The sequence below is a fragment of the Nannobrachium achirus genome, assembly GCF_963921795.1.
Source record: "Nannobrachium achirus genome assembly, chromosome: 4".
In the NCBI taxonomy this organism is placed as follows: domain Eukaryota; kingdom Metazoa; phylum Chordata; class Actinopteri; order Myctophiformes; family Myctophidae; genus Nannobrachium; species Nannobrachium achirus.
Window position 1 is genome coordinate 56,661,238 of NC_137813.1, and position 144,179 is coordinate 56,805,416.

General features: G+C 42.0%; 2 protein-coding genes across 2 annotated transcripts; one reads left to right on the forward strand and one right to left on the reverse strand.

Moving 5' to 3' along the window:
* Positions 1-534: 534 nt before the first annotated feature.
* Positions 535-54,694, forward strand: LOC308283022 (uncharacterized protein; the record flags this gene model as incomplete). The annotated part of the gene is made up of 13 exons (XM_080723408.1): positions 535-802; positions 21,540-21,776; positions 22,073-22,195; positions 44,237-44,371; positions 44,592-44,825; positions 45,479-45,768; positions 46,972-47,054; positions 47,861-48,017; positions 49,046-49,207; positions 50,619-50,744; positions 51,426-51,500; positions 52,598-52,782; positions 54,649-54,694. The coding sequence occupies 13 exons, from the start codon at positions 535-537 to the stop codon at positions 54,692-54,694; spliced, it is 2,121 nt and encodes a 706-aa protein (XP_080579534.1).
* Positions 54,695-55,358: 664 nt separating this feature from the next.
* Positions 55,359-73,055, reverse strand: LOC308283406 (uncharacterized protein). The gene is made up of 5 exons (XM_080723835.1): positions 72,920-73,055; positions 70,060-70,631; positions 69,198-69,570; positions 58,363-58,896; positions 55,359-57,002 (listed from the first exon to the last, which is right to left on the reverse strand). The coding sequence occupies exons 2-5, from the start codon at positions 70,230-70,232 to the stop codon at positions 56,454-56,456; spliced, it is 1,629 nt and encodes a 542-aa protein (XP_080579961.1). The 5' UTR covers positions 70,233-70,631; positions 72,920-73,055; the 3' UTR covers positions 55,359-56,453.
* Between the last annotated feature and the right edge of the window lie 71,124 nt (positions 73,056-144,179).

Consider the following 144,179-nt stretch of genomic DNA (forward strand, 5'->3'; position numbering starts at 1 on the left):
AAACCAGTGTTTGGCAACCAGTGTACTAGATTGAGGAGGACATTTTAATCATAAATCTATTGTTTTCATGAACAGAGAAAATATTACTGTAAACACATAAAGAGCTTTGTTAGCCTTTAATGTATTAGTAGTCCTTTTGGAGGGGATCCAAATGGACCCTTACAGGTCTGTAACAATGAGAGTGTACAAATGGAACCAAATCGACCATTAAAACTGACTTGTAAGGGTCCATTTGGTTCCATTTGTACACTCTCATTGTTACAAACCTTTGCTAGTGAGCCCGTACCAGATTTTGGTTGTAGGAATGTGTTTTCTTTTTTCTTTTTTTAATACATTCTATATGGCTTTGCTTTCACTGGTCTACAATATGTGTCTATATGTGATGTATACATTAATAGAACTAAAGGTATGTAAAGTGGAAATGTATTGTACATTCATGTAATGTTTGTCAGCTTGTCTTCTCCACATCCAAAGCATTAAGAGAATGAAATTAAAAGCTGACATGTTAACATCATTTGTTTGTAGGAATCGACCATGGGGTCACTTAGGGAACGTATCCGGAAGACTTTGCTTGATCTGGATAAGGAGACCTTCAAGAGCTTCAAGTGGTATCTGCGAGATCGTGAATATGTTGCAGGTTTCGAGCCGCTGACAAAGATTGCTCTGCAGGATGCTGATGCTGAGGAAGTCACCGACCAGATCGTACAAAGCTTCCCCGGTAAAGAATGTCTCATCATGGCCACTATTCTGCCGAAGGTCAACAGGCAGGATATAGCGCCCAGGTTTGGAGACACACCAACAGGTAAGAAGAGAGGATTTATAAGTTAATGTGGTAACACTTGCTATGCAATAATACCTTTTAGTCCAGGATAAACTGTCAGGCTCTTCTCTGGACTTAGCTTAGGGTTGATTGCAGAAGTGTCTAAAATATAAAGGAAAAAGGGTGGAACATGTTCTCGCACTCCATAAAAAGTTTAACTCTTTAGAGACTAACAAATATACTGTATGTATGTTTACTTTCCGTGCGTAGTAAAGTGCAGCAATTGTTTTTGTCATGTGATCTTCATCATCAGCATTGTGACATTCAGCTCACAACCATGAGAACTAACATGGGATGAATGATGTGTCATCAAAATGTCTGCCAGCAGTGCCTAATCATTATTGTAGTATTACAGCCTAATTAATGCCTGGTGCACACTGTAGGCAGAAAAGCTAAAGTTTGGCTTGGTAATTCAATGTTATCTCTATGGAAACCAGCTGCCATGCTCGAAAAAAAGCTTGGAAATAAAAAGCTTGCTTTTTTTCACTAGTCCTCAATTTTGAAGCAGCTTTTGTTTATCGTTCAGACTGGAAAGAGCTTGCTTTTTTTTGCCCAGCCAATCAGAGCACAGCATGATCTGAGTAGGCAGACACGGAGAGGATGACATTGCGACATATGTTTTTTTTTTAATAGTGGCTATATATTAATGATGATTTGGCATATATATGGACTGAAATGAAAGGATATAAAACCAACAAGACGTGAAAACCCTCTGTGTCCTCCTGTGAGACCCCTCTGCATCCACCCCTCTCCCCGGGGAGAGGAGACAGGTCTGGGGGGAGCGGCGGGGCCGAGCCACGGCCCCTGCGGTTCTCATCATAGGAGCAGCGTATGTGACCGACCGGCCGCTAAACGTGTATGCACAACAAACAAAACTAATATGCCCATTATTATTTTAAAGGACAACTTTGTTTTTTTTTTACAAGGGTTCATATTTTAGATTGTAATTAGAGAAAAGAAAAAGTGAGTGTTAAAATGTTTTCATTTGCTTCGTTCTATTGTTTTATCGCGTTTACCGTGCTAAAATGTGGGGCATGCATACGCATGGGGGCATACGTACAAGTGGCTAAATATGTCTCTTTAGACACAATAAGCCAGCAGTTTCTTTATTGCTATTTACAGTAACACGTCTAGCCCCCATAAGTCACATCCAACCATGAAAGGTTGCATTGTATCTTGGGAATGTGTAAAATGATATAAAATTATATATTTAGCCACTTGTAAGTATGCCCCGAACCACTGAAATAAGAATCTCTAAAACAATAGAAAGAAGTAAATTAAATCATTTTAACACTCATCTTTTATATTCTTTAATTACAATATAAAATATAGCTGCAAGCAGCGATAAAGTGGCCAAGGCAGAAAAAGCAGGAAAGCAAAAAAGCATCAAGGGAAAGCAAAGAACAAATCAAAGAAAAACTGGAAGCAGTGTTCTTCCGAACAGGACTCCGGCAGGTCAGGTAGGTTTTTTTTGGCCTAGCGGTGACTCTATAATAGGCCAAAGTGAAAAGGGTGCCACGTGTTCTTGGGCCTTTCACGGCAATCGGACGCTGCATGCGGGATTTGAAGCATTTTGTTCCAAAAATGTGTTTGGCAAAAATTGACCCGCTGGTGGCGCTATAACAGGCCAATGTGAGAAGGGTGGCATCTGTTCCTTGGCCTAGTGGGAATGTGTGTGCAAAATCTCACACACATAGCAGGCTGCGTTTGAGACATTTTGTTCAAAAAGGAGCAATCCTGCAAACCTTGGAATTCAATGTTAGCCAATTAGATAGAATATGATATCTGACAAATCCGTCATGATTACATCACTGTAGAGATACTGTGTACTGATTTGTGTGATTTTCGGATAAAATCTGAAGGAGTAATATCGAAGAATGTGTTTTACATACTGTAAGTTGGCCTTCTGGTGGCGCTATAAATGGCAGATGTGAAAAATGCAGGGCACAGGTTTTTCCTTGGCCTCTGGGAAGTGTGCATACAAAGTTTTAAACTAATCGGTGGTTATAGGTAAAAGCACAAATTGGCCTCTACACAACATGTATGCAAAAGACTGTATGGCTATATAGAATCTTTGGTATGACACGACTGGGGTTTGAACCTGGATCTCCCAGTCTCAGGGCAGACACTCAAACCACTAGGCCACTGAGCTGGTACATGATGTCGTTGCAATCCTTGGAAATCACAACATAGGTGTAGACATGACAGTTTGTATTATAATGCTTGTTTCAGGATTTATGATGCAAAATACATTATTTAGTAATGGCGGATATTAAAATACGCATCAAGGGGGGTTGGGGGACATTTTTAGGAAGGCTCCATATCAGACATTGTTCAAGGAACCAAACTGTGAAGTGTACCAAATATCATGGTTTTACGCTTATATAAACCCCAGGCGGAATTCGATCCAACGACCTTCTGCATGAAAGGAATATGCCCTGACCACTACACTAGGCAGCCACAGAATTTGTTAGCCATGTTTGTTTAAAAAAAAAGTTCTATGTAGGCTGAGTGCCTTGATTTTATTGATTTCTTTTTTATATTTTGGAGGCTTGGGGTGAAATCAATCTGAGTAAATGTAATCTATTGTATGTATTTCTGACATTTTTGAGTGATCATATTTTCTTTTACTCAGAACAGAAAAAAAAACCGCTGTTAGAGAAGGGCTCATTTTAAACATGAACGTGAATTGGAGTTAGATCAGACGTGTCAACATTAAAGAGTTTGACATACGCACATGCCATGGGCATCCAGGATGTTAACATCAACTCAACCCGACGTGGGGTTTGAGCTCACAACCATCCGTATATCAGGCACAGGCACTGACCACTACACTACGGTAGTCACGCATAAAGGACCTGTCATTTTTCTTTTTTTAAAAGAAAAAAAAGAAAAAGTTTCATGCATACAAAGTTTTACACTAATCGGTGGTTATAGGTAAAAGCACAAATTGGCCTCTACACAACATGTATGCAAAAGACTGTAGGCCTATATGCAACAGACATAAAAAAAACTGTGATACTATGCACCTGGACAGTTTAATGATGTACATAGTAAGCCTGGCTGAGCTATGAAGACCATATGAATCGGCCAGGCTATGAATCTCATAGGGCAGGAGCCTATCTCTTGTTTCTGTAGCGCAAGGTAACTTGTTGTACAAGTACACCCCCTGGTCATGACACTAGTATGTCGCAGGGAGTTACCCCCAATCCAACCCTAGATGTTGAGTTTTAAGCAGGGAAACCCATTTTTTATAATCTTTGGTATGATGCGACCCGGGTTTGAACCCAGATCTCCCAGTCTCAGGGCAGACACTCAAACCACTAGACCACTGAGCTGGTACATGGTATCATTGCAATCCTTGGAAATCACAACATAGGTGTAGACATGACAGTTTGTATTATAATGCTTGTTTCAGGTTTCAGGATTTATGTCATGGTTTTATGCTTATACAAGCCCCAGGTGGGATTCGATCCAACGAGCTTCTGCATGTAAGGCATGTGCCCTGACCACTACACTAGGCAGCCACAGGATCTGTTAACCATGTTTGTTTAAAAAAAAGTTCTATGTAGGCTGAGTGCCTTGATTTTATTGATTTCTTTTTTATATTTCTGGGGTGAAATCAATCTGAGTAAATGTAATCTGAGTATTTCTGACATTTTCGAGTGATCATATTTTCTTTTACTCAAAACGGCCGGTAGAGAAGGGCTCATTTTAAACATGAACGTGATCTGGAGTTAGATCAGACGTGTCAACATACGCACATGCCATGGGCATCCAGGATGTTAACATCAACTCTACCCAACGTGGGGTTCGAACTCACAACCATCCGAATATCAGGCACAGGCACTGTCCACTACACTACGGCAGTCACACATAATGGACCTGTCATTTAAAAAAAAAAGATAAGAAAAAAAAAGTTTCATGTAATGTACTTGACGCCTTCTTTCAAAATGATATAGCGCCCCCCTTTGGCCAATTGGGGTAAGATTGGTTTCAGTGATATTTGGACTAACCCTCTATAGTAGTTCATCATGAAATTTTACTTTGCATGTATGTTTTAGAGGCAGAAGAATAATTTGCATAAGACTTGCAATGTTGATTGAATTATTAAAAAAGCATGTTTCAATAAAAAAAAAAAAGATCTGACAGATCTTTAGATATTGGTCCAAAGTTCATGTAAAAGAAGTTCCGTGCACGTGACGCGAAAGTTCCGGAATAAAAGCGGGTTTAAGTGTTTTACAAACTGCTCAAAATTGCGGAAAATCTAAGGGCGGAGCTTACTTAACAAAGACACAGATGTCTTCCGCTTGAGTCAAGGCACGCGTGTAAGCAAGTTGCATGTCTTCAAACGAAACGAGGCATGACTTATGCCCCTTTAAAGTTTGAGTTTTCAAACGCTTCGTATAGCGCCCCCCTTTGGCCAATTGGAGTAAGATTGCTTTCAGTGATATTTGGACTAACCCTCTAGATATTTGCCAAATGCTATGAACGTGTCACTTTGCATGTATGATTTAGAGGCAGAAGAATAATTTGCATAAAACTGCAACATTGAGTGAATTATTAAAAAATATTGTTTTGCTTTAAAGAAAATCCGGCCGCTGTGCGATGACCGTGTTGGTCCAAAGTTCATTTAAAAAAAGTTTCACGCACGTTACGCGAAAATCCCAAGAGGAGATAGATTTTGACTGTTTTTCATATAATTCAAAATTGTGGGAGAGGTAAAGGTCAGAGGTCAAAAGTCAGAGCGTAAAAGTTGTTCGGCATGAGGAGACGCATACGTGTATACAGGTTTCATTGCTGTACCTGAAACAGGGCATGAGCTACACTAGTTCAAAGTTTGCACTTTCGAAGGCTTCCTACAGCGCCACCCTTTGGCCGATTGTTGCGAGCTTCGCGTTTTAGCCGTTTGGCATAGTCCTCTGCCATACTGCCATGAACGTGTCACTTTGCATGTATGATTTAGAGGCAGAAGAATAATTTGCATGAAACTGCATTATACGGTTAATTATTAAAAAATAATGTTTCGCTTTAAAGAAAATCCGGCCGCTGTGCGATGACCGTGTTGGTCCAAAGTTCATGTAAAAAAAGTTTCGCGCACGTTATGCGAAAATCCCAGGAGGAGATAGATTTTGACTGTTTTTCATATAATTCAAAATTGTGGGAGAGGTAAAGGTCAGAGGTCAAAAGTCAGAGCGTAAAAGTTGTTCGGCATGAGGAGACGCATAAGTGTATACAGGTTTCATTGCTGTACCTGAAACAGGGCATGAGCTATACCAGTTCAAAGTTTGCACTTTCGAAGGCTTCCTACAGCGCCACCCTTTGGCCGATTGTTGCGAGCTTCGCGTTTTAGCCGTTTGGCATAGTCCTCTGCCATACTGCCGAGTTTCGTAAAAAACGACTGCACGGTCTAGCCGCTAGAGCAAAAGTGGCGGAAGAATAATAATAAATATAGCTGCAAGCAGCGATAAAGTGGCCAAGGCAGAAAAAGCAGGAAAGCAAAAAAGCATCAAGGGAAAGCAAAGAACAAATCAAAGAAAAACTGGAAGCAGTGTTCTTCCGAACAGGTCTCCGGCAGGTCAGGTGTTTTTTGTTTGTTTTTTTTGGCCTAGTGGTGACTATAATAGGCCAAAGTGAAAAGGGTACCACGTGTTCTTGGGCATTTCACGGCAATCGGACGCTGCATGCAGGATTTGAGACATGTTGTTCCAAAAAAGTGTTTTGCAAAAATTGACCCGCTGGTGGTGCTATAACAGGCCAATGTGAGAAGGGTGGCATCTGTTCCTTGGCCTAGTGGGAATGTGTGTGCAAAATCTCACACACATAGCAGGCTGCGTTTGAGACAATTTGTTCAAAAAGGAGCAATCCTGCAAACCTTGGAATTACATTTTAGCCAATTAGATAGAATATGATATCGGACAAATCCGTCATGATCACATCACTGTAGAGATACTGTGTACTGATTTGTGTGATTTTCGGATAAAATTTGAAGGAGTAATATCGAAGAATGTGTTTTACATACTGTATGTCTGCCTTCTGGTTGCGCTATAAATGGCAGATGTGAAAAATGCAGGGCACAGGTTTTTCCTTGGCCTCTGGGAAGTGTGCATACAAAGTTTTACACTAATCGGTGGTTATAGGTAAAAGCACAAATTGGCCTCTACACAACATGTATGCAAAAGACTGTAGGATTTGGGAACCACTTTGTCACGGGGCAGCCCGTGCCCTATAGACATATGCAATCTGCTTAAAGACATTGCACACACGCACGCACGCACACACACATCATCTGCAGTCACTGGCACTCCTCTGTTGAATGTGCATGTCACGGCCCCTTGGCCTGGCCTGTAGGGCCTGTGTAGCCCTATGTATGGTGGATCCCTGTATTTGTGCTTCTTCCACAGAGCCTATGGGTGTCGGCCAATGGAGCCTGATGATTAGGTGCATTGGGAGCACCTGGCCAGTGCTCCCTGGCTCCCCATAAAAGACTGAGTGGAAAGCCAGTCTCTCTTTCCCCAGACGACAGCACCCTTTGTTTGTTCAGTTCCTTTGAGTTTACACTCTTTACAACACCCCACATCATACTTACCACACATACATGCATTGCTGACACTACTGATTACTGACTTACACACCTCATACTCTTGTAAATATGAGTTAACCCTTTTAGTTAATAAACTATTTTTATTATTTATACCCCTACCATGTGTCCTCCTCAATTTGTCATTGCCTACGGGCCAGGTCGTGACAGTGCAAGTCAAACAGAACAGGGCTGTACCACTCCACTTAAATAGGGGTGGAGGTTGCCAATACTGTGGAGGAGGGGGGTGTTAGACAAAGACATTGAGCAAATTTTTTCTAACAGCTCTGTACATGAATTCCAACCTGAATATGTAGTGTAAAACACTTTCACATTTATTGAAAGGGTAATGTATTCAGAGAGAGAGACTGTAAGCTGCTATATCAGCCATTTCAAGGTAATTGGTTTCCTGGTTAGTGGTAGGATCCACTCCTTTAAAGGGAGGCTGCAAACCAGGGCAACTCTGTTATGCTCAGCAGAGCGAGATGAACAAATCTCAGTGAGAGTTGCAAGGGCCCCATAGCCTAGTGCAGTGTTTGTTATTTTTGCCTTTTTCTTGAGTTTTGCCTTTTGTTCCCGTTCCCGAGTTCTCTATTTTTAGATTTTTGGCAAAGTTTATTTTTGCCATTTTTGAATTTTGGGTTTCACTGTACAAAACTGCATGGTGGGGGCTGGATAAATAAAAATCTTAACGAGACACAAATTGCTTATTATAAGCAGACATGGCAACCCAGGTACATTCAGAGCCCAGAACGCCAACTACTGACACTTTAATGCAAGGACAACAGGAAATCAAATGATGTTTTTCAGGACAGCTTTTTCAGCCTCCGCCTCTTTCAGGATATGAACAGGACTAGAAAAGAAAATTTCCAAGAAATTTTAAGTGTGCCTTAAAAAATTATTTTGAGAAAAAAAAATTGAGAAAAAAAAAATTTTGAGAAAAAAAATCTTTTGAGAAAAAAAACATTTTTGAGAAAAAAAAATTTGAGAAAAAAAAATTGAGAAAAAAAGAATTTTGAGAAAAAAAAAATTTTGAGAAAAAAAAAATTTCGAGAAAAAAAAATGTTTTGAGAAAAAAAAATTGAGAAAAAAAAGAATTTGAGAAAAAAAAAATTTAAGAAAAAAAAAATTAAGAAAAAAAGAATTTTGAGAAAAAAAAATTTTTGAGAAAAAAAAAAATTGAGAAAAAAAATTTTGAGAAAAAAAAATTGAGAAAAAAAAATTGAGAAAAAAAAATTTGAGAAAAAAAAAATTTTTGAGAAAAAAAAAATTTATGACACCAGCCGCGAGTCTGTACGACAAACGGTTCATGAGTTATAGAGGCACTTCCTGTTTGGCGAAGGACACTTCCTGTTACAGAGGGGGCGGGGCTTAATCAATTACAGCTCATCCCTATTGGCCGGAAAAAGACCAAAGTTGTGTGTGCATTTTAAAGTTTAAATCACGTTGCTAGGCAAAAGTATGGCAGAGTTATGTGGCGCCAAAGTTTCTGGGTTTTTTTCGGAGTCCCCCATTCTAAGTCAATGGGGTTTTTGGGCGTCGTTTTTTGCGAATTACATCGCAATCGTATCGCGGATCGGAAAGAAAAGTAATAGCACACCATTCCCGGCCGAGCCGCACATTTTGATGTATATATTGCGGGGGTGGCGTAAATTGTGCGGCAGTTATTACGAGCAGAAATTTGCAAGAACATGACTTACTTACTTACTTACTGACTTAAGTATGGCGGATTACAATAAGTGTTTTGCCATTGCATGGCAGGCACACTTAATAACAGGGGCGGTGCCAGGAATAACATGAATATATAGAGATAAATACTGAATAAAAGTACAAAGGTATTGGCATCAACTTGACATTTTTTGAAAATAGCAGATCTACAAGCTCACAATGCAATGCAACGCATGAGCATTTACTGGAGTAGCCTAGAAGTAAGACTATACAAGTGAAGTATAAAATACCTCAAAATTATACTAAGGATAGTATTTGAGTAAATGTACTCAGTTACTTTTACACCACTGGCATTGTAGACCCAGATGCTTGTGAAACATGATAAAGAAATAGTCAGGCAATAGTATGAATTTCAGTTTATTTACACAAAGGATTTGCAATTGCAAAATATTATAGCAGCATTATTTTCTGTAAGTGGCTAGCAGAGTCAGACTTAACTAAACTTAAATTGTTTTTATTGAAAAACGTTGAGGGGAAGGCGGCTGGGGGTCAAAACTTGGAACTTTAGGGGCTCACATGGGGCTGCTGTCCTGTGGGCAGAGCAGACTATGGATTCCAATTGGGGGGTGTTGGAACCCAGCCAGCCTAGGTGGGGGAGGGAGAGAGAAATGAGGTGAGCTTCAGAATAATTACAGTTGAGCCACAAGGTAGAGAAGAGGTGTTCAATCTGCCTGTTCCACACAGTTCAGAATAATGAACCCACATACACTGCCTTTCTTTGGCTTCAATGAAGCAATCTGGGAGCTGGTACTGATTGTCAGCTGATTGTCAGATGGGCTTCAGGTGTGAGGCTGAGCTTCCCCTGCATGGTTTGAAACAATAAATGAATAAATGAATGCACTCAAACATCATTACTTTATAAAGAAACTCAAAGTCATTACTTCAAAATCAAAATAGGAATGAGTGTCACTGCGGCTGCTTTTTCCTACCCATAACCATAGGTCAGACAGGATTGTGTCAGTCTTTCTGCAGGCTCGCCATCTTTCAGATTCAGTTTTAGGCAATAAACCTGGCCTGGATCAAAGAAAAAGGCCAAATGAATAGAAAAACAACAAATTCAAATAATCTGCTGCACTACAGGCTTGAAACAAAATAATTCCATTAATCTGCCCAACTAGGCATTGGCATTAAACTCAAAATACATCAATTCAATAATCAACGTTGCAGCTAACATACAAGCATTACATTCCAAAAGAAATCGTTTAACATTTAGATCCCAAAACCAAAAACATCATAACATTTCAGAGCACATGGTCAGCTTACCAAGTCACATTGTTCCTCCATCATACACAGCCAGTGTATCGAGTGGATCAGGTAGGTATGGTCAGGTGAGGTAAATCTAAAAGCCAAATTATAGTATGGGTAAGTATAATGAATGAAACTGTTAGAAATTGGAATAGTTGTTGGAATAATGAACAGTGTACAGACCTGCAGCTGCTGCATAATGTAGCAGTGAGTAGCAGCAACCACCAGCACCATGCGGCTTCCAAACAATCTGAGAGGGGGGGAGTGGCCTCAACTCAACCACTATTTATACCCTTGCTTAAGAAGGTTGCCATGTTTGGTCGGGTTGCCATGTTCAGTTGCAGTACCAGGGTTTTCACGGCAAAATGTTGTAAAATGTATTTTAAATGCATGAGGTAAGGCTTGAACAGGGGACTTCTGGAATGATATACAAAGGCCTTACCAGGTGAGCTATGCACAGCTCTGCACAGTGAGAAAATATTACTTTAAATGTTTGTTTTAGAAGCAGAAGAATAATTTGCATAAAACTTGCAATGTTGATTGAATTATTAAAAAAGCATGTTTCAATTTTTAAAAAATCCGATCTGAAAGATCTTTAGATATTGGTCCAAAGTTCATGTAAAAAGAGTTCCGTGCACGTGACGCGAAAGTTCCGGAATAAAAGCGGGTTTAAGTGTTTTACAAACTGCTCAAAATGGCGGAAAATCTAAGGGCGGAGCTTACTTAACAAAGACACAGATGTCTTCCGCTTGAGTCAAGGCACGCGTGTAAGCAAGTTGCATGTCTTCAAACGAAACGAGGCATGACTTATGCCCCTTTAAAGTTTGAGTTTTCAAACGCTTCGTATAGCGCCCCCCTTTGGCCAATTGGAGTAAGATTGCTTTCAGTGATATTTGGACTAACCGTCTACATATTTGCCAAATGCCATGAACGTGTCACTTTGCATGTATGATTTAGAGGCAGAAGAATAATTTGCATATAACTGCAACATTGAGTGAATTATTAAAAAATAATGTTTCGCTTTAAAGAAAATCCGGCCGCTGTGTGATGACCGTATTGGTCCAAAGTTCATGTAAAAAAAGTTTCACGCACGTTATGCGAAAATCCCAGGAGGAGATAGATTTTGACTGTTTTTCATATAATTCAAAATTGTGGGAGAGGTAAAGGTCAGAGGTCAAAAGTCAGAGCGTAAAAGTTGTTCGGCATGAGGAGACGCATAAGTGTATACAGGTTTCATTGCTGTACCTGAAACAGGGCATGAGCTACACCAGTTCAAAGTTTGCACTTTTGAAGGCTTCCTACAGCGCCACCCTTTGGCCGATTGTTGCGAGCTTCGCGTTTTAGCCGTTTGGCATAGTCCTCTGCCATACTGCCATGAACGTGTCACTTTGCATGTATGATTTAGAGGCAGAAGAATAATTTGCATGAAACTGCATTATATAGTGAATTATTAAAAAATAATGTTTCGCTTTAAAGAAAATCCGGCTGCTGTGCGATGACCGTGTTGGTCCAAAGTTCATGTAAAAAAAGTTTCGCGCACGTTACGCGAAAATCCCAGGAGGAGATAGATTTTGACTGTTTTTTATATAATTCAAAATTGTGGGAGAGGTAAAGGTCAGAGGTCAAAAGTCAGAGCGTAAAAGTTGTTCGGCATGAGGAGACGCATAAGTGTATACAGGTTTCATTGCTGTACCTGAAACAGGGCATGAGCTACACCAGTTCAAAGTTTGCACTTTCGAAGGCTTCCTACAGCGCCACCCTTTGGCCGATTGTTGCGAGCTTCGCGTTTTAGCCGTTTGGCATAGTCCTCTGCCATACTGCCGAGTTTCGTAAAAAGCGACTGCACGGTCTAGCCGCTAGAGCAAAAGTGGCGGAATAATGATGAAGTCCAATATCAATGAGTGGCCTTTTGCCACTTCGTGGCCTTGGCCACTAATAATAGTGCTGAAGTCCAATAACAATGAGTGGCCATTTGCCACTTCGTGGCCTTGGCCACTAAATATGAACCCTTGTTGTAAAAAACTAAAGTTGTCCTTTAAACCTAATAAACAACAGGGGTCCTCATTTAGTCAAATATCTCCACGTTTTCATTTCTCCGTTGTTGTATTCTCTTCTCGCTGAAGAGAGTGTGTGTGTGTGTGTGTGTGTGTGTGTGTGTGTGTGTGTGTGTGTGTGTGTGTGTGTGTGTGTGTGTGTGTGTGTGTGTGTGTGTCCGCGGCAGCTTTCACTTTCTTTTTTCAGAAGCGACGCTGTTCGTTTGCTCGATGCTCGTGGTCGTAACAAAAATTGATAGGACACTGCCGAAAGGAACTCGTATAGCTTGGTGGCGTTCCCCACTACTGTCCCTTGCTTTGGATGTTTATTTTGCGCCACCTTGTCATCTCTGGCCGTGCAGGGCAAAGGGTAGGGACGAGCTGGGCCCCTGATTCAGCCCGGGAGCCTGAGGATTTTTTAGCCTCCTGGGCACATTGTGAGGCCCTAAATACTAACCGATGAGCGGTTACTGTGATTTTAGGTCTCATTGTTTTTCTGGTATAAAGACAGTCTAAAGCCCTTTGCACACAGGACAGTTGCGTTTTTTTCGTTTGCGGCATGAATAAAACGCTTTTGGATTTGGTGTGCAATGCTGTGCGGAATCGGCGCTGCGGATCCCAAAAGGAGTCATAAAAGGAGTGATGAGTTTTTTACCGCATGCGACAAGAGTGCACAAATCGAACTGGGTTCGATCGAGAAAAAAAACGCACGGCGGCAGCCACTCGTGGCACGGCTAATTCGGAGCCAGTGTGCATGAGGTCATAGAGAATCATTGTTTTCTTTTCAAAAAGTTATATTGTCCGTTTTATCCGTGCGGTTAAACGCGCCTGTGTGCAAAGGGCTTTAGGGTCGATTCACACTCTAATAGTGAGCCTAACTAATTTCGGTTCGGCACTGGCCAGACCCAAATATGGGTCGTCGTTCCCGGTTCGGGGGGTCGTCAACCGACTAAACTAGGCTCCACGGTGCTGGCGAAATGTTGTGACCTCCCGACTTAATTTCGGTACTCAGCGGTGTCTTCTCATTCATTCAGCCCGGCTTCACGTTCATATTCTCGGCTGTGAATCCAAGGAAACAGCGGTCGTTTGGGAGGGAGACACGCCGACTTCCAAATGATTGTGGACGCCATGTATTGAGTGTTTCATAGCGAATACTGACAGTGCAGCTGGGTCTCGCTGGCGCGCGCGACACACACACACACACACACACACACACACACACACACACACACACACACACACACACACACACACAGCTTTGGTACATGTCTTGCTACTCGCCGACCGTTTTAAAGAGAAAAGAAAAGCATAGACACAACGTGGCTAATGTTCCGTGCTGATTTTCCACGACGAGTTGTGACTGCGTGATGATATGCATGCAGCAAGAGAGGCGGCCGCGGCACGTCTAGACAAGCCAATGTGATGTCTCTGTGGACTGCTGCTACTCAGCACTATAGAGAGATCCCTCTTCACAGTGCTGCTACTCAAAGATTGGTCATTTCAGATCATGAGAGACAAGCCAATGGCCAGCACGTCCCGGGCAAAGGGAACTGGACTCTCTCTGTCTCATCTGCCCAGGGACAGGAGCAGTTGTGGGGAGACTAGTGTGTGTGGGGGGGGGGGGCAAGGAATGCTTGTTTTTCTCTCTCGCGCACACACACACACACACACACACACACACACACACACACACACGCACACACACACACACACACACACACACACACACACACACACACAGGCACAGCAGCAGCAGTGACGGTGACTGTGACTGCCTGGCCGGTCTCCCAGGCCACAGGCAGCGACCAAAAGTTATTTAACAGCTTGTTTGAATGTTCTATTATTATTTTTTATCCAGAAAAAGCTTATGTAGTAACTTATTTCCCATAGTAGAGACGCTATTTTAGATTATAGGTTTCCGAATGTCTCTCTCGGTCGTCCTCAGATGAGCTCCTGTTAAAACCTGTTTTGTCTCGTCGAAAGCAGGCTGACCGGCATAGTTGAGTGACAGGTACCTTGGACACGCTCATTTGCATAAACATAAAGCTGGATGGTTTTTACCAAGCTACATGTTTTTTTAGCTTGCTTATTTTGATAGCTTGCTTTATTATGTGTGAACACGGCTTAATACTTGACTTTATAATGTCGAGAGTTAGTTATTTATATTACTTCAATACAACAATATCTTACAATAAATGCGAGAAGTCTCTGTGTGTATGCGTGTGTGTATGTACCGGTATGTATGTATGTATTTATGTATGTATGTAATCTGCGTATCTCGAGAACCGTTCGTCCCACCGGCTTCAGATTCGGCACGCACGCTACCCGCTGCGGTGCGGAATCACCGTATGCGGAGATGATTGTTGACATCAGGCTGTTTCGGAGGAAACCGGCGCAAGCGCTGACTCATTGTGACATCACTCCATAAAAGGCTCTGACATCACGTAGGCTACGCCACATGAGTCAACAAAAAATGCCATGGTTACATATTGAATGGCATCAGTATGACGTGTTCTGATGTCACAGATCTAGGTGTTGACATCTGCGTATTCTGCTTAAAGAGAAAACAAACAAAAAGCAACAGAGATATTCATATATGGGCATAAAAGGACACATACAGATTACAGACAGATACAGAGATCTCCATATATGGGCATAAAATGGACGCAGACAGATAGATATCTCCAAAATATGGGCATAAATGGACAAAGGCAAACATATGGTAAAATGGGTCGTATGACAACAGTTATAATGGGGTTTGCATTAAATGGTAGGGCATTCACAGAGATCTCCATACAGTATATGGGCATAAATGGACGCCCGTATGCGGAGCTGATGTCTGACATCAGAGGTTTCCGGAACCGGCACTGTGTCTGCAGAGATCTCCATATATGGGCATACATGGACACAGGCAAACAGATGGTCAAAACGGGTCCTATGACAACAGGTATAATGGGGTTTGCAATAAAGGGTGGGGCATTCATTCCCTATTTACATCGTTCCCGAGTAGGCCGGTCCCCGACTAGACACTCGGCCGCCCGACAGACAGATACAGAGATCTCCATATATGGGCATGAAATGGATGCAGACAGACAGATACAGATATCTCCATATTGGGCATAAATGGACACAGGCAAACAGATGGTCAAAACAGGTCCTATGACAACAGGTATAATGGGGTTTGCATTAAAGGGCGGGGCATTCATTCCCTATTTACATCGTTCCCGAGTTTGCCTGTTCCCGACTAGACGCTCGGCCGCCCGAAGGGCGGACGAGCTTCTAGTTACAATAAATACAAGATAAATATAGAAAGAAGATATGATTGACTGTTTTTGTAGTTAATAATAATGTTCTTTCTGTATGTTCTGACAGGAACAGGCCCCAGTGCTGAAAACACACTTCTTGGTGAGAAATTGATTATTAAAAACCTACATGAAAGTCTATAGTTTACTTGTTCTGTTGATGGTTCATCAAAATGTATAAATCTGTCATTGCAGCTCAGCTGATGCTTGACATGAAGGATGAATTTGAGAAACTAAACACTGCATCATCAAACCAACCGACTGGTGAGTAAAATTACATTCAAAAACTACACTCATGTCATCAACATGGATCTGTCCCATATAGCGCCACCATCTGGCCAATTTTTTCAAACACATTTTTGGACACTGTCACTGCTCCTACACATTTTGCCTTAAAATCACGCTGCGACCTGACGGTCGCTTATCTCCCGATTAGGGAGTCTTACTGGTAATAGTAAGCTGATGAATAGTTGTCTATTAGTTTACTTGTTCTGTTGATGGTTCATCAAAATGTACAAATATCTCATTGCAGCCCAGGAGATGCATGATCTGAAGGCTGAGTTAGAGACACTAAAGACTGCATCATTAAACCAACAGACAGGTGAGTCATCTGAAATGTTTTAATAGTAATGGTTAAATGTATTAATATCACTGCTCCTGATAGTTAAGATGGTTAAACCTCATTTCACTGTGAATGCAAATACCGTATACATTGGCAAATACCACAAAGAAGTGTGGACTACATTTTATTATTATATTAGATATTATTCTTGGTTCATCTAAACAAATGTCTTTCTGGGTGAGAAATGTATTATTAAAACATTTGTTAATAGTTTATTTGTTCTGTTGATGGTTCATCAAAATGTACAAATATCTGTCATTGCAGCTCAACAGATGCGTGATCTTCTGAAGGCTGAATTTGAGAAACTAAACACTGCGTCATCAAACCAACCGACTGGTGAGTAAGATGACTTGTTTTTAATAGTAAACTGATGAATAGTTGTTTTAATCTATGTGTCTATAATTTGCTTGTTCTGTTCACCATTCATCAAAATGTATAAATCTGTCATTGCAGCTCAGCAGATGCTTGACATGAAGGCTGAATTTGAGAAACTAAACACTGCATCATCAAACCAACCAACTGGTGAGTAAAATTACATGTTTTTAATAGTAATCTGATGAATAGTTGTTTTAATCTATGTGTCTATTAGTTTACTTGTTCTGTTGATGGTTCATCAAAATGTACAAATATCTCATTGCAGCCCAGGAGATGCATGATCTGAAGGCTGAGTTAGAGACACTAAAGACTGCATCATTAAACCAACAGACAGGTGAGTCATCTGAAATGTTTTAATAGTAATGGTTAAATGTATTAATATCACTGCTCCTGATAGTTAGGATGATTAAACCTCATTTCACTGTGAATGCAAATACCGTATACATTGGCAAATACCACAAAGAACTACATTTTATTATTATATTAGATATTATTCTTGGTTCATCTAAACAAATGTCTTTCTGGGTGAGAACCATGATTAATAGTTTATTTGTTCTGTTGATGGTTCATCAAAATGTACAAATATCTGTCATTGCAGCCCAACAGATGCGTGATCTTCTGAAGGCTGAATTTGAGAAACTTAACACTGCATCATCAAACCAACCGACTGGTGAGTAAGATGACATGTTTTTAATAGTAAACTGATGAATAGTTGTTTTAATCTATGTGTCTTTTATGTGTGAGTCGAGGTTCATGGCCTGATCGAAATTGACCCCAAGGTTCCTGATGTTGGTGCTTAAATTATTTGTGAGGGACCCAACCCAACAGAGCCAGCTACCCTGGCTGCTACGCCTTCAGAGGCCTCAGTTTTTGCCTCGTTTAGTTGGAGGAAATTGCTTGATAGCCATGCCTTAATGGCAGTCAGGCACTAGTTTAAAAGAGTCAAATTAGAGTTAAAATCATCAGGGCATTCAGGGTTAAAAGAGCAATATAACTGAATATCATCCGCGTAAAAGTGGTAGGAGATGCCTTTATAAGAATTTATAATGCGTCCTAATGGGAGCAAATATAGCGCGAATAAAATCGGACCAAGTACCGAGCCCTGCGGGACCCCACATGTAAGGGGGACGGAAATCGGACCAAGTACCGAGCCCTGCGGGACCCCACATGTAAGGGGGACGGATTTTGACACGAGGGCCTACTGCTACAGAAAAACATCTACCTGTGAGATATGATCTGAACCAGTCAAGGGCACTCCCTGTGATACCTACCCATTCCCTTAGCCTGTTTATCATAATGATGTAATCCACAGCGTCGAACGCCACAACACCAAAATGGAGCATTTACCAGAGTCGGCTGACATCAGTAGGTAATTTGAGACTCTTAGAAGAGCAGTCTCTGTGGAGTGTTTTTTGCGGAACCCAGACTGGAATTTATCATATATTTTGTGTTCAGTTAACACAGATTCAAGCTGGTTGGCAACAATCTTTTCTAACATTTTGGACATATGACGCATCCAAGCTTGGCTTTTTTAAAAGCGACTGAACGATTGATTTTGGACATATGACGCATCCAAGCTTGGGTTTTTTAAAAGCGACTGAACGATTGCCTGTTTAAAATAGGCAGGAACCTGGACAGAAACTAAAGAGAGATTAATAATGGAGAGCAGGCAAGGACCAATAGAGCTAAAAACATCCTTTAAAAGAAAGATTGGGATGGTGTCTAAGGGACTAGATGAGGTTTTTGTGCTACTCACTAGTTTTTGTGAGTTATGGAGGGATATGGGTGTAAAGGAATTTAGAGTATACTGACGGTTTGCAGATGAAAGTGGGATGGAGGAGGGGGGTATAATACCTGCCCTAACCCTGGCAACCTTATTGACAAAAAATAGTAGGAAATCATGGCAATCCTCGGCAGAGATGGGAGAGACAGGAGTTTGTGGACTGACAATGGTATTTATGGTGTCAAAGATAACTTTGGGGTTTTGTTTGCTGGAGGAAATGAGGTTTGTAAAATAGGCAGCTCTCGCCTCTTTAACCACTCTGTTAAAATCAATTAAAAGTTGCTTAAGATGAAGACGATGCACGTCCTCCTTGGTGGTCTTCCATTTGCGCTCAGCGCGCCGCCAATTTCGTCTCAAACAACGAATATCCTCATTTATCCAAGGGGAGGAGTTTAAAGTGCGGGAACAGTGCATGATTTAAAAGGAGCAACAGAGTCTAAAATGTTAGTACAGTGCAGGTTAAAATCATGAGCTAAAATCTCAATGTCGCCATTTTCAGATTCAGATGGCACCACTCTGCAATCAAAGGCAGCGGAAAAATGTTCTGCTGAGAGCTCATTAACTCATACCTCGCGATCCCCGTAGAGACCGTAGATTTCCCGATGCACCGCGCTGCCATGCCCGTAGAGCCCGCAAAGTTTAATTAGCTTTAATCATTATGAAAGGATTAAAAGTATTAGCGCAGATTTTCGCTGATTCTGGCTCTTTAGGCCCGCCCCCCTAACTGTATCCGGTCATTTCCGGTCTGGACCGGATCCAGCTTTCCGTATCCAGTCTGAGCCTGGGCCATAGTCCCGCCTCCATTGGTTTACTGTGTAACAGAAGTGGAAGCTACTGGGCGATGGAACGCTCGTTTTTCATTCGGATTTTTGCGTTTGGAAACTTTGATCCAGTCTCTACACGCCTGGATTATGATCCCCGCACATATCATGCGTTTTGCGCGCGAACGTGTCCACGTGTTACCATAGCGCACAGTTGGCTTTTTTCAATGCTTTTTCATGTAAACACTGGCTGATAAGCAGAGATACAGCGTGGCAACGGATATGTCTTTTTCAATGGGGTTTTTTGTATTCGAAAGCTTGTCACCGAGTCTACACGTCTACTAGATGAGTCGCGCACAGATTGTGCACGATGCGTGCGCGTGCCCACGTTAAAAGGTAAGGACAATTTGGCAGCTGCTTACTAGAGCTATGTTTAAAATGGCAGAGAAAAAGTTAAGCACTTGTTCAATGGCCATAGTATCAGTCTTAAAAACAATGTTAAAAATATGCATTTGTGATCACTAAAAGTCATGTCTTCATACACAATATTATCTATATCTAAGCCAAGTGTATTTTATTTCCCTTTTCTTGCGTGGGGCCTGACACATGTTGAACTAAATCATGTATTTAAAAATAATTTATATAACATTGTTTGTGTCCCAAAAATGTTATTGAGCCAGTTTTTGCTCCACACTCCTCCCCACCTCCTGCTCAGCAGGCCTGCCCACACCACCCCGACCCTCTCCCAGCTCCTCCTGCCTCCTTCTCAGGCCTGCCCACCCCTCCCCAACCCCCACTCAGCAACGCAGTAGCAGTAGGTCCCGATTGTGACTTCACAATTGGGACCTTTCTCAGACAGTCCGTTCTGAGACCTGCTTATAGATCTGCCCATAAACTGAGATAGACACAATGGTCAGAAATAGGACTTTGTGAGGATTAGAGGTCTTCACGGGTCCAATTTGAACTACCCGAACCCAAAAGGACCCGGGGGAAATGGACCCGGACCCATATGGCCCCGTCTATCATTTGGAATTTGAGAACCGTTACCCGATCAGCCCCGAGACGTGATGGATCCGATCCGAACGGCCCCGCCTGTTATTAGAAAAATTGGATCCGAAACCCGAGCAGAACGGGAGATCCGAGACCCGAACCTGTCGCCCCGAAATGAAAGAATGCCAACGTTATTATATTAAGAGTTGTATCAGACATATTTCTTACCTAACGTCGCCACGGTGCTGCTGTTGCTGTCAGCGGCGCTGTGCCTCACGCCAAAAGATGATCTTTTCCCAGACCAGTAAGTCAATGCGGACAGTTTGTAAATACAAATAAATCCATGTTTTTATTCCTTCTTCTTTGGCTAGCCAATGCTAATGCTATCGTTTTCTGTCGCATGTGTTGTTCATTATATCTTTCTGCTTTGAGTGTCCATTTTGCTCTGCAGAGCATGACAACACGCAATGACAACTCCATTGTAAACCGTTAACCAAAACGTTACGTTAATATCTTTGATAATAATAACAATCCAACTGATACAGTCAGTGTTGTTGTGACTGAGTGAGTCAGTTCTCACAACCAATGCAACAGATTACATGCTGCATCGTTAGTGCCATCGTGTGGCGTTATCTATTTGGTGCAGTTGTTGCGTTCGCTTTCACTTCAATCTCGGCCTGTCTCGGCTCCACTCGGGTAACAGGAGATACCCGGGGAACCGGGGCAGACGGCCCCGGCCCCGGCCCGCCCCGCGGTAAAAGCTCGAAAACGGCCCCGTTACCCGGCTCGGGGCGGTTCGGATCGCCGGTAATTTCGGATCTCGGGCAGGTCCGAAGACCTCTAGTGAGGATAGAACTTGCTGGTGGGACACCAAAAAAATACATAAAAATTGGAAAAATGAAAATGCATGGTATAGCCCCTTTAAAAGATTCAGTGATACTGATGAAATTGGTAGCAAAATTATCATGACTGTTATTTATGTGTAAATTAAAATCTCCCAATAAAACTAATCTTTCTAGTTTTATGATGGAGGTTAAAATGTTGCTAAAAAAGAACTATTAATATGTATTAATATCACTGCTCCTGATAGTTAAGATGGTTAAACCTCATTTCACTGTGAATGCAAATATACATTGGCAAATACCACAAAGGAGTGTGGACTACATTATATTATTATATTAGATATTGTTCTTGGTTCATCTAAACAAATGTCTTTCTGGGTGAAAAATGTATTATTAATAACCCTTGTTATTTGTTCTGTTGATGGTTCATCAAAATGTACAAATATCTGTCATTGCAGCTCAGCAGGTGCCGCCTCCAGCAGTTACTCTGGTTGAAGCTCCACCTCTGGCAGTGACTCCGGTTGAAGCTCCGCCTCTGGCAGTGACTCCGGTGGAAGCTCCGCCTTCAGCAGTGACTCCGGTTAAAGCTCCGCCTCCAACAGTGACTCCAGTGGAAGCTCCGCCTCCAACAGTGACTCCTGTTGAAGCTTCTCCTGTCGCAGCTTTACGTCCAAGCAGAGACGCATTCTTGAAACGTGAGTACATGTTGGTTTAGTGTGTGTGTGTGTGTGTGTGTGTGTGTGTGTGTGTGTGTGAGAGAGAGAGAGAGAGAGAGAGAGAGAGAGAGAGAGAGCATGCATGCGTGTCTCCATATATTTTATTTTCTCTTCAGCAGGGGTCTCTGTGCTCTCTCTCCCTCTCGCCCAATATATAATAGTGGATAGACTCTTTGTAGACGGTCTGTAGATTATTGAGTAACATGTCCACAATACAGTCATCAGGTAGAACGTGTTTCATCTGTGTGATATTTTATCATGTGTTTTTCTCTCAGATGCCTCTCCTCTGTCATTGGACCCAAACACAGTGAGCAGACGCCTCATCCTATCGGAGGACAACAGGAAGGTGACTGCTACACCCGACCAAGGCTATCCTGAACATCCAGAGAGATTTACCCGTAGGTCTAATGTGTTGAGTAGAGAGAGTCTGTCTGTACGCTCTTACTTTGAAGTAGAATGGAGTGGAAATAGTGTTAATGTAGCAGTCTGTTATAAAGACATCAACAGGAAGGAGGAGCGTCTATCATGCTTTGGAGAGACTGATCAGTCCTGGGTGTTATGTTGCTGGGGTCCTGATGGTGATAAACACTACATGTTCGCTCACAACAACATTCCTACAGCAGTGCCAGGACCTGCTTCTTCCACAGGGAGGAACAGATGGGGTTTTTTTGTAGACCACCCAGCAGGAATTCTGAGTCTCTACAATGTTGATGTTGATAGAAACACAATGAGTCTCATTCATACAGAGAGAACCACCTTCACACGACCTCTCTATGCAGGGATAAATACTGGTACTACGGCAGAGGTGTGTAAGATCTGAAAACATGTTTAAACTCTTAAACCCTCTATACTACAGCTGACCGGGGTTAGAAGTTAACCAATTAACACAAATAAGTTAATTAACCAACCAATGCAACCAATTAATAAATAAGTTAATTAACCAACCAATACAACCAATTAACACCAGTAAGACTCCCTAAATCGGGAGATAAGTGACCGTCAGGTCACATACACAAACTTTAGAAGGCAATGGCCAATCAGGAGGGAATATGGGAAATGGGACAGATCCATGTTGATGCCATGACTTTGGAGATACTGTGTACCGTTTTGCGTGATTATAGGACAAAATCTGTGTCCAAAAATGATGGTGGCGCTAGATGGGATAGATGCATTTTGATGACGTGACTGTAGAGATACTGTGTACCGCTTTGCGTGATTTTAGGGCAAAATCTGTAGGAGCAGTGTCCAAAAATGTGTCTTGCAAGAATCGGCCTGATGGTGGTGCTAGAAGAAGGCCATGTGAGAAATGAGTGGAGGTTGTGGTTTGGCAGCCAAGGAGTGTGTGTGCAAAGTGTGGCATGGATCGGGGCAACAGTGGCGGAGATATGAGTAGGGGAAAAGTGTGAAGTGTGACGTGTCGGTGGAGGTTTTGCTAGAGGTCCTCAGAGTTACTGCAGGGGGTCCTCCAACTCTTTGTGTGATAGGATGTATTTTTTCCAGCATATATTGTGAGGAGAACATTCAGCAGAGCTTTGGTGTAGAGGAGAAAAAGAGCGGTCAAGTTCACTGAGTATTGAGGGCTCTAAATGTGTGATAACATGAACATGAATTCAACAGATTGATAGAAAAGATTAATGTGTGAAAAAACACATGAACATGAATCCAACTGATTGTTAGAAAAGATTGATAAAAAATACACATGAACATGAAGCCATGCATGGTCTACTTGTGCACAAGATGCAAGTTGGCACATCGACAGAGTGCCAACTAGTTTAGTTTTTTTGTTTTTCTTTTGACTTCTATGTTTTCATTTGAGTTCTTCGATTTTAAAGCGGGGTTTGCTAGTTTAGTATAGTTTAGTCTTAATCTAGTTTGGTTTAGTTTAGTTTAGTTTAGTTTAGTTTAGTTTAGTTTGGTTTAGGTTAGTTTAATTTAGTCTAGTTTAGTCTAGTCTAGTCTAGTCTAGTTTTAATTTAGTTTGATGAAATGTGTGATCTCAGTCAGTCTTTCTATAAGCTACTGATCACCTGATGTGAATTACTGATCAAATCAAATGTGTTTAATTTTGATTATTCTTTTCACATAAATAATGTGTTTCATTTTCATTATTCTTTCACATAAATAGTTCCTTTGTGTTTCTGAACTTCTGTGATGTTTACATTTAGATGTTTTTCTTTCTTTCTTTTTTTTCTATTTTTCATTTCATGTTTTCAGTTTAGTAGTTTTTAAATTGAGTTTTTGCTAGCCTAGCAAACTTACTCCTCCTGCCTTCTGATTCGAATGGAGAGTCTGGTTTATGAGGCTAGGGTTTTGAATAGTTTAGTCTAGTCTAGTCTAGTCTAGTCTAGTCTAGTCTAGTTTAGTCTTGTTTGGTTTAGTCTATTATAGTCTAGTTTAGTTTTTATGCTTAATGCTTTATTCTGATTTAGTTTTTATTATTTCAGATTTGTATTGTAATGTATGGTGGTCGGGGACGAGAAAAAGCTAAATTAAATAAATAAAATTAATTGAATAAAATATCAGGCCAGGCTCGTTTGACATCTTTTTTTCTGTGTGTTGACAAATGTTCTGATAAACATTTTATTTAGTAATACACTTCTACACGTCAGGGGCGTCATAAGGGAGGGAAAAGTGGGACTGAGTTACTAGGGCCCATTGGCCCAAGGTGGAGGGGCCTTAATTATTTTAAAGTGATCCCTGACTAATACGACAATTATGCCTTAATACATTATAATTGTCCTCTATAACTACAATGTAAAATTAAAAACACCTTAAATATTTTATTTCTTCTAGAAATAGCTAATCTTTCACTCAGTAGGGGAAATGCCTGTCGCAAGTTGATGATGTCATAAATGTCATGTGTCATTTTTATGGCATGCATGTGCAAAAAAACAAAACACAAACACATTTGAAATATTGATTTGATGCTCATATTAACCATAGGAAGTATTACGTTTGTTTTTATTTTCACATGCATGCCATAAATTCCATAGGGATAGATCACACTTGACATTTATGACATCATCAACTTGCGACGGGCATTTCCCCTATTGAGTGAAAGATTAGCTATTTCTAGAATAAATAAAATAATTGAGGTGTTTTTCATTTTACATTGTAGTTATAGAGGACAATTATAATGTATTAAGGCATATTTGTCGTATTAGTCAGGGATCACTTTAAACTTTAGCTATTGAGAAATAGCAGATCTATAAGCTCACAGCGTGGCACTCGTGCTGCAACCTTGCAGATCTGCTATTTTTGAAAAGTTGTGAAAATGGGTGCAAATCTTACATGTATTTTTTTAAGCGAACATTTGTAACTCAAATTTTGTTTCTGGGGGGTCCCTGGAACTCCGTGGCCAAATACATATCATTTTGGGGTCCTTCACATGAAAATGTTTGCGCACCACTTACATAGAAACATAGGTTTTTCAAAAAACCTTAGAAGGATTTGAAATATTCAAAGACTTCCACAAATTGTTCACGATTTTTCAAAAATAGCAGATCTACAAGCTCGCATGCTGTGAGCTTGCGATGTTTCTGGTTGACATTGGCACATTTCATTCAGGTTTTTTCATCTCACTCATGTCACTTTGTCTGCTGACCTCACTCAGCAACAAAATAAAAATAAAATAAACAAAAATAAAAATAAAACAATTCACAGGAGACAAGCAGTGATCACCCCATGATGTGCACTGCAATGTAGTTTCAAATGCACTACATTGCAGGCGCTTTTTTGAGAGTGAAAAACTAAAAAAGAAGAAGAAGACACGTGTGATATGCATGATCTGGGCAGATTGCCCCAGGAAATGTGCCAATCTCTACCCAAAACAACGGTATATCTGCTATTTTTTCAATAGTTAAAGCACAAAATAATGCGTAATGCGTTCCCAGTCTAAATGGGTTACACCGGCCCCTCCCCCTATGAAGAACATTCATGGGGGGCCCTCAGTGAATCCTTGTACCCAGGGCCCAGAATGTGGTGTGACGCCCCTGGTGACCATAGTTGTTAAGGCATCGGGCCCAGAGTACAGGAATGAGTTGGAATGAAGGTGCAGAGAACGGCGTAGCCAGGATTTACCAACTGGCTCGGCCCGGCACAATGTGGGTGGGCACCGATGTGAGCTTGTACATCGCTATTTTAAAATAGTGAACATTTAAATATTTAGAGGGACAATACAGTCATTTGACATGGAAGTGGACTTCCCAAGTAATATGGAGAAAAATATGATCAAATCAAACTGTGGTGTTTGTCTTTGCGTCCTAGATAGCCGCGCATTGCCGCGCCGTGCATCGCCGCGCCGCACATCGCCACGCCACGAATGTTTTACTTATTTTTGGGTGGGCACAAAAACCAAATGGGTGTTCCTAGGCCTAGTCAGGCCCACCCGTGGCTACGCCTCTGGCGGAGAGAGGACTTGGACAATGTACAGGAATGAGTAGGAATGAAGGTTAGTGAGGCGGGAAATTGCTGATTTCAATACATGATAACATGACATTTGGCACAGATGACCTTCATATGACCCTAATTGATAATCAACCTCTGGCCATGCAAAATTTCTACATTTGCCAAAATGACCAGACAGTTTAAAAAAAAAATGCTGTAACTGTCTATGTTTTAGACAATGTCACTTTGCTTAGGCCGTAAATCTTTGATTTCCCCCTCATTTTGATGTAAGAGAATATGTTCTGGAGGTATTACAACCAGGCAAGATCAGAAATAACATTAGGTTCCAATATGGCGGCATATTTTCCAATATGGCTGCCGATAAATTGCATAAATGTACATCTGCTCATAGTTAATCCACAGTTGGTGATACAACCATGACATTTGGCACAGATCACCCTTATACTACCCTAATTCTTTGGAAAAATGGAAAAAAATACAATAAAGAATTATTACAAATAAATGAAAAAAGTTATCGAAAAAACAATGGGTGTTTTTGATGAATTTATCATGGTTAAAATGGAGTTTGAGAAGTCCCTGGTTCAGAAGTACATCTTGTGCTAGGCTGAGCCTAATCCAATTTAAAGTTCTACACAGGTCTCATTTTTGTAAAGCCAGACTATCAAGAATATATACCACTGTAAATTACATTTGTGATAGATGCCACGAACCTTCAGCAAACCTGACCCATTATGTTCTGGGAATGTCCTCGATTACAGAAATACTGGTCTATCATCTAAGACAAGTTTATTATACATTGATTTACAACCTTGCTTTGAAGTGGCAATCTTTGGTGTACTCCCTAAAAATCTCACTTTCCAGAACGGCATAGCCTTTTTATCATTACTGGCATGAAGGAGAATCCTTCTAGACTGGAAATCTCCATTCCCCCCTAAACCAGACCTCTGGATAAAAGACGTGATGTCATAGGCCTACTTAAATCTTGAGAAAATTAAATATGCCCTCCGATGGGGAGGCTTCACATCTGCCTGGGATTCCGTAATAACTTATCTCAATAAGACAGTTTCAGGGTGTCACATAGGGCTATATCTCTCTTTGGGTACCCCCCTCCCGCCTTAGCACACCACCCCTCTCTTAAGCCTTGTTTCTCTCCTCTTCTTTCTTTCCCTTTTTAATCATTATTAATTTATTTTTCTTTTCTCTTTCTTTTTGAAGTCAATATACTCATTTAATTTTCTGTCTTCTTTTTCTTTTTTTTCCTTCCTTTACAATTACTATCATGAATTTGACTTACATGGTGGAATATGAAGATCCCAATGTTCCAAGTGGGTGGGAAAGGGTATAGGAGATTGCTTTGTTGTCTTGTCGTGTATGTAATGCCCGCACTCATGCAAGCTATCCACGACCTTTCATATTTTTAACCCTTAGATGTTGTTATTCTTCAAAAATGACCCCAATTAAAATCAATGTGTTTTTGCAATAAACTACTTTTGCTCTCACACATAACTCTGCCATACTTTTGCCTAGCAATGTGATTTCAACTTTAAAATGCTCACACAACTTGGGCCTTTTTTCCGCCAATAGGGATGAGCTGTAATTGTTTAAGCCCCGCCCCCTCTGTCTACTAAACACATGCAGCAGCTGTCACACTTTGCTGTCACACTTTGCTCTCACACGTAACTCTGCCATACTTTTGCATAGCAACGTGATTTCCGGCCAATAGGGACGAGCTGTAATTGTTATTGTTTGTTCCCGCCCGCTCTGGCGGTCGCTTCTCGCCCTTAGGGCGTCTTACTGGTAATAGTAGTAATAGTAGTAATAGTAGTAATAGTAGTAATAGTAGTAGTAATAGTAGTAATAATAGTTGCAACCATAGGTCGCAAGTTTAGTATGTGAACCAACGGTCACAGTTTGTCCGTATGTATGTATGTATCTCTGTCACGCCTGAGACTGTGGTTCTATGGGTTTGTCGCTCTGACATCATGCTCTGATGTCACTGTGATGTCAGGGGAACCACTCTAACAGAATGGGTTTGCCGCTCTGACATCACGCTCTGTTTTATGCCCCACAAGCTGTGGCCATTCACATATAACTTGCGACCTACGGTCAAAAATGGCATTGAACGAGTGCAAGCCCAAAACGCCTCACGTCCACGACACATTGTGAGCGTGCTTGGTTCACCGCGTGGCACCGTTGTATGACGAGGCATAGACAGACGCACCGCTGCCTGCCTGCCTGTGAATTCATTCAATATTTATTTATTCTCGAAATTACAGCTGAGTCGTTAGACTCATTTTCAGTGTCGTCGAGCAGTACATTAGAAGTAAAACATCAACAACATCAATGTTGATAAACAAACAAAACAAAACACATTACATTACATTTAAAAATTGAAATATAGTAAATAATAGAAGGCATGTGTGGCATATAAAAGTTATAATAGTAACTAAGACCAATTTAGAAACAGTTACATATTTGGTTGGGTTTGGTCACCAGAGATCTAAAACGATTGAAGGGTATCAGAGTGGTCAGCTTTAATGTTTCCTGCAAAGTGTTCCATGTGGTTGGGCCACAGAAGCTGAAAGCAGTTCTACCAAAGTCTGATTTGACCGTGGGTACTTTAAAAGTGGGGAAACCACTCGATCGGGTGTGGTAGGGTCCAGTGGGGGCCCATTCCAAAAATGCTGAAATATATTTAGGGCAATCTCCAAGTATGGCTTTATATAAATACAGATGCCAATGCAGCTCTCGTCTTTCAGTCAATGAGGACCATCCAACCTTGTTATATAGAGTACAGTGGTGGGTACCATAAATATCACCCGTAACAAAACAAATTGATGAGTGATAGATAGAGTCCAAAGATTTAAGTGTGGATGTTGCGGCATGCCTATAAATTGGAATGGAATGGATCAATCTGATTGAGCAATTTGAGGGGGAAATACCATGCAGAGGCCCCTCCGACTTAGGGTCTACTCTAGGCCTAATGTTTTGCTGAGATCTAATCGGCTGACAGGCGAAACATAATAAGAAAGAAAGAAAGAAAGAAAGAAAGAAAGAAAGAAAGAAAGAAAGAAGACCGATGATAAAGACAACTTTAATATCTGTACAGAACATTTAGGTACAGTATGGTTAGCAGTTGGCAATAGTGAGAAATGTCACCTGCCTGGTCTTGTTTTGATTCAGTAAAGTGGTGACATGCTTCTGCATTACAAACTGATGAGGCAGGTGTCAACAAGACATCCTAAATTGTCTTGATGGTCTACATTACAACATGATTAGATTATCTTTAATCCACCAAAATGATTAGACCTCAAATTACATTCATCAGTTAGTATCAGCAAAAATGTTCACGTATTAAAGGGCCACGCATTTTTGGCCCAGTACGTTCCTGGGTGTGTGTGTGTGTGTGTGTGTGTGTGTGTGTGTGTGTGTGTGTGTGTGTGTGTGTGTGTGTGTGTGTGTGTGTGTGTGTGTGTGTGTGTGTGTGTGTGTGTGTGTGTGTCAACCGCACCCTCATAAAAATAAATAATTATTGGGACTAAGGTATAGAAGCCCAGAGCTTGATTTAAAGTTACGTAAAGTTATGTAACTCAACAGTTCATGAAATAGGAAGTGCTCAACTCCTTGAAGTGATGCTGGAATGCTCATCTTGTTCTCATCATTTGAGCACATTAGTGAACATCAAGAAAATAAGCTGTAAATATGAATGAAATTAATGCCTTACTTGATCATAACAGTGTCAGAGAAAAGTCGTGGAAAATAGCAGATCTACAAGCTTAGTGATGCGGCACGTGAGCTTGTAAATAATTTTCACCATTTCAAAATGTTTGTAAAATAGGAACGATTTTGGACGTACAAAGTTTCCACACAACAGCAACGAAATACCGTATACATTTAGAAAAATGGAAATAAAAAATAAATATGTTGTACAACAGGCCAGGTAAAACATTATCACAAGTCTGGTTTGTCATAGGCTATACCGTAAGCCATTATTTGGGACGGGTGTTAAAGGTGTGACACTCCCTTATTATTGCAAGTTGCAGCCATACCAACATACAGCATACTTTTCACCTACTGGTAGATTTTGTCCAACACATTTTGTCCATGCATGACTACTCAGTGCCCTCTAGTGGCGGCCCCTGCAGTGCCAATGCCACTTTCAGAGACATGGGGGAGAGTATGTTTTCGCCCCTGTCCGTCCGTGCGTCCGTCCGTCTGTGCGTGCGTCTGTGCGTTCGTCCGTCCGTCCGTTACCAGCTAATCTCCGGCGCCCTTGGCCCGGTCGCTGCCAAACTATGCACACACACTCCCTGGATGCCAATTCAGAACATCTGCCCCAAATCTTTCACATGGGCCTGTTCTAGCGCCACCATAAGGCCGATTTTGCTAAACTAACCTTTTGCCAGTACTCCTACAGATTTTGTCCAAAAATCGGTATCAGTAGACAGTATCTCTACAGTCATCTCTACAGTCATGTGATCGACATGGAATTTTCCATATTCCATCCTGATTGGCTAAAACTGGCTTCCAAAGTTCGCAGGATTGGTCAGTATTGAATAAAATGCCTGAAATCATAAACGCAGTGTGCGATTTTGGTGAAATTGTGCATGCACATTCCCACTAGGCAGAGGAATAAATGCCACTTAAAACAATTCAAATCAGCCTCATGGTGGCGCTATAACAGGCCGATTCATGTTTTTACCTATAACTCCACTGATCAGTGTACAACTTTGTATGTGCACTCCCTAGAGGCCAAGGAAAAACCTTTGCCCTGCATTTTTCATATCTGCCTTTTATAGCGCCACCAGGATGTAAAACACATTTTTCCTATTATTCCTTGAGATTGTATCCAAAAATCATGCAAATCAGTACACAGTATCTCTACAGTCATGTGATCAAGACGTATCTGTCCGATATTTCATATTCCATCCTAATTGGCTAACATTGGCATCCAAAGTTTGCAGGATTGGTCCATTTTGAACAAAATGACTTAAATCATGATCGCAGCTTGTGATTACAAAGACATTCTGCACGCACATTCCCACTAGGTCAAGGAACAAATGCCACCCTTTTCACATCGGCCTGTTATAGCGCCACCAGCAGGTTGACTTTTTCCAAACAATTCTTTGGAACAAAATGCCTCAACTCCTGCATGTAGCGTCACATTGCCGTCAAAGTCCAAAGAAGACATGGCACCCTTTTCACATTTAGCGCAACCAGGACCTACCTGACCTGGTGGAGACCTGTGCTCGGAAGAGCACTGCTTCTAGTTTCATTTTATTTCTTCCTGCCTTCTTAAAGATAAGACCAATTCTATTCATTTAAGTGCCATTAGGCCTGTCGAGAAGAGGTTGTCAGCTTGTTCTTTTTTTCTCTCTTTCTCTTTTATTTAATTTTTTGTTGGAACAATTTTGATTATAGAAAAAAAGGATCGTAACGATATAGGGTCCAGCGATGGGGAGCAATCAGTTACATTGTTGGGAGTATTGTGGCATTTATTCATTTCATCTCTTTGCAATGGTTGGTTTAAGATGGTTTAATATGTTTTGTTTGCAATTAAATGGCTTTTATCTGATGTTGTTTTTATACTTTTTTTCTTTAAACATGGAGCCTACGTAGATGGTTGCTATGGTAACATAATCATGCTAATTGGAATCCTTAAAACAAAGGTCAGATGAAGTGAGATAACGCAGCTAACGAGTCATACCGTCTGATGTCTGAGTCAGCGCCCTGGAGGGCAGGTGCAGGTACACTTAACTGCACCTTAACAGAAACCTGGAAGAGTCTCTTTCTCTCTCTCTGTCTCACACACACACACACACACACACACACACACACACGCGCGCGCGCACACTTTTGGTTCTATTTTACATCCAGTAGCCTACAGCCTACTACTGTGTACATTCACAGGTTCACTTGTGTGTGCGCGCACACACACACACACACACACACACACACACACACACACACACACACACACACACACACACACACACACACACACACACACACACACACACACACACACTCATTCACAGAAGGGCAACTGAGGGGACTAGTGTAATATAAATGCAAGTTTGGGCAAACAGTGTTGTCAGTTAGAGCCTATCCCACTACTCTTCAGTAATTGCCTGACCTTTAAACACAAACGTACGCAGTGGCTTAGAGTTTCTGCAGGTTTCAACAAGTTCAATATAATACTTTTAAGACCTTATTTGCTGGTGCCTTTTACAAGTGACTTTTTCATTCTGACTTCCCATGTGACTATATTGCCTTTCATACCTACTGTATACGTTCCTACAAGGTCCTAATCTGAGCGTTATGCGTTATGTTTGCAGAATGTGCAGTGGGCTTCAAATGTTAACCAAGCACTAAATGTTCTGTTCTTGAGCCAGGTCTCATTGAACTTGCATGTGTACCCATGCATACAGCAGAAACAGGGGTGTCACAAGGGGGAGGGGGGGGGGGGGGTGTGGGACTGAGTTACTAGGGCCCAGGGTGGAGGGACCTGGAATTATTTGGAAAAATAGCAGATCTACAAGCTCGAGCTTGTAGATCTGCTATTTCTGAAAAGTTGTGAAAATGTGTGCAAATCTTTGAACATTTATTTTTTTAAGCGAACATTTGTAACTCAAATTTTGCTTCTGGGGGGTCCCTGGAACGAAATGTTTGAGATGGGGGTCTGTGGCCAAATACATATCATTTTGGGGGTCCTTCACATGAAAAGGTTTGAGCACCACTGACAACGAAAATCATGATTTTCAAAAATAGCAGATCTACAACCTCGCAGCGCGGCACTCGGTGCCACGCTGAGAGCTTGTAGATCTGCTATTTTTCAATTGTTAAAGCACAAAATAATGCGTAATAATGCGTTCCCAGTCTAAATGGGTTAAACTCCCTCCTCCCCCTCTGAAGAAACATTCATGGGGGGCCCACAGTGAATCCTTGTACCCAGGGCCCAGAATTTGGTGCGACACCCCTGAACAGAAACAATGTACAGTATCTGTTACTTCTACAGTAGATGTAGGATAGGTATTTCTATTTTTTACATGAGAGTAGATGTCACGAGTTCCATTGCCTTGCTCGAGGATGGGATTATACTGTATTTGTTTCTATGCTATGCTATGGTATGCTGTGCTGTGCTCTGAATTAAAGAGATTTGTGCAATGTTTTTTCACCAACCATCTTGTGTTAAATGTGTTAAAGTGAAGAATCCTGTTTTCAATTCATCTAACATGGTTACATTTATATTGAATTTACAATGGGTTTGAATAGGAAGGGTGCGTGTCTGATGAAATGAATATAAATAGATAAATGTTGAATCAAGCACCTTAAACACTGTCTGTGGTGCACACAAAGGTCAGTAAAATGGTTACATATCGGCACTCCACCTCATTGCTATTCTGACCACCAAAACCTACCTTAACCCAACCTTAACCTCAGTAAAACTAACGCTGGTGAAAGCTAACCTGTGTATATATCGGTATCTCTTTTGTTTTCCTTTCCTTTCTTTTCTTTTCTTTTTCCACTCTCAATTAGGGAGTAGGACATTATGATATAATTGTTGATTTGTTGATTTCTTTGTATTATTTGTGGCATGATTGTTATTCCTCGTATTGTTGTTTATTATTGTTTTATTTTACAATGTTACAATGATACTATAAGGACATCATAATAAGACACTGTACTTTTAACCAGGTCACATGACCAGTAACAGCTGTTTTAAATGATTGATCACCGTTTCTGATTGGTTGGTGGTACCAGTGGAAATGCATATAGTGATTGTCAGCCACTGTGAAAATAGCTTGAGAAAGGTCTGGTGACCGAAACGTTGCTTTAATAAATTCTCTGAAACGGACAAGCGGCAGTGTGCGGGTCAGTCTGTCTTTGAGTCAGATCTCCTCCTCCCGAAAGCTAACCTGGTGAAATGCTAACCTGCCGATGCTGGTGAATGCTAACCTGGTGTTCGGAATGAGGGATGTGTCAGAATGGAAACCCGTCACCCAGTAAACCGAAGACAAACATGCTGTTTAAAAGTGAACTATCCCTTTAAAAACACACCAAAAGGATGACGCAAAAGGCCAGAGGCTTCTGTGAGTGTGAGGTAACCTCGCCTCACCAGGCTTTCCCCTCAGAGAAAGCCTGGTCTTCGTTTACTAAACGGGCCGTTTGATCCGGTCGGGAGCGGAAGAGCTCCTACGTTTTTCTGTAGTCCAAAACGGACTACACTTTGGCCGGAAACAACGACCGGAAACAGTTTCAACCCAGTTTAGCGCATGCGCAAGTAGTTAGCGCATGCGCAAGTACGGGTTAAAACTGTTTCCGGTCGTTGTTTCCGGCCAAAGTGTAGTCCGTTTTGGACTACAGAAAAACGTAGGAGCTCTTCCGCTCCCGACCGGATCAAAAGCCCGAAATTGGAAGCCAGCCCAGGCTAGAGTGTGAGGAGATTGGGGGATCACAGACTGAGGAGATGGGACCACAAGGCATGGGTGATGATGACAGACTGAGGAAATGCACGGCGTTGGACCCAAAGGCAGTGGGCGACATTGATAATAAATTACATTCAGGTGGAAGAACCATGATTCAAGTGCTGTGCTCTAGGCTGCAAACAGCAGATGTATTCTCTATGAAGTATGGAGTTGATGTTACTATTTTATCATGCAGTCTTGGAGAGTATTGCAAGATATGTAAAACAATGTAATACGTGGTAACTGCGACTTGTCAGTTGTACAGTTGAAACAGGGGCGTCAATTGGGTATGGCAGGGGTATGCAGCTGCCATACCCTGGGTCCAGGAGGGAAATAAAAGTTACTTTTAAATATAAATTTGTCTATTTGCGCTGGTTATTATGTTGTTAAATTACAGTAAATAACTACAAATGCAAAATGTTACAAAATGGTCACTTTAACAATGTATATTATAATTATATTCTCCACGCTTTCATTCTCCCCATCTTGACAGAATGGTATATTCCCAGGTTATGCAGGTCAGCTGCACAGGTGCAATGCATTTATTGTTAATTGTGGCACATTTACTAACATGCCAAGTTTAGCTGCACTCCAGCCCAAGAAACCGTAGAAACCTGTGTAAAAAACTGACAAAACTCGTTTTTTTTTTTTCAGACATTGTGAAAATAGCAGATCTACATGCTCACAACGCCTCGCGCTGCGAGGCGTTGTGAGCATGTAGATCTGCTATTTTCACAATAGAACCGTATTATACAAAATGTAATGCCTCTTTTCCATGAGGACTCCCATCTTTGCCATACCCTAGCTTTTGCTGAACTGACGCCACTGAGTTGAAATGACAGATTGCTAGTCTGGTGCAGACAGCTATGAAATAAATTGTTTCTGACACAACTCACATTCTCCCTCCTGGGTTCTAGCTTTTATTTTCTTGTAGAATATTCAGGCTTCCACAGAGCAGCCTGAACTGTTTTAAACATTCATTCCTGCATGCACATATCTTATGATTATTGATAATAACAGGTAGTATTGGGTAGTATGCCATGGGGGTTGTGAAATATGTCACTGAAACATGCTATTCTAAATGATATACTACTACTGCACTACAATATACTTTAATGCTTTGATTAAATTAAACAATAATATACTATACTGTATAAATACACTGTGACGCATAAACTACAACTTGATAGAAGCTCGTTATTTAGACAGGTTGCAGCAAATACCAGTTCTGTTTTTACATCCAGGAGTTTCACCCCATTAGATCCCTTCCCAAGCCCGAGGCTGGCTGTCAATTCAACGTCAAAGTGACATGAAATTATCCCGCTATCTGCTTTCATCTGGAGTGGTTTAGTACAAAGAACACACCATGGAGATCTGCATATCTGCGCCAAATGTTGTCTCTACTTGCACAAGAAGTAGGCCTATTCTGCATAATTAGCGTTTGCTGCAGGCAACCAGACTATTGTTCATGTCCATTTTTATTTCACCTAGAGTCAACTTTTATGTAACCCTAACAGAAAATCCTGTAACACCATGATGTAACCCTTTTTTTTTTTGCCCGGTGTCAATTATCTAATGTAAACCTGGGTGCTACACTCCCTCTGCCAACCTGGGGAGACAACGGACTGACCTCATGCTTCCTTCTATGCATGAGGAGTCCAAGCTGCCTCTCATCACCTGACAGGGGGAGTTTCCCCGGTTGGACGTAGCGTGTGGAAGGAACACGTTATTCCAACCAGTTCTTTTCCCCTCCATCAGGCACCCCGGCTGGCCAGGGGGAGGCAGTATAGAGACCAGGATTACTGCATGTTTTTTGTGAGGGTACCTACACTAGGAGACACGGGGAGAACATGCAAACTCCACACAGAAAGGCCCCTTTGCCAACGCCACCTAGGGTAAGGGCACTGATGACGAGGAGGAGAGAACACGCCCCAAGTGCCCACAGCGTCCCCGGGCGGGAATCGAACCCAGGAACTTTTAGATGTGATACTGACTGTGCCACCGTGCCCCTCTGTCCCTTTTCTACTACACAATATACGGGACCGGTAATGTCCAAACAGACAGGATTGGTGAAGCTTCATGTGACATCACAATATCTATCTATTAATTTACCGAAATCTCCATATAATAATCTATTAATTTACCGAAATCTCCATATAATGTATATGGGGATGAAAGGGACACAGACAGACAGATGGGTATTGCACAACTGGACGTCAATGGTGACTACTCTGCCCAATGGGCACCGGTCTAGTGTAATATAAATGTTAAGACGGAATTCACGAGGAACAGTAAAAAAAAATATATAATAATCCCCAGCGGATTCCTTGCGACTCGTGTCAGTGCAACCACCCTTGCAATTTCCCAGAATTGCAATGTTCTAGTGATATTTCTGTTTTTATCACCTCATGTATGTTTGACATGGTATTTTTTACATTGTGTCTTCTTGTTATCTTTGTTTCCCTCTTGAAACTGTAGAACATTGTAAGCTCGTAACAATAAACAGACACACTCGTTTACACCTGTAAACTTCTGATGTGGCAATAAAGTTGAAGGTGACAGAGAATCCAAGAGTTTCATTCCATGATGAGGTATCATAATCATAAATCATAAAAAAAAACTTGTAAAAAACAAACAAACAAACAAATGCAATCTAGCCTACCAAAATACAAAACAAAACACCCAAAATAGAACAATCAATTGACATGCCTGCTGGCAGGACAGTACAATCTGATAGGGTCGGTACTGTATAGTTTGAGTTCTGGGGGATCTTATTTGGTCATTTCTGTTTGATAAGACTGTCCAGTCAGCAGAGAGAGGGAGAGAGATGAGATCAAATCTTTGCCAAAGTGTTGTTTGGTTGAATACTATACTGCATGGGAACCTTGGCATACACAATTGTAGAGTAAAGGTGGTTGCACACTGCTGCGTTTTTCGGGCCGAATATCGGGGTGAATTTCGGAGCGCGTGAATAAAAAAATCAACCTCACGTTATGTCAGTCACGTTTGCACACTGCCGCCCGTTTTGCGCACCACTCGGTCCCTTGCTCTCTCTATCTCTCTCTCTCTCCTTGCCCTGAAAAACGCATTTCGCAACGAAAAACGCAGCAGTGTGCAACCAGCTTATGTCTAAGGAGGAATAATTTGAACTTTTGTACGGTGCGGCTCTGCAAGAGGCTAGACGTCTATGAGCGTGCGTGCGTGCGTGCGTGCGTGCGTGCGTGCGTGCGTCTTGGCAGAGCTAATCTTGCAAAGCGACCACTACACTCACTGCCAAATGTTGTAAACTATGCTGCCAGTAGGCCACAGGAGTACCTCTGCTCTGACGAAATCATAGTTTGGGGGAGAGCGGGGTCTGTTGTGACCTTTCTTACATTTTACTCCATTACTAAACAAATACTTGCTCAATTGAGACAAAAATGCAGAGTTAATAACTTTGAGATGTATGTCAACTATTGGTGGTGTTTATTTGATTCATTCTCAAACCTATAAGCCACAATTTCTTTTCAAAAAGAATATGTGCACCGGAACAATGGACCCCGTTGGCGGGGTCGATTGTGACCCTGTATGGGCCAATTGTTCTGCTTATTCGAAATTAAATAAAAGGGTTATGTTAACCATTTATTATATATTTTTTTAACTCATAGTATGTGTTCAGAGACATGTTTTCTTTAACTTGTGTTTTACTCTTAAAGGAGTAGTTCACCCCCAAAATGACTTTTTCTATTGATTACTCATGCCATGGAGAGTAGAGTTCAATAATATTTTTAGTTTTTTGTCACATTCCTAAGACATAAATGTGATAACAATAAATTTACCCCCATTCATTTCGGATGCTATCCGGAATCAATGGGGGAACATTTACTCAAATCAAATTTTTGTCTTAGGAATGTGACAAAAACCAAAAAATATTATTGAACTCTACTCTCCATGGCATGAGTAATCAATAGAAAAAAAGTCATTTTGGGGGTGAACTACTCCTTTAATCTAATTAACCATGAAGTCAGGTAGGCCATTGTTGCAACTTCCAGGCAAAACTTCCTATACCATCTTCACTGTGCAGTCGTCTTACCATTCATAAGAAGTAGGCCTATACTTGCAAAAAAGCCTAATTATCTGTCTCATTTTCTTAGAATGATTTAATAAATAGTTAAGACATTTGAAATGTCACATCAGTCACTGCATGTAGCCTAATAAGTATAATCTAATTCATCATATCATCATAGGCCTATAAGTGTTTTGCAGGCATTAGACACAAACTAGAAATACTGTTCCTTCGAAACAGTGTGGGCTCGGTTCCAACCCAACAAATAGGATACTTTAAGGTACTGTAAGGTACAGTACCTTACAGTATTGTACTGTACCTTACTATACTGTACTGCACCTTACTGTACTGTACTGTACTGTACTGTACTGTACTGTACTGTACTGTACTGTACTGTAACTTACTGTACTTTACTGTACTCTACTGTACTGTACTTTACTGTATTCTACTGTAACTTACTGTACTTTACTGTACTCTACTGTACCTTACTGTACTGTACTCTACTGTACCTTACTGTACTGTACTGTACCTTACTGTACTATACTATACTGTACTCTACTGTACCGTACTGTACCTTACTGTACTGTACTCTACTGTACCTTACTATACTGTACTTTACTGTACTCTACTGTACTTTACTGTACTCCACTGTACCTTACTGTACTTTATTCTACTTTACTGTACTTTATTGTACTTTACTGTACTCTACTGTACCTTACTGTACTGTATTGTACTTTACTGTACCTTACTGTACTGTACTCTACTGTACCTTTCTGTACTGTACCTTTCTGTACCTTACTGTACTTTACTGTACTCTACTGAACCTTACTGTACTTTTACTGTACTCTACTGAACCTTACTGTACTGTACATATTCTATGTGTTCTAGATCTACATTTTTGATTCTGTGTTTGGGAACCAGCAACTGTCAAATGGACTCCAACTGTAGTGGAGTATATTGAGTGCATATACTGTAGGCTAACAATCCCAGATCACATATGTCCTCCACTATGTCTATAACCAAGGCGTTCTTCTATGTGGCCACTCCAGACTGAGGAGTGGAGCATGGCTTTTATTGTGTTTGTGGATCTGACTTGGAAATGCATTGGTTTTGATATCTCCCTGACAACCAACAACAACCACTAATATGGCTGACTGTCCCTGCGGGCTCTAGGATATATGGCTATGGGATTTACATCCCATCGCCCGGACTTGATTCTTGATCACAGCTGTGTAATCAGTAGAGTGGAGACGGACATTTATTTATAGTTTTAACTATAACTATAGTTTTATACATCACACAGCTTAGACATTTGGATCAAATCAGAGAGCAGACCTGTGTGAACGCAATGATATAGATAGCATATCTGAAGTGTGAACACTGCAGCCACAGCGCCTTAACATAAACATGGGTCTATTATCCTTCTCTCCACTCTGGGGACCCATTGGAAATGCATTGGGTGCTTAAAGTTAAACATTTTTATTTTTTTATATTTATACTACAAAACATTTCAAAACCAAAAATACAAGCACACTTGTCCTCAGTAAGCTGAACACATAAAAATTTGAATGGTGTTGAAAGGTGTAAGCGTTTAAGAGATGAAGCGCGCCAAAGTATTGAGGATACTGACTAGTATAGTATAGAAATAAATAATGAAGATAACATACGTGTGCTCGCCTTCCAGGCGAGCCCACAATTAAAATGAGAAAAGACAAATTCCACCAAAAACTCGGCCCAGCTGATGAGAGAAGTCTCTTTAGCCTCTATGCTAATCATTTAGCATTAGCAGCAGCTTGTTACCAACAGGCGGGGCCAGTTGTATATCTTTGCAGGGGCTGCACAACGGACCCCTTTTGACTAAATTCATTGAAAGACCTATAATAACCTATTGCTTTTTGATACAGAGGGTTAAAACTTACATGACATAAATAGAGGACAGATAGATGATTAAAATGAGGTATATTGTGACTGTTTGACGACTGAATTCAAAGTGCTAGATGAAAATTAGCCGACAAGCTGTTGGTGAAAAGACCTGCTTGCTTGAAAGCTGGTCCCAAAATGAAGCGAAATCAGCTTGGCACACGTTTGCAATCGTCATGAACCGGAAGGGGCTGTCCAAAGATGTCAGAAAACTGATTGACAGCATTTTATATGACATAATATTGGTTTAAATGAATAATATCAACTGGCCCCACGGCACAACGGGAGGGAGGGCCCCACCCTCCCTATGTCATCCCAAGATCCACTTAATTTCATAGTTTAACTGATGGTTTTGATGTAGTAATACCTTTCCTAAATAGATAACTAACATTTTAGATTCTTCTACTTTACAAACATTATTCTGAATAAAGATCATTAAATTAAAGACACATAATTTCATAGTTAATTGCTAACTGAAGGGTTTTGATGTAGTATACACATAGTAATACTTTTCCTAAATAGATACATATCATAGATGTCACAAATATGATTCTGAATAAAGATAGTTAAGGAGGCTTGGAAGCAGACTACAGTTCAGCCAAAGGTGAGTCTGGAGTACAGGTTCTGAATAAGGTTGGGCAATATACCGATACATTTTTGGATATCGAGGTTGGTATCAACATGCAAGGTATACATATCGACGAAGACGGCTTGAAATTAGGTAATGGTGTATGTGTCAAATTAATTAACAGACACACTATGCATGCAAAAAAGCATGTGCAAAAAAGCAGTCCATCTGTAACCAGGTGTGGTTATTTTTGATAAAACCTTCCCAACACTTCTAGGTGTACTGTGCAGTGTGCATGCATGGATATGCTATTCATTATCTGGGTTAGGCAGGCAGTGGACCTAAAGCAGAAAAACATTAAAAACGATATAATGCTATTGTTTTTACTAATATTGTGAGTAATATCGATATAGAGGTATACAACAACGTTATAAAATATCTTAGGTTTTCCTAATATCGCCCAGCCTTAGTTCTGAATGCCTCCTGTCACCTCCTGGGAAGATTAAAACTGGGCAGAAAAGCTCAGAGACGCTGAAGGTAATTCTCTACATTCACGGGGATTTGCACTTAAAGGGCATGGGTTCTTTTTCTTTTGTTTTATTATCTCAAAATGACAGTAATCAAATCTTATTAAGATTTGCGATGCTCAATAAGTGCCAAGGATAATTCCATCGGTAACTTCACCCCAACCCTGAGGGTATTCTGTAAGTCAAACGAGGTAGTGGCACAAAGAGAGAGAAGCACGCACACACACACACACACACACACACACACACACACACACACACACACACACACACACACACACACACACACACACACACACACACACACACACACACTCTGACATGACATTGTATGCGTCATAAAAGAGAAAGCAGCTTTTAACATGTCGTTCAGAGCCATTAAAGCCATGCTTGTGTTGCACTTAAACCGGTTCATTCTGACACGTTGCTTTAATAACAGTTCTTCTTTTTTTAAAGCTGATCGGGCAAATTGACAAAACAACACGTTGATCCTTGCAACTGAACACAGGGTGTGCTATCCAGAGGACAGTCAGGTAATGTCAGGACGCGATCTCTTGGATGAAGGCATTCCTGTGTTGATTGACTAGTTTAAAAGCCAAAGGGCGGGTCTGGACTCCTGGACTGGTTCCATGCTCAAGTGTACAGTACACTGAATTCCATTCATCCATTATACAGGTGAGCGTACGCTGAACACAAATGTTTAGTTCTCACAGCATGAGGTGCTAAGCACAAACATGCCACACACAAGCACTAACAGGGTGGGTCTACCGTCTGCTGTCTGCAGCATGCATGGTGAATACGGTGCGCGAGTATTCCTACCGTAGGAGACGGGGTTGCATAAATTAGAAGGCGCGGCTTGTGATTGGCTGGAGTGGAGGTCTGGAGCGCTCGGCTGTGGTCACTTGGACTGCGCGGGCGTTTATCGTGCGCTTGCCCAGGCCGTAAAATATAACGATTGCATTCACCACGGCTTCGTAACTCGCGCGGCGCTCCGCCGGCCGCGCGGCCCTGGCCCGCTCTTCGCAGGCGCTCGGGCGCGAAGAGCAGGACCAAGGTCCGCTGGCCTTCGCGCCGCTTGCAATGTCGTGGACAATAACTGTGACATATCTAACCATAAAACGAGCGCTCCTTCAAACACCGTCTCCTACGTTTGAAACAATAGCATACGGCGACATGGCATAGAGCAGATTCTGACGTCATTTATCCATCCTACCTGGTTCACGTTTTTCCCCCCCCATTCTGAATTCCCATAGACTTTTTTCATATTGCTCATATAAGAACTGTGTTCCAAACATAAACAAATGATCTAAGCGGTTTGACTCATATGGATAATGAAATAGTTACATTTTCGCTAGAAACAGTCTTTATCAAATATGAGTGACTGACTATCCCGACAATATCGCGCAAACCGTTTGTTTATTTTTGGACCACAATGCTTATATGAGACGATTTTAAGATGACCCAATGATATTCTCCATAGAGAAATGACTTCCATGAACTGGGGGATGAGCGAGTCACGTCATGACTGCAGCTCTATTGGTCCGACGTCTCATTGGTCCGATGTCCCATTAGTCCGACACTGGTGAATGCTAACCTGGTGAATGCTAACCTGCCGACGCCGGTGAATGTTAACCTGGTGAATGATAACCCTAACCTCAGTACTAACTATGCCTAAACCTAACCCGGTAGGACTACTGAGATGTCGGACTTTTAGGCAGTCGCCGAAGCTACTGGTGGTATCATCAGCCTGCCTGTTGCTGCCAGATTGATTGCGTTAATAATGTGTTGTAAAGGTCCAGTCCATATAGTATCTGGGCATGTTATAACTGCGATATTATTGAAAGTTTTCTTTGCTTGCTATTTATTATGTCCATGAATTAAATTCCCAAGGGCTTTCAACGTAAAAAAGACCGTAAAAGGTCTTATTTGAGATGTTCCTTCTAGGCAGGGTGTTTAACTGTACTCGTACTGCACTACATTTCAATTGTATTGACTATACTTGTACTGTTCATCAATCAATCAATGTCTGCGTGCCCACCGTATTCATGGGTTGCATTTATAGTCCTACACCAGCCATTTTGAGGACCAACACAGGTGTCTTGATTAACATAGAACATTTGTTCTATGCCAATTAAACAAATTGAACAGTCCTAAACACCGGTTTTGGACTACAAATGCAGCCCATGAATTGACGCACAATGGTGTCTATCTGTATATTGTTTTATTTATTAAAGGTCAGATTCGGTGTTTGATTCGGTACACCGAATGTCAGAGGTGGATTCAGCAAGCATGGGTGTGTGTGTGTGTGTGTGTGTGTGTGTGTGTGTGTGTGTGTGTGTGTGTGTGTGTGTGTGTGTGTGTGTGTGTGTGTGTGTGTGTGTGTGTGTGTGCGTGCGTGCGAGCGTGTGTGCGTGCGTGCGTGTGCTCATCTGTTCCAAGACCTTAGCTGACATACATTTGACATCTCTTCTGTGTGCAGGTATGTGGGCGTGTCAATCCCCCAGGTGTCCTTGGCACCGAGCCAAGCCAATCAGATGCTCGTTCTCTGCCGGGGGCATTTTCCCATCAGCTCTCTGCCAACACACCTCTGCTCCGTGGATCTCCTGCAGAAACCCTGGCAAACCCACTGTGTACCAGTCGTACACCCCCCCCCCCCCCCCCTTACACACACACACACACACGCAAACTAGACACCCACCCCACCCCGCACACCCACCCCATCCTCCTCACCTGTATAAAGCTCAGACCCGATCCCCATCTCTCCCCACTGTCTTTCCTCAGAGCGGGCAGACAGACAGAGACACCCTCTCCTCCTTTTCCACCTCCATTCCTCCTTTTCTTTCTATCTCCATTCTGCAGTCATGATGAGATCATCTTCTAGCTCCTTCCGCTCCTCCAGCGGAGGTGGAGGAGGCTTCGGCATGGGCGGAGGCGGAGGCGGCATGAGCAGCATGTCCTTGGGCGGAGGAGGAGGCGGCATGGGCCGTGTGAGCTCCAGGAGCGTGTACGGGGGTCTGGACGGAGGGGTCCGCATCTCCACGGCCTACAAGTCCTACGGCGCGGGAGGCGGCGGTGGCGGTGGCTTCGGTGGAGGTAGTGCTGGAAATTAAGTCTATTTTTTGGAAGAATCGTTTACTTTGTGATACAAGCACCACATTTTGCACAAAGTTTCCTCTGGACCTACTTTTCCCAAAAAAGCACGTTAGCCACTCATTTTCTTTTTGAAAGGGTTGGGGTCCCTTTGACTTTCTATACAGTAAAATAATACAAAAACATAAATCTGCTTTATGTAGCATATGAGGGGTCAAACTAGGGTTTTGTTCATGATCCTGAATCCAATTCAAGCATTTGTTTAGCACCAAAAAAAAAAAAAAAAACATTTCTTGGGCTAAAAACGACCCCCACACTACTGTGAAAATTGATGACTCATCACTAAACCATAGTTTCGTGGGGCCTTTTTTAGCCCAAGGAATGTTTTTTGTGCAAAACAAATGCTTGCATTGGATTCAGGATCATGAAAAACCCCTAGTTTGACCCCTCATATGCTACTTAAAACAGATTCTTTTTTTTTGTATTATTTTACTGTATAGAAAGTCAATGGGACCCCAACCCTTTTTTAAATAAATTGAGTGGCTAACGTGCTTTTTTGGGGAAAAGTATAGGTCCAGAGGAAACATTGTGCAAAACTCGGTGCTTGAATCACAAAGTGAACGATGGTGTTACTAATTTCCCATGCTAAGGTGCAGGCTTCGGGGGCGGCAGCGGTGGAGGAGGTGGAGGAGGAAGCTACAGCTTCAGCATGGGTGGAGGTGGAGGTGGAGGTGGAGGCGGCGGCGGCTTCGAGATCGGCAACGAGAAGTTCACCATGCAGAACCTCAACGACCGCCTGGGCAGCTACCTGGCCAAGGTGCACGCCCTGGAGAAGGCCAACGCCGAGCTGGAGCTGAAGATCAGAGGCTACCTGGAGAGCAGGAGCACGCCCGGCGCCAGCGACTACTCCGGCTTCTTCGCCACTATCTCTGACCTGCAGGGAAAGGTAGGAGGAGATGTCTCCAGTAGTGTCAGTTCAGCAAAAGCTAAGGTATGGCAACATGACTGGTGTCTAAGACACCAGTCATGTTGCCATACCTTATCAACAGGCATGATGAATTCATTTTAATTTATCTTTTTCCCTGTAGCCAAGGTATGGCAGCTGCCATACCCAATTGACGCCTCTGCCCACCCTCCCTCTCTGTTCACTTGAAGTGTCCCCTCTCGGTAAAATCTCGATATTTCGATGTCCCATTAGTTCGACTAAGGGTTAGGGTTAGGTTTAGGCATAGTTTTACTGAGGTTAGGGTTAGGTTTAGGCATAGTAGCATTTACCAGGTTAGCATTCACCAGTGTCGTAATATCACTACGCTCCCTCCTCTCTCATCCTGTTTTCCTCTCCTCTCCTCTCCTCTCCTCTCCTCTCCTCTCCTCTCCTCTCCTCTCTTCTCTTCTCTTCTCTTCTATTCTCTCTCCTCTGAATAAGAGTAGAAAATTAGAAGAAAAGTAGAAAAATACCTGCTTTTGACTACTTAGCCATTCTCTACTAAATGTTTGTGGTGTTTCTTAAAGCAGTGGATCAGCAATGAACATGTGGATATTTGCCTTCACGGAGGATTGAGATGTACTACCGGGAATAATAACGCTTTTGTAACTTTTATTCATACAGGAAAAGGTTTGCTATGCATTTTGTGTTATGATTCAGCTCTGCTGTAGAGTTCAAAGCCTTACGGTTTGATGCACTTTCACACTAAACTGCACAGGACAGCCTCTGGTTCTGGACAGCTGCGCTGGGTTGTCAGGCATCAAGCTGCTTTAAGGCAGCAGTGGCTCAATAGTTAAAGCCACCATCTGGGAATTGAAAGGTCCTCGGTTCGATAGCCTTCTTTGCTTTCGAGCACTTTATGATGGTAGTTAATTGAGATTGAGGACTGTGTTTAATCATCGACTTTCTCTGCCCAGGGTTTTGCCTACAAGTTGACACATGAAATGAAGAACACAAATGCTCATCAGAGTTAGGGTTTCTTTCTACTTACACTACCAGAGGGGTGGGGGGTTATCCATGTACGAATGCTATAACATGTTCAAACAATCATTGGAACGTGTCTGAGAGTTAAACTAGTGTGGTTTTCACTGATGATGAAAATGATATTGATGCATGTTGTCCTGAGGTAGTAACCCCACCCCTCTGGTGCTCTCTGTGTGTCAGATCCAGGGATCCGTCATCGACAGGGGAACAGTGATCCTGAGCATCGACAACGCCAGGCTGGCATCGGACGACTTCAGAATCAAGTCAGTGAAACGCTACTGATGATAATGATACAAACATCCAACAACAATAATAATAATAATGATAATAATATATTAATAATAATAATTATAATTTATTGCATACTTAGTTCTAATTATATTGACAGATGACTCCAGCAGACATGATTAAGAGAAGTACAGTAGTATACCCGCCTCTTCTGGCTGGCTCAATCAATCAATCAATCAATCAGTCAATCAATCAATCAATCAATCAATCAATCAATCAATCACTTCTAGACACGGTCACCCTGAATGAATCACCAACTTAAGCTGGTATTGATCTGACATGAAGGGCGATGAGTGTGTGGCTGATTTACCCTGTGTGATTTGATTAGCTCAATGCACAACAGGTGTGCGGTCACACCCAACTCATTAGTTTGACTCACGCCCAGGTGTGTGTGACTGCTTAAACCTTATAACTTAAAACATAAAACCTTTTGTCATTGTATTGTTTATTTCCATTGAGAATATGTGTTTCGGTCAAGTGTTATATGCTCTGCAATTTTACTTCATGATGCCTTTTGAGTCGTGCTTTAAATTCCTGATATAAATGAAAATCTAATTGTCAAACGCTATCACCATACAGTCCCCTTGTGTGGAATGGCATCAGCTGAGCCTAGCTGAGGTGTCAAGCAGTAAAAAATAAAATAAGATACAAATTGGGGCGAACTTGAACTTGGACGGAATTGGTCTCAATATCACTTTACCTTTGGTTTGAAATGAGTCATTGTAAACTAAACATCAGTCAACTGAATGTAACATTCAAATGCTGTCTGTCCTGGGTTCAGGTATGAGAGCGAGCTGGGCATGCGCCAGTCGGTGGAGGCGGACATCGCTGGTCTAAGGAATCTGCTTTCAGAACTGGGCATGGCCAGGTCAGAACTCACCATGACGATAGAAGGACTGATGGAGGAACTTGCCCAGATCAAAATGAACCATGAAGAGGTAACCTATGTACTCATTCAGGGCCTAATACTACTAAACCATACTACTGTACTACTAACTGTAGCCTACCATAAGATAATGCTACACTGCACCACACATTACTGTATTGTACATCACGCATTACTACGTACAATATACCACACTATATACTGTACAAAGCAATTATATATATATATATTTGTGCCAACTGCAGTAGAAATTTTAAATAAGAAAATGTTTAAATAGTTCCCTACAGCCCTTGATCACTGCTGCTATGTTATGGGATGCATTTTATATAGTATTTAATACATTTGTATATTCTATGTATGTTTTTGTGTATTCTATGTATGTTTTTATTGTTGTATACTGACCGACTGCCTGTGTGCCAAAGGCAAATTTACATTTTATGTACAATTTGATTGACAATAATCTTTTTCTTATCTTATTATAATGCTACACTATGCGCCAATTACTGTACATCAAACGGTTCGCAGTCCAATGCGTGCGGGGATAGGCCTATACATTCACATGTGTCCAGGGGCGTCACACCAAATTCTGGGCCCTGGGTACAAGGATTCACTGTGGGCCCCCCATGAATGTTAGCTATTGAAAAATAGCAGATATACAAGCTCACAGCGCGGCACCGAGTGCCGCGCTGCGAGCTTGTAGATCTGCTATTTTTGAAAAATTGTGAAAATGTGTGCAAGAAACTTATGTTTCTATGTATGTCAGTGATGCTCAAACTTTTTCATGTCAAGGACCCCCCAAAATAATGATATGAATTTGGCCACGGACCCCCATCTCAAAAAGTTACAAATGTTCGCTTAAAAAAATACATAAGATTTGCACACATTTTCACGACTTTTCAAAAAAATAGCAGATCTACAAGCTCGCAGCGCGGCACTCGGTGCCGCGCTGTGAGCTTGTATATCTGCTATTTTTCAATAGCTAAAGTTACTATAGGGCCCCTCCACCTTGGGCCCTGGTAACTCAGTCCCACTTTCCTACCCCTTGTGACGCCCCTGTTCACACGTGTCCCTGGTTTGCAGGACCTGTTGGCCATGCGGTCGCAGGTGGGAGGTCAGATCAACGTGGACCTGGACGTGGCTCCTCAGCAGGACCTCAGCGTCATCATGGCGGACATCAGAGAACACTACGAGTCGGTGGCGGCCAAGAACCGCAAGGACCTGGAGGTCTGGTTCGACAAGAAGGTACGGGTGGTCCCTCGTTCCATCCCACACACCCCCTCCAAACGAACCCCCGAAACAATGATGTTGTGTGATTAAAGCAGCACCGTGCAGTAGGGCATTCACCAAATGTTCGAATATCAAAGTCACTGTTCGACGTTGTTCACCGAAGTCGAATATTCGCTTCTTTTTATTTTCTCTTTAAAAAATATATAATTTATAAAGCTTGGCTATATAGGAAGTCATAAGAATGAGTTGTCAATGCCCCTGGTGGATGAATGTGTTAATGCTCTATACCAGGGGTTCTCAAACCTTTTTAGGCCATGACCCCCAAAATAAACATATTTGAACAGGGGACCCCCACCCTGACAAGCACTTGGAATTGTAGGTATTACATTTAATGTGACTCAGTTCCGCAACATAAATATTGTGAAAATAGCCAATCTAGATCAGCTATTTTCACAATGTTCGCCTCTTGCTTGGAACTCATTGTCTCCCCCTATAGGTACAGTCAAGCCCCTAGCAGGGCCCCCTGGCCTGAGTCTTTACGGGAGAGTATTTTTAGCAGGTCTTTAATTCCGAGTGTATCAAACAAGGAACTGGCTTAAGAACCGTTGGTTCGACTAGTTTAACATTCACCAGGTTAAAATTCACCAGCGTCGGCAGGTTAGCATTCACCAGGTTAGCATTCCCCAGCGTTAGTTTTACTGAGGTTAGGGTTAGGGTTAAGGATACACTTGGACTGAACGACTTGCAAAAAACACTCTCCCGAGTCTTTACATTTATGGAAGAAAGATGCTTAGAACATGTAACTTTATAATTTTGTGGTAGATGATATGCTCTTTAGTTGTTAAAGAGTTACACAGTGCTGCTTTAACTCATGGCCCTGCTCTCATTGGGCAGATGTGAAGGACTGATTTTGATTGAATATCCTTTAAAGCAGTGGTTCTCAAAGAGTATTCCAGGGACTTTGTGGGTTCCATTAGGGGGGTCGAAATTGACCCATAAGTTATAAGTCTGTAACTCTGACAGTGTACAACTGGAACCAAATCATTTGGTTCCATTTGTACACTGTCAGAGTTAAGGGGAGACCTTGAAATTTGAAAGTTTGAGAAACACTGTTTTAAAGTCTGTGACAGGTGTGAACTGCTCCACTGCAGCGCCACCCTGTGGTCCACACCATGTGTACATCCACAATCAAATATATAATCTCATAATATGACCTTCATACACGAGTAAATCTATCATCATCTATTTACTATCACCTGTCTTGTATTATAGCATATAGGCAATTTGAGAAAATATACAGAATTTAATAAAAAAAAAAAAAAAACGTTATAGGCTATTCGGAGTCACCACAATCTACAATAGGCCTATATATAGCCTATTTAAAGTATGTCTCCTCTCCTCTCCTCCTCTCTGCCCCCCTCCCCAGGTTGAAGCCCTCCAACAGGAAGTGGCCATCACTCAGACGACCGTGACCACTGTTTCCACTGAAGTAAAAGACACCAAGAGTTCCCTCCAGTCCCTAGAGATTGAACTGCAGACACAGATGAGCATGGTGATTCTCTCTTTCTCTCTCTCTCTCTCTCTGTGTGTTCTAATACTATTCAAGTTGCTACACAAATAAGGTTTAAAAGGTGACTATATAAGATCAAACGTTTTGAAGGGTCAATCAGAATCATCTGCATTCACCAGTGGTGTAAAAAGTTTTCTTTTGTAAAAAGTATCAATACGGCAAAATAATAATACTCTGTTAAAAGTAAAAGTCTGGAATTCAAAATGTACTTGAGTAAAATTACAAAAGTATTGGCATCAACATTTACTTAAAGTACTAAAAGTAAAAGTACTAAATGTTTGAACATAGCAGATCTACAAGCTCACAACGCGCCGCGCCGCGATGCGACGCGCTGTGAGCTTGTAGATCAGCTATTTTCAAATAGCCTAGGTATAAAATAGGGCTAAAGTGGATTCATGTATGTTTTATAATATAATCCTTTATATCTGTAAAGTAACTAGTAGGCCTAACTTGAGTTTCCAGATAATTGTAGTGAAGTGAAAGTACAATATTTGGATCCGAGATGTACTGGAGTAGAAGTAAAAGTACAGGTGCAAATACCTAAAAATGCATTACTTAATTAAATGTAATTAGTTACTTTACACCACTGGCATTCACTGAGCAGATGATGACCTGCTGCAGTTCCTTGCTGTTAACATCTCGGTGTGTCTCTGAACTGTACAGAAAGCGTCACTAGAGGGCGCCCTGGCGGAGGTAAACGGGCGCTACAACATGCAGCTGTCCAGCTTCCAGATGCAGGTCAGTGATGTCCTCTCATTGTGCTCACATATCAAACCTTGGGACGGTCTACTTCCTGTTTGTGACATCTGTGGTCACTTTAAAAAGAACATTCACCCAATTAAAGGACAACTTCGTTTTTTTACAAGGGTTCATATTTTAGATAGTCATAGAGAAAAGAAAAGATTAAAATGTATTCATTTACTTCTTTCTATCGTTTTAGTGATTTTAACGATTTTCACGATTTTCATGCATGAAAGTGGCTAAATATTCATTTTTTGACACAATAAGCCCATTCCTATTTCCTAAGATGCACCACAATCTTTCATGGGCAGATGTGACTTTATGGGGGTTGGGGGCTGGTGTAAATGGTAACAAAGAAATCGCTGGCTTATTGTGTCTAAAAATACATAGGCTATTTAGCCACTTGTAGGCATGCCCCCAGGCCCCCCACCCACTGAAATCAAAATACTAAAATCGCCAAAACAATAGAAAGCAATAAATGAAAACATTTTAACACTCATCTTATCTTTTCTCCAATTACAATCTAAAATACGAAACTTTGTTGTAAAAAAAAAAAAGTTGTCCTTTAAGGGATGCTATTGCTGTTTTATTTGTTGCTGTCTTCATTGTTTTCCTGATTTTTCTTCCTTTTTCTTTTTTGTCTGATATATATTTATAATTTACACCAGTGGTTCTCAAAGTAGGGTCTAGGCTAGGGAACCCCCAGGAGTCCTTGGAGGTCCCCAAGAGCAAAAATGAGGAAGATTTCAATAACTTTAACCTTATTTTATACTTTGGCTATTTGAAATAGCCTATCTATAAGCTCTTCGTATAAAGTAAAGGCCTGCTTCATCATACAAGGCCGTTGCACGAAAGTCGTGAAAACAGCCGATCTACGAGCACACAACGCCTCGCGGTGTGAGGCGTTGTGTTCTTGTAGAACTGCTGTGTGCTTGTAGAACTGCTGTTTTCACTAGTTTAAATCATTTTTAAAACGACAACTACAAAACGAACGGTTTTGGACATACAAGGTTTCCACCCGACAACAACAACGATATGAAGAGGGTTGAAAAACCACGCTGTACAACATGAGTGTTTCTCTGACCTCCTGACAGATAAGCAGCATGGAAGGCCAGCTGATGCAGCTCAGGGCTAACCTGGAGAGCCAGGGCGAGGAGTACCAGATGCTGCTGGACATCAAGAGCAGGCTGGAGATGGAGATCGGAGAGTACAGGAGGCTGATGGACGGAGAGGCCAGCAGCAGCGCCAGCATGAGCATGAGCTCCGGTGGTGGTGGGAGGTACGCCTGAGACGCATGTGGCCATAATGCCAGCCACAGTACAACAACACACACGCACACGCACACACACACACACACACACACACACACACACACACACACACACACACACACACACACACAACGGAGTGGAATAGAAAGAAACGTGTCCAAGATGTAGATCAGGGTTCCCCAATAGGCTCTATGCATATACGCCATTGTGTTCTACTTCCAGGTGTCTTTCGACTTCCTTCACAGGTGTTACTGATGATACTAATGAAGGCTCTGTTTGATTTATTGTACAGTTGGTCTTTAATTTCAATGACCCCCATAACTCTGTACAAATGGAATCAACAAATGGAATCAAATGGACCCTTGCGGGTCATTTTCTTCCATTTGTACACTCTCAGAGTTACACACCTGTAGGGGACATTTGGAACCCACTCAAGGACACTTTGAGACCCACTGGTGTAGCAGAGTGTTTCCAGTGAACATGCACAATATCAGCACCCTGACTCTGTTTGACCAGAATGGAACAGAGCCTTCATTAGTATCATCAGAAACACCTGTGAAGGAAGTCGAAAGACACCCGGAAGTAGAACAAAATGGCATATATGCATATAGGCTATTAGTTTTCCGAGGGCCGAATTATGACTAGGGTACCAAGCCGAGGGCCACAACATTGCAGGTGGCGACTGTGGCGTTCCCGCTACTCCAGCGACAGTTCAGATTATCGTCGTTGTCGGGTGAAAATCTTGTAGGTCTATGTCCAAAACCGTTCGTTTTGCATTTATCATTTTAAAAATGATTTAAAGAGATAGACAAACCTTGAACATGAAATCATGTTTTGAATTAAGATTGAAGAATGAAAGAATGTAATGATAAGAATCGTGGAGAAAGGGAGAGACGGACTCCAGCACACAGAGAGAGAGAGACCTACAGTGACAGAGAGAGAGAAACATTAGGAGAGAGGGAGAGACCGACACGTTGAAACATTATTTTGTTCTCTGAGCTAAAATAGCGTTTGGAGAACATTAAATTATTTCTGTTTTTAGTTCAAATTAAACAACACCTTAATGCAATTCACTTGATCATATATGTCTTTATGTGTCATATAATTCAATATTAAGTGTTTATGCAATCTCAAACATAGACAAATCAACCTGATTTCAAGCAGACTTTTGACTATATACAGTATGTCCTGCATTGGATCCTATTATTGAAGTCTGTAATCCACAAAGGGCCAGGGTGTAGTAGTAGAAGTAAAATGATATAATACTCAGTACATGTGTCTAGTTAAACTTAGGACACCAGATGAAGTGATTCTAAACCATATGGTGGTGTTGCGCACCAAAAGCAGATGCACAAGCTCACGTAGATTTTCTGTGCACGGCACCATCGTACAACGAATTATGAACCAGGCTTTAATGATTTGCTGTTCTGAGAAAAAACAAACAAAAAACACAACAAAAGTGTGAGTCTTGCTATTAGGGGCGTCAATTGGGTATGGCTTTAACAAGGCATTATATTCTCCACACTTGTATTCTCCTCATCTTGACAAAATGGTATATTCACAAGTTCCGCAGGTCAGCTGCACAGGTGCAATGCATTATAGTTAATTGTGGCACGTTTACTAACATGCCAAGTTTACTAGCTGCACTTGAACAACCGTTCCAGGCTGCCATATCCAGACCAATAAACCGTAGAAACAGGGGAAAAAATGTAAAGGGACTTCTTAAAATAAATGTAACATGTCTGTTTACTAAGGTATGGCAACATGACTGGTGTCTTGCACACGCGCGAAGGCGCGCGTGCAAGACACCAGTCATGTTGCCATACCTTAGCTTTTTCTGAATTGACGCCACTGCTTGCTATCCTTCCTTCCAGCCACTCCTCCACCACCACCACCACCACAGTGATCAAGACGATGTAGACGGTTGATCGCCCAATCACACGCCTGACGCAGCCTATCGCCTTCATCCGTGACCAATCATGATTCACCTGGTGGAAGACCCTGAGGCGCCCGCAATTTCTTTGCATAAACCTTCCACTATGAGCTTTTAAAAGCTGCAGCTGCCTTTTCCCTGGACGAGGATGGTTTTCTGCTCTGGAAACACACAACCACCCGTTTCCACCAATCTCTGCAACGCTTTAAATCAAAAGGCCATTGTTCATGCTAAAATTAACAAGTAATATACACGTAAAATGGAACATTAAATAACCAGTTGTGATAAAACTGGATGTCTGTTATAATGTTAAAATTGTTTGTTACACATTAAAATATGAACTGGTAAAATTAGAAACCAAGATATTGTATCCATTTAATCTATATATTATTTGATATGTAGCTGATATGTATGGCCTGTGATTTAAGGACACACTAATCTCTTCCTTGTCTGCTAGGTTGAGGAATAAAATTTAACAAAACAAGCTACTTTGTCCGAGTCTAATTATGTTGCTTGTAGCCTCTTTATAATGCCGCACTGAATGAAAAGGACCCCTTCCTGGCACCAAGACCGCAAACACAATTCTAGCTGCCACACATAGTCAGGAGAACAGACATGCCATTAGTTTCTTTAATAATTTCTTTTTTTCCAGTACAATGATGCTTTTCTTTTTTTCATTTTCCTTTTTTATGAAGTACATGTTATCAATAGAAGATTTGTACACAGTGAGAGATCATTTGACACGGGTGGGGGAAGCGGTGTTCACTTTAGCGATGCACCGATACCGACATCCTGGGTTTCTTTTACCTGGGCTGAAGTGCTGCTTATTGATTCTGGATACAAAGTACTGAGTTGCTGGCCTAGTGATACTGGAATGATTCATTCAACAAGGAATTCTGCTGCAAAAATAGAAAGGGAATGTGCTTTTTATCAAAAAACCAAGCAGAAAAACTATTTTGTGTTAACAGTTTCAGACTCTTCCAAAGATATATGTATCCATAAACCAGAGTTGTCCATCATCATCATCATCGTCACACACTCAGATTGACAAGTACTCAAAAGGTTATACATTCTGAATGTATGTATACTTGGGGTTGGCAAACGCTTGGCACACAGTGTTGGCAAGTACTCATAAAGAAGTACTTTTTACTTGGTCAGTAAACGTTTTGAACTCTGTATTGGCATTATTAAGTACAAAAGGAAATCAAGTTCAAGAAGTTGGTCAGCGTTTTACAGTCTGTGCTTGGTGTGGGTATAAGAACGCAAAGTAAGTATTTCCACGTCTTGTCTTCTACATGGTTCTCCATGGTTCTCCAAAGAAACAAAACAAAAACAAAAAAAATGGTATCGGTGCACCTCTATACTCACCATGGTACAGATAGACCGGTTAAAAAGATTATCTACAAACGCCTCAGTAACACAGCCACACAGTACATGACATGTACACTCACATACACACACAGACACTTGCATAAGAGCAAATCAGTCAAGAGTCGACCCTTCCCCCGATTACAGAATGCAAAAAAAGAGCACATAAAAAGGTATGAAAAGATTCAAGAAAAGGCATAAGGAAAGAAAAGAAACAAACAAACAAACAAACATATATTCATATATTTATATTCATATATATTTATATATATATTTATATATATATAGCATTTATAAAAAAAAAAAGAAAAGAAAAACAAGTAATACTTTTTCTCGAGAGGTTAAAGGGTACGGAGTTGGTCACTTAAGTTTTTTTTTTTAGCTGCTCTCGTTGCCCATTGTGCTGCTGCTGCTGCTGCTGCTGTTGCTGCTGGTGCTTCCGGCGTCGGAGCGCTCCCGCTTGTGGATCTGCTCGTGTGCTTTGAGGTGCCCCGACTGGCTGAACGTCTTGCCGCACTGGGGGCAGGCGTACGGCCGCTCCCCCGTGTGGATCTGCTGGTGGGCCTTGAGGTGGCCGAGGCGGCCGAAGCTCTTCCCGCACTGCGTGCAGCCGAACGGCCGCACGCCCGAGTGGATCCTCTCGTGCGTGCGGAGCACGCCCGAGTTGCTGAAAGTCTTGCCGCACTGGGAGCACGTGAAGGGCTTCTGGCCCGCGTGGATCTGCAGGTGGTTGCGGTAGCTGCTCTCCTTGGTGAAGGACTTGCCGCAGTGCGGGCAGCAGTACGGCCGCTCGCCCGTGTGGCTGAGCTGGTGGGCCTTGAGCTCCTTGGACTGGCCGAAGGACTTGCCGCACGTCAGGCAGCAGAAGGGCCGCTCGCCCGTGTGCAGCCGCTGGTGCGAGCGCAGGTCGTCCGCCTTGGTGAAGCCCTTGGGGGTAGAGGGGTGGGCGATATGGAAAAAAACACAATGTCACAATGTTTTCCTAAGCTGTATCACGATACGCAATCTTATCGCGATTCTTTTTCATGTTGGTTTTTATGGTTATTTTTACGTTAAAGGGGAAGGGGAATTTTCAATATTGAACTATGTCATTAATATACCTTAGAGGAGTTGTGGAAATAAAAAAGAAGTTCCCCCTCTTCGGTGTTGCCTAGAACTGGAGGATTGATTTTGGGGTTTGTATTGCAAATCACAACTTGATGACATCACACATTGTACTTTACAATACAACCCCCAAAATCAGTCCTCCAGTTCTAGGCAACACAGAAGAGGGGGAACTTTGTTTTTTTATTTCCACACAACTCCTCTAAGGTATATTAATGACATAGTTCAATATTGAAAATGGGTGGTCTTCCCCTTTAAGTTACTTAACAGTACAACCACCTACAGTACAAGGTAACAAAAACTATATAAAAAAAAAAAGGAGTGACAGACCATTTAGACCAGTGGTCCTCAATGTGTGGTCCAGGGACTCTCTGGGTTCCTTTTGGGAGGTCCAAATTGATCCTTACAAGTATGTAACTCTGACAGTATACAAATGAAACCAAATGGACCCTTACGGGTCCATATGGTTTCATTTGTATACTGTCAGAGTTAAGGGAAGACCTTGACATTTTAAAGTTTCAGAACTAAGGAAAGACCTTGACATTTTAAAGTTTCAGAACCACTGATTTAGACAAAAAGTGCAGCTTTAAATTTAATTCTGCAATGAATCTCTGCATCTCATTGTATCACCAGGGTTCCCACACATTTTTACCAATCAATTTCCAAAACCTTTCCAAACTTTTCCAGAATATTTAACCCAATTTCCAGGACTATATAACGATAATTCAGCTCAATAACAAGTCGCTTACTCCTATGCGCAATGCCCAAAGACAGGTAGTGCATGCCAGTGGTTCTCAACCTTTTCAGGCCGTGACCCCCAAAATAATCTTTAACTGGGGACCCGGCACCCTGACGAGCACTAAGAGTTGAGGAATTTTGTATAACACGTTTCTAATAGTGAAAATAGCAGATCTACTTGCGAGGCGTTGTGAGCATGTAGATCCCCTATTTTCACAATTTCTGCCTCTAATATTTGACAATTTGGCCAATGTTTAATTTGTCATTTCAGAGGTATTAACAAAATCAATAACCAAAGACAATGCATAGCTATTTTTTTCCAGGACCTTCCAGGACCCTTGATCAATTCCAAAACTTTTCCAATACTGGAAAAATATTTGTCTAATTTCAAAATATTTCCAGGAATTTCATGACCGTGGGAACCCTGCAATTTCTCCAGGCCTACCTTGGGGCAGTGGGCGCACACGTAGGGCTTCTGTCCCGTGTGGATGAGCTGGTGCCTCTTCAGGTTGCCCGCCTGGCCGAAGCTCTTGCCACACTGCGAGCAGGTGTACGGGCGCTCGCCCGTGTGGATGCGCTGGTGGGTCTTCAGGTTGCCCAGCGTGCTGAAGTTCTTCCCGCACTGCGTGCACGAGTAGGGCTTCTCGCCCTGCATGTTGCGGGGCTTCCGCGCCGTGGGGTTCTGGCTCTTGGTGCCAACGCCGGTCGGGACAGGCTGGAGCTCGTAGAGCCCCTCTCCGCCGAACTCGGGCTCCAGCTTCACCATGCCGTCGAACATCATGGGGTCGGGCCGGAGCTTGTTGAGCTCGGAGCGGAGCTCGGCCATGTGGATGGACTCCAGGCCGTTGTGGTGCGGCAGGTGGCTGTGCATCAGGATGGCCTCCGGGTACTCCGACTTGAGGGAGCAGAGCTCCGTGGCGTAGTAATACTGCAGGTCCGCATGCTGCTCCGACTTGATGTACTCCAACGTGTCCGACACCTGAGACGGGGAAAACAAGACGCAAGATGAAAAGACCAAAACGTCAAATCACGACCAGATAGGGTCAATAGTAGGGGTGTAACGATATAGTAACTGAATCGAAAAATCGATTTTAATTTGCAACGATCTACTATATCGATATGCAAAAGAATATATTGTACCGTTTTGGCTTTGTATCGTATTGCTATCGTTTTACAACGCTGATAATTGGTATCGAAAAGTTTTGCAGTGCAAATAATTGATTGTATGGAAACTAAGTATTTGTGCCTTGTATTTAGCAATTTTAAGAAGGAAAATGAAAAAGAGGGATTCAATTACTTTTCCATTCCATATAGCTACTCCTTGTCTATCGATAAATGTGTGTAATCTCTGTGTTCATGTCAAGGTGCAAACCTATGGACATGAGTTGAATATCATGTCCATGTATTTGCTGGAGAATCACAGTGTTTACTTATTTATATATCCATAATAGATTTTTCCCAAACATGCACTATTGACACGTTTCACACAGATTTAATTTCTTTGCTAAATAGTTACTATATCGATTTTGAATCATTCAATCGAATCGTATCGTATCGCCATGAATGAACCAATATCGTCCATGTATCGTATCGTCAACCATGTATTGTGATTATTACACCCCTAGTCAATAGGTAAACAATCTGTGTGTGTCTTTTTGCAACTGCAGATGAACAACACTGGTCTCACATGCAGCTAAACTGGGCAAAACAATTAACATGCAGTTACTGTATTTGTCTAAATAAAGTACAAGGTGGCCATCTAGTGGCGACCATCACACAGAGTATGTCGCTAAAGGCCCACTTCAACTCTGGGACAACCAGATCTTATTTTATTGTTGTTTGGGACACAATCAACACAATCCTGTGTAATTCTTTGTATTCAATCTGTGTTTTGAGATATTTTAGTATTTCAGCATGAATAGTGATGCATTTTGCATCATATGATGCGGCATGATGCATCATTATGATGCAAAACATATTACTCAGCCTTTGTAGCCGTTAGAAACAACATTTCAAAACTGTTTGATAGCTTACACCTTTGGCATTCATAGAAAAAAAGTCTGAAAAACGTAAAATATTTAACATACTGTACATACTGTAATACACAAAAAAGTGTTCCCGGCCTGAGGGGGTAATACACTTTAACCCATTTAGGCCTGAACACATTATGACGCAATATTTTATGCTTTAAATATAAAAAAATAGCAGATATACAAGCTCACAGCGCGGCACCGAGTGCCGCGCTGCTAGCTTGTAGATCTGCTATTTTTGAAAAAGTCGTGAAAATGTGTGCAAATCTTTGAATATATGTATTTTCAAAGCGAACGTTTGTAACTCAAATTTTGCTTCTGGGTGGTCCCTGGAACTAGATATTTTGAAATGGGGGTCCGTGGCCAAATAAATATCATTTTGGGGGTCCTTCACATGAAAAGGTTTGAGCACCACTGACATAGTAGTGTCTCAAGAACAGACTAACTGAGCTCCAGTCAAGTGAAAAGGACCTTTTCTTTGACGATGGCTGGCCAGATTGCTGACAGGTTTTTTCCAAAAATCTTAGAAGGATTCAAAAGACACTTATAGAATCGGGTCAAAATTCTAATTTTCACGATTTTTCAAAAATAGCAGATCTACAAGCTCGCAGCGCGGCACTCGGTGCCGCGCTGTGAGCTTGTATATCTGCTATTTTTTAATATTTAAAGCATAAAATATTGCGTCATAATGTGTTCAGGCCTAAATGGGTTAATGTTTAATGTTAAATGGATGGAATCTACAGACTATAGGTCGTCAAATCCTCACCAGACATTGTGTGGTTTCAGCTGTAGCCGAGCTGTACGCTGCCCCTGGCCCTAACTATGCTGATACAGTTAAATCTGCAGTGTTCAATGATCACCATTTTTACTCTATATCGCAGAAAGAGGTTTGTCTCATGTCTATAAGTCATGTTTACACTATCTAACATAGAAAGATGTTTGTCCAGGAGTCCTTTCTGAGATTCACCATGTTTCATACAGCGGTAACCAGACAGACTATAGCAATACCAACCATTTCTACCGGCTCGACGACTGCACCAACAGCAAACTAGTATGAGAGCATGTCAACATAATCACCGATAATGATCAAAGGACCGCAATGGAAAGAAAGCTGGAAGCTTTTTTCTGTTATCCTGTTGATTATGTTGGGTCAGACGTTTGTGATATATGATCTTATTTCATAATCAATCAATCAGTCAATCTAACACATCACATATCACCAAGGTGCTCTACACCAGTGGTTCTCAACCTGTGGGTTGTTTTCCTCACTCTACAGTAAACAAATCAACATAACGTTTAAGTGTATAGAGGGTATCTGCACATTTCTAAAGTGACAATTTAAGGACCTTTTAATACCTCTAAAATGACAAATGAAACATTGGCCAAATTGTTAAATATTAGAGGCAGAAATTGTGAAAATAGCCGATCTACATGCTCACAACGCCTGCATGTAGATCTGCTATTTTCACAATAGAACCGTGTCATACAAAATGTAATGCCTCAACTCTCAGTGCTCGTCAGGGTAGGGGGTCCCCAGTTAAAATATGATTATTTTGGGGGTCGCAGCCTGAAAAGGTTGAGAACCACTGCTCTACACAAGGCCTGATTTATACTTAGTAGCACGTCGGTGGCGCGCACCTAAAACAGCAGATCTAAAATCTCACACACAGAGGATCAATCATTACCACCTGACGGCAACATAGGAGAGGTCATACATCTCTAATAGTCACATACCATTTCGTCACCGCTTGGGACACACAGGTCATTGTCGTTGAGTATTCAGTAAGCATAGGGCTGTCACGATTATGATATTTTACATTATGACTGAAATAATTGCGATTAACGATTTAATTGTGTTTTGGTCGTTGACAATTACATTTCTGTTTGGCTGGTAGGCTTTGAAGTTGCACGTGGCAGATATGACACATAACCTAAATATACAAAGAAATTACTGACATATTTGACAACTTTATACTTAAAAAAATAACACTGATAGTGGAAATAGCAGATCTACAAGCTCACAACGCGTCGCGATGCGACGCGTTGTGAGCTTGTAGATCTGCTATTTCCACAACTTTTCGAAAGTGTTTAAAACTATATGAACATTCCTCAACACGGAAACGATTATGACGATTATGCAAAATAATTGTGATTATTACCTCAAATAATTGCGATTAGACGGTTATGTAATAATTGTTGACAGGCCTAAGTAAGAAACATGAATGAAAGGTCATATTCAAAAAAAGGTGTGAAAAGGACTAGAACTGAATGAACAGGACAGGTTGAACTCCTGCCATCTGGTAGGAGGTTCAAGAGCGCCGTTTCTTCCCCCAAACCATCAGAACCCAGAACACTCGCCATATACTGACCCCAAAACCAACATCTGAAGACGAATAGCACTTTTGAACAGTACTGTATCTAAATTTATATTGCACTTTGAATGCTTCGGCAATTTTCTTTTTCTTTACCCACGTTATGCTCTCTCTACTTTTTTGTTTTGAAATGCCTTTGCCCCTGTGTCTGTTGTTTTAACAAGCACCATGAGTTGCAGAGAATGGTATTTTGCTCCCTTGTACGCCAAGTGTGTATTGTGGTAGGGCATTCACTAAATATTCGAATATCAAAGTCACCGAAGTCGAATATTCGCTTATTTTATCGTTTTGTCTTTAAAAATACTGTATATATATTTCTTCATGGTTTATAAAGCTTGGCTAGATAGGAAGTCATAAGAACCCTGACAAGCACTTGGAATTCTAGGTATTACATTTAATGTGACTCGGTTCCACAGGTAAATATTGTAGAAATAGCCGATCTACATGCTCGGCTATTTTCACAATGTTCGCCTCATGCTTACTTAATATTTGACAGTTTGGCCAGTCTATTCGAATACTTTGAGGTCGAATAATTCGAATACTAAAAATCACTATTCGTGAATGCCCTATATTGTGGAAGTAACAATAAAACTGAGTGTGATATGACATCTTCTTATGGAAGGAATAGAGAGACTTTACACAGAACACAATGTTTCACATCTCTCGAGGAGAACTCCTATGACCCGGTGATTCAGAGTGTGTAAATAGGGCGGGACGGAAACTGTATTTTGCAACCGATCACAACACAGGTTTAACGCACGGGGAAAGTGAACAGATCTGTAAAGCCCTCTACGGAACTTCCTGAACACAAGACCACAATGGAAACACGCCCTGAGGGCTTTCTGTGTTACCGCTGTAATATTTGCAACCTGTGTATAATGTTGTATGTATTCAATCAATCAATCAATCAATCAATCAATCCTTGGGTGGTACTAGCTAAATTCTGTTGCTTCCATTTAGACACTCAACAGGCTAGGTGGGTGAAGTAAAGTTATCTTATAAGTGTTCTCTTTATAATTTTTATACTACATTTTTAAATACCTGTATATGTTTGATCGAGTAATGTAGATTATACTACTTTAAAAAAGGATTTTCCACAGATTAAATTAACCGGGATAGAGCCATGTCCTAAATGGAATGAGAATCTTTTCTCCATACAGTCAGTTCACTTCGGTTTGTTGTTGATTTTTATCCTAAGTGTATGGAATAAATATTTATGACACAACCCATATTGACAGAGAAATCCCCACAGTGTCTCTCTTTTGACCATTCTGTGTGCTCTTCCCATCTCCATAATGCATCATGTAGACAAACATCGACTTTGCACGCCTGTACGGTCTATGGTTGCCATTTCATCGACCTGAACATATTTCTTTTAAAGTCAAGATTTTGCTGTAAACACCGCGAACAAGGAAAATGTCACGGGCCCTGAGGGTTGTGGCTATAAACCAGGGAATATGGGTTGTAGTTTTCACAAACCACTTGAACCCGAGCATCCCTATTCTAGGAATGTCTAGGAATAGGCAAACATTCTGTGAAAATCTCAACACGACAGCTTGTGAAGCTTTGCGGGCTTGTAGATCGCCAGTATTCAGCAAAATCATTTGGTGTAGAATATGGATCAAAGGAGGGGACCAATTAACCCATTCAGGCCTAGGATTATTGACTGCTTTAACTATTGAAAAATAGCAGATATACAAGCTCACAGCGCGCGCTGCGAGCTTGTCTATCTGCTATTTTTGAAAAAAAGTCGTGAAAATTTGTGAAAATCTTTGAATATATGTAATTTCAAAGCGAACGTTTGTGACTCAAATTTTGCTTCTGGGGGGTCCCTGGAACTAGATATTTTGAAATGGGGGTCCATGGCCAAATACATATAATTTTGGGGGTCCTTCACATGAAAAGGTTTGAGCACCACTGACATAGTAGTCTCTCAAGAACAGACTAACTAAGCTCCAGTCAAGTGAAAAGGACCTTTTCTTTGACGATGGCTGGCCAGATTTCTGACATAGAAACGTAGGTTTTTTCGAAAAATCTTAGAAGGATTCAAAAGACACTTATAGAATCGGGTCAAAATTCTAATTTTCACGATTTTTCTAAAATAGCAGATCTACAAGCTCACAGCGCGGCACTTGGTGCCGCGCTGTGAGCTTGTATATCTGCTATTTTTTTATATTTAAAGCATAAAATATTGCGTCATATTGTGGTCAGGCCTAAATGGATTAAAGACCCCTGGTGGACCCCAGTCAAGTAAGTATATGAGGATTAAGTTGTCAAGGGTTTTTAACCCCAATGGCACAACTTCAGCTGCACTTCAGAGACAACGCAAAAAACTGCTCAGTTGACTTACTGACTACACAATGGGATGTTGGCTGCTTTCTGCAGGTGCTACACTAGTTGTCAGCCTCACTTTACCTATAAACAGTACAGGAGGAATCTTTTCTATTGAGCTGCTCTTAGCACTGCACTGCTGTGTGCTCACCTTCAATTCTCATTTTAAGGCGCCAGCATTTTAGCAACTGTCGGTGGCTCTGTCAGTTAACTCATTGAATGCCATTTCAAGATGGCCCCCAAGTACCAGACTGCCACTATCCTAGATTTCTAGTGCACGGATCAATTTTTAGTGCACGGATCGTGCACGCCCATGCACCATATATGCATCATATGTGTAGTACTTTTTAACAGCTTTCAAACAAAGAAATCCGCTTGGAAATCCGTTCAGGCCTTCATGAGTTACAAGCCTTCAAAGTCAGACAAAACAAACACTGCCACCTTCCTAAATTTCGAGTGCACGGATCAATCTTTTGTGCACGGATCGTGCACGCCCATGCACCATATATGCATTATATGTGTAGTACTTTTTAAAAGCTTTCAAACAAAAAAATACGCTTGGAAATCCGTTCAGGCCTTCATGAGTTACAAGCCTTCAAAGTCAGACAAAACAGCCATTTTTGACATTTTGAAAGATGTGTTTGTTATGGGGCTAAACATGCAATTTCACAATTGTGATCATGCCTAATACATTTGAGGCATTTTTAGAAATTTTTTTATAAAAAAAAAATTTGAAAAAAAAAAAAAAAAAAATTTTGTTTTTTTTTTTTTCAAAATGGCTTCCAACTCGGGAAACTCGGGCTGTGGCAGCCTGGGAGTACTGCAATAACTCGTGAAACTCGTGCCTTGGCAGTCAATGAGTTAACAGCATAGTCAAACTTGATCTACAAACTAGAGATGTGCCGATTGATCGGTCAGTGATCGCGATCGGCCCATAATGCCTCTATGCCTCTATCGGCTTTGATCGGTATCGGCTTTGCCTCTATTGGCTTTGCCGATCTACAAGCTAGATCAGCTATTTTCACAATATTTATCTGTGGGACTGAATGTAACCTCAGCTTCAACTCCTACAAGTTGAATTGGATACTAAAGGACCTCAACCTGCAATCTCCTAATGTTTATACTTAATATACAATGTCAATGTTTTGTAAGAAGAATCATTAAATATAATGCTGCTACAGTAACACAATAAATAGAAGAATTTATGGATTTGACGCTGTGATCGGGAATATCGGTAGCGGCAGATACTGATTCCAGTTGATCGGTGATCGGTATCGGCAAAAAAATCGCAATCGGAGCATCTCTACTACAAACATGTTTAATGCTTACAATACGAGTATAATGTATTTGGATAACAGTTGAGTTTTTTTTTATTTGATGCTGCTGACTTCTGATCTTCAGCCTCCTATTCTTTCACCGCAATTTCATATTAGGAGTGAAAACGTTTTGAATGAAAATATGAATGGAATAGGATGGAGAACGTTTCTGTCACGGATCGATGGACAGACAGACTATGTATAAAAAGTACCACGTAATCCGTATTATCCATTTCATCTGTTGTCTGGGTAGCGTGACCATGTTACTACTGCTTGCCTGAAACTTTTAGTCTTGAGCTGATCTTAAGTCAGCCGAGTGTGAGCTACAGTACCGTACATTCCTAAAATTTCAAATGTGAGACAGTGCTTGAAATACACCCAGACGACGGTCGGCTGACAACAGAGGGGGGTTGAGTGTTGGTTGGGGTAGCCTCATCATGGTGTGTGTGTGTGTGTGTGTGTGTGTGTGTGTGTGTGTGTGTGTGTGTGTGTGTGTGTGTGTGTGTGTGTGTGTGCGTGTGCGTGTCAGTGGGTATTTTCGGCTGTACTTGTAGGTGGACCTCCCAGAAGTCATCGGGATGTGTGCTTTGCCATCACCTGTCTTAGGTCAAGTTTGGGCCAAGAGCGTACAGTAGGAGAAGGGCTGCTGTGGGGTGGTGGAATTTTCCACACAGAGAGCGAATAATGTGGTTGTTGCGACCATGATGCAGTGACAGCGGTTCATTTGAGAAGTCGATTTTTTTTTCCACCGCCGACACCTGCCGCTGCTGTCAGCCGACTTGGGACTATTCTGGATGTTATCGAGACTGCACGAGGCGAGAGGAATCGCACTGCACGCGTGAAATCCGAAAGTTCCTGTAATACTGTTTGGGCGTACTTTCCATTTCTGAACTCACAGGACATATTAAAACGGTGCCTGCCTGGAGGAGTGGCTCATGGCATCGCCAACACAAGTCTGAGGATATACAACTAGGGCTGTCACAATTATTACATAATCGTGACAGCCCTATGTACAACATAGCCAGTTACGGTTGTGCAAAAAATTATTCAACCCCCTCCTCTCTCTGCAAATCCGGTTTATTGGCTAAATTCACAAAACTGAATGAAATAAATAAATCATACAAGAACAATGTAAATAGCTCAAAAGTAACATTTGTTGTGTTTTTTTCCAAATTCAATTAGGGATGTTAATCGACGCATTATTTGCGAATCGACACGTCGAGGCCGGAAATCTACGCGTCGATCGACTTTTTTCACTTTCTTTTCCGCTAAGCAGCAGCTGAGAGGAGAGCACAACGGCGCATTACTTTAAGCAACACAACTTATATGCAGCTGCACCCATCAGAACTTGCATCAAAGCCCTAATAATAATTATAATAAATAATTGCTCTTCATTGCGTTAGCATGGAGTCTGTTCTCTAGAGACTAGAAGCGGAGTGACAAAGTCCATGGAACGTAGTGGGAGCGCTCAGGCTGGCACCCCAGGCTAGTGTATCAAATGTGGAGCTTTGGTCTGCCTCGCTCTCCTTCCCCGACCGCGTCCACAGGTGTGTCGCATTAACGACGAGTAGTGTATTTTGTGTTGTTTTATTGTCAATCTTGACAAAATCACTGCACACGAGGCGACGCTGCCATTAACAAGCGAGCTTTCATGTCAAGCATGCATGCACACAGGCATGTAAACAAAACACATCCAGTCTGCGCGCACTGCTATGACACGTGCACACGAACAGACCAGCAGTGTTTCTCAACCAGTAGTCTGCGGACCTTACTAGCGCCGCATGCATGCGAATCTGCGATGCATGCATGCACAACACAGACATTCACTCGCCCCCGACACAGTCACAGACACACACACACACACACGCACACACCGGTCCTCACACATTTGGAAGACATTAACGCTTATAACGTTTTTGAACAGGCGATTAAAACATTTTTGGGGGAAAAACTTTAGAAAAAATAATAATAATAAAATAAAAAGATTATTCGATTTTTCGACTCGTACTTTTTGAGTCGCCGTGAGCATGAGTCGATTTCCGAGTCGATTTTTCGACATTTTTCACATCCCTAAATTCAATGCTGAATGCCACTTTCACTTTCAATTATACCTGAAAACATCTGTAGTCAACTGCAATTGACTAATCAAGAGCTTAAATAGTTGCATCAGATGTGCAATCTGGCCTGACTAGAAGTTTGTTGACTTGTTGACTGTGATTAGAGCAATTAGAAACATGGCTAAGTTTAAGGAATGGTCAAAAAATTTCAGAGAAGAGATTATTGCAAAAAAAAAAAAAAAAAAAAGGAAAGCGATATAAAACAATTGCAAGAATGCACTGAATGTTCCAAAAAGTACAGTTTTGAGCATAGTTCACAAGTTCTAGTAAGTCAAAGGAACAGTGGTTACACTAATGAACAAATTTGTTAGAGGGGATTGAATCATTTCGAGCACAACTGTATGTCCATGTCCGCCATTTAACCGAATGGTTTTATTCTCCTGTCTCCTTCTATGTTTGGAAAGCCATTATTCTAGCGTGCATTCGTTCTTTAACAAGAATTGCCTATTAATAAAGAGTTCCCGTACATTTGTTGTTCTATCATTTCCCAGAGTGGCAGTGACAACGCTCTGTCTCATCTCGGGTACTTCTAGTCTAGACGCATGCAGAGAAATGTACGCGTTTAACCCATCTTGGCAGGCCTTGCCCATGCAAGATGACAAGAGGGAGCTGTAATTATGTCGCTTTCAGGATAACTGGGGACTGGGAACTTTCTGGCTGCGGAGCAAGAGAGAAAAACAAGGATTTTATTTTGGAAGTTCAAAACCACGTTAATTGCTATATTACACACAGTGTAATTAGGAATTTGTGTCTTCACATTTAAGACACAGACACGTGGACACGTTTCACCACTTCTGTGACTTAGTGCCTTGCTAAAGGATGGATACAGTGGCTGCTGCAGCGACAAAACCTGCTTTTTTAGACAACTCAAACCTGGCTTGAGTTGTCTAAATACATGCGTTGGGAGCTGGATGGCGTTTTACATGTGCTAATCTAACAGCAGAGTAACATTTACGACTGTACATTTCGCAGACCTGTAATCTAAACCCTGGATATCATGCAGCCTAAACGTCAGACAATTAGAAACACAGAAACGCTGTTAAGTGACTGCAGCTGCAGACAAGACACCACAGAAAGCCCCCACAGACGGGAGCTTGGGAGGCACTAATTATACCTGGGAAATGTAGTCAAACACCAGGCTGGGCTCGTAGTGAGACTTGTAGTCCAGCTCCGTGACGTCGGCGTGGTGGAAGGGACCCAGGTGGTGGTTGCCGTGGTGATGGTGCTGGTTGCCGTGGTGATGATGCTCGGACTTGATGTAGTCGAGGCCGGTGATCTCCATCTTGATCTGGTCGTGGCCCAGCTCGGCGGTGGACAGCGGCTGGATCTCCGACAGGTCCACCGTCTGGATGGGCTCCAGGTCGCCGTCGTCGTCGTCCAGGCCCGGCTCCCGCTTCACGCACGGCAGCATCACCAGCGGCTCGGCGATGTCGGCCGCCAGCGAGCTGAGGGTGGGCGTGGGGCAGTCGGACGACAGGAGGGCCAGGCTGGGAGAGAGAGGAGCAGGGTTATTGGAGTCAACGAAAGCTAACAAAATAATAACGAATGCTAAAATTGTTAACTGAACTACATAAAAACTATAAAACCTTAACTAGCTGAAACTGTATTGTTTAAAAAAGGAACTAAAACGAACTGAAATTATAGACAAAATGCCCTTAGTTTAGTTTTTTCTCGTTACCAACAGTAACTGAATATATATTTTTAAAAACTGTATCTTTTGTTAAATATTTACTACACAATATGCCTACTTACTCTGCTTTTTGAAACCTGCACCTGACCAGTATGAAAAAAACTAAAACGAACACTAAAACGAGTAAAAACTAAACAAAAACAAAGCTGTGTCACGAAAATAAAAACTAATAAAAACTAGCAAATCCACTCTAAAAACGAATTAAAACTAACCGAATTAGAAAAAAATCAAAATGTCAAAACAAACTAAAACTAAACTATAACGAAACATCCAAAACCATTATAACCTTGGAGAGGAGGCACCGTCGCAGTCGTCCTCGCCGTCGGAGTCGGAGGAGGCGCCGGAGCAGTCCAGCTGCTGGAGGGAGGGGTCGTTAAGGGGCGTGGACGGAGAGCTGCACTCGGACCCCAGCGGATGGGCCAGGCCCAGGCTCAGACACTCTGCCTCTAAGTCGGTCATGGCAGGCGGAAGGAAGGCGGCGTTGGCAGTGACGGCGGTGGCAGGAGTTTACCTCCTCCTCCTCCTCCTCTTCTTCTTTCCTCCTAATTCAACACTTGAATTCTCCCTTCCCTCCTCGGGGATTGAACCAAGTCTTTCAAGGGCCTCCTCCTTCTCCCGTATGGTTCCTCCTAATCTAATACTGGGAATGTGGCAGTGTTCACAGTGTTCTATTGGTCCTTCTGTGATGAGCGCGGGGCTGAGGTTTGGGTCTCCCTTCGCCTCTCTTCCTTGCCGCCGCCGCCTCCTCCTCGGCTGGCTGGGGTCTGGTGGAGTCTACCTGATGGCAACACCTGCGTGGGCTCGGCCCAGCGGGGATGGAACAGCGGGACGCGATGGGGTCACCTGCTGCCGTCTAACCTGAGAAACAGAAAAAAAGTAAGGAAAGGGGGGAGAGGAAGACATGTGATTATAAAGTGATTGTCAAAATCATACAGATAGGACGTGACGAGACAAAGATGTGGATAGAACAGTAAAATTGCGATATTTCTACGTTTCAATAGTTCGACTAAAGGTTAGGCTTAGGCTCTTGTTTTAGGGTTAGGTTTATGCATAGTTTTACTGAGGTTAGGGTTAGGTTAGGTTTAGGCATAGTAGCATTCACCAGGTTAGCATTCACCAGCGTCGGCAGGTTAGCACGTTGCAGAAAAGGCAGACAGAAATAAAGAGAGATAGGTGTGGAAGGGTAGTTAAATGTCAGAGAACACAACAGTCCTTGAGAAGAGAATTGAGTCATGGCTTCACAGCTGCTGGGTTGATAATATAAACACAAAGACAAGAAGTTTTTTTTTTAATTTCAACATTCACACAAAATATTGGTATGACGGTCGACCTCCCCGATTTTCATAATAACCTAAATTATAAATGACTATTTTAGAGAATTGAGTGTCAGCTGTCGGGCAGTTCCCTTATAAGCATACTGACAAAAACAAATATCACCAAAATAACCGTCAGTATACATATTATCCATGTTCAGTAATAATTTAAAAGATGAAATATACACATGTCAAATCAAGAAAGCTATCCAAACACATAACAAAACTAAATGTATAATAATAAACAGCAAGCAAGATCTTCCCCACTCTTTTGAACAAATCAATTAAAGGTATAAAAGTATAAATTGCCACTGAATTTCTCTCCATCACTACAAAAGCCCCATTGTCCCCGACAGGGCCTGTCTGTCTGCACACTGCAGCTCAGCAAAAGTTTGCAGGAAGCTTGTTTTAACAGACCTAACGTCAAGGCACCACCATCACCACGACTGGCAAAAAAACAAATAAAATAAAAACACTTTCAAATGAACAGCAAAGTCACTGCAAACGCAATAAACATAAGAGTCTCTATCTACAAATTCCTGAGGATTGAGCTCAGTGTAATAACATAAATGCCCAAAGTTATGGCCAATGCATACCTGTCGACTAATACATTAGCCCAGGTAGCAGCAGCTTCAAGTCGCCACGCAAACCATCTGATTTTTCCCCCCCTCTCTGGTGTTATTAATGTTTTCAAAGCTAAAAGAATGCGTTTGACCACAGGACAGCAGGACACCATGGGGAGGTGTTGTGACTCTGACAAGTATTTTTTGTAAACGAGCAATATGGAGATGAAACGGGAGAGGAGGAGAAGCAATGGGAAATGCGTGCATTTCTAGCTTTGCTCTTTCTGGTATACAAAGACAGGGCAAGGTGCCATGTCTGAGCTAGCTGTGCTAGCCCAGTGGCCATCTTGTTTATCACACACAACGGTCCATAGGCTGGATCCTACAGCACGGACACCCACAAGGAGGCGTCCGTGACGTCGCGAGCGAGCGTACAGTATTCTAGGCGGGAGGGTTTCAAGTTCAAAGCCCCAAGACTCCTTTGAAGTTGTCAATAGGAATAAGACAACCATTTTTGTCTAATAAAATAGGAAAATAAAAACATATGTATCGAAAGGATAGTCTTTCTAGAAATTGCTTTACGTCATTAACCACATAAAGTCTTATTTTATATAATCTACACGCTCTACGAAAATATCGAAATGTTCGAAACGAAATCTTAAGAGTTTTGAAAAATCTTTGAAATTGTTATAAAAAAAAAGTCTGCCTACTATAAAAAGCCTACCATGACAAGGTTGATTAATAGACATGAGTGATTACTATATAACAGGCTGCACACACTTCCGCTTGTTCGTGACGTCAACTATCCATCCTTGCTAATCTTTCTCGGCTGCTGCTCGCCGAGCTAGCGCGGCTATCGTTAGCATGGAGGCTAGCAGCAGCAGCAGCTCAGTGGCATGCAGACACTGTGGAGAGAGGAGAGAAAGTGAGAGTGAAGAAGAAAAGTAGCCTCTTCTTCTACCTGCGTCGCTCGCGCGCACCGTCCGTGCACGAGGCGAGCAAGTGATGCTGCTGACAGCACAGCGCCTCGTCCTGACAAAAGAAACTAAACGCCAAAAAGAAAGTGTGTCAATCTTTTATATGAAGCGTGCAGTGTGTGTGTGTGTGTGTGTGTGTGTGTGTGTGTGTGTGTGCACAGTACACTGCAGAGAGCGATCCATGCACATTCACATACAAAAAAGCAGCAACCCACTGGTTTGCAGACCGACCGACAGACAGACAGACAGACATCCATCACACACATCACAGACAGACAGACAGATGGTTGTACCTGCGGTCTGATCGGTTCGTGGAGGGGGGGCTCGGCTCGGTTCGGTGTCCGTCGCCGCTTATTATGTCGCCACAGTTGCCCGACTTCAAACTCCTCCGGACCCGCCACGTCCACCGCGCAACCCTCTCTCTCTCTCTCTCTCTCTCTCTCGCTCCCTCTCTCCTCCCCTCCTTCTTTCTATCATTGACTCATTCCGTTTTCACTCACTCCCTCCCTCCCTCTCTCTGCGATCTGACTGCTGCCTGCCTGCCTGTACAGTACACTGACTACTACTACAATACTATACACAACGTAGGCAGTGAGAGAGAGAGTGTGTGTGTGTGTGTGTGTGTGTGTGTGTGTGTGTGTGTGTGTACACAGCACAGACAGCATAATCTAATAATTTGTATAACATAACACACCATCCATCCTCTATAAGTGTGTGTGTGTGTGTGTGTGTGTGTGTGTGTGTGTGTGTGTGTGTGTGTGTGTGTGTGTGTGAGATGTGAGTGATGCTGAGTGCGATGCTCTGATTCACATCATTGAGTCAGTTGTAACAGCAGCAGACACCATCATTTTCACTGTGTGGTATTGTTACAGAGCTATAGGCCCCCTGCGGAGCCCCCCTTTTGCTGTGTTTAACAAAGGCAGCAGGGGGGCAGTGCGGTCAAGAAGCAATTAGGCATTCATCATTGTCATAATAGAGCACCACGACGACTAATTAAACAACGCTACTAATCGGAATATTGATTGGTCTTGCTGTCAAGTGCATTGCATTTAATGTGTTCTAGACGTATAGTGTGTGTGTGTGTGTGTGTGTGTGTGTGTGTGTGTGTGTGTGTGTGTGTGTGTGCGTGCGTGCGTGCGTGCGTGCGTGCGTGTGTGTGTGTGCAGGCATGTGCACGTGCATAGACTATCTGTCTGTAAAACGTGCCCTCTCCAGACCATGAATGCAGTTTTTACTATGGTGAAAGAAATACAAATTACCTTCTTTTTTTCCCATGCCAATGATGCCATACCTGAAGGCAGCATTCAAGAGAATTGCCTTGTCCAAACTCTCCTGAACTTGAACGCAATGGACCAATCCCCAATCACATACACACCCATTGTAACAGTTACAATGGGTGTGTATGTGATTGGGGATTGGTCTCTCGACCGTCACGCCACATCTCCAGTATGCCAGAGTCAAGGGGTCAAACTCGTGTTTCTGCTATACCACCAAAATGTGGAAAGCCTTACCGAAGGCTATAAAGGAGTGTTGTGGATCACTAGCATCCTTTAAAATTGCCCTGAAAAACCACTTACAGGCAGCAGCCGTTCGCAACTGGTAAAAAAAACTAACCTAGCCCAACCCTACCCTCCCCTGCCCCTTCTTTGTATATACTTACTGTTTGTTTAGACTTACTGTTTTCTTTTTTCTTTTCTTTTTTTTCTCTCTCATTTTCTTTTCTTTACATATCTACTGCATAGTACTGTGTTCTATTTGTCTGTCATTCAATGTTATGAGATACTTTAATGGTTTCCTGTGGAAATAAGCTTAGTCTTTTCATGGATCTCCTTTTAGTAGACCTTGTACCAGTGAACTGTACCGTCATGAAACTGTACCTTTTCCTATGCAAACTTCTAATAAAGTCTTCAATCAATCAATCAATGCCTATAGTTCAGTGTGGTATCAAGCATCGAAAATAGCCGACCTCCAAGCTCACAACGCATCACACGATATTTTCACCAAAAGGCCCTTTTAGAAATGTCAGCCCCTGCCTCTCTAACATTCTCTGCACGTCCCCGTGTGTGTGTGTGTGTGGTCACATAAGATCTAGTCTACGATGACCTATTCTAGTCTGCCATATTAGGATAATTAGGCTATAATGGCTGTGGGCTGTGAATAGCCCACTTGTGTTGGGATAATGGGATCGTGTTCAAACGCCATTCCGTTTTTTATGTGTTAAGCCTCTGCGGAATTGTGTCATACAGTATAGTCACACAAGTCACATAATAATTTTGGACTGAGGGCTTAAAGCATGTAAGCCTGTAACTTGTGTATGGTGCTAACCGCTGTTACATCTGGCTTTGTCTGTATGTATGTATGTATGTATGTATGTATGTATATGTATGTCCCACACTTGGCTCATCGGTCGAGCTTCGCAGGACAGGACGCTTAATGAAATTAACTTATACAAGACACCGCTCACTTTTTAATTGAATAACATGTCCAATTTTGTATGTTAATACAATATAACGTATACAATTGGGGTGGTTGTAAAGTGCTCTTCTATTGAGACATTTAGATTGTGTCAAAGGTCACGTCCCACCTAGACACACACGGCATCTGATACAGAATTTGACCAGGGGAATGTGTGTGTGTGGCAAGACCTGTCCTCATCCATGTCAAATTCTAGATTTTGTTTTTACATAACATTAAATGTTCTTATTTTGAAGACCCAATTACATTACTGAATGTCAGACACCAGGTTTTCGTCCATGTATGACACTGGTTTACTATGACACTATGGCACATTAGGAGTCCACTAGTACAGTGGTTTCTCAAACCTTTTTATTTTCAAGGACCACCATAACTCTGAGAGTGTACAAATGGATCCATTTGTGCACTCTCAGAGTTATAGACCTGTAATGTTAATCCAGAGCTGGCCCTTAAAGTGTTTCTGGTAATATTATTGTCTGCTCACTCATTTGCATGTACATGGCAATGGCAAAAAAAAAAAGATGGTCAAGATTAAACTTATCCCATGGCGCAAGCAGGCAGGCTCTATTAGCTCAATGGTGAAACATTTCAGTACTTGCGCAGCAAACTGGGTTCAAATCCGGGGTAGAAAAGGAAAGCAGCAGGCCAGTCACAAGGGGGGGTAAAGTGGGGCCGAGTTACTAGGGCCCAAACTGGAGGGACCTTATTTATTTTATACTTTAGCTATTGAAAAATCAGTGCCGCGCTGTGAGCTTGTAGATCTGCTATTTTTGAAAAGTCGTGAAACTGTGTGAAAATCTTTGAATATATGTATTTTTTAAGCGAACATTTGTAACTCAAATTTTGCTTCTTGGGGGGGTCCCTGGAACTAAATGGTTTGAGATGGGGGTCTGTGGCCAAATACATATCATTTTGGAGGTCCTTCACATGAAAAAGTTTGATCACCACTGACATAGAAACCTGGTTTTCAAAAAAAAAAAAAAAAAACATAGAAGGATTTGAAATATTCAAAGACTTGCACAAATCTAGCAGATCTACTAGCTGAGCTTGTATATCTGCTATTTTTCAATAGTTAAAGCACAAAATGTGAGTGAATCCTTGTACCCAGGGCCCAGAATTTAGTGCAACACCCCTGGAAAGCAGTATAGTGCAGCTTTAATGTACTATTTAAGTGCCCCCCAGCACTCTTTGAAATGGGTTTCAGTAACCTCTTACAGAACCCAATACCCAATTGGCAGCGTTAGTGCCCTGTTCAGACCTTAGAACTAGTAGGCCACTGGCACAGGATGTGACTCATGAATGCATGCCAGAAATATGGCAGTGATATATAGGCCTACACTGCAGGATATACACAGTATACAGGCACATGTACACAGAATGTCATAATGAAGCAGCTGGTATTTTATTCAGTGCTAGGCAGGAACGGTAAAGCACACCAAGGGTGGGTTGGGGTGTGTGGGGATTTTCACTCTCCAGTTCCATATGCACGTTTATTTGACGTTTCGGCCATTAGGCCTTCCTCAGAATAAAAAAAAGAAAGTGAAACTAAATATCAAATGGCTCTCCATATATGGATTCATATTATTAAATACTGTATACAGATTTATGAAGTGAGTATTGGTACTGTGATTTGCTGTTTTGGGACAGTTTAGGACAACTTTGGGTGTATTACATAATTTTGAATGATTGCTTGTTTCTTAATTGATTGCTTGCTTGCATGATCTTTATTAACAAAATACATACGGACTGTAATTTTGCATACAGAAAAAGTACAATTAATAACCAGTAAGACGCCCTAAGGGCGAGAAGCGGCCTCACCCATGCACATGGGCTCGTGTACATGGCTGCTTTGGCCTGTACTGTATACCCTTCTGCTGAGCTGGTTGAGTCATCACTGTGACGTCAGAACAGGTCAGCTATATCCATATATGGAGTCTGTGAGGTCAGATGTAGATGTATTGTCCAGCTCCATATATGGAGATCTAGGTGATGATCCAGTCGTCTCCATGTATGGATAGCCAGGATTTAATGAGGTCAGTGTCGTGATCTTCATATATGGAGATCCAGGTGATGATAGTCAGCAGTCTTGATCTGCGAATGAATTCTGTCTTGGCCAAATGGGCATTGCCAAATATGGGCATTCCCAGTTATGCACTTAATATTGATGATATCGGGACAGGGATCTCCATATATGGGCATAAAAGGGACAAGGATACTGGTTACACTGACACAATATGTCCTTGTATTTGGGCATTCCCAGATATGGGCTTAATATTGATGGGCATAAAAGGGATTCTATTGTTTGGGGATTTCCCAGATATGGGATCCACTCACTGACGGACAAGATGTGCCGGTCTTCATCGTAAACTGCGACCTTGCCACTGCCAGCCCGGATTCTGGTCCGATGTCGGCCCTTTGCTGCTTGCCCCATATCTCTCTATACCGCCATATCCTCACTCTCTCTGATGTTGCTATCGAGATGGAGGCTTGAAAATGCCAAGACAAATAACAAAATAAACACAGCCCTGTTTAAAAAAAACATACGTTCTCCCAACAAAGACAATCTCCAAAGTGAGGCAAAGTAAAATAAAAAATACAAATAAAATCACTGCATGGAAAAATATGGAGGCTGCTATAACTCAAATAGTTATAGTTATAATTAGATCCAGCTGCTATTCAGCCAACTCTTTATGGACTTGAAGTTATCGAGGCTAGCAGGTAACCCATCCCACATGACATAACTGCTGCAAAATATAAAAATGTCAGGTTCATATATAAATTACAATAATCAATCATATAATATTCTATAGCTGTTCCAGGGGTATACCTGGCTAAAACTAAACGTATGTGCAAGCCCCATTATAGCCCAGAGCAGTTGTTCCAGAACTGTGTGCTAAAGGCACACTAGTGTGCAGTGAGGCTGTAGTCCAAGTATGCTTTGGGACTTTGTGACAGCCACACATTATTGCAATTTATTGATTCATGTATTAATACTTTCAACTATGTGAAATGTAAACCATATAAGCTATATTAGAGATGTGCCGATTGATCGCTGAGTGATCGCGATCGGCCGATAATGCCTCTATCGGCTTTGATCAGTATCGGCTTTGCCTCTATTGGCTTTGCCGATCTACAAGCTAGATCAGCTATTTTCACAATATTTATCTGTGGGACTGAATGTAACCTCAGCTTCAACTCCTACAAATTGAATTGGATACTAAAGGACCTCAGCCTGCAATCTCCTAATGTTTATACTTAATATACAATGTCAATGTTTTGTAAGAATCATTAAATATAATGCTGCTACAGTAACACAATAAATAGAAGAATTTATGGATTTGACGCTGTGATCGGGAATATCGGTAGCGGCAGATACTGATTCCAGTTGATCGGTGATCGGTATCGGCCCAAAAAAAATCACAATCGGAGCATCTCTAAGCTATATACTTATGCATACATTACTGAAGTAATTATTCAAGTAATTAAAGGCTAAATCTGAGAACAAACAAAAAAGAAAACACCTTCATATCAACAGTAAATCTCTTAGAGCAACTAAATCCCGATTTATACTTAGTTGCACGCTGGTGTTGTATGTCGTCAATAGCAGATATACAAGCTCACAACGGGCAACTACTATTTACTGAGCACGGCACTGGCACGAAACTAAGTATAACTGAGGCTTAAAGAGAAACTCTCCGCCTTGAACCAAGTGGACTTGATTATCTACAATTTAAGCTCTCAATGTGTCAAACACGCATTGAGAGCTTTGATAACATCATGCCACAAGATATTATAAAAAACAGACAAAATCGGGAAGTTGTTAACATTTATTGGTTTTATTTGACTAACATTTAAAGTACCCAGTCTCAACTTCTAAAACAGGTAAGAAAAAAAAAAACATCACCATTTGCCTACATAATAATCATATTATCATGACAGTTTTAACTTGGCATGAATGACATTCAGACTGCACTCATGTTCTCAACATGGGGCACGGCACAAGGGAACATAGACTCATGGCTGGACACCATTCCTATTTAAGATAAGTCCATTCCGGACATGCAACTACTGAGTGAGTAAACAAAAATAATTCCACTGCGAGAGGAGCAGCTCACATTTACAGGAGCATCCATTCTGTGCTCCGGTGCTTCTGGTGTAAGCATTTGGCAATAAACCAACAATCAACATGATTTGTTACAAAAAGGTCAAGGGTTAAACGTTAAAGCATTAAAAAATATATATTTGTATTTTTTTATTTTATTTTTATTTGACTATTAGCACTCATAGATCCAGAAAGTTCTAAAAAGCAAATACATCTTGGTGAAATCTACAGCGTATCTTCTGGAATGGACTGACAGAAAGTAGAATGGATGGACCCAGCCTTGGATCAGAGATTCAGATGTCCAGAGACCAAGCTAGGCCCTTAGAATTTGGCAGGTCTAGCTTAGTTTAAGAGTCCCAAATTACAAAAAGGGCATATTATTTCAGAAAAATAATTATATATTTTTTTTAAAGAGAGAGAGAAAACAAAAAAGACTTTAGGGCATTTCAATTCACCAGTATCACAACTGGAGTAGAAATAAATTAAAAAATATATTCTGGATTTGAATAAAATCATCGTTCGACACAGTTCCCTGTGTCAGTAGGAGAGAGAAGAAAATTGCATATCCCTTTAATTCCCTCATTCGTAATTTTCATAAGGTGTGGACATATGATCCCTAATATATATTCTGATCATTTTCAAACCTCTGACATCACTTTGGGAGGAGGCTGAGTACTCTGGGAACCACGCAACCACTTTTCCGTAAAACTGCCAAAAAGAGATACAAAATCAAATAAAAAATAAAAGGTATCATGGGAATCTTAATGTGTCGGGTGATGTTTGAACCACTGAAGCGAGGTCGGGTTCACATGCTTTGGGATTCGTTCTTTCGTGACCGTTTCCTTGAATGTCCTCCAACATGGTGAGTGCGTGAAGAGAAAAGCACCTGGTCGGTTCAGTACAGATTCAGCGGAATTAAAACCCATTCAGGCCTAGAATTATTGAATGCTTTAACCAGTGAAAAATAGCAGATATACAAGCTCACAGCGAGTGCCGCGCTGTGTGGTCCCTGCCACTCCCTGGAACTAAATATTTTGAGATGCGGGTCCGTGGCCAAATAAATATCATTTTGGGGGTCCTTCACATGAAAAGGTTTGAGAACCACTGACATATAGTCTCTCAAGAACAGACTAAATGAGCTCCAGTTAAGTGAAAAGGACCTTTTCTTTGACGATGGCTGGCCAGATTGCTGACATATAGAAACATAGGTTTTTCAAAAAAATCTTAGAAGGATTCAAAAGACACTTATAGAATGGGGTCAAAATTCTAATTTTCATGATTTTTCAAAAAATAGCAGATCTACAAGCTCGCAGCGCGGCACTCGGTGCCACGCTGTGAGCTTGTAGATCTGCTATTTTTTCAATAGTTAAAGCATAAAATATTGATACACAATGTGTACCCGTTCTAAATGGGTTAAGGAGCACAACCCGCCTCGCCATCTTTTCCACCTTCAGCTACACTTTTAGAGGATGTACAGGAGAAACGTTTCCCTACATCTGATATGTTTGTCCAGTGTAGCGTTTAGTCTGTAATGACTTCACCGATAATCATGGCTCTGTTCCAGCGTAACAATCGTTAATTCCCTTTTTCTACTTCACTTGAAGGAAGAGTTTGTTCTTAATTTCACCAATGTGCTAAATAATTAAGGCTCGATTACACAAAAGAAAAAAAAAAGAATAATATTGTAAACATTATTGGCTCTGTAGTCATCTGTAACAATTCATCGTTGTTGTTACGACAATCACCTGGTCGCTGGTGGTTACTGGATCCCTTTCCTTACCAATATATCGTCGTTGTCGGGCGGAAACCTTGTATCGTAAGTTTCAAATGTGTACATTTTTTCGCAAAGTAAAGCACTACTTCATCATATGGCCATCACACAAAAGTAGTGAAAACAGCAGATCTACAAGCACACAACGCCTCGCGGCGCGAGGCGTTGTGTGCTTGTAGATCTGCTGTTTTCACACAGCAGATCTATAAAATACAAAACAAACAGTCTTGGACATACAAGGTTTCCACCCGACAACGACGATATAATATAATAGTCTAATGTCAGTATGTTTGATACTGGTAACTGTACGTTTCCAACCAAGTGCTTTTCTCTTCTTTATGGCTTTTTTGACTGAGGACTTGACAGCAGGTAACTTGACAACACTGCTGTTGCTCATGGAGAGTATTCTCATGTTTGAAATTCGACTTTGTCCTTTACGTGTCTTATAGACCATTCTTTTTCCAAAGCGCTTTGGTTATGGAAAATGTAATTGGTAATGTAAATATTAAGAACGTTGTGTTCCCATAGTCAAGACCATTTGGGCCTTTTGAAACCAGCAAAAACAACATGCTTTTGAAATATGATTTCTTTCCTTGTCTCTTGTATAATATAAGCCAAGACCCGCCTGTCCAAAAAAGAAAAGAAAAAAAAAAACTCTACATGTCAGATAGTCAAATAACAATGACTTAAAAAACTATAGAGGTAATGAGGTCTGTGTGTCACATATAACAACCGTTTAAAAAAAAATGACAAAATGAGGTATTGTGTGGATTGGTAGAGTTGACAGAGGGATGGAAAGTGCAATACATTGGAGTAAAGACACAGTCAGTACAGTACTTAAAAAAAAGAAACGATTAAAAAAAAAAGGATAAAAAAAAGCAGGTTCACACTTGGCATTTGCAGAAAAGCGGTTGGGTAATTCACATATAATGCAAAGCAGAGACTGAAGCGGAATACATTTTTATAGTTGCTGCAGTTGGAAGTGTAAGCGTTCAGATGGCTGAATGTTGGGGGGGGGGGGGGGATATTTATCAGTGAACGAAACCAGACCCTGCCAAGATATGCTATGTGTATTCTTTTTTCTTTTTTTAAGGCATCTTGAGGAAAATCCGGTGTGTAACGTGTTGAATCAAACATACGGACCAAAATGTTAGGTTTTCTTTTGCTATTTTTTTCCAGATTGTCTGATCATCTGTAAAGTAGTCTCAGATGTAGAGCAGCCCTGAACTACCTACCGTGCAGGAGGTTGGTCATGGTACTTCTGAATTAAATGTATATGTTCTAGCCAGAGGCTGTGTGCGCACACACACACACACATGTGCACACATCCTTATTACTGTATGTGAGTTTTAGCCAACATTGTGTGTCTCAGAACGCACCCCTTACCTAATACAATCCATCATGGGTCCAAATGCCCCATTTATACTCATGTGCAGTGTTGGGGAAGTTAAAGTTACATGTAACTGAGTTACGTAACTAAGTTACATTTTGCTGTAACTTGCTGGTAACTGAGTTATATTCATATTTAGTAACTCGTCAAATAACTGAGATTTATGGGTCATTTTTGGCTCAAGTTACAAGTTTCCAGAAGTTACAAGCAAAGTTATTATTTTACATTTAAGTTTTGTTGTTTGACAATCAAATGTCATCAACAGATCATAATTGTCTTCTTTGTTTAACTTTATTTTAGGAACACAGATGTTTACTAAAGAAAATGTCAACCTTTTTAAAATAAAACATACAACTCAGTTGAGAGGCATATTTCTGCTGGCATGTGACTTTTTTGTAGGATATTGTATTTTGTTTCATGTACACCAAATTCTCAATTAAACGCTGAAAAAAAAGTAACTTGAGTTACTCAAGTTACTTTTTCTATGTAACTTGAAACTTTATAAGTTACATTTTTCCAGGGGTATAACTTTAACTTGATCAAGTTACTGCCATGGTGAGTTACTTGTAACTGTACAAGTTACGCTTTCAAAGTAACTTCCCTAACACTGCTCATGTGCTGCGTGAAAAAGAGCCCCAAGCTTGTAGATCTGCTGTGTTCGGTACGCCACAACGGCGTGCAGCTAAGCATGAATCGGGCGTCATAGCGGCGAGTGCTTTCTCAAGGTCTACAATGTTGAATAAGAAGAGGCTATAATGTTATCATGCAACAAACATCCACAGCCAGGAAGCAGAGATTCATCTAATATTGCTTGGCGACAAAGTTCAGTTCCAGTAAAGGACATATGGAATCACTGGACCCAGAGAGAGATTACTTACAAAGTTCTAGAACATTCTATTACGAAGACGTTCTGCCTGTCACAGTAAGCAGCAACCTAATCAGAGATACAGCCGATTGTGCATGCTGAAGCATTGTAGAGCAATATGAGCATTTCAATAAAGGTCCAGATGACAATGTGTTTTTTTTCTGTTATCCCATCTATCTATGTAAGTTATGTATCCATCCCACCCTTCCTTTACACCCAAAAGTCATAGAAAAATGATGCCAAAGTTATTTACAAAATGCAAGTCACCTCTGAGACTCAGGCAATAAAACATAGAAAATACTGACGTTTAAAGAGAGAGAGAGAGAGAGAGAGAGAGAGAGCGAAAAGCTAGCTTCGCCAATGTGTGAACGCAAATGCCGGGTGAGGAGGTGACGTAACATCTACCCGATATGAACTTACACATTTGAAAAGTAGACCGAGGTGTCAGCCACCTACATGTTTGTCATTCGGCACCCCTCAAGGTTGGCTTAATTACAGGCATATGCTAATTTGTATTGACGAGGTGCGGTGGTGCCTGCACTGAAGCCAGTGATTTTCTCAAGAATAAAGAGCACTTATTGTCTAGACGGCAGAGCGTGTCCACTCTAGTCCAGGTGACCCAAATTGGGTTTAATTCTGCCTGTCTAATCAGGGGGCCGTGTAGACCTTTAGACATCAGGTGAATGCAACTAACTACAGCGTAGCTGGCAGAAGAGAACATGTTTAGTAATCTATGGGCAGACAATAGGACCGGAGGTTCAAAGAACCACTGGTTTAGAGGAGGGGCATAGCTGTTTGCCAATGGAAAGTAGGTGCCGTTTCAACATGATCGCGGTCGTATCCAGTTCCTCGTCACCTGAACATGGAATTGAAAAAATCTGAATCAACTGGTTCACTTAACCACGTCGTTGACACTTACGGGAGGACGTGCCACAACACCGACCATTAATTACAATCAACAACAACGCGATCTTCCATCGCATGAGATCAGGCTACTATGATGAGCTCAAATTCCTGACAGCAAATTCATCGTTATATTCATAGCCACTATCGCTACACCTGCCCAAGGTGTACAGTAAGAATATATACACTCCTCGGGTGCAACATTAAGATTCAACATACATTTGGCTGGTGTTAATGTCACGCAGTGAACCGTCATCAATGCAGCTGGGGTTGACCATTTGGTTAGCTAATAGGAGCCAAGCTAAGCTTGGAGAGATTTGGGTTGAGGTTTAGAGACGATTTCAAAGGCAGAACCTACAGCACGAATGTAAGGAATTGACTGAAAAGACAGCAAGACGATACAATGACTTCACGTAATGAAAGCATGTCAGTGTCAAGGGAGGCCTACCTTCGAAATCTTCTAATCGTCTTGATATTTTTGTTTTGTGTTGCCCCCCCCCCCAAAAGAAATAATATAAAACCAATTGTGAATTGGAAAATTAAAAATGTTAATTGTATTGTATTGTATACATAACATGCAATGTTCTATTCTGTTTTTAACTATTAGAATATTGTTGATTCCAATACCACATGCTGCAGTGTACCCAGAAGGACCATGTAACCATAACCAATACGATGTTAATATCTGACCTGAACGCGACAAGAACCACAGCTACAAATTCACAGGCAAGGTTTTGAGCTAAAGTAGAAGCACAGATTACAGCCCACTGAGCCCAATCAATGCGTAACGCAGGCAAATCGTTTGTTGACTAATGGTGAGGAGCAACCCTTAATCAATCACATATATCACTAGAATAGGGACACCGAATTGAAAGTGGTTAAACAATAATAAACTACCAGCACTGTCCCCATGAGCAAGGCACTAACTCCAGTGTCTACAAGCTCACAGCACGGCACCGAGTGCCGCGCTGCGAGCTTGTAGATCTGCTATTTTTGAAAAGTTGTGAAAATGTGTGCAAATCTTTGAATATATGTATTTTTTACATTTGTAACTCAAATTTTGCTTCTGGGGGTCCCTGGAACTAAATATTTTGAGATGGGGGTCTGTGGCCAAATACATATAATTTTGGGGGTCCTTCACATGAAAAAGTTTAAGCACCACTGACATAAAAACATCGTTTAAAAAAAAAAAAGAAAACGTAGAAGGGTTTGGAATATTCAAAGATTTGCACATATTTTCACGATTCTTTTTTTTTTTTTTAAATAGCTGATCTACAAGCTCACAGCGCAGCACTCGGTGCCGCGCTGTGAGCTTGTATATCTGCTATTTTTTCAATAGTTAAAGTACCCAGGGCCCAGAATTTGGTGTGACACCCCTAGCAGCAGCTTACACCAGGCATTTCCTCAGGTGGGGAGCCTGCAGCTATAATTATGAACATTAGGTCGATGCTGAATAATAGCCGGTATAGCTCTGCAAAAACCTTTCGCTAGATGAATAAATGTTAGCAAATTATCCACATTGATTCTTTTTTCCCCTGCCCCAGTTATGACTCCCAAGCTACATTGACTCAAAAACGTTGCCGGTGTTTTATTGACTTAAGAAACACCATCAATATTTGGAGAGTAGATATCAGCGCGCCATGCAGTAGTGCTGTAAACACACAGGAGTGCAGGCTGTTCATTACGTTACGTGTCTGGCTTTCACAATAAGCTCTTCGGTTGTTTTAAAGAAAACAACCTCTGGAAATGTCTGTTTTTTGCTTGTTTCTTTGAAGTTATTCATAGGATTTTCACACCACTTTCATTATCCATTGCATAAGTCCGCAAATTCGAGGTTATCATTGATAAATATATCAATCACGAACTAATACAACAATGCCATATTATTATAGCATTCTTGCAGGGGTCATTGCCATGCTGGCTTGTGGAAATATACGGACATATTGATGACCCCTGCACTGTTGTATTAATTAAGCATGTACACTTTCCCCTAGTGAGTTTTTGAGTTTTGACAACAGCCAGGTTGACATGGAAAGCATTCTATAATAATGTAGATGGGTAATTCTGACATCAACTGCACAATTGTCCAATTGTTTAGCAATTGTTTATCTCAAGAGACGTTTGGAAAACCAAGACCCTGAAACGTTTAGTTTGGATGCCTTTAACATTTTGGACTGACCTGACTTTATCAAACTCACTTGTAATTTATAGGGCCATTAAACTAATAATGCACAGAAGAGAGGCTGTTTCTTCTGGTTCGGTGAGATTCCTCAAACGTAATAATTAGTAGGGTTGGGTTCAGTCCTGCACGTCCATGTGAGTCATTGCGGAATTCAATTCAATAACGCATGATAGTTTCTAGTTGGTTCCCAGCATCAAAGGGACTGGGAGGTATAAAGGTGACAACTACACAATAGTTAAACCTATGGTCCAGATAGGATTTTGTCATGGTCTTTTGTCTGGGGCTGAGCTGTGGGGTTTCCTACCCAGTGAAACAGGGGTTATAGGCAGTGGTGGTGTATAGGGCCTCATCTTGCTCACCGCCTTACCCCTTATGCCTAAAGCTTTTGGGCATTTTTTAACTATTTAAAAAAAAAAGGCAAGATAGGGCCCTTACTACCCACTAACAGTGAAACTGGGGTAGCGGCTGTGGGGTTTACTACCCAGTGAAGCAAGGGCAGAGGAAAAGGGGGGGTGGGGGTCATCTTGTTTTAACACCTGGTGAATTGTCCTCTTATTTCAATAGCTAATAGAGTCTCTGTCCTGGCCGTTGAGCTCCAATGGTTCTAATGAGATTCCTTGGTGGGGTTATGATGAGGCAGGTGACAAAAGTAGGACACTCTCACCTCACCTTCTTACATCTCTCAGGATGCTTCTCTAAAACCTTGCCATGGTGGTGATGTATACACGTTCACATGGAACACACACACACACGCACACACACACACACGCACGCACGCACGCACGCACGCACGCACACACACACACACAGTATTGCTTGCCTGCTTGCTACAAAGTCCAGGGTTTTGTGTTGCCACGAGCTGTAGAAGAGTCTACAACGAGGCACACAAAATCGGAATATCAAGGAAGACACTACAATACAAAAATAAAATTAAAAAAAATAGAGCCTGGATGAAACAGCAGGCCTTATTTTAAAAATAGAAATCGACTGACTGACAAGACAGTGACAGACAGGCTTTCCATGAGAGGAAAGAACATCAAAACCCAGCATGACATAATTTAGTCAGCATCTCGGAGACTTCCATGTCCCCAATCCCACCTCTAATTCCCTTCCTGTTCGTGAATGGCCCTTCCCCTTCCCTCAACATTGTCCAATCATGAAGAGGCAGAGATGCCCATATAAGGCATGCAAGCAGAGAGAGGACCTCCACTAGAATGTTCACAAAACGCAAGAGGACTCTACAGTCATTCAGAGATGCAAAACAAATACAACAAAAAATAAAACCCTACATTACCACGGTGCCAACGGTAGTATTGCTGCACTTCCTGGGTCATGGGTCTTGCATCATCCTCATCATCGATAAGATGATTTCCTCTTCCCAAATCCGGCCTCAACCTGCTCCTGTTTAGCCTGGGGCCTCCGGGGACTATTATCTCTTAAAGAGTACCGGCATTGTGTGTGAATGAGGAAACGGGAATTGCCTAAAGCCTAATACAGTAGCAGTCATGACGATAGCAGGTTGTCAAAGACAGCGTGAATACTACAGTATGTTGACTACTGTCCGTCATTGGTGTCTCGATGCCAGGCTTGCTCCAAAGAAGCCAGGCTCGATAAAGGAAAAAAAAAAAAGCATTGCGTTTATCAAGTGACTAGCCAAGCCTTGGTCACGCTGTTCGATCTGGGTTAGGACTAGGGATGGGTATCGTTCACCTTTGAATCGATACGATACCTTTTTCGATACCTGGAAAAAGATACGATACCCTTTTCAATACCATTTTTGAGACTTTTTATTCACGTTTAACTGCTCCACCGCAGAGGTGATGATGATGATCACACAGTGTGGTGGAGCGGAGAGTATAGACGTTGGATAATCATCATAATAATAAACACTATTGTCGGCTATTTTCCACAGTAACGAGTGTAGCCTACTAAAGCAGTCATTAAACTCTCAGCAGCCCAACTGTTACAGATGCGACCGGCCAGGGGTGCGTTCCAGAGTATCGAAACGAGGTATCGTTAGTTTTTATGTGAACCAATACCCGATAGTATCGACGTCATGCGATCGCAGACGATACCCATCCCTAGTTAGGACGCTTTTGGCTTCCGCGCTGGATAATTGTTTACATTCCAAATATCTCAACTCCCAAACCAGAACAACCCGTTGAGCGTGGTCCCACGTTGATGACTTTATCATCATCATCGTCATCACTAGCTATCTAAATGTTAGCTATCTAAGTGTTTCTCAACCACTGTGCCTGGGGACCTTTGGTGTGCCCCTGAGAAGGGTCAAGTGTGCCCCTTTTGAAAGCCAGTATTGTATTTATCATTTTAAAAATGATTTAAACTAGTGAAAACAGCCGATCTACAAGCACACAACGCCTCGCGGTGCGAGGCGTTGTGTGCTTGTAGATCGTCTGTTTTCACTACTGTTGTGTAACAGCCTTGTATGATGAAGCAGGGCTTGACTTTGCGAAGAAACGTACAAATTTGAAACTTGGAGATACAAGGTGGTTTCCTCCTGACAGTGACGATATTTACACCCCCGTATTATGTCGGTGTGCCCATGGATTCTTTGGGACACGAAAAGTGTGCCCATGCAGAAAAAAGGTTGAGAAACACTGATCTAAATGCTAGTCGCCAACAAACCACCTGAACCATTTCAGGAGTCGTAACTCGCCGGTTCGGGCCGTCCAGCAGATCTTTACGTGTTAACGGTTCTAAAATGTAACAGGAGATACACAGCTGTGTTTGTGGAGGAGGTATTCGTGTTGAGATGAAAAGCAGAATACTGAGGGGAGAGTGACAGGTAGTAGTTGATATAGGGAGCTGACGAAGCGAAGGAAAGAGGAATAAAAAAAAGCATTTGAGAAAAACCCCCGTCGTTCTGGTCGGCGATGTGCAATCGAAGAGGAGACCAAATAATAGTCTTCCTTCCGCCGTGTCATTTCTCTCTTTTCTCTCTAAACCCCTGGCTCATGCTGGGCGTCGTTCTCCTGTTTCTCCCTTTCGTTCCGTTTTGTTAATTCTTCCGTTCTCCCTCTTTCTCCGTCGTTTGTTCAGTCCCTTCTGAAGTTATACAACAATATAAAATTGCAAAGGTAGAAACGGTCTAACAAAAAAACAAAAAAGGTTCACATTCGATGAATCCTTAAAAAAAAAAATGCCACTGATGCACGGAGAGGATGCACGTCGAGCAGTTCAGTTCAGTTCAGTTCAGGTTTTTGTTTGTTTGTTTGTTGTTGAGCAGTTCAGTTATTTTTGTGTTTTTGTGTGTTTTTTCTTGTCTGTACAAGGCTCTGGGGTCCCAACACCCACTGGGCTCAGAGGAAACGATGCCCCATCGTCCACGTAAAACCAAAATAAAAAGCAGGAAAAAAAACAACATGACGACAATCCAAAAATGTAAAAATACGAAGAAAATGCACTTGACAATAATAAAAAAAGAAGGAAAAAAAAGAGAGAGCAAAGTCTGTTCCTTTGAGAAAATCATAAAGGCCACTTAAAAACAAGCTCAAAAATGAAATTGGTAGAAAATAAACAAGGTCACTTCGTTTGGCAAGTGACCACTTCAACTACATTGCTAGGTCCATGCTGTACAGACTTTTACAATTAAATGAGAACTACAACTACAAAACTACAACTCCCCAGGGCAGGGAAGAAAAGAAAATCCAATCGGCCGCCGCAGAGGCTGCTGCTACATCCCACCAAGCTTCACACCAGCCGCTTTCATTTTTCTGCCAGCCAACTAGACTTTTAGGGCCTAAAATGATGGCTGGTCTCCCTCTTATGTAGACTGCATTTAGCTGGCGTTCATTTCCCTCTCTAATCCCTTTTGAACTGGGTCGATGTAGAGATTCATTGACATCCAAGTGGAGGTTTTTAACCCATTTAGGCCTAGAATTATTGAATGCTTTAACCAGTGAAAAATAGCAGATATACAAGCTCACAGCGCGGCACCGAGTGCTGCGCTGCGAGCTTGTAGATCTGCTATTTTTGGAAAAAGTCGTGAAAATGTAAATGCAAATCTTTGAATATATGTATTTTCAAAGCGAACGTTTGTAACTCAAATTTTGCTTCTGGGGGGGTCTCTGGAACTAAATATTTTGAGATACGGGTCCGTGGCCAAATTCATATCATTTTGGGGGTCCTTCACATGAAAAGGTTTGAGAACCACTGACAAAGTAGTCTCTCAAGAACAGACTAACTGAGCTCCAGTTAAGTGAAAAGGACCTTTTCTTTGACGATGGCTGGCCAGATTGCTGACATAGAAACATAGTTTTTTTCCAAAAATCTTAGAAGGATTCAAAAGACACTTATGGAATCGGGTCAAAAATCTAATTTTCACGATTTTTCAAAAATAGCAGATCTACAAGCTCGCAGCGCGGCACTCGGTGCCGCGCTGTGAGCTTGTATATCTGCTATTTTTCAATAGTTAAAGCATAAAATAATGATACACAAAATGTGTACCCGTTCTAAATGGGTTAAAGGAGTGAAAGCAGTTCTGTACAGCAGGATGGTGTAAATCAGTCCAGTCTGCCCCAGAGAGGGCTGTGTATGTGCGTACGGCTGTGGGTTTGTGTGCGTCTCTTCTGACTTCTGTCATCGTTGAGTTCTGTTTGATCCGGGTCTAGTATATCACATAGACCCATGATTTGCCACCTGTTTTAAAAGTCTGTCCAAAAAATAAAGTCCTGTCCCGTTTCATGTCAATGGCTTCTATTGAGCTGTATCGTGTTCGGATCAATTCCCTCTATTGGATAATTGTGTTCGTGTTGTGCCCAGTCTGTTGTGTTGTGTTGTGTTCCGTTCCCCCATGTTAGGCTGGGTTGTGTTGTGTGGTCCAGGTTCCATTGCTTGGTTCCAGTGGTTCTGCAGTAGTGATCTGCTCCAAACCGCAGCTTCCCGGCTGTGTTCTGCGAGTTCCGGTTCCCATTCTTTTTCCAGTGGTATTTTTCAACCTTTTCCTTTTTCCTATTGGTTCTGTGGAACGCTTGTGTCCCTTTTCTTTAGGAAAAAAAACAACAGTTCTGTTCTGTTCCTTTGGTTCCCTGGGGATCTCCGGAGCGGTCCAGATAATAGGCTGATGGCGTGAAACCGGTATGTAGGGCTGTCACGATGTGACATTTTACATGACGATTAATTGTCACTCAAATAATTGGCGATTAACGATTTAATTGTGTTTAATTGCGATGCGACGCGTTGTGAGCTTGTAGATCTGCTATTTCCACTATTTCGGACATTTTTCAACATTCACGATTATGACGATTATGACAAAACAATTGCGATAATGTCAAATAATCACGATTAGACGATTATGTAATAATTGTGACAGCCCTACCGGTATGTTGACACTTGACCACCCCGTGTGAATATTATACTGAACCTGCAACTCGCCCTGCTTCCTTCCAGGAAGAGGTTCTGTTGGATCAGTGTCAGTTCTGTCCTGCTGCCGGTTCTGTTCCGCCTTTGGGGCGATCCCGTTTCATCCCTCGATCCCATTGGTTCGTTTTGTGGATCCATGTTCTGGTTCCATCTCGATGTGCCTGTGTGTTCTGAGGCTTCGCATCGAACCCAAAAGAAACAACAGCTAAACTGTGTGGTTTTTTGTATTTTTCTTTTTGCATTATGCTCTGAGCTTTAACAGTGACATCCCGGACCGCATTGTTTTCAGGCTGCAGGTGTCCACTATAAACCTGTTGTTTGAGAAGAGTCTCTGATGTCTATTTTAGTGACTAATCTCATTCTCTTCTAATTCAGACTTGCTTCGGTTTTCCTCGCCGCAAGTCCCGTTTTCCTGCGTTAACCCGGTTTGCTTCCGCGGTTGTGAGAACGAAGTGCCGAGTTCCCCATCTCGCGAGGCCATTCTGCCGAGCTCCGTTCACATCGGTGGGTTTCTGTTCCCTTGTTTCTCTTCCAATTAGTTCTGTTCACGTCAACGTGTGCTTGTGTTCTGATCCACTGACCCGGTTTGGTCCTGATCCTTTTTTAAGATTTCCCTGCCCCATTTCAGTGTTGAGTTTTGGGTCCAGTTCAACCGCTTTCTTGTTCCATGAGCGGAACCGGTTCTCCGCTGTTCTGGTCCCCAGATGAGTTGTGCCTCGACTGGGTATGCTTCTGTTCTGTATGGCCCGTAAGGGAGGGGGGATTCCTGCCTGTTCCTCGTGTGTCCCGAGTTTCTGAGTTCTGATTCTGTTCCGTCTCTACAAACCGATTCAACTGCGTTCTTGTTGATCTTGAGTGATCCGTTCCGCTGACCTGGGCTCAGTTCTGTTGAGGTTTCCGTGTTCCGTTCTGTGTTTTGCTTTTGAAGTCGGTTCTTTTTTTTTTCATTTAGTCACGGGTGTTTTGTCTACGTCTCTGTTTCTGTCTTACTGAGGTGGCTTTCTGTGCTAGCGTCTGCATTCAGGGTCGTTTCCCGGGGTGATTGGCGCGCAGGTGGCCGTGCAGCCGGGAGGCCGAGGAGAAGCGCTTCCCGCACTCCGAGCAGCGCAGCCCCGGCGACGGCGACGGCGAGAGCGGCGTCGGCGCGGCAACGTGGTGGTGGTGCGTGGGCGGGGAGGGGGAGGGGGCGGAGGTTTCCATGCCGACGACGACGTCGCCCCCCCCGCCGCCGTGCGTCGTCTGCCGGTGGGCCTTGAGGAGGGAGGCGCGGCTGAAGCGCCGACCGCACTCCTCGCACTCCAACCACACTCTCCTCCTCTTCTTCTGGAGAGAAAACAAAAACAACACACATAGTTACATCAGTGGTTCTCAACCTGTGGGTCGGGACCCCCAGGGGGGGTCCCCAAATTATTTTTGGGGGTCCCCAGATGATTAACGTAACGTGCAACATTGTTTTTCTCACTCAACAGTAAACAGACTGACATAAAGTTTAAGTGTATAGAGGGTATCTACACATTTCTAAAGTGACAATAAGGACTTTTTAATACCTCTAAAATGACAAGTTAAACATTGGCCAAATTGTCAAACATTAGAAGCAGAAATTGTGAAAATAGCAGATCTACATGCTCACAACGCCTCGCAACGCGAGGCGTTGTGAGCATGTAGATCTGCTATTTTCACAATAGAACCGTGTCATACAAAATGTAATGCCTCAACTCTTGTCGTCAGGGTGGGTGGGGGGGGGGGGGGGGGGTCTGAAAAGGTTGAGAACCACTGAGTTACATAACGATTACTCATTCGTTTTCATTACGCAGATTTTAGCCTGCGTTCATCGTTTACCTCGTTTCCCAAACAGTGCGTTGCGGACCAACCTTTATGGGTCGCGAGTAAATATCTTTCTTTATCTGTTGCTTTATTTAAGATTTGTTTCCTAAATCTACCTAAATTACTATTATTCGAAAAGATTTTCTAATCATTTCCGCAAAAAAATCTAAAATTGTCATGAGTTGAAAACAAATTTAAAAGTTTTCAATACTTTCATAAATAAAATAAAAAAACAATCAAAAGCAATTCCCTACATTTGAAAATAAAAGATCTGTAAGCTCACAACACGGTGTGAAGGAACGTGTTGCTTGTAGATCTATGTTCAGTAGTTCAGGTGCAAACGTCCAATTTCTCTTTTGGGTCTTGAGCTAAAAATGTTTGGGAACCACTGACCTAGTCATTTTAGAATTAATTTCAAGATACTATTGATTAGTACACAACGTGTCATGGTGTGACGTGTTGTGAGCTTCTTAGATGGTCTATTTTTGCTGCACAACACCTGAAGGGCTCATGCCAAAAGTCACCAAGGTGATCAGGCCTTCTGGACTTCTGGAATGACCTGCTTGGTCCATATTAAGATCAGTGTTCCTTTTTTTTTATAATTTTTATCCCACGATTTTGCAACCCATTTTTCACCCAGTGCCAATTGCTTATGTAATCCTGGGCTCTGCTCTGCTCTCCCTCTGCCGCGCCTGGGGAGACAACGGACTGACCTCATGCTTCCTTCAATGCATGAGTAGTCCAAGTTGTTTCTTTTCACCTGACAGTGGGGATTTCCCCGGGATGGACGTAGCGCGTGGAAGGAACACGTTATTCCAACCAGTTCCTTTCCCCTCCATCAAGCGCCCCGGCTGGCCAGGGGGAGGCATTATTGAGACCAGGATTTCTGTGAGTTACAGATTTGATTTTACTACCTGATTACAGGCAAGTATGTCTTTGTGTTCTTATCTTTTTATCTCTTATTATGTCCTCTTCTCACACACTTCTTTATGTACTTTCATGATCTTTCATTAGGTCTCGCACAGTTTTTCCTTTGCCACTTGAAGCGCTTTTTAACTGCTTTAAAAAGGTGCTATAAAAACGATGTTTATTGTTATTTTTATTATTATTATTGCATGATATTTACAGGCATTTCTTATGGACTGGGATAGGAGAGTGATGTTGTTAGGTGGGAGAGATGTATGACACCATCACCGGCCTATCTATCACTATAAAACCACTGTGATGTCAGGTTGAATAGTACAGGTGGGGGTCACCAGGGGGCGCCAATTGCAGAGGTCGAATTTTGGATCACAGTTTTAGCCGTGGTTGCCGCGGATAGCCGCAGTTTGGTGGATTTGGGTCAATAAAATGTAATATCTATAGGCCTACACACAAAACGGAAAAAAGTACGAAAGTATTGGCACCACCTCTTTAACGGAGGATTACATTTTTTTAAAAAGAGGGAGGAATAAAAGTTTGACGTGGGAGTGATTTAGTGAAGTTGTTCTTAACCCTGCCGTCGACAAGCCAAATGTTGGTCGTGTAGCTGCGGTGTCTGCGCACAGCCGCACACACACATAGGTGCCGCTTGACACCGCAGTTATGGTTGCCGCTCTGAGAAATCGGGGTCTATAGCGCCACCATTTGCCAGTGTGCAGTTGGGTGTTAAGGAGCAGCAACGGCCTCTAGGGGCCGCTAGCTGGACTTTTAAGGATCTAACTGGGGGAAACCAGAGCCTTAGAGACTTATAGAGTTGCGCCAATGCGGGGTCAGAAACCGCGCCGGTCACGTGGTTCATGTACGCCGGAAAAGTCACTTAAGCCCCACAGACTCCAATGCATTCTGTAAACCTCAGGTTCTCGCTTTGTCACTACTCACTATGCGCCAATAGATGTGTATGTAGATTAGATAAGGGGTTTTCAAAGTGGGTGACGGGGTACCCTGGGGGCCGTGACAGCAGTCCAGGGGTGCCGCGAGATAATTTGATAATATTTGGACACAATTTATTTGGACACAATATTTAGTGTCATTTTAAAGTTAAAGTACAAAGTTATTTTCAGTCAGTTCTAACCAAAATGGCTGTTATCTCAATGTTTTCCTCGCAAGATAATCGCTAAAATATCCTATAAATATAAGGCGCTGGGAGTGAAAATTGTGAATATATTGTAGGGGTGCCTCGGATGAATACAATATTTATAGGGGTGCTCCGAGCCCAAAAAAAAGTTTGGGAACCCCTGGATTAGAGGACCTGGCCCCATGAAGTGAACGGGAGTGACGCGACTCTCTCTGAATACAAGGCTCTGGGAGCAGGGGTTTTCAAATGGGTGACGGGGCACCCTGGGGTGCCGTGACAGCAGTCCAGGGGTGCCGCGAGATCATTTGATAATATTTGGAATTTATTTGGACACAAAAATATTATTTAGTATAATTTTAAACTTGAAGTACAAAGTCAGTTCTAACCAATATGGCTATTATCTAAAATATCGTCACTGTCGGGTAGAAACCTCGTATCTCCAAGTTTCAAATGTGTACGTCTTTTGCCCTGCTTCATCATACAAGACCGTCGCACAAAACTAGGGAAAACAGCCGATCTACAAGCACACAACGCCTCGCGATGCGAGGCGTTGTGTGCTTGTAGATCTGCTGTTTTTACTAGTTTAGTACATTTTATAGATGATAAATACAAAACAAACAGTTTTGGACATTTTCCACCCGACAACGACGATATGCTATAAGAGTGAAAATTATAATGTAGGGGTGCCTCGGATTAAAAAAAATATTCATGGGGTGCCCTGAGACAAAAAAAGTTTGGGAACCCCTGCTCTGGAGGAAGCCTCCTCACCTTCCTCCCTTTGTCCTCCTCCTCCTCCTCTCCGCCGTCCTCTTCCTCCTCGCCCTCGTCCTCTTCCTCCTTGACGGCGAGGCGGGGCGACGGGTAGGCGGCGCGGACGCGGTCGGGCGGCTCCCGCTCGGCGGCGCTCTCGCGGCGGCAGTTGGCGATCTCCGTGGCCAGGGCGGCCAGCGTCTCCGTGGCGTCGGCGTCGTCCTGGTCGTCGTCCAGGAGCTGAGCGGGAAGCGTCAGCAGGCGGTGGAGCATGGAGGCCGACGAGCACTGACCCGAGAGGTCTGAGACACAGAGAGAGAGAGAGAGAGAGAGAGAGAGAGAGAGAGAGAGAGAGAGAGAGAGAGAGAGAGAGAGAGAGGGACACGATATGAAAGATTGTTCGTCACTTATTACGACCTCTAGACCAGGGGTTTTCAAAGTGGGTGACGGGGCACCCTGGGGTGCCGCGACGGCAGTCCAGGGATGCCGCGAGATCATTTGATAATATTTGGAACACACAGTTTATTTTATTTGGACACAAAAATATTTAGTATCATTTATAACTTGAAGTACAAAGTCATTTTCAGTCAGTTCTAACCAAAATGGCTATTATCTCAACGTTTTCCTCGCAACATAATCACTAAAATATCGTCACTGTCGGGCAGAAACCTCGTATCTCCAAGTTTCAAATGTATACGTCTTTTGGTAAAGCAAAGCCCTGCTTCATCATACAAGACTGTCGCACAAAACTAGTGAAAACAGCCGATCTACAAGCACACAACGCCTCGCGATGCGAGGCGTTGTAGATCGGCTGTTTGTAGATTGGCTGTTTTCACTAGTTTAGTACATTTTATAGATGATAAATACAAAACGAACGGTTTTGGAAATACAAGGTTTCCACCCGACAACAACGATATGCTATACATATAAGGTGCTGGGAGTGAAAATTATAATGTAGGGGTGCCTCGGATTAAAAAAAATATTTATGGGGTGCCCTGAGACAAAAAAGTTTGGGAACTCCTGCTCTAGACCAGGGGGTAGGGGTGGGTGATATGGTGATAATTATCGTGAAGACGATACAATGTCTCCACGATATGCCTTTTCAGAGAGATCATATATATCGTGATACAATTGAGGGAGCCTTATGAAAAAATCCTGTTTAATCGTTAATGCAGAGATTCATTGCAGAATTCAATTTAAACCTGCATTTTGGTCTAAATCAGTAGTTCTCAAACTTTAAAATGTCAAGGTCTCCACTGGCAGTATACAAATGAAACCAAATGTACACGTAAGGGTCCATTTGGTCAGTGTTAGTTTTTTCAGCAAATTTTGATTTAGTCTTAGTCTTAGTCTTTTGAATAACACACCATTTAGTCTTAGTCCTGTCTTAGTCTTCTGAAATATTTTTTGTCTGGTCTAGTCTTAGTCGACTAAATATCAAAACATTTTAGTCTTAGTCTTAGTCTTTTGGTATTAGTCTTAGACTTTTAGTCTTCGTCTTTTAGGATAGGTTTTTTAGCCTAATATAATAGTAGAGTCTAAACTTGAGGTTCTGTGACCATCCTCTCGGAAGGATGGTTTGATGATTGATTTGACCTCTATGGACCCTTTATAAAAGATTTAGCCCCCAGGTCCCTCGCAAAAATCCCAGCATTTTTTTCTAGAGGGCCACATTCAAAATGGCGCCCGGCGCCATCTCTAAAAAGTAACTTTTGATAGAGATAACCTAGAATCATGTTTGAAGACACTTTTTCATACAAGTCAACCATGAGGATTCCAAATCTGACACCATTTTAATCATAAGACCTCATTTTGGCCCAGAAATCCAAGATGGCCACCATCCAGTAGCATGAAAACATAACTTTTGAATAGGAACGTAATTTATTGGGGATTGTAATTTGTACAGACTCAAAACACATATCAATCTGAATCAGAGCATTCTGTGTCACTGGTTTCTGAATCACCAGATTCAGATGACTCCACCCTCCTCCTCTGTGCATCATCATCATCCTCCTCCTCATCCACGTCACTCTCAGCATCCTCGTCCTCTTCAAATGGCCCGGGTGTAGGTAGGTGTGTTGGGAGAGCAGGCCGTGTGTGGCGAACAGGACGACAGCGGCCACCCACCAACTCCCAACCATGTCCGAGTGGCGAGGGGTGGTGCTTCAGTGTGGGGTTGCGCAATAGATGGGGTTATTCTTTAACATGGGAGTGGATGGGGTTATTCTTTAACATGGGAGTGGATGGGGTTACTCTTTAACATGGGAGTGGATGGGGTTACTCTTTAACATGGGAGTGGATGGGGTTACTCTCTAACATGGGAGTGGATGGGGTTACTCTTTAACATGGGAGTGGATGGGGTTACTCTCTAACCTGGGAGTGGATGGGGTTACTCTTTAACATGGGAGTGGATGGGGTTACTCTTTAACATGGGAGTGGATGGGGTTACTCTCTAACATGGGAGTGGATGGGTTTACTCTTTAACATGGGAGTGGATGGGGTTACTCTTTAACATGGGAGTGGATGGGGTTACTCTCTAACATGGGAGTGGATGGGTTTACTCTTTAACATGGGAGTGGATGGGGTTACTCTTTAACATGGGAGTGGATGGGGTTACTCTTTAACATGGGAGTGGATGGGGTTACTCTTTAACATGGGAGTGGATGGGGTTACTCTCTAACATGGGAGTGGATGGGGTTACTCTTTAACATGGGAGTGGATGGGGTTACTCTTTAACATGGGAGTGGATGGGGTTACTCTTTAACATGGGAGTGGATGTGGTTACTCTTTAACATGGGAGTGGATGGGGTTACGGTTACTCTTTAACATGGGAGTGGATGGGGTTACTCTCTAACATGGGAGTGGATGGGGTTACTCTTTAACATGGGAGTGGATGGGGTTACTCTCTAACATGGGAGTGGATGGGGTTACTCTTTAACATGGGAGTGGATGGGGTTACTCTTTAACATGGGAGTGGATGGGGTTATTCTTTATTCTTCCCTTGAATGACCCCAGAGGGGAAGAACTGAGAGTTTTAAATGTCTGGTAAATACACAGATCACAGTGCTGTCAAATAAATGACTATGAAGCTATATGAAAAGGTTTAATCTGCAACACAAATTGTATACAATATATAGTGGGGGGTCCCAGTTTCATCACTCCCTCAGCTAAGGGGTCCTTGACCTGGAAAACGTTTTGTTTAAATTTAGATTTTTATGGCATACAGCCCACTCCCATGTTAAAGAGTAACCCCATCCACTGCCATGTTAAAGAGTAACCCCAACAACTGCCATGTTAAAGAGTAACCCCATCCACTCCCATGTTAAAGAGTAACCCCATCCACTCCCAAGTTAAAGAGTAACCCCATCCACTCCCATGTTAAAGAGTAACCCCATCCACTCCCAGGTTAGAGAGTAACCCCATCCACTCCCATGTTAAAGAGTAACCCCATCCACTCCCATGTTAAAGAGTAACCCCATCCACTCCCAAGTTAAAGAGTAACCCCATCCACTCCCATGTTAAAGAGTAACCCCATCCACTCCCAGGTTAGAGAGTAACCCCATCCACTCCCATGTTAAAGAGTAACCCCATCCACTCCCATGTTAAAGAGTAACCCCATCCACTCCCATGTTAAAGAGTAACCCCATCCACTCCCATGTTAAAGAGTAACCCCATCCACTCCCATGTTAAAGAGTAACCCCATCCACTCCCATGTTAAAGAATAACCCCATCTATTGCGCAACCCCACACTGAAGCACCACCCCTCGCCACTCGGACATGGTTGGGAGTTGGTGGGTGGCCGCTGTCGTCCTGTCCGCCACACACGGCCTGCTCTCCCAACACACCTACCTACACCCGGGCCATTTGAAGAGGACGAGGATGCTGAGAGTGACGTGGATGAGGAGGAGGATGATGATGATGCACAGAGGAGGAGGGTGGAGTCATCTGAATCTGATTCAGAAACCAGTGACACAGAATGCTCTGATTCAGATTGATATGTGTTTTGAGTCTGTACAAATTACAATCCCCAATAAATTACGTTCCTATTCAAAAGTTATGTTTTCATGCTACTGGATGGTGGCCATCTTGGATTTCTGGGCCAAAATGAGGTCTTATGATTAAAATGGTGTCAGATTTGGAATCCTCATGGTTGACTTGTATGAAAAAGTTTCTTCAAACATGATTCTAGGTTATCTCTATCAAAAGTTACTTTTTAGAGATGGCGCCGGGCGCCATTTTGAATGTGGCCCTCTAGAAAAAAATGCTGGGATTTTTGCGAGGGACCTGGGGGCTAAATCTTTTATAAAGGGTCCATAGAGGTCAAATCAATCATCAAACCATCCTTCCGAGAGGATGGTCACAGAACCTCAGGTTTAGACTCTACTATAACCACATAATTATGAACAAGTCATTGTCTTCTACTGCCTGTTACTTGGTCAAAATAAACCATAAATGAAATGTGTATTTGCCTTTAATTTCATTGCAGTTACATGCCAGTGTCATTTTTTACAGCTATTAGTCTTAGACTAAATCTAAGTCTTAGTCTTTTGAATAACACAAATAACAGTCTTAGTCTTAGTCTTAGTCTTTTGGGACTGTTTTAGTCTAGTTTTAGTCTATCGACAAAATTTCAAAATCTTGTAGTCTTTTAGTCTTTTAGTCTTAGTCGACAAAATTAACACTGCATTTGGTTTCATTTGTATACTGTCAGAGTTACATACTTGTAAAGTTCAATTTAGACCTCCCAAAAGGAACCCAGAGAGTCTAGTTTTTGTCAAGTAACTTAAAAAAAGAAAAAAAGAAAAAAAAAAACGTGAAAAAGAATCGTGATAAAATCGTGTATCGTGATACAGCTTGGGAAAATAACGTGATATTGCATTTTTCCATATCGCCCACCCCTACCAGGGGGTCTCAACCTGTGGATCGGGACCCAGGGGGGGGGGGTCCCCAAATTATTTTGGGCGGTCCCCAGATGATTAACTTAATGTGCAACATTGTTTTTCCTCACTCAACAGTAAACAAACCAGCATAAGGTTTAAGTGTATAGGGTTAGGGTTATTTCTGCACATTTCTAAAGTGACAATTTAAAGACTTTGTAATAACTCTAAAATGAAACCTTGGTCAAATTGTAGATTGGCTATTTCTAGCTAATGTTCCCCCAGATTATGGATGCTGTGGTTCGAGTGGCTGAAGGCCCCACAAAACCCAAATTAGAGCCAGATCCAACGCCAGATTTCTGGGTCCAATGCTGATCCCATTTTAGGAGAGTCTACCATCTATAGCCGATGTTTTGTACAATATTTTGTAAAATAAAATAAAACATATTTTGTTTGTTTGTTAGTTTTTTTCCAGAGCATTTAAAGGAGCTATAGTCAACCTTTTCTTGAAAAACAGATGCGAAAATATTTTATAAAAAAAGAAGCTTCATATATGTGTTTCTATTCAAAAATTACCACAAAAAGCGTAAAATAATGATAAAATAATCATTTTGGCGATTGTCAGACCGACACTTTGTTTACATTCTAGTCTATAGACAAGGATGTAAACAAAGTGCCGGCCCTACAATGAAAAAGTTGACTATAGCTCCTTTAACTTGTTGTTAGCCATCTGAATATAATAAAGAATCTACAAAACTCAAAACACAAAGAACATTGCCTAGTGAAACTGTAAATGTAAACGTCATTCTGTCTAGCCATTTCATGGGGCCTTTAAGTGTTGTGAGAATAAGAGAGAGAGAGACAGACAGACAGACAGACAGACAGACAGACAGGGGATTGCACAACCCACCATGACCTGTGCTCTAGTGGCAATGTCCCTTATCTGTGGGACCTACATCTAACCCAGCTAACCTGTAATCCTCTACACCGTCTCCCTCTCAGTTGCACTTCCTCAGGTCTCCAAGAGAAATGCTAAAGACAGCAATGTTCTCCGGACACCCAGGAGAAGCACAGGCCAATAAGAAAACCTTGGGAGAGTTGTCTTCAGGGGTGTCGCACAAAATTATAGAGGGAGGGGGTTTAACCCATTTAGACTGGGAACGCAGTATTACACATTATTTTGTGCTTTAACTATTGAAAAATAGCAGATATACGAGCTCACAGCACGGCACCGAGTGCCGCGCTGCGAGCTTGTAGATCTGCTATTTTTGAAAAATCTTGAAAATCTGTCTTTGAAGTCTTTGAATATTTCAAATCCTTCTAAGGTTTTTAAAAAAAAAAACGTATGTTTCTATGTCAGCGGTGGTCAAACCTTTTCACGTGAAGGACCCCCAAAATAATGTATTCTGTCTGTGGCCATGTATTTGGCCACAGACCCTCATCTCCAAATATTTAGTTCGAGGGACCCCCACAGAAGCAAAATTTAAGTTACAAATGTTCACTTAAAAAACACATATATTCAAAGATTTGCACACATTTTCACGACTTTTCAAAAATAGCAGATCTGCAAGCTTGCAGCGCGGCACTCGGTGCCGCGCCGTGAGCTTGTATATCTGCTATTTTTCAATAGTTAAAGCATAAAATAGGCCCCTCCACCTTGGGCCCTAGTAACTCATTCCCACTTTCCCCGCCCTTGTGACGCCCCTTGGTTGTCTTTACATCTCACACAAATCAAACTTCTCCATGGCAGTCTGCTTGACAACACTCTCAACACTTTTCCAAGCCATAATTACATCAAATCTAAATGCGTAATCCAAGCCATAATTGCTTAGAAATGCTCATCCAAGCCATAATTACTTTAACTCTAAATACTAACCCAAGCCATAATTACTTCAATTCTGAAATTCAACAATTACTGAAGTTGCTGCAGCACATAGTACTACAGTCACTTACTTCTACTATAACACTTACTACTATAACATGTGTTGCTAATGCCACCACCACTACTACTGCTACTATTACTATTACTAGTATTTCTAGAAGTAGTAGTAGTAGTAGTACTACTACTACTACTAATACTACTGCAGTCTCACAGTCAGACGATTGCCAATCTCCACCTGCCGATACATCTTGTGACATCATACATTCAATATCTTGGCTAGAACAGTGGGAAAAACAGCTAGTCACACCTACTGTATAACATAACAGTCCAAATAGGAAGGACCTCCCTGAAGTCTTTATTGTCACTGGTTCTACAATGCAGGTATTTCTAGCCTGGTTTACCAGCCTCTTGTTTCATACCAATACAACTGGTGTCAACTAATGCCACTATTACTATTACTTGTTACTGGAGGGGGTACATGTGCCTGCGCACGCTGAGGCTGCACAATATGGACCAAATGTTATACCTCAATAGTTATGGCATATATCTCAGCGATACAATATATGACATGACTGTGGGTTCACACTTATGGCCCATTCCCACTGGGCGGGATAAAGATAAAGATTGAATTGAATGGCAGCGTCCACACCACAACGAAGACAACGATAGGCGTAAACGATATCGTTGGATCACTTTCCGCTCTATCACGTCATGACGTCAGATAATTATCTTTATCTTTATCGCGCCCAGTGGGAATGGGCCTTAAACCATAATAGTAAAAGTGTAGCAGCAGTGAAAACCAAACAAAAACAGAACAATCAATTATGTTCTTATAGAATGTATTCGAATAGTCGACAGGCCAAACTGTCAAATATTAAGTAAGCAAGAGGCGAACATTGTGAAAATAGACGATCTACATGCTCACAACGCCTCGCAATTTTCACAATATTTATCTGCGGAACCGAGTCACATTAAATGTAATACCCACAATTCCTAGTGCTTGTCAGGGTGCGTGGTCCCCAGTTCAAATAGGTTTATTTTGGGGGTCACGGCCTAAAAAGGTTTGAGAACCCCTGGTATAGAGCATTAACAAATTCATTCACAACTCATTGACAACTCAGTCTTATGACTGAGTTGGCAAGCTTTATAAACCATATATATTTTTAAAGAGAAAACAATAAAATAAAAAAAAAGAGAATATTCGACTTCGGAGAACAACGTCGAATAGTGACTTTGACATTCGAACATTCGAATATTTGGTGAATGCCCTAGTGCTGACCTATTCAGCCGTGGTGGTGCGCCTAGACCAGGGGTTTTCAACTCTTTCTGGATCAGGGCCTGGCCCGGGATCAATCCCATTTTCGGGTATCTGATCTGGTCAGAGCTGAAATAACTTTACTACCAGAACCACCGGTGTCGTGTCCAAAATGATAGTTTAAAATCGGTTTAAATTGGTATAATCGTTTTGTTTCTTTTGGTATAATAATCATTTGGTAAGTTCATCTTTTATTCTACCTCTCAGCTCAACGAGCGAGAACAAACCAATTGATTTGCATTATGTGGGGAACAACCACAATGTGATGCAAACTGGAACCAACCACCGGAACAACAGTTTTCTCCTCCTTTTTTCTAAGCCGGATCACACGGCTCGGTTTACAGGGGCTTCAATTGGGAAAATAAAAGTTACTTTTAAATATAAATCCATGAATGTCTCTTTGTCTATCTGTGCTGGTTATTATGTTGTTAAATTACAGTTAAAATAACAAATGCAAAATGTAACAAAATGGTCATTTCAAGAAGGTATTATAATTATATTCTCCACACTTGTATTCTCCCCATCTTGACAAAATGGTATAGGCTATTCCCAGGTTCCGCAGGTCAGCTGCACAGGTGCAATGCATTATTATTGTTCATTGTGGCACGTTTACTAACATGCCAAGTTTAGCTGCACTTGAACAACCATTCCAGGATGCCATATCCAGCCCAAGAAACCGCAGAAATGGGGGGGGGAAATACAATTTACTTAAAATAAATGTATCATGCCTGTTGCTAAGGTATGGCAACATGACTGGCAACATGACTGGTGTGACTGGCAACATGACTGGTGTCTTCGCGCGCGTGCAAGACACCAGTCATGGTGCCATTCTGCCATACCCTAGCTTTCTGAACTGACGCCACTAATACCAGGCTTTCCTCCCCGGTGGAAAGTCTGGTGATGCGAGGCAAGTCAAAGCCTACTTGAAAACGTTTTAGTGTCTGCGGCCACCCATAATGAACGCTATAACGCGACAGCCGAATGGCATTTTCAGAGCAAGTTTATTTTAGTTCTGACTTGTATCAATGCAACAAACTTTAAGTTCGCTATCACAATGAAAACACATTTTAGTGTAGAAAAAAATACCATGACTTTAATTAGTCGGGGGCCCACCAGTGGGTCCTGGCCCACAGGTTGAGAATCACTGGCCTAGACAACCTTTTCAGGCCGTGACCTATTATCTGCGAAGATAATCACATTTGAACTGGGGACCCCCCTGCTAAGCACTTGTAATAGTAGGAGTTGAGGCATTACATTTAGCTTGACTCGGTTCCACATTTGTGAAAATAGCTGATCTACAAATTGTAAATCGGCTATTTTTTTTACAATTTGGCCAATATTTACTTAACATTTTTAGATTTTTTTTGGTAGGCCTATTAAAATTCAAAATCACACCTAGTGTGAAGTGAGCGGTGCTATTTATAAGTTAATGTTGTCCCGCGAAGCTTGGCCAAAGTGACCCTGGGCGTACAACAAACTTTGAGAGCTTTGTGCCAAGAAGATGTAGGCCAAGATGTAGGACAGACTTCGCTACACCCTTACCCGCTGTGGGGCTGACGGCGGGGCCAGCTCCGCCCGCCTCCTCCCCACCTCCTCCTCTTCCTCTCTCCGCCGGCGGCTTGGGCCTCTCGGCGCCGCCGAGGACAACGTCGTCGTCGTCCTCGGGGGACAGCACCTCCATGTCCTCCAGGGGGGTCCAGCGGGGGTCCTGCTGGGGGGAGGTGGGAGACGGCTCCAGGTCACAGATGGGGGCGGAGCCCGAGTCCTCCACGCCGCCCCTCCCGCCGCCGCCGATGCCGCCGCGGGACTCGTCCTTGATCTGCCAGATGTCGCTGCACCACTTCTGGCCAAACACCTTGTCCAGGATGGGCACCCAGTCCTGGGAGACGGAGATGACCGCCGGCTTGTCCCGCTCTGGAGGGGGGAGGGGAGAGAGGTGGAGGAGGGATGGGACAATATGAACATTTCATATCACGATTGTTGTGGCAAAAGAAATCGTGATTTACGATATTATCGCGATAATCAAAATCCATTATCCTGGGGCAGAACATTTGCCAAAAAATAGCAGATCTACAAGCGTTGTAGATCGGCTATTTTTTGGCAAAGACATTTGATAGAGAGTGAAAAAAGGCTGTATCAAGTACGTATATTATAAGTATCTTTTACCAATTATAGAGGGTTTAAGTGGTACCGGATATGCAGCTCTGCAAATAAAAGGTGAATTGAACCCAGTGCATGACGGAGGACGATATCACGATATGTTAAATCTCCACGATACGATTATCGCGAGTGTTTTTTATCACGATAAACGATAATATTATATATATAATATTAATATAATATATAATATATAAAATATATAATAGTGGAAGGAACAGGAGCGGAACAGAGGGAAGGGAAAGCGGGAATAAAAGTAAAGACACAAAGGAGAGGAACATAGAAGAGAACTTTATGATCTGTGAATCTGAGTTTGTCCCCTGGGTTGGGGAAGTGTTTTCTCTATGGAGAATAAACATTGGGTCATCTTAACTCATTCGTTGCCCCGATTAAAAATCAACATACTAAGGAATGCCACCAATCTTTTGCAAAATGTAAAAAACCTATTTTTGTGCATTATGCACAGATCGTGCACCATGCTTGTGCACGCCGTTCACAGCTTTCAAACAAAAAATCTGCTTGGAAATCCAGGCATTCGAGAGATATTGCCAATCTTGTTTTCCGGTTGTTCTGGGGGTCAAACATGCATTTCGCGGTTGCGATCTTACCGAATTTTGGTAGCAGAAAAAAAAAAAAAAAAAAAAAAATTCAAAATGGCTGCCAACAAAGACAACTCGGGCGTGGCATGAACAGACATCGGGAACAACTCGGGCAACTCGGGGAGCGGCAGTAAATGAGTTAAAATCGTCTCATAAAAGCATTGTGGTTCAAAAATAAACAAACTGTAATCAGACATACTGTCAGGGAGGCGGCTCTGAATAGTTTACGATAGTCAGTCATATTTCACACTATTTCTCACAAAAATTTAACTAATTCGATCTCTGAACATGTGACTGATTTGGAGCATATTTTATCAGTCTATTAATGAGTTCCTCCCTCTCTCCTTGATGGTGTTCTAATTAGCAACAACATCACCTAGTGTCGCACGCACGCACGCACGCACGCGCGCACACACACACACACACACACACACACACACACACACACACACACACACACACACACACACACACACACACACACACACACACACACACACACACACACACACACACACACACACACACACACACACACACACACACACACACAGTAAGTTTCATTAAATATTAACACATAATGTGCATTGATTACTGTTGTGTTCTATTATTTATGCCTGCTACCGTATTATTTATTTATTGCTATTATATTACTTTATATCACCACTTAGGTGTGCACAAAGGCAGATCCCGATGGCTAGGATTCACTGCTACGATGCTAGCCACGGAAGTCACGATTTACATTCAACAACAGCAGTGTGCCGCATGCATTCATACTTTTTTTACTGGTGCTTTTGTGGTCATAGATACTCACATCCTATCGTTGTCTTTTGTGAAGCCATTCACATAAACTAACATGCAGACAAAGGGAATATCAGATAAACATGATGGAGTGTATTCATTTACACTACTGTCTATATCTGATTTTCCCCAGGCACTGCTCAAGAATTGCCCACTGCTCCTTAAGGATAGACGAAGAGGACATAATCCAAGGTATGTTCAAATGTATTGAATAAAGGCCTTTTATTGTTAAATCCACCTGAGTGCCTGGACCTGGATTTTTGTGCCTCTGTGGATTTTTTCCCCCCTCTTGTTGCTCATTGTATTCCCTTTCATGAGCACCGGTGGTTTTGAGGGATACCAGTAGCGCCCTTGCTATCTTTTTCTATGTTCAAATGTACTTGGACAATATACCCCTAAAACAACTAAGGAGGACACATGAATTCATGATCATTCATGATCTATAGCAGTGGTTCTCCACCTTTTCAGGCCGCAACTCCAAAAATAATCATATTTTAACTGGGGACGCCCCACCCTGACGAGCACTAAGAGTTGAGGCATTACATTTTGTATAACACGGTTCTATTGTGAAAATAGCAGATCTACATGCTCACAGATCGGCTATTTTCACATTTTCTGTCGCTAATATTTGACATTTTGGCCAATGTTTAATTTGTCATTTTAGAGGAATGGAAAAAATCCTCAAATTGTCACTTTAGAAATGTGTAGATTTATGTTGGTTTGTTTACTGTTGAGTGAGAAAACAACATCATCCGGGGGACCACCCAAAATAGTTTGGGGACCCCACTTGGGAGGTCCCGACCCACAGATTGAGAACTATTCATGGGTTGCAGTTGTAGTCCTAAACCGGCCATATTGAGGACCAACACAGGTGTTCAATTTGTCTGATTGGCATAGAATCAATGTTATACGTTAATCAAAAACACCTGTGTTGGTCCTCAAAATGGCTGGTGTAGGACTACAAATGGCTGGTGTAGGACTACAAATGGCTGGTGTAGGACTACAAATGCAACCAATGAATAGCAAGGGGCTTCAACTGGTCAGAGTGACTACAGGGGGACCACCAAATCTTTGTGTGATATGATCATGTTTTTGGAGCTGTGTGAAACACAGGCTCCCTATACGTGGCCGTGTGGGTCTGTGTGTGTGTGTGTGTGTGTGTGTCTGTCTGTCTGTCTGTGTGTGTGTCTGTGTGTATGTAGCCTGAACTTCCTAAACTTCGGCACGCCACTAGTCCCACAGTTTTGCCACCACACACTCGCGCCATATGTCAAATCGACCGGCTTACTCGGGAATCGTGGGCTATTACTTTTCTAAGAGAAAGGTTCTATAGTTTAATTGATATTAATTTATTAGTGAATTAATTTTCCCCATTGACTTATAATGGGAATTGCAAAAACTCACATTCAATTATTTGTCTCTCGCAAACCATAGGGGCTAGAGTTTCAAGACTTGGAGAGGAGGTTCATAATGATTTCAAGGATTAAATAAAAAATAATTGTGTCATTTGGCCGCATGGTGGCGCCATAACACCCCACTTTACGTTTTGGCCTGTAACTCTTGAACCGTAGGTCGGAAAATTAAAAATATTTTTTCCCTGGATTCCTTGGGTCATGACGCATCTCCCCATATAGGCCACGCCCATTTGCGCCATGATAGATTTTCCGCCATCTTGAATTTTCTCCAAAACACACTTTTTGCTCCTTTTCCTACATATTTTCTTCAAATGTCACAAAAATCGGTACACATGATCCACACACACACACACACACACACACACACACACAGCTCCACTTCACACGGGTGTGATTTTTGGAGCTGTGTGAAACACAGGCTCCCTATACGTGGCCGTGTGGGTCTGTGTGTGTGTGTGTGTGTGTGTGTGTCTGTCTGTGTGTATGTAGCCTGAACTTCCTAAACTTCGGCACGCCACTAGTCCCACAGTTTTGCCACCACACACTCGCGCCATATGTCAAATCGACCGGCTTACTCAGGAATCGTGGGCTATTACTTTTCTAAGAGAAAGGTTCTATAGTTTAATTGATATTAATTTATTAGTGAATTAATTTTCCCCATTGACTTATAATGGGAATTGCAAAAACTCACATTCAATTATTTGTCTCTCGCATACCATAGGGGCTAGAGTTTCAAGACTTGGAGAGGAGGTTCATAATGCTTTCAAGGATTAAATAAAAAATAATTGTGTCATTTGGCCGCATGGTGGCGCCATAACACCCCACTTTACGTTTTGGCCTGTAACTCTTGAACCGTAGGTCGGAAAATTAAAAATATTTTTTCCCTGGATTCCTTGGGTCATGACGCATCTCCCCATATAGGCCACGCCCATTTGCGCCATGATAGATTTTCCGCCATCTTGAATTTTCTCCAAAACACACTTTTTGCTCCTTTTCCTACATATTTTCTTCAAATGTCACAAAAATCGGTACACATGATCCACACACACACACACACACACACACACACACACACACACACACACAGCTCCACTTCACACGGGTGTGATTTTTTTTTTTACATTAACCACTTGAACCCTAGCATCCCTATAATGAGTGGCACATTAGCCAAAAATAGCAGATCTACAAGCTCACAACTATTATATTACTTTATATCACCACTAGGTGTTCACAAGGCACATCCAGATGGCTAGGATTCACTAGCCACGGAAGACTGCTTTACATTTAACAATAGCAGTGTGCCGTATGCTTTTTTTCTGGTGCTTCTGTGGTCATAGATACTCATATCCTATTGTTGTCTTTTGTGAAGACTTTCACGTAAACATGCAGACAAAGGGAATATCAGATAAACATCATAAACATGATGGACAGTTAGTGTATTCATTTACACTACTGTCTATACTATGGTGTATATTATCTGATCTTCCCCAGGCACTGCTCAAGAATTGCCCTCTGCTCCTTAAGGATAGATGAGGACAAATCCAAGGTATGTTCAAATGGACTTGGACAATATACCCCTAAAACCAGTAATACTCCCTAATCGGGAGATAAGCGACCGTCAGGTCACATACACAAACTTTAGAAGGCAATCGTAGCCAATCAGGAGGGAACATGGGAAATGGGACAGATCCATGTTGATGACATGACTGTAGACATACTGTGTACCGCTTTGCGTGATTTTAGGGCAAAATCTGTAGGAGCAGTGGCCAAAAATGTGTTTTGCAAGACGAGCACTAAGAGTTGAGGCATTACATTTTGTATAACACGGTTCTATTGTGAAAATAGCAGATCTACATGCTCACAAAGCTATTTTCACATTTTCTGTCTCTAATATTTGATTAATTTGTAATTTTAGAGGTATTAAAAAGTCCTTAAATTGTCACTTTGAAATGAGTAGATTTATGTTGGTTTGTTTAATGTTGCGTGAAAACTATTTGGGGGTTGAGAACACTGATGTGTTAAGTGTTTACATCGTATTCCTTGTACAGTACCTCCAGCTGTTACTATCCTCGAGACTGCATATTGTCCATCCATACTAGTGTAGACACAAGTATTCATACTTATCTGTTATTACTGTTCATACTGTATATCTTAGCACATACTATCAACCTTTGTACGGCATTCTATTTACATTTACATGTTATACATACAGTATGTACATTACACACTGCACTTTACTGCTTCTTTTGCACTTCGTGTGCATGTGTTTCTAACTATTTGTACTTGTGTGCAATGACAACACAGTTGAATCTTATCTAATCCGATCTAATCCAAGTATCTATCGTGACAGCGACTGCTCACTGTAAACCAAACAATAGGTTTGAAACGGTACAGGATATACAATAGAAGGTTTTAATATGTAATATTATGTCCAGGGAGAGGTGCTCACACACAGACACGCACAGACACACACACACACACACACACACACGCACGCGCACGCACATACAAACATACGATGCTAGCCACGGAAGTCACGGTTTACATTCAACAACAGCAGTGTGCCGCATGCATTCATACTTTTTTTACTGGTGCTTCTGTGGTCATAGATACTCATATCCTATTGTTGTCTTTTGTGAAGCCATTCACATAAACTAACATGCAGACAAAGGGAATATCAGATAAACATGATGGAGTGTATTCATTTACACTACTGTCTATATCTGATCTTCCCCAGGCACACACACACACACACACACACACACACACGCACGCGCACGCACATACAAACACACACGCAAACGCACATACTCTGCGTTTTTTTTTTTTTCAATGACGAAAAAGCTTTAGTCCTCACTAAGCTGTGAGGACTAAAACTAAAACTAAATATATTGACAATTTCGTCAACAAAATAAAAACTAGACTAAAACGTTAGGGAGCGACTAGTGGAGAAGATAGTTATTTTATGTTTGGTTGCTCTCAGGTGTTGCGTACTGAAAATAGCAGATCTACAAGCTCACAACGCGTCGCCTAAAATCTTATATTTAGTTGACTGAAATTAGACTAAAACTAAAACGTTTCAGGTGACTACATTATGACTAAAACTAAAAGACATTTTATTCAGAAGACTATGACTAAAACTAAATCAAAATTTGCTGTCAAAAACAACACTGTCAAAAAGGACCCTTACCGGTGCATTGGGTTCCATTTGTACTCTCTCAGAGTTACGGTGGTCCTTGCAATTAAACGTTTGAGAACCATCATCGCTATTGTAATTGTATAGCAGACATGAAGTCCACGTAACCAGCTCTGACAAATTGTGATGGAACCGACTCAGCTTCCTTGATGTTGGATCTGGTTCCTACGATTCCGGATCCTAACCCTAACACGCACACGTACCCATGCACACGCACACACGCACACTGGCTGTGCAGCGGTTGGATGTACCAATACGGTACAAGAAAGGGAATCTGGATGCATGGCTTCCCCAAAAATACCCACAGTAGGGCATTCAGCAAATATTTGAATATATATATATTTTTAAATATATCGTTTATAAAGCTTGGCTAGATAGGAAGTCATAAGAATGAGTTGTCAATGCCCCTGGTGGATGATTGTTTTAATGCTTTATACCAGGGGTTCTCAAAACATTTTAGGCAGTGACCCCCAAAATAAACATATTTGAACTGGGGACCCCCACCCTGACAAGCACTTGGAACTGTAGGTATTACATTTAATGTGACTCGGTTCCGCAGATAAATATTGTGAAAATAGCAGATCTACATGCTCACAACGTTGTAAGCATGTACTGTAGATCGGCTATTTTCACAATGTTCGCCTCTTGTACTTAATATTTGACAGTTTGGCCAGTCCTGTCGAATATTCGACTATTTGAATACTTTGAGGTCGAATAATTCGAATACTAAAAATCACTATTCGTGAATGCCCTAACCCACAGCCAGGAGAACAAAACGGCTGTTCCAAGTCAGCAGAAGCAACAATAACAAGACATTTACATACCGTGCTAATGGTTGCATCTAGCTGGCTTGCTACTAAGTCATCAAAGTTAGTCTTCCCTGCTTTCTCATGTCAGCTCTTCAACAGAAAAATGTGACATGATGTGATAATAAGTAGGGGTGTAACGATACATTTAATAGCGATCCGATACGCATCACGATACATGGTTGACCATACGATAGATATATGGACGATATTGGTTCATTCTAGGGATGTGAAAAAATTTTGAAAATCGACTAGAAAATTGACTCATGCTCACCGCGACTCAAAAACTATGAGTCGATTTTTTTTTCTAAAGTTTTTCCCCCAAAAATGTTTTAATCGCTTGTTCGTTATAAGCGTCAATGTTTTCCAAATGTGAGAGGACCGGTTTGTGTTTGTGTGTGTGTGTGTGTGTGTGTGTGTGTGTGTGTGTGTGTGTGTGTGTGTGTGTGTGTGTGTGTGTGTGTCTGTGTCGAGCATGCATGCGGCGCTGGTCAGGTCCGCGGACTACTGGTTGAGAAACACTGCTGGTCTGTTCGTGTGCCGCGTCATAGCAGTGCGCGCTGACTGGATGTGTTTTGTTTACCTCCTGCCTTTGCATGCATGCTTGACACGAAAGCTCGCTTATTTAATGGCGATGTGGCCTCGTGTGCAGTGATTTTGTCAAGATTGACAATAAAACACAACACAAAATAAATACACTACTCGCCGTTAATGCGACACAACCGTGGACGCGGTCGGGGAGGGAGAGCGAGCCAGCGAGGCAGACCAAACAAAGCTCCACATTTGATACACTAGCCTGGGGTGCCAGCCTGAGCGCTCCCACTACGTTCCATGGACTTTGTCACTCCGCTTCTAGTCTATAGAGAACAGACTCCATGCTAACGCAAGGAAGAGCAATTGTTTATTATAATTATTATTAGGGCTTTGATGCAAGTTCTGGTGGGTGCTGCTGCAAGTTGTGTTGCTTAAAGTAATGCGCCGTTGTGGTCTCCTCTCAGCTGCAGCTTAGCGGGGAAAGAAAAGTGAAAAAAGTCGATCGACGCGTCGATTTTCGGCCGCGACGCGTCGATTCGCAAATAATGCGTCGATTAACATCCCTAGTTCATTCAATGATTTAAAATCGATATAGTAACTATTTAGCAAAGGCGTTAAATCTGTGTGAAACGTGTCCATAGAGCAGTTTCTTTTTATGGGAAAAATTTATTATTGTGGATATAAATAAGTAAACACTGTGATTCTCTAGCAAATACATGGACATTATATTTCAACACACATGGACAAACCTACACCTTGACATGAACACAGAGATTACACACATTTATCGATAGACCAAGAGTAGCTACTGTATATGGAATGGAAAAGTAATTAGACTTAGTATCCTGACAATGATTATTTGCATTGCAAAACAATTCGATACTGATTATTTGTATTGTAAAACGATATTATACGATACAATAATTTTTCGATTCAGTTACTATATCGTTACACCCCTAATAATAAGTAATTATGAGCCACCTGCAGTTATTATTATTAATTTTGTTTTACTGTAATCGTCCACAATTATGCAGCTGATTTCATCACTAGTCAGTGATCCACTGACTACTAATAAACAATGTGTGTAATGACACTTTCAACCTGGCCGCCCTAGTTTGTCAATGGCCACATTGTGAGCTTGGAGATCGGGCCATATTTTCGGTGCACATCGTGCGAACACTGTCGCACGATGAAGTAAATTATGAGCAAAGGAGAGGAGAGGGGAGCTTGTAGCCTTGTGGCAGATGCTCTGCAGTGTGTGCTGCTGAGTGCATGCTATATATAGACAGACAGTCCGTCATAACATAACAGCAGTCACTCCCACACTCATGCTGCGCGATTATGTTATTGAAGCTGTGTCGATATAATCATTATTGTTTGTTGGTTGTTTTTTTTTCCACTCATTCGTCCTCAGCCGAATAATTTCAGTGCATCCGTAGGTAATACTGTATAAGATCAAAAGCAAGTGTTCTTAACTGAAAAAAATATATATCGTCGTTGTCGGGTGGAAACCTTCTATGTCCAAGACCGTTTTGTATGTATCATTTTAAAAATGAACTAATCTAGTGAAAATAGCAGATCTACAAGCACACAACGCCTCGCGGTGCGAGGCGTTGTGTGCTTGTAGATCGGCTGTTTTCACTACTTTTGTGCGACAGCCTTGTATGATGAAGCAGGGCTTTACTTGGTGAAAAAAACGTACAAATTTGAAACTTGGAGATACAAGGTTTCTGCCCGACAGTGACGATATATACCTTTGAATGCCAACTGAAGCTGACATAATAAAAATACCACTAAATTGATGAGTTGTCAAAAAAAATGCAGTCATTTCTTCATCTTACCAGGGTGTGATCATAACACAGAAACCAGGAAACCCAGGAGAATGAACCAGGTTCAACTCTGAAACTCAATACAGTGTTTGGAACTATTGGTTTCCCCCACCACGACACGTGTTACTTCTCCCATTACAACACAAGTCTATGGGAGAACGAGTGTCGCAACTCTTTCTTTTAGAGGCTCTGAGTTTATCCTAAAGCCGTTGTACAGCCACGCCGCACTCTGAAAATCAGGGCACCGAGTGTTGCGGTCGTATTGGGCCAAGTATATGAATTAGGCTTTACTCTGTGCATTACCTTCTGCCAAAGCTGCCTCAATGAATGGCCCTGGTCCATTTTTATATTCTGATTAAACAACGTAGCATCTTTGTCGCATGGAAACCCAAAACCATGTTACTTTTCAATATTCAAATTCAAAAGCTCATAACGTCCGAGCGCGTGGATCTACTACTTTTGATGTTTTGTGATGCTGTAGTGTGATCAAAGTAAGGCATTCATTTTACAAAAAAACAAACCGTTCGTTTTGTATTCATCATTTTAAAAATGATACAGCAAAGTGAAAATGTATGATGAAGCAGGGCTTTACTTTACGAAAATGCGTACACGTTTGAAACTTGGAGATACAAGGTTTCTGCCCGACAGTGACTATCGGATATACCGGGTGTATTTGGCTTGGAAATTAGTGGCTGGTGAATTCTGGGATCCGTCATCATTTCACACACACACACACACACACACACACACACACACACACACACACACACACACACACACACACACACACACACACACACACACACACACACACACACACACACACACACACACACACACACACACACACACACACACACACTAGGGCATTCACACGAATAGAGATATGCTTGCTACTAGGGCATTCACGAATAGAGATTTTTAGTATTCGAATTATTCGACCTCAAAGTATTCGAATAGTCGAATATTCGACAGGACTTAGCCGATCTACATGCTCACAACGCCTCGCGTTGCGAGGCGTTGTGAGCATGTAGATCTGCTATTTTCACAATATTTATCTGTGGAACCGAGTCACATTAAATGTAATACCTACAATTCCAAGTGCTTGTCAGGGTGGGGGTCCCCAGTTCAAATATGTTTATTTTGGGGGTCACGGCCTAAAAAGGTTTGAGAACCCCTGGTTCTCAAACCTCAGGGGCATTGACAACTCATTCTTATAACTATCTATCTAGCCAAGCTTTATAAACTATATATTTTTTTAAAGAGAAAACAATAAAAAAATAAAAAATAAGCGAAGATTCGACTTCGGTGAACAACGTCGAATAGTGACTTTGATATTCTAATATGTGGTGAATGCCCTAACACACACGCGCACGCACGCGCACGCGCACACACACACACACACACACACACACACACACACACACACACACACACACACACACACACACACACACACACACACACACACACACACACACAACGCACCAGCGCTGGCCGCCTTGTTGGTCTCCTTCTCCTTCTCCATGTCCTCCCTGGCGTCGTCGGAGCCGCTGGGCGAGGCGGAGTCGTTCTCCGAGCCTCTCCTCCTCCCTGCTCCTCCTCCTCCTCCTCCTCGGCCGTTCTCTCCTCCTCCTCCTCCTGCCGCCGGGTTCCTGTCCAGCCGCTCCTCCAGGACGTGCTGCTCGCGCTCCTTCTTGGTGATCTCCAGGAGGAGGTCGTCGAAGGACGCCTCCACGATCTTGGTCAGCTCGCACACGGCGAAGTCCAGCACCTGCTCCATCACCGTCTTCAGCTGACCTGCAGAGGAAGGAAGGGGTCCGGTCATTCGTTCATTCACGTTGGTTTTCATGGTTATTTTTCAAGTTACCTGACAAAAGCTAGAATCTCTGCTGGGTTCCTTCTGGGAAGTCTAAATTCAACTATGTACAAGTATGTAACTCTGACAGTATACAAATGAAACCAAATGGACCCGTAAGGGTTAAGGGAAGACCTTGACAAGTTTGAGAACTACTGATTTAGAAGAAATTCTGCAATGAATCTCTGTATTAACGATTAAACAGGATTTAGCAGGCTCCATCAATTGTATCACGATATATACGATACCTCTGAAAAGGCATATCGTGGAGACATTGTATCGTCTCAACGATAATTATCACCATATCACCCACCCCTAAGAGGAAGGGGGTCCGGTCGTTCATTAGAACAGTGCTTCTCAACCTTTTCAGGCCGCGACCCCCGAAATAATCATGTTTTAACCCCCCCCCCCCCCCCCGCACACCCTGACAAGCACTACGAGTTGAGGCATTACATTTTGTGCGTTGCGAGGCGTTGTGAGCATGTAGATCGTCTATTTTCACAATCTTTGCTTCTAATATTTAACAATTTGGCCAATGTTTAATTTGTATTAAAATGTCCTGAAATTGTCACTTTAGAAATGTACAGATAGCCTCTATACACTTAAACTTTATGTTGGTTTGTTCACTGTTGAGTGAGAAAACAATGTTGCACATTCCGTTTATCATCTGAGGACCCTCCAACATAATTTGGGGACCCCACAGGTTGAGAACCACTGCATTATAAGAACAACAAATAAAACTGGCAAATCCACTGGCAACAGGTGCAGGACCAACCGTCTTTTGAATGCTCTCGTTCGCAGAGCCGTGCGACGTAGAATATTCAGCAATCTTTCAAAGGTACGTGAAAAACACTTTAGGGCAGAGAATCAATCATTCAAAGTATAATAATGTTCCCCAGGACACAGATCACTAAGCATAAAAACTAGTAAAAAAAAAAAAAAATGTGTTCTTGCAGTCTGGCAGGCCCCTGTTCAAATCATCTGTGTTAAAGCGGCACTTTATGCAACCTTTTTAACCCATTTAGGCCTAGAATTAGAAGGATTCACTTATAGAATCGGGTCAAAATTCTAATGTTCACGACTTTTCAAAAATAGCAGATCTACGAGCTCGCAGCGCGGCACTCGGTGCCGCGCTGTGAGCTTGTATATCTGCTATTTTTCAATAGTTAGAGCATAAAATAATGATACACAAAATGTGTACCCGTTCTAAATGGGTTAAATGGACAAAATGTAATTTTGTTCAATCCGTATGGTAAAGTATGTTGATACAATATAACTTATACAATTGGGGTGGTTGTATTTGGTCTCTCTGGTCTTCTATTGAGACAATTAGATTGTGCCAAAATCATGTCTCACCAGGACACAAGATCTGACACAAATGTTTTGACCCGATGGCCAAGATAATTCAATTCATTCCCTGAGCAAGCAGGCAGGCTCTATTAAAACCTTCACTACTTGCACAGGAAACCGGGTTCAAATCCAGTGTAGAAGCGGAAAGTCTCAACTTTACATCCACTCTGTGGAATGTAACACCTACTGAGCTAATGTTTAGACAAAGAGAATCTTAGCTATACCAGGTACCACCATGAACCTAGCACCTGTCAAAACAATAATGCTATCTAAATATCAATCTGAACATTGAAACCATAGGATACCGGGTAAATGATTAACTTGGCATCTGTCGCCATATGCATAGCACCATTATGTGCCCTTGTGCTGAACTGGGATCAGTTCCTCCCCGTACTGGCTCGGTCTCAACTCAGAGGGCTCTATTATGATCCAGGTCTTATGCCTTAACTTCTTTGCCTTTTTTTTTACTATATAGACATATTTTTTTAAATATTTCAAATAGCTGATCTGCAAGCTCACAACGTGCAGATGTAGATCAGCATTTGAAGTATTTAAAAATGTTTTTCAAAATAGTAAAAAAAAAAGGCAAAGAAGTTAAGGCATAAGGCATAAGACCTGGATCATAATAGAGCCCTCTGTGTCTAAATACATGCAGACAACAAGCAACGGTGTAGTGGAATTCAAAATTCATTAAATCAGTGGTCGATTCTACAAATGCCTTCTAAAATCAGTAGTTCCCAAAACGTTTTCAAGCCGAGGTATTTGGCCGAGGCTCCACGGCTGAAAATGTGTTGTGCCAGGAACTGCCAGAAGTGAGAAGATTTGTGTCCAACTGTTTCAAACACTTGCAAGATTTTTCAAAACTGTTCAAAACTAGCTTGATGTACAAGCTCTCAGTGTGGCACGTTGCGATTTTTGAGAACCACTGTCCTAAAGACATTCTGAAAAAAATCAAACCTCGGTTCGAAGTGGAGCGGTGAATTTGAGCAGCTGTGCCCTATGTGAGTGAGTGAGTGAGTGAGTGAGTAAACTGTGCCTGTGAGTGAGTGGTGAGTGTGCCTGGCCTGCACAAAACAGCGCCCCCCCTTTAACTAGTGTGTTGTGTGTGGCCACTCAAGGTATTGCCAGGCTACGGACATGGCCAGCCAGCCACCCACCCAGCCAGCCACCCACATACCCACGGACATACCTGTCTATTGGGAGCGCTTCACCGCTCCAAAAACACATGTTGCTATACGTGTGTAGCCTAGCTGAAATCTACAATGACACAGATGCTTTCCCAGCTGTAATGGGTTAAATTAAAAGCAGCAGCCTTCAGTTGAACTATTAGCATCACGGAGAAGACTGTGAGGAGTTGTAGACCTAGTAACCTACATTCAACAGAAGACCGAAGTGTCATTCAGTTATAGTCTATTCCACAGTCTCCCAATGCTATGTATGGGTCGCTTTATTTTTTGGTGTCCTAAATTTGGTTTTTAATTATTGTCATTTCAAAATATTTTCAAAGAACATTTCCGAAAGAACAAACATTTTTATGAATTCAAAACATTTATTTTTTCTTTTTTCAATTATTTCATGAAGAAATCAAATTCCATAAATTAGAAAACAAATGTTTAAGAAGTACTAGTGAAAATAGCCACAACGCGGCACAAAGCAACGCGTTGTGAGCTTGTAGATCATTGTGGACGAGAGCTAAATGCCACGCAATAAATGTGAAGTGCAATTCAGTGCTATCCTTATGTAGCCGGCCGACACACACACACACACACACACACACACACGCACACGCACACGCACACGCACACGCACACGCACACACACACACACAGTGTATAGGATAAGAACGTTTCAGCTGCTTTATCACTCATTCCTCTCCATCCCTCCCTCCCTCAAAACATGTAATCTCATCCATTCAAAGGGTTGGCTGAGAGTGATGACCCACTTTACTTCAACACGCACACACACACACACACACACTCTGACAGCTGTCATCCTTTCATAGTCACACTTCAGACACACCACGCTCTGTAGCCTAGATAATGACATCGCAGAGGTCGGAGGTCAAGCTTTTGTGATTTGTGATATACTGTATATATATATATATATATATGTCATAGTATATTAGAGAAACAGCACATTCGAGACGCGGAGCACTCGTGGTGCGGCACGGGGCGGAGCAAGCGGTCGCCACAACAACGTACTCCAGGCGGTGCGCCGCTCTATTGTCCACGACACTGCGAGCGGCTACCGAAGCCCCCCTGTATCCACGAAGCCCAAACGAGTTACGAGGCCCCCCTGGGTCCACGAAGCCCCAAGCGGCGCGAAGGCCAGCGGACAGGGCCAGGGCCAGGGCCGCGCGGCCGGCGGAGCGCCGCGCGAGTTACGAAGCCGTGGTGAATGCAATCGTTATATTTATGCCCAGGCCGTAAGGCCTGGGCAAGCGCACGTTAAACGCCCTGTCCAAGTGACTACAATGGAGCTAATGGCTAGGCTAGGCTAGGCTAGGCTAGGCTAGGCTAGTAAATAAAGAGTAAACACTTCCGGTCTGCGGCGAGTTCAAAGCGTGACGTAACTCTCTTATATACACTCTGGTGAATGGCAGAGCAGTGGCTGACGTCGCCATCTGGTGGTGATTAGTGTGTGGTGAACGTCAAAACGAGTGCTCCTTGACAACTTTTACTGGTTTCTTGAACATACTGTAACATATATATATATCGTCGTTGTCGGGTGAAAACCTTGTATGTCCAAAACCGTTCGTTTTGCATTTATCATTTTAAAAATGATTTAAACTAGTGAAAACAGCCGATCTACAAGCACACAACGCCTCGCACCGCGAGGCGTTGTGTGCTTGTAGATCTGCTGTTTTCACTACTTTTGTGCGACGGCCTTGTATGATGAAGCAGGGCTTTACTTTGCGAAAGAACGTACAAATTTGAAACTTGGAGATACGAGGTTTCCACCCGACAACGACGATATATATATATATATATATATATATATATATATATATATATATATATATATATATATATATATATAGCACTCATATGCCCATTAGCCAATATATAAAATCCTACTGGATTTTTTTATTTTTATTTTGGCTGCGTTAAACTGATTAAAGCATGTTCCGCAAACCAAGCCATTTCCTGTTGACTCATGTAGGCATTGAGCTTTTAATCCACAGAGATTTATATGCACTTATATAAGAGTGGAGAGCACTAGCCCTCCACGGCTACATTTTGGAATACAACATTTTAACAACACAAATCCTCTACGGGGGTTGCTCGGCACTAAACATTTTCAGATGGGACTCTGCAACCAAATGCATGTTAATTTGGGGGTCCTTGACATGAAAAGGTACTGCCTGGGAGAACCACAGCTCTAGACCAGCCGATCAACAATCTTGTAGATCGGCAATCTTTTGGTGCGTGTCCCCCTATGCTGCAATGCTAACTCATATTGTTTACCAATCAGTAATCAAGAGGTTGTTCACCACTTAAAGGAGCTATAGTCAACTTTTTCATTGTAGGGCCGACACTTTGTTTACATCCTAGTCTATAGACTAGAGAATGTAAACAAAGTGTCGGTCTGACAATGGCCAAAATTATTATTTTATCATTATTTTACGCTTTTTGTGGTAATTTTTTAATAGAAACACATATATGAAGCTTGTTTTTTATAAAATATTTTCGAAAAACATTATTTTTATTTTAGCATCCGTTTTTCAAGAAAAAGTTGACTATAGCTCCTTTAAGGCCTATATCCTTGATCGTACTTACGAAGCGAACCAAAACGGCCTATCTACGAGCTCCCAGACCAGTTGTAGTGCGTTGTGAGCTTGTAGATGTTGTACATGTTAGTTTTGAACATTATCGCCTATGATGATGACATGCCCGCCGCCTTGAAAGTGCAAAGAAAGTGTAAGAACGTCTTAAAGGTGCTATAGTCAACTTTTTCTTTGTTTACATCCCTCTTCTATTCTTTTATATGGAATCCATATAAAAGAATAGAAGAGGGATGTAAACAATGGTCATTTTTGAAAAGAAACATATCGTCGTTGTCGGGTGGAAACCTTGTATGTCCAAAACCGTTCGTTTTGTATTTATCATTTAAAAAATGAACTAAACTAGTGAAAACAGCCGATCTACAAGCACACAACGCCTCGCACCGCGAGGCGTTGTGTGCTTGTAGATCGGCTGTTTTCACTACTTTTGTGCAACAGCCTTGTATGGTGAAGCAGGGCTTTACTTTGTAAAAAAAATGTACAAATTTGAAACTTGGAGATACGAGGTTTCTGCACGACAGTGACGATATGAAGCTTAATTTATTTTTCATAAAATATTTTGGAAACATTATTTTTATTTTAGCATCCGTTTTTTCAAGAAAAGTCGACTATAGCTCCTTTAAATTGTAATATGAACGAATAATATTTACCAATCACTAATGAAGAGTTTATTCATCAATTCATCGATCTATCTAATGGTTGTGTCAAAAAACAACAACTTTAGATTTCAGAAAAGGGAGTGACTTTGAAAGTAGCGAAGGCTGACAAACGTAACGTCTGTATGGGTACAGGGGTGTTGAGGTTTACTAATGGAAGTCATCAGTCATGGCCTCTGGCTCCTGCGACCATTAGCACACACACCGACTGTCTGGCTCAAGTAGGCCCGTCTGTGACGTGTCTCTCCTCCTCGCTTCCAACAGAACACAGGACATTTTCTCCCTCTCTCGGGTTGAGCGTGGGAACCATATCGAGTCAATTTGTTTCGCTCCTGGACGCCCCCTCATTAACATAATATATGCCACTCGGTGAATGCTTTCATCCCAACAGTGTTACAGTGTCGCGCTCCTGTGGTGATTCATCCCTACTTTCTTACCGTCGTTGTCGGGCAGAAACCTCGTATCTCCAAGTTTCAAATGTGTACGTTTTTTTTTTTCGTAAAGCAAAGGCCCTGCTTCATCATACAAGGCCATCGCACTAAGGTAGTGAAAACAGCAGATCTACAAGCACACAACGCCGAGGCGCTGTGAGCTTTGTAGATCGGCTGTTTTCACAAGTTTAACTCATTTTTAAAATGATAAATACAAAACAAACGGTTTTGGACATACAATAAAAGGTTTCCACCCAACAACAACGTTATGCTGAATTGACCGGCGAACTTTCGTGTACATACATATAATGTATGTACACTTGTCTTGACACATACCACAGAAAAAAAGACTACTGTGAAACGGAATCACGGTTGAGCAACTACACAGCCTACTTCTTACCTAAACCTCACAAATATGATGCCAGAGATGTGCACCCATCTATTATCTGCCCTAGGCAGACGCTCTTAATCCGGAGGTATTTACAGCAAGCGAGGCAATACGTCAAAATGCATAGAAATAGTACTAGTAAGACACCTCAGGGCGACAAGTGACCTCTTCCCTAAAGGGCCTAAAGTGAGAGGTTGCGCCGTATCTTGGCTATCTGGCCAGTGACGTAAATTGGACCAGTTACCCATATATGGAGACCCCTAGTACCCATGTATGGAGATCCATGGTGTATGGAGATATGCTGTGAGAGCACAAACATGCTTACTCAGTTATTTGCTATGTGAAAGTCCAATGACATCTGACATCATACATACAATCCCTTTCAGGCCCATACATGGAGATCCCTGTCTGTAGAACCAGCCACACAGATATGGGCTGTCTTGGCCATATATGGATTCTGTTAGTGTGGTATGTGGCTGATGTGGCCTCTATATATGGGCATTCCCATATGAAGTCCTGTTAGATATGGGCTTAATATGGATGACATCCGGGAACTCCATAAATGGGCATAAAAGGGACTAGTGTTAGTGTGGTTTCCCTGACATCACAGTGATACTTATTAAACATTTGTTTTCTAATTTATGGAATTTCTTAGATTTGTCTTTTATTTATTAATGAAAATCTTTGTTTTTGGAAAATGTTTTGAAAATATAATTAAAAAACAAAATGTAGGAAACCCAAAAATTAAGGGACCCATAAAAATGTACGTACCCACGAGCCACAAATGGTCCCGACCTGGGAACCAGTGCAATATAGCAGTGGTTCTCAACCTTTTCAGGCCGCGACCCCCAAAATAATCATATTTTAACTGGGGACCCACCACCCTAGCTAACGAGCACATGCCTCAAGAGTTGAGGCATTATTACATTTTGTATAACACGGTTCAATTGTGAAAATAGCAGATCTACATGCTCACAACGCCTCGCAACGCGAGGCGTTGTGAGCATGTAGATCAGCTATTTTCACAATTTCTGCCTCTAATATTTGCCAAATTGGCCAATGTTTAATTTGCCATTTTAGAGGTATTAAAAAAGTCCTAATTGTGACTTTAGAAATGTGCAGATAGCCTCTATACACTTAAACTTTAGGTTGTTTTTTTTAACTGTTGAGTGAGAAAACAATGTTGCACATTAAGTTAATCATCTGGGGACCCCCCAAAATATTTTGGGGACCACCCTGGGGGTCCCGACCCACAGGTTGAGAACCAGTGCAATATAGGATGCCAGGTCTACAAAAAATGCCCTACTACTCCTTCCCTGTCTTAGCAGCTCTGCTGCCGGGCGTGCACAGCTGCCGGCTTTGATCCGCCCGGAGCAGCGGAGCTCTCCCTGTGGCACAGATACCTTATTTATGAGGATGTCACTCCTCACCCGGGACACGCCCAAATCAGAGCATTTCGCACATGTCCGCACGCCGCAGACATTGGCTGGCAGCTGCCGGTGTGAATTCAGCGTTACAGTAGTACAGACACTACCATGGTTTAGTACAGTACCATATGCTTTCATGCAACAGTCTTACAGTAGTATGATCATATCGTCGCTACGTCCTACCTCCATATTTTAACTTTGTGGGTGTTTTTTTTTTTTTGTAAATTAACGCCCTACTTGATCACACTGTAGTATGATCAAGTACACACAGAGATCACACAGAGATCCTCAAAAGTAGCAGATCCACAAGCTCGAAACGAGACACAAAGTGGCGTGCTTTGAGCTTGTAGATCTGCTACTTTGGTTGTTTTTGAATTTGAATCCTGAAAATATACAGTTTTGGACATCTTTCCACAGGGACAGGTTTCCACAGGACAGAGAGAGGATATACGAGTACTGTAATGTCGATACCAGGGATGGGACGATACGCGATATTATCGTTTATCGTGATAAAAAAACACTCGCGATAATCGTATCGTGGGGATTTAATTCATCGTGAAATCGTCCTCCGTCATGCACTGGGATCAGTTCACCTTTTATTTGCCCAGGCTGCATATCCGGTACCATTTAAACCCTTTGGTAAAAGGTACTTTTAATATACGTACTTGATCCAGTTTTTTTCACTCTCTATCAAATGTCTTTGCCAAAAAATAGACGATCTACAAGCTCACAACGCGTCGCCTTGGATAATGGTTTTTGATTATCGGAAAATATAGCAAATCACGATTTCTTTTGTCACAATAATCGTGATATGAAATGTTCATATCGTCCCATTCCTAGTCGATACAGACCCTTTCTTCTGGAAGGATATCAAGTGCCACATTCATCAACCACTTTCAGTCTGGCATCTGCATTTCATGTCGTTCTATGTTGAAAATGTCTCAAATATTTCCCAATATTTACTAAACGCTCACGCTTTGTGATCTACAGGCTCACAAAGCATCACCGATCGGCTACTTTCGCCATTTGTTGGCCAACAAATACGTATATATATAGGGCTTAAGTGGTTAAGCTGCTCACAGAATGGAATTAATACCGTGCCACTGAAAGGACATCAGGGCAGGAAGGGGTTAACGCCGGCTGCTGCTGGCCTGGGTTTTAACCCTGTTCAAGTGCTGCCTCATTATTTACGCGGCCAGCGCACCAATGTACCTTTTCTTGTTTCAAATCTACAAGTTGACCCGGTTTTATGATGGTGCAAGATGGCGGCGCCGTAATGTTTAAGCAATAGAGCTACGACGTTTGACGTCATTTACCCATCCTACCTGGTTCACGTTCCCCCCCCCCCCATTCTGAATTCCCTTTTTTCATATTGTGTCATATAAGAACTGTGTTCCAAACATAAACAAATCATCTAATATAAGCGGTTTGACTCATATGAATATGAAGAATCAACTGATGGTGAGAAAACGCTAATGTTACTGTCGAATTAGTTAAATATTCGCTAGAAACAGGTTTTTATCAAATATGAGTGACTGACTATCATAAACCATACAGAGCCACCTCCCCGATAATATCGCGCAGACCGTTTGTTTATTTTTGGACCACAATGCTTATATGAGACGATTTTAAGGTGACCCAATGTTATTCTCCATGGAGAAATGACTTCCGTGAACCGGGGGATGAGCGAGTCACGTCATGACTTTGTTACTCTATAACAATGATAAACAATAATCCTTCCATAACTGAATAGACTCCAGGGGCATAGACATAGAAAGGTAGACGCCTAGCTCCTCCGGCTCTGGGCGTCTGTAAAAAAGTAGGGCATTTTTTACGGAATCCTTCTGCGTGCGTCACAGAGACGGAGGTTCGGTAGGCCAATCAGGTGCAGGACTCCCTCTTTCCCAGAGGCACTTGCTTTGACAATGTAAAGGTTTTTTTCCTCATGGCAATAAAGCTCCTTAGAATTGAATGAAGTCCTGGAAGAGACACGCCGTGATTGGACAGTAGTCACTTTGAGTGGCAGCATGCCTTCGACACGTCGTCCGCCAATACTTTTTTACAGGTCGCTTTAAAGAACTGCAGTGGCGGATGAGGTATCAAGCTTTTTATATCTATAGGGATGGCCCTGCTAGGGTCTTGACTGTATTGCTATGTCTTAGGGCAGGTGTGCCCAAAAGGTAGATCGTGATCTACCAGTAGATCACCAAGGGTGTGCAGGTAGATCACATGACATGCCTCAAAAAAAATATAATTAAAATATAAAAAGAACATGTCAATATGACATCAAGAAGGGCCTGTCAGCTCCCTTCATGGCTTCTAAAGTAGGCAAACCTCCAAAGCAATACTCTGTTCAAGAGTCAGTAGCATTACAAAGAACCCCAAAACCTACCACTTCCATACAGAATGGGATGAAGACATTTCCCCCAGTATTTCCCATTTATTTCCCCCTTACAGTAAGTTTGTTTGTCTAAAATGTAACGCTAGTGCTGCTATTCCAAAGCCTCCCTCGGGCCCTCAGCTAAAATATTTTGGATGGGTAGATCCTGTTGAGCTAGTCATTTTAAAAGTAGATCTCTCGTCCAAAAAGTGTGGGCACCCCTGTCTTAGGGGGACATTGAGCTGGTATTTGCCAAGCCACCAAGGCAAGAACTGCCTTGTTAAAGCGAAGACTGGCCAATCACAGCGCGTCCACAGCGCCGGACATGCTGGCAGAGACTCCTGGGTAATGAAGTCAAAGACGTTGGCTGACATGTTATTTGTGTCCAAAGCGGCCACTGATACCCCAAACTACACAGTGCTACTTTATGTGTTGTATTGTCCCATGCTGATACTTTGAAATGTTGTTGTGTGTATTTGTTATATAAATAATGACAATAAATGTATTCCGAGTTATGAACGTCAGCAATACATTACAACAATTACCCATAAACTAATCCATACCAGTGGATGCATGCGTCGCAACTACGTGCAGGTGCTTGCCAAAAATTCGAATAAACAGATAAAATCTGGAGAAACTGAGAAACTCAGTCAGTACCTGCCTATGCCAAGATCGACTATAGCGAACCCATTTGAGGAGAAACAATGGATGCACGGTTAGGGTTTTCAAAATGTAGGACGCTACAAAACCACAAGTTTGTCTGAGTTATTGTTGACTTCATTCAGCCGTCCTGTAATCATGTGTTTGTTTCCTCTTGGCAGCGGAAATTTGACCAACCCAGGTTTTATATCTAATTACTGTTTGAAAACAAAGCTTCAATCACAACAATCAACAACTTGGCCCACATTAGAACGCTGTATTCACACCAATCTAAAAAGGCACACATCTATACATGCAAAATAGCTTCTGTAAACCGTCCTACCGCTCTTCTCGTTCTGTAAAAAAATACATTTTATTTTGTTTTACTAATTAATAATAATGGGAGGTTGTCACAAAATCCCAAGACACACATGGACTTGTCTCACAGCCTACCAGTGTTTAAGAACCACCAGTCGTGCGTGTGTGTGCGTGCGTGCGTGCGCGCATGCGTATCTATGCATTAGTATTGATTTTGACAGGACAAGTATTTTTTGGCAGGCCTTTATGGTGTCAAGTAATGCCTAATTTTACACTTGGTTGCATGCTGAAAATAGCTGATCTACAAGCTCACAGTGCGTCGCGCTGCGACACCTTGCGAGCTTGTAGATCTGCTATTTTTGTTTGCTATTTTCAGAGCGCAACACCCGCGCGCAACCAAACATAAAATGACTTGTCTTTTGGTTCTACTTGATCTCTTCTCCACTCGTCCCTCCCTAACATTTTAGTCTAGTTTTTATTTGTTGACGAAATTGTCATAGAGAAACGAAGCCATGTCGTCATTTGTGCGTAATGACGCCCTCTAGGGGGTTCATGCTGGTATTGTTTTGTATTCAAATCGCCATTGGGAAATTTGCGATTGCCGCATATAAGGACTGTGTTAAAAAAATAAACACACCATGTGCGCGTTTCTGTCAGCGGGGGGGTTCTGCATAGTTTATGATATTCATTCATATCTGATATAGCCTGTTGTCAGAGAAAATGTAATCAACGCTGTCCTAAATGTTGGAAACTACAGAGAGACACTCGTGTCTGGGACAGACTGTCGCTGAGAGCATGTCCGCGCACATGGTGTGTTTATATTTTTGAAACAGTTCTTATATGCGGTGATCGCAAATTCCTCAATGGCGATTTGAATACAAAACAATACCAGCATGAACCCCGTAGAGGGCGACATTTCACGCCATTTCACGGAAGTGACATCACACTTCGCTGCTGAATTATATTTAGTTTTTAGCATAGTTTTTTATTTTGTTTGTATTTAGTTAAAGGTAGTCGACAAACATTTTTAGTAGGGATGGGACGATATGAAAATGTCATATCACGATTAGTGTGACAAAATAAATCACGATATCGCGATAATCAAAATCCATTATTCTGGGGCGGAACATATCCAAAAATAGCAGATCTACAAGCAACGCGACGCGTTGTGAGCTTGCAGATCGGCTATTTTTTGGCAAAGACATTTGATAGAGAGTGAAAATAGACTATCAAGTACGTATATTATAAGTACCTTTTACCAATTATAGAGGGTTGAAGACAATACCGGATATGCAGCTCGGCAAATAAAAGGTGAATTGATCCCAGTGCACGACGGAGGACGACATCACGATAAATTAAATCTCCACGACGCGACTATCGTGAGTGTTTTGTATCGTGATAAACGATAATATCGCTTATCGTCCCATCCCTAATTTTAGGTCATCGTTTTAGTCGACAAAATCAACAATGCTATGCACGGATTCCTCGCGGTTATCTCCGCTTTTGCCTGTTTTGCTGCACGTGCCAGTGTGTCCCCATCTCCCTCCTCCCCTGTCCATTAAGTCTGTCAGTCAGTCAGTCAGTCAGTCGGTCCGTCTGTCTTCCAAACAGATGGAGCGACATACAAAGCTCCATGTGTTCTGTACAGCAGCGTGTCTATTGAAGTGCTGGTGAATGATGTCTCTATGTGTTCCCAGGAAAACAACACACAGAATGTCCACTTCAATGCTGCCATGGTTTAATGCATACCTTCACGGTATAACGCGAGTTGATGAGCAGAATCAGCAGATATCTAGATCAATGCATTTCTTGGCGGTTTGAACGACGACCAACCCGAGTTCGTTATAGTAGATGTGAAATGGTTGGATATGAGAGCAGATTTAAAGCTGCAATCCGATACTTAAATTATAAAAAAAAAGAAAAAAACGTTGTTTGGCCGTCTGTATGGTAGAGTATGTTAATACCAGTAAGACACCCTATTCGGGAGGTAAGCGACCGTCAGGTCAATCAGGAGGGAATATGGGAAATGGGACAGATCCATGTTGATGACATGACTTTAGAGATACTGTGTACCGCTTTGTATGATTTTAGGCCAAAATCTGTAGGAGCAGTGTCCAAAAATGTGTCTTGGCAAAATCGGCCTGATAGTGGCGCTAGAAGAGGGCCATGTGAGAAATGAGGGGTGGAGGTTGTGATTTACCATCCAAGGAGTGTGTGTGTGCAAAGTTTGGCATTGATGGGGCCAATGGTGGCAGAGATATGACTAGGGCAAAAGTGACGGCGACCTGAAAGGTCGCAACAATATTATCAGTACATCTGTGGTGGCTTGAGGTGGTCTTGCTTTTCTTTCCTTGGTAAACGTAGACCTTCATGGTGTCATGTAAGGCCACCTAACTGGTGGACATCTGAAGCTCATAGTGCAATACCTCCACTGACCAAACAGGGACGCCTGATTTATTGGAAGAGCGAAGATCGAAATGTGGTCTCCGCAGGAGAGGAGACCCAGGTCTCCGGTTATGGATTGGCTACCGTCTCGTTTCATTTTAGAAAATACAATGGAAAATTGTTTTCTTAAAATGTCAAGGTTTTAAAAGGGTACGGTGGCGCAGTCGGCAGCGTTGTCGCCTCACAGCTAGAAGGTCCTGGGTTCAATTACCGCTGGGCACGCTGTGGGCGCTGTTGAGTTTGCATGTTCTCCCCGTGTCTCCTAGGGTAGATACCCTCACAAAAACATGCATTAATCCCTGGCCAGCCGGGGCGCCTTGATGGAGGGGAAAGGAACTGTTTGGAATAACGTGTTCCTTCCGCATGCTACGTCCAGCCAGGGAATCTCTCCTCTGTCAGGTGAAAAGAAGCGGCTTAAGACTCTTCATGCATAGAAGGAAGCATGAGGTCAGTCCGTTGGTCAACGCGCGCTGTGAGCTTTTCCAGCATGCAACCATGTGTACAATCAGCCATTATGACGCCATCAAGACCCCTGCCAAAACACATTTGTTTCGACAAAATCAACTGTAGATTTGTCTTTTTTGCCGAGCAACAACTAACCTCCTCCCTGCCCTAAAAGAGAGCTTCTTCAGACTCTCAATCTGTTTCGTTTCTTGACGCCTATAATAATATGCTGTTTCAAAGGCTGTTCTACTTCCACAAGAAGCTATATCTGCATGGGGGACGTCAGCAGCATGCAGTGAAATCTGTAAATATTGGAACGGTAAGCAAAAGTCGTATTCTTTTTTTTTTACTGCTGGCTCAACTGCAGAATAATATGGATTTTGTGTCTGAAAGATGCACAACAGGCAGGAAGCGGAGGTGGTATTTTATGGATAGGGTCCTTCATATTAAATTCACCGCACCTAGAAGAGACACGCACTGGCGATAGCGTTGAACACTTTAAATTAGTTTTTAAATTGGTTTGCTGAATAAAACCAAATGCAGAAACAAAACCATAATGGAATAATAACAGAAACCCAGAGAGAGAGAGGGGGGGGGGGAGAAGGATGCAGCAAGTGTTCTATAAATGTCCTCCTGGCACTTTTCTTTTTGTATTTGTATGTTTTTCTTTTTTGTATTCTTTGTAGTATTTGTGCAAAATAAATCAAATCAAATCTGGCTGCGGCGAACATTTTCAATTTTTTTTGACATTCAAAACTTCAGTTGAGTTTTTTTTTAATAAAGATTCAAATATTCATATTCCTGATTTGTAATTTTATGTTTAGAAATCCTCCGATAATATCAAACATCCTATTGAAGTGTGCTAACCACACTCGGATGACAGGGAATTCCGTAACTAATAAAACGGTCATTTGGACTACTCTCTAGTCTCTAAATATTTAATTTACATAATCAATACAAACTCTAGAAATATAATGTATCCGTTTCTAGGACACCTGCAGGTTAGCAGCGGACACACAGCCATCTAACCTCTTCCCTGTGTGTGCTGGCTTGTAATATGCGCCATATTGACTTTGATCTCAGTCATTCATCTTTCTAGGGGGTTTCTGTGTGTGTGTGTGTGTGTGTGTGTGTGTGTGCGTGTGTGTGTGTGCAACACAGGGGCGCGTGTCCTTAAAGGTGCAGACAGCCATAGAGTTCCCTCTGCAGCCCTCCACCCCAGCAATGGCAGGCATGGGCAGAGCCTTGTATTAGAGAGTTCTGCCAATGTCACTTTTTCCCTCAGTGACTCCAGTGAATTCTTTAAACTTCCTGTTCGTGCTTTGTCACTATTCACTATTCTACATAGAGACACACGGGCGCCTACAAATTCACGCCCACAATTGAGACAGCCTTACCCCACTTCGGGTAAGGGAGAACGGTGCACTGCAAGCCAGCTCATAGAAAGTTATTGCAATTCAACTGTGGTTAGCCTAATATTAAAATAATCCTACACGAACTGAAGACTATATTGATTTAAATAAAAATATGTTTCCAAATGTATGGACGGACTCTGCCAACATATCTTTTTTTCCAAATACATGATGTGTGTCACATTTAATTTGCCACTTGAATGGGTTACCCATTATGTTAACAGAGCAGAGTGGAAACGACCGACAGAGAACCTGACGCTTTTCAGTGACATCACTGTCTTTATTGCTATGCATTTACGAGCGCCGACTTTGAAGATCCCGACTTTTTCAACTACAGAGTGAATTCTCCAGGTTAGTATTAACCAAAAAAATTACTTGCAAGACTCTGTTTGGAAGAAGCAAGATGCCACAATGCCCCAACTTACATAGCCTAATTATACATGAGCGACAAGCGTATATGGGTATAGAAAACCTCAAGGGATGCGTCCATGACGTGTGTACCATGCAACAACTTAAACTTAGATTTTCCAATGCTAGCACTTTTGACTCACTGATGAAGTATATTAAAGTATATTGTAGGTACTAGTGTATCAAGATGACAGACATGCCACTTTAAAAAGGCCAAATCATACTCATGGCACGCTTCATTAGAACACAAAAAAAATGCTACGGCCTCAGTAGTCAACCACTGAAATTATGTTATTTCACGATGCCTCTCATTGGGATTGCATTGGCAGCTGCAGTACACCGTTCATCCTTACCCAAAGTGGGGCCGCTATCACAATAGGGGGCGTGAATGTGTAGGAGCCCATGTGTCTCTATAGATCAGGGGTTTTCAAAGTGGGTGACGGGGCACCCTGGTGTGCCGTGACGGCAGTCCAGGGGTGCCGCGAAATAATTAGATAATATTTGGAATTTATTTGGACACTTGAAACAATATTTAGTATCATTTTAAAGTACAAAGTTATTTTCAGTCAGTTCTAACCAAAATGGCTATTATCTCAACGTTTTCCTCACAACATAATCACTAAAATATTGTCACTGTTGGGCAGAAACCTCGTATCTCCATGTTTCAAATGTGTACGTCTTTTGGTAAAGCAAAGCCCTGCTTCATCATACAAGACTGTCGCACAAAACTAGTGAAAACAGCCGATCTACAAGCACTGCTTGTAGATCTGCTGTTTTCTCTAGTTTAGTACATTTTATACATGACAAATACAAAACAAACGGTTTTGGACATACAAGGTTTCCACCCGACAACGACGATATGCTATAAATATAAGGTGCTGGGAGTGAAAATTACAATGTAGGGGTGCCTCGGATTAAAACAATATTCATGGGGTGCCCTGAGACAAAAACGTTTGGGAACCCCTGCTATAGATGTGTATGTAGAAGACCTGGCCCCATGAAGTGAACGGAGTTAGCGTGACTCTCCAATAGAGGGCTCTGGGCATGGGAATGAGAAAATATGAAATTTACCTGGGAAAATCATTGCAGCAAAAATAAATGCGATTAACGATATTATCGCGATAGTCAAAATATCACGGAAAATGAAGGATTATGCAAAATAATTGTGATCATCTCAAATAATTGCGATCAGACCGATTATGTAACAACTGCGACAGGCCTGACTGTATATTATAGGTGTATCAACAATTGAACAAGAAGCCTCAGAAATACACGACTGGTCGTCATGGCGTTTAGCGTGACCTTTCCGCCTGATTGATGGTCCAGAGGTCAAACGACATCTGTCCATACAGTACGTGGGGAAGGGGCCTCATGAGTCCAGCACACACACACACACACACACACACACACACACACACACAAAGAGCACATGGCATGCATGTCACTGCGGTCAACGGCTCACTGCAAATAATTTATCGTCGGCCCGAAAGGAAATGTTTAGGCAAACGTGAACATAAAGAAGCCAAGGGAGCGGGTTTTAAAAGATTTACAAACATTTGTGCGTTTTAGGCATTCTGTCGATTTCCTCGTCCAGAGTCACTTAATTAAAGCAACAGCCCTGTAGTGTAAGCATTCACTGTTAATGAGTTTGGCGCACACACACACACACACACACACACACACACACACACACACACACACACACACACACACACACACACACACACACACACACACACACACACACACACACACACACACACACACACACACACACACACACACACACACACACACACACAAGAAAGGTCCAACAACAGAACCGTACATTTTGCTTTAGAGCTAGTTCAATGTGATGTGTCGTGTTCGTTTAGATTAGCTTAGAATAAAACTCACTCCCAATAATACCAGTAAGACTCCCTAAATCGGGAGATAAGCGACCGTCAGGTTGATGACATGACTTTAGAGATGCTGTGTTCCGCTTTGAGTGATTTTAAGCCAAAATATGTAGGAGCAGTGGCCAAAAATGTGTTTTGCAAAAATCGGGCAATTTAGGGCAAAATAACACACACACACACACACACACACACACACACACACACACACACACACACACACACACACACACACACACACACACACACACACACACACACACACACACACACACAGTTCCTCTATACTAACTATGTGGTCAGATTATCTTGATCTGGTGTGCAAACATGCTCACACATGTGTACAGTGCACGCGTGCACACACACACACACACAAAAACCCACCCAACCAGCTTCTTCTTTATGCATTCACTGTTTAACGACATAAGATGTGGCGTAGTATTGGCTCATGTCCACTGGCTGCACACAAAAGCAGTTTTCAGTTTCTGGGACACAGGAGTTGTATTCTGTTCAGACAGCCATCAGACACAAGTCCAGCCACTGTGTGTTCTATACACTTAAACTTTATGTTGGTTTGTTTGCTGTTGAGTGAGAAAACAATGTTTCACATTTTAGCTAATCATCTGGGTGGGGACCCCCCAGAATAAGTTGGGGGTCCCGACCACAGGTTGAGAACCACTGATGTAATGTATGTTTCAGGTAAGCCTTCAATAGCCCCAAACATGCAGCACAGACAAAACGGTGGTTGTGTGCCCCAAGATACACCCCTACCGCCCCCCAACACGAGTCACGACCTGACCCTACAAACACACACACACACACACACGCCATTGTGAGATGCGAGATATTTGCTAACTCAGTCTCTGGGCCAAGGAGGGTAAAAAGGTGACTCCCTGCGCTGTGAGACAGGGACGTACAGAGAATGTCAGAGAGGCAGGGGCTGACATTTCTAAAAGGGCCTTTTGGTGAAAACATCGAAAATAGCCGACCTCCAAGCTCACAACGCGTCGCACCACAACGCGTTGTGAGCTTGGAGGTCGGCTATTTTCGATGCTTGATTTCTACACATTTCTTGATTTCAACATAAGACGCTGCATTCAAGTTCAGGAGAGTTTGGACAAGGCAATTCTCTTGAATGCCGCCTTCAGGTATGGCATGGAAAGCAGGGCATTTCTTTCACCATAGTAAAAACTGCATTCATGGATCTGGAGAGGACACCTTTTACAGACGGGTAAAAGGGCAGGGGCTCAAGCCCCCTTTGATATCTATGTGTGCACGTGCCTGCTGTGAGGTATGGCCTACATGAGGTTCTGTCCCAGAAGGTCACATGACCTCTGTGCACCAGGTTCTATCAACCTGACGGCTCAGAGAGTTAGTACCGGACAGCTGCACGCATGCAGAGTACGGAGAGACTGTTGTTATCGTCACATTAAAAGGAGTAGTTCAACCAAAACAAAGGCAAGTGCTCCTTGGAGCAAGTGCTCCTTGGAGCACTTGCAAAACTTTAAAATATAAAATGACAAGCAAAAAAACTAACTTGCCCGATGGACAAGTGTCAACCCCTGAAAATGACTTACTCTCTATCAATTACACACCCCACGAAGCCTTGAATTCGACGGGTCATCGTCGGTCAATAGGAGACTCTTGAGTCTCTTACCGGAGACTCCTCCTGTCATAAAATGATTTGACTCATGCGACAAAAAAATAATAATAATAATGTTTTGTGGTGAACTACTCCTTAAATGTATCGTCCAACATTTTCAAATCAATTATATTTGAGAATATTTAACTAGAATTTAACTTATTTAAACTCTTAAAGCCCAAACCCCACCAATGACTCGTCATGCAACTCCTTTCAACAAAACAGTTTTAAGGTCGGGAGCGCTTCACTGTTACCACGTGTCATCTTTTTGACACCCAACCCAAACCCTTACCCTAACCCTAACCTCCGTGGGGTGAGTCGCTAACCCTCCCGACGCCCCTTTGTCGAAATGACGGTCATTCCAAAGAGCGAGATTTCCCCTTTAAGGTCAACAAATGCAACTCATTGCAACTACCATTGGTTGCAAGTAGTTGCACGGTGCAAGGCGAATCATTGGTGTGGTTTGCGGCTTAAGCCCTATAAACATTTTCACTTAGAATGACATGCCCAAATGGCTTAGTGGCAACACATTGAGCCACAAAACTTGCCGATACCGATGTCGTCACAAAGGTTAAACAATGAAAACGTATAGAAATTCACCTAAAATCTCTCTTATTTCTCCACTGCGTCTGATTTCAGTTAAATGAACACAGGTACACTGGGGGGTACGCTGCTACATTGGTATGTGGTGAGGAAGTATACAGGAAACGTGACACATTGTGTCTGTGTGTCTTGACTCTCGAGTAACGCCTGCTTCACACTCCATACGGTCACGATTATGACATTTTATATGACAATCACTCAAATAATTGGGTTTTTGTCGTTGACAATCGCATTTCTGTTTGGCTTGCAGGCTTTGAAGCTGCACATGGCAGATATGACACATAACCTAACTATGCAAAGAAATGACTGACATGTTTGACAACGTTATACTTAAATAAGGACATTGATTTAGGGATGGGACGATATGAAAATTTCATATCACGATTTTTGTGACAAAATAAATCGTGATTTATGATATTATCATGATAATCAAAATCCATTATCCTGGGCGGAACATTTGCCGTTGTGACGCGTTGTGAGCTTGTAGATCGGCTATTTTTTTGGCAAAGACATTTGATAGGGTGAAAAAAAGGCTGTATCAAGTAAGTATATTATAAGTACCTTTTACCAATTGAGGGTTTAAGAGGTATGCAGCTCGGCAAATAAAAGGAGAATTGATCCCAGTGCATGACGGAGGACGATATCAAGCTAAATTAAATCTCCACGATTATCGTGAGTGGTTTTTATCGCGATAAACGATGATATCGCGTATCGTCCCATCCCTAAGTGGAAATAGCAGATCTACAAGCTCACGACGCAACTGAACATCTTTGACAAAATAATTGTGATTATGTCAAATAATTGCCATTAGACGATTATGTAATCATTCTATCAGGCCTATCCGTACATACTCGTCTTCTAGGTCACCCCCCCCCCCCCCCCCCCCCGACCTACATATCTGAACTCCAGGGCCGTGGAAGCTTTGTTCTCAACCCAGTAAGACCTGAGGCCGAAAAAAACCGACTTCTAAAGTCCTGACGTACGTTGTCTCGTCTCTGTCGGGTGGAAACCCTGTACGTCCAAAACTGAGATAAAAGCGATAAGAGAGGTTTCAGTGTGACAGCAACGATATGATACAGGGGCCTAGAATTATGTAATGCTTTAAAGTTATACCATGTAACTTTTTTTATAAAACAAATCTTAAAATTGTCCTAACTGTTAAATCGCTAAAGTTTTAGAACACCCACTCCGTTATGTTCAGCTTCTGAAGCCTTCTCTTTATATGTTTTCTTCTTAGCAGTGACAGGGGCGGGATTTCCCGGCAAAATGACGTAATCTGCATCATCTGTATACGTTGTGTATACGTTGGCCAATCACATCGCAGATCATACACACATGATACACTACCGGCCAATAAGGAAGTAGCTTCCCTCAGCAACCAGTGTTTACGATGGTGAAGGATTCTTAACCTCTTATTCCCCAAATCCTGCTCAGAAAATTACGTTCTACCACTCCATGGATTCGTATCGGTTGCGGTGGTTTGCGGCGGCGCTCCGGTGGTCAGCGGCGGTGGTCCGCGGTGACTCCGGGCGAAAAACGGACGAAAAAAGCAATACCGCGACTGACCACTAGTTTAGCAACTTACACAGTATAGCTTTAAATCTTGTTTTTTTTTTTTTATATATCTTTTTAAAAGCAAACATTTGTAACTCAAATATTTGCTTCTGGGGGGGGTCCCTGGAACAACATATTTTGAGATGGAGGTCCACGGCCAAATACACAAATACATTTTGGGGGTCCTTGACATGAAAAAGTTTGAGAACCACTGATTTAGAAGGAGGATTTAGAAGACATGTATAGAACTCGGGTGAAAAATATTCAAATCTTCACGATTTTTCAAAAATAGCAGATCTACAAGCTCGGAGCGCTGTGAGCTTGTATATCTGCTATTTTGCAATAGCTAAAGCATACAATAATAGTTAAAGTGGTTCCAATCTAAAGTGACACAGATTTGCGTTTCCCGGTCTAAATGGGTTAAATGGATTAATGGTATGACAACGTCTAGGTGTTCACCCATTAAGCCGGCCATACTTGCCCGTACTTGTCCCGACCACCCAATGCGCCGCCCGAACTTTCCCGTACTTTCCCGTAATTTATGAAATTAATTATAATTTTTTTTTAAATACAGTCGCCGGTCGTGCTCTGTCTCTTTAAGAGAGCTCCTGAGACGTGATCGCGTCAGAGACGTGAAGACGTCATCTGCTAGGGAGCAACTGGGGTCCACGGGCGGCCATTACGTGCCCTTGTATTGTGTATGCAGCCAGTTGGCCAGCGCGTCTCCTCATCATTTTCGATCAGACGACAGACGAAATCAAGGCTTCGGAATGAGTGGATTGCATTGGATTAGATCGATGTGCGTGCACAGAAGACGGATTGTATTTTCGGGTGCTGTTTATTATCGCTGTTTTCCCCGTATCGCTCCATGTTGTTGACCGGAGGAGAACTGCCTACTACAGCACCGTGAAAAAAGGTTGGCCAACCAAAAAAACTCTTTCATGCACGGTTTGCTGGCTTGCGCGGAGTGATCCGAGCGTGTTGTTATGATTTTGTGCTTTGCTTTTTTAAATTATGTTTATAAATAAATAGCAGATTCCACGGCAGTACCTCTGCACCCCTGTTTTAAAGGGGCCCCCTTTGGCTGGCAAAGGGTTAAGACCTGAGAAAGATTCCACAAACGTCTTCTAAATCTTAACAGTTTTCTGAAAAACGTATGTTTCTATGTCAGTGGTGCTCAATTGCTCAAACATTTTCATGTCCAAGACAGCCAAAATGATGTGAGTTTGACCGCCCATCTCAAAATATTTCGTGCCAGGTAGGGACCCCCATAAGCAAAGAATTTGAGTAAAAAAGATGCTTTAGAAATATATATTTATATTCAAAGATTTGAACAAATGTTCACGATTTTTTAAAAAATAGCAGATCTACAATATCGCGAGTGACACACTTTGAGCTTGTATGTACAGTATATCTGCTATTTTTGAATACCCAAAATAATGGTTAAAGTAGTTTTTTATTGGGTTAAGGGGAATTATTCGCAAAAAAAAAATGTTTTTTTCGCAGAAGACACCCGATTCAATATGAAATAGGCCAGGCCGCTTGGAGCTGCCCGAGGCCCTGTGTTGTGTTGTGTGCGGGGGTAAATAAATAACACCAATACAATACAGCCATCTGTACATAATTCAGCAGAGAGATGATGGGGTGCATGAGTAACAGCTTGATGTACAGTCCTGCATCACACCCCACCCACTCCACAAACCACACCACCCACTGCCATACATACACGTGAATCAAAACAGCAACGCAGTTTCGACAATGGAACAGGGGGGGAGCGCTTGTTTTCGGTGGAGATGACGGAGGCACGCCGGCGTTATATTATAAACACAATCTGATCTAGCAATCATGATTTATTATAATCACTAATTCACTATGAAGTGTCTTTAATTATAATTAAAGTGAAAATTGTCAAATAACAAACAAGGACAAATTGTTCTGCCCACAACCTTATCAAACCAAAATGCCTAAACTACTATAAATGTAGGCCTATTATAACTATGATAATGGTTCTTAATTAGTCCCAATTATTAAGTATAATACTTGACCTTATAAATATAGAATGTTTATGGTTATATATGTTATGAAACATCGCATAGTCGAGCGTTGCGAGTCTGCGACGGTCGCATGAGCCGACTCAGCGCCGTTACCGGCTTATGTGGCGTCTGCCGTTATGGACAGAATAGTAAACCTTCATCCCCCCAAATTTCGGCACCTCCGCGCGGTCCAGGCGAACACAACGGAGCGCTCCCTACCTCCGGTTCAGCCAATCACAAGCTTCCACTGGCGATACCGCGTTGCTGTTTTGATACACGCCACACATACACAATGATTACACACCAACTCCAAGAGCCAAGATGGCGTTACCTGCATTACATAGGTGACTTATCCACACACACACACTAGGGCATTAACGACTTGTGATTGAAGTCGACTCGACTCAGTAAAAAAAGTTGAGTTGAAGTCGACTTTATCATTTGATGACGTCATCACATCACACACAACCCAGCAATTATTTTGGGGGTCCTCAGAGGATTAACTTAATGTGAAACATTGTTTTCTCACTCAACTGTAAACAAACCAACATAAAGTTTAAGTGTATAGAGGGTATCTTCACACTTCTAAAGTGACAATTTAAGGACTTTTTAGTGCCTCTAAAATGCCAAATCACTGCCCAACCACTTGAGCCCTATATACTTTGTTGTCATAGGATAGGATGGATAGAGAAAGTAACCAATCAAAGCAGGGTTTCCTGTAGGAAAAAGGCGTGGCCGGGTGGTAGGCTAGGCGGGGACTCTGGCATGCGCGCGAAGCGCACACGCAGACATGTTTTTATTAATTAATGAATTAATTTGATTAAAGGACAACTTTAGTTTTTTACAACAAGGGTTCATATTTTAGATTGTAATTAAAGAATATAAAAGATGAGTGTTAAAACTATTTAATTTACTTCTTTCTATTGTTTTAGAGATTCTTATTTCAGTGGTTGGGGGCATGCATACAAGTGGCTAAATATGTAATTTTACACAGAATAAGCCCATTCCCAAGATACAACGCAACCTTTCATGGTTGGATGTGACTTATGGGGGCTAGAAGTGTTACTGTAAATAGCAATAAAGAAACTGCTGGCTTATTGTGTTTAAAAAGACATATTGAGCCACTTGTACGCATGTCCCACATTTTAGCACGGTAAATGTGATAAAACAATAGAACGAAGCAAATGAAAACATTTTAACCCTCACTTTTTCTTTTCTCTAATTACTATCTAAAATATGAACCCTTGTTGTAAAAAAACAAAGTTGTCCTTTAAATTAATTCCCTTAATTTTGATTAATTCTTATTTTTGACCTCAACATAGGAGGAGAAGTTGCTTAAACAAACACAAACGCATGTTTAGGAGGATAATAGCATCATTTTCACCAGACCCTTGGCCGGGTGCTACAGATTTTAGGCCGGGTGGCCTGCATGGCCAATAAAGTGCTGCAGGAAACCCTGCTAAGGGGCCCCATCCTGCATCGTGGTGCGATGTGAGCTTGTAGATTCTTCATTCTTTTTTCCTCCTTTTTCTTTTTCTCCATGCGTGACATTTCTTTTTTTTTTACAAGATTTTGAAATGTTTTGCCAATAGACCAGATCTGAACGCGCGTAAACAAACATGCTGAGAGGTATTTACAGCTAGAATGTCTACTTGATATTTACACAATATCAGGGTGAACCAAAAGGGGAAAAAAAAGAAGCAGCAACAGCACACTCACTAACTCTGTGCAAGTATCTCAACATTTTATTGCATGCTTTCGTTGCCGTGACCTTCATCTGCAGGCAATGAATGCCTGCGGTTGCAGTTTTTTTTGTTTTGTTCACCCTTATGTAATTTAGTTCAGCTCCAGCACCTCACGCCAGCCTTTGTTTGTTTGTCGTTCTACGGATGAGCGCTGGTTTTAGTTTACTTCTCATATTTACACAATATGAAAATGTCCGTCAACCTAAAACTTTAAAACAAAATAATATATATATCGTCGTTGTCGGGTGGAAACCTTGTATGTCCAAAACCGTTCGTTTTGCATTCATCATTTTAAAAAATGATTTAGACTAGTGAAAACAGACGATCTACAAGCACACAACGCCTCGCACCGGTCTACCGCTTGTAGACCGGCTGTTTTCACTACTTTTGTGCGTGAAGCAGGGCTTTACTTTGCGAAAGAACGTACAAATTTGAAATAATGTTCAAAATTGTCATAATCGTCATAATCGTGAATGTTGAAAAATGTCCGAAATAGTGGAAATAGCAGATCTACAAGCTCACAACGCGTCGCATCACGACGCGTTGTGAGCTTATAGATCGGCTATTTCCACTATCAATGTTATTTTTTAAGTAGTAAGTTGTCAAATATGTCAGTAATTTCTTTGTATATTTAGGTTTTGTGTCATATCTGCCATGTGCAACTTCAAAGCCTAAAAGCCAAACAGAAATGTAATTGTTTCAATGACAAAAACACAATTAAATCGTTAATCGCCAATTATTTGAGTGACAATTAATCGTCATGTAAAATGTCATATCGTGACGGCCCTAGTCATGATGATTTGGTCTATGATAATGACATGGTTGAAAGTGGTTAAGATGCGTGCACGTGCACGTGCACGTGCACACACACAGCACACACACACACACACACACACACACACACACGCACACACACACGCAGAGACTTGCCGGGCAGGAGTGCGCATGCACGCGTGCCTCAGTACACTCAACACCCTCTCACACGCAACTGTCCTCTCTCGCATGCGTGCACACATCTACACACTCGAGC

Excerpts from the sequence above, each read along its gene's own strand:
- LOC308283406 (XM_080723835.1), bottom strand. The coding sequence starts at position 70,232 with ATGACCGACTTAGAGGCAGAGTGTCTGAGCCTGGGCCTGGCCCATCCG. Across the intron at positions 58,897-69,197 it reads TGTTTGACTACATTTCCCAG|GTGTCGGACACGTTGGAGTA; the intron begins GTATAATTAGTG and ends TCCCCGTCTCAG. Across the intron at positions 57,003-58,362 it reads TGTGCGCCCACTGCCCCAAG|GGCTTCACCAAGGCGGACGA; the intron begins GTAGGCCTGGAG and ends TCTACCCCCAAG.